We start from the raw sequence: 112,967 nt of genomic DNA, 5'->3' as shown, positions 1-112,967 counted from the left end.
CAGACGGACAACCATTCGTACTCACACCCATACCTAGGGGCAATTTAGAGTGCCCAAACAGCCTATCATGCATGTCTTTGGAATGTGGGAGTAAACCGGAGTACCTGGAGGAAACCCACGCAGGCCCAGGGAGAACATGCAAACTCCACCTGGTGGACCGACCTGGATTTGAACCCAGGATCCTAGAAATGTGAGGCCAACGCGCTAACCACTGATCAGCTGGGCCGCCCCACTATTCTCGTAGTGATACAAAATAAAATATACCATCACTAAATAAAACCAATCTTCGCCAAATAAGATGTTCCTTTTCTGTTACATGTAGGCCTAATCATGATAGGGTATATCATAGATAAAATGTATCATGAAGAACAACTTAACTTAAAATCACTGCATTATGATGTTACCATATACCAACGTGATTATTAGGCAACTAATTCAGGTTGTAGTCACATTTTTATATATATCTTTTGCCTAATTCATTAATTTATTTTCTGAACCACTTTATCCTCATTAGGGTCGCGGGAGGGTGCTGGAGCCTATCCCAGCCGATAGAGGCGGTGGACATCCTGAATCGGTTTCTTTGCCTAATATCATCTGAAAAAGGCAGCAACACCCTGAAAACCCTTGTGAGGATAAGTGCCACAGAAAATTAAAATGACCATGGAAGAGAAGTGTTTTGAGAAGTACGCTTGATTTGTTGTGATCTTTCTTTCCCTACTAAATTAAAGAAAGTGCCCTCTTTGTTGACATACAGTTATGGTCAAAAGTTTACATACACTTGTGAAGAACATAATGTCATGGCTCTCTTGAGTTTCCAGTTATTTCTACAACTCAGATTTTTCTCTGATAGAGTGATTGGAACATATACTTCTTTGTCACAAAAAACATGAAGTCTGGTTCTTTTATGACTTTATTATGGGTTAACAGAAAAAGTGATCAAATCTGCTGGGTCAAAAATATACATACAGCAACACGAATGAGCAATTTTGGTTACTTAAAAAGTTGTGTCAGTGAAATGAGCTTCATAGCATGGCCTCTTAACTTCTTGTGAGTGATTATGAGTGACTACAGCTGGTGACTTCTCTGGGGCCATTTAAATAGGGATTATTGGATGCAAACACCCACAAACGCTACAATGGGAAAGTCAAAGGAGCTCAGCATGGATCTGAAAAAGCGAATCCTTGACTTAAACAAGTCAGGAAAGTCACTTGGAGCCATTTCAAAGCAGCTGGAGGTCCCAAGGGCAACAGTGCAAACAATTGTTAGTAAGTACAGTGGTACCTCGTCACACGACCGCTCGTCATACAATATTCTCGTCATACAATATTCTCGTCATACAATATTCTCGTCATACAATATTCTCGTCATACAATATTCTCGTCATACAATATTCTCGTCATACAATATTCTCGTCATACAATATTCTCGTCATACAATATTCTCGTCATACAATATTCTCGTCATACAATATTCTCGTCATACAATATTCTCGTCATACAATATTCTCGTCATACAATATTCTCGTCATACAATATTCTCGTCATACAATATTCTCGTCATACAATATTCTCGTCATACAATATTCTCGTCATACAATATTCTCGTCATACAATATTCTCGTCATACAATATTCTCGTCATACAATATTCTCGTCATACAATATTCTCGTCATACAATATTCTCGTCATACAATATTCTCGTCATACAATATTCTCGTCATACAATATTCTCGTCTTACGACGGAAATTTCGATCGATAATTTGCCCGTCATGCGATCAAAATTTCGTGATGCGACCAAGCTTTTTTGCATATCTTTCGTGTATAACAATATCTACGAGCACTGAACGATTAATTCAGACGAGTTTCTCCTCCTACGCATCGACCAGGAAACGCACAACGCGCATGCGCGGGCAAAAAGAGGGCTTTCTGGGTAATGAAGTATACTCGTGCACACAACGCCGATAGGCAATGGCACTCTTTCTCAGAATGAAACTTCATTACCCACAATCAATACGTGGGTAAGCTGAGCTGTTGCATTTCCTGTTATTTTTATTATCTAATACGAGGAGTATTATATTACTTCTCGTTCGCTGCTCCTAAGAACATCAGCGGCACTGCCTCGCAATGCCCTCTTTGTAATATTTCTGGTCGCAACTCTCTCTCATAGGCGCCGTTCAAAGCGGTTGCAACCAGAGCCATTACGACGAGGGAGTTGCGAGCCGGTCTTTATGAGCAGCGGAGCGATCGCTAAAATGTACTACAAGACTATTTCTCGTTGGCAAGTGGTCGTGGGCTATCCTATTGTGAGGACATTTGTGTGAATCATTTTCGGAATATTTTGAAGGGAATACGTAGTACAACAGCAAACAGCCCATCGATAGCGAACGTGAGGGTGGAGGCGTGGCAAACCGCCAACCCAGAAAACGAAGGTAACAAAAGATTACAACAAAATTAGAATTCAGTTTTGTCTAAAGTTACATTAAACGTATGTTTGAGTGTCTGTATATATTAATCCAAGTTAATTTAAATTTGGTTGTTCCGCTTATACGAGTGCGTTGTCGTGGGGAAAAAAGAATTGGTCAGGAGGGTGAAGATTCAGCCGAGAATCACCAAAAAGCAGATCTGCCAATCATTAGAAGCTGCTGGAACACAGGTGTCAGTGTCCACACTCAAGCGTGTTTTGCCTCTCCATGGACTGAGAGTCTGCCGTGCAAGAAGGAAGCCCTTGCTCCAAAAGCGGCACCTCAATGCTCGACTGAAGTTTGCTGCTGATCACATGGACAAAGATAATAAAATAAATAAATAAATAAATAAAATCAGACTTAGGCTTGTCATCATCATTGACTAGACAAAAGCCTAATTGTCATCATACCCAGCTGTGTATGACGAAATTGAAAGTGCTTCTCCACAAAGTGCGCTTTTCCCAGGCAAGAGCCCAACCAAGTGATAGTTTCAGACTTGCTGGCACTCTGCCGTGATGGATACATCGCATCACCTCCCGAGCGCAACAAAATCCTGGCGACTGCGAAAAGGTTTGCCTCACCGATGCCAACAAAGAATAAAATGGATCACTTACCTCCCACTGTCTGCTTACTTACCTTCAGTCAGCCAGCAGGAGGCAGATCACCGCCCAACGTCCTTCATGTTTCCTCACCCCGAAGTTGTTACACAGAGGGGATTGTGTGTTGTGCTACTGCAATTCAGAGTCCTGATGGCTGTGGGAAAGAAGCTGTCCTTAAGCCTCTTTGTCCGTGCTTTGTGAGACCGGTAGCGCCTGCCAGAGGGAAGCAGCTGGAACAGTTTGTGACCAGGGTGGTCCGGGTCCCCAACAATGTTCCCGGCTCTGCTGAGGTAACGAGGGCTGGCAATATCTTCCAGTGAGGGCAGAGAGCAGCCGACGATCCTCTGGGCAGTGTTAATCACTCTCTGCATGGCCTTTTTGTCTGCTACCGTGCTTCCCAGCGTACCACACTGTGATGCCGTATGCCAGGATGCTCTCCACACTGGCTTTATAGAAAGTTACCAGAAGCTTAGTGTCCAAGTTGTTCCTCCTGAGTACCCTCAGGAAATGGAGTCGTTTCTGGGCCTTCTTCACTACTGCCGTGGTGTTTGTGGACCAGGAGAGCTTGTCCGTGACGTGGACCCCCAGGAATTTAAAGGACTGGACCCTGTCTACACGAACTCCATTTATGAGGAGTGGGGCCAGATCTGTGCTCTGTTTGCGGAAGTCCAGGATTATTTCTTTAGTTTTTGTGTTGTTCAGTGTGAGGTTGTTCACCGAGCACCACGAAGACAGTTTGTTGACCTCGTCTCTATAGGCCGCCTTATCCCTTTCTGAGATGAGTCCGACCACAGTGGTGTCATCAGCAAATTTGATGATGTAGTTAGACTGGTGGGTTGGTGTACAGTCATAAGTGTACAGGGAGTACAGAAGAGGACTCAGTACACAGCCTTGAGGGAGCCAGTGCTCATTGTAATGGAGGAAGAAAGGTGGGAACCAAGTCTAACAGTTTGTGGTCGGTTGGTTAGGAAGTTCTTTATCCAACAGCAGATGGAGGAGGATAGTCCAAGGTGGGAGAGTTTGTCAGTCAGAATGTCCGGTTTCATGGTGTTGAAGGCTGAGCTATAGTCAATGTTTTTCTGTTCACCCATAATAAAGTCATAAAAGAAACAAACTTCATGAATGTTTTTTGTGACAAAGAAGTATCTGTCCCAATCACTCTATCAGAGAAAAATCAGAGTTGTAGAAATAACTGGAAACTCAAGAGAGCCATGACATTATGTTCTTCACAAGTGTATGTAAACTTTTGACCACAACTGTATTTCTGGTGGGTACACAGTTGGATCGCAAGAACACAAAAATGATGGTGGGCAGTGTGTTATGATCAGTCTCGGCTGCGGAGTGGGAGCCAGGAGCAGGAAGCAGACAACGAGAGGGAAGTGCTGGTCCACAACTTAAGGTTTAGATTAAGAAAACTAATGATAAAATAACCTTACAAACAATAAACCTGGGAAAATTTAACAAAAATAACACAGGGTTTAAATATAAAGGGGCTTGATGACAATAATGAACAACTGGGTCACACAAGGGAAGGAGAGTCAGAAAGGACACTCATGAACAATCACGCGGACAGGACACACAGGCGGTCGTCCCGACCAGCTTGCGAAGAAGCGCCAGGTTTGCCCGTCCGGCAATCATTCGGGCAGTGTCACGAAGAATCGGCCAGGCCCTCGCCCTGAACAGTCTCTGGAGGGATGAAAGCGTTGTCGCAGATCGACTCACCCGGAACAGTCTCTGGAGGAGCCAGGGTGGTGTCGTTGACGCCCCCGGCATGAATGGTCTCCCGAACAGTCTCAGGATGGACGACGGCGATGTCGCAGGTCGCGCCTTCAGAGACGCCGCCGTCGGGGCCCCCGCATTCAGAGCTGCCACCATCAGGGCACCCACCTTCAGAGTCGCCGCTGACTAGCGACAGGTCGGGCGCAAAGGAGTGGACCGCAGAAGCAGAAGATGGTGCTAGAGAGCGACTAGCGGGAACAGGCACTTGATAGGGGCTGCTGGGATCCCACAGAGAACAGGTTTCCGGCTCGGGAGCTCGGCAGTCATTTTTCTCCCCGCTCGGCCATTCCCGCCGTCACGCACGCCACTGCCTCCGGGCGAACACCGTGGCCTAGCCAGCGGCCCAAATGCCGTCCTTGTCAGCGTCTCGGGGAGGAGCACGCCACCACGTTACCAACGAAAAAGGAAAAATAATTCTTCAGCCGTCAATGGGATCAACAGGGGAATGAAGGAATGATCGCTGACATTTAGGTCATCAGATCAAGCAATGCTGTCAGAGTGAGCTGTCACTTGAGCTCTTGTCGACATTTCATCAAAATCAGCCGGGAAAAGCTAGTGAGTTGGACTACTATTGCTGCCACGCCATCGCGAAGCTTTTTTTGATTACTGAGCTTTAGATCACAACTTCAACAATCAGCTTTAGAGTTGATTGTGCGTGCATGAGCTTGTTAGCATTAGCTTGTTAGCAAAAGTTTTCCGCTCCTACGTAACGGACCTTTCAACTTCCAAATGCCCGCGACTACAAGATCTAAAAATAACAGACCTCCAAGTTCATCTGCTGCACCTACCTGCTCATGTAAGTGCAGTCCCTGGGAGGATCGCTTTGTAGATCTCCAGAAAAAGTATGACCAGCTGCAGCAAGCTATCTCAGAGATACACATCAGGCTGGATGAGATATCAAAGGCGAGCTCTGTTTGTATAGCCACGCCGCAGAGTCTGCCTGTTGCCCCCTGCACGGGTGCGGAACAGACAGCAAATTGCCATAGTCCAATAAAGAAAAGGAAGGCAAAAAAGACCAAAAAGGCTCCGAAGCAATCTTCAGCCACGGAGTTTAGCGCTGGCGAGGTGCCAGATCATGACGATGACTACGTGTCAGCCTGCCTAGACACCGCAGGTGGCAGTGATGTCATCGGTAGGCAAAGCTGTGAGCCTGAAACTCAAGCCCCTGCAAATTCAACTGCTTTCGTGAGATCCAGTAAAGAGGCAGTGTCGGAACGCGAGAGGAGTGTGATAATCTATGGTGTTCCCGAGTCGCCCGGACTCCCAGCTGTGGGCAGCGCGATGAAAGATCGCGAGTTGGCCATATATTGTATCAAGTCGGTCCTGGAGACACTGGCACCCGGGGCATCTCTCTCACTCGGAAGATCGGTGAGGCTTGGACGCGAGCCACCATCCTCTGCTGACGCGCGCCCCCGTCCATTAAAGATGACTCTTGGCACTCCATCTGAAGTCGAGACCTTCTTAACAAGCGCCAAGAAAATCCAATGGCCTGATCTCGAACTGGATTTTCGGAAGGAGTACTCTTTGAGGGAGAGGATTCGTTGGCGCAACCTTGTAGCAGAGCTGGCAGCGAGGCGGCAGAAGGGCGAAAGAGGTCTGTGCATCCGCAACGGCCAACTAGCCCTGACAAGCTACATCCACCCGCCACTGAAGGTGACCACAGAGACTCAAAACAACTGGGTGACGGTGAGGGAACAAGGGATGGCGGTGGTCCACCCCTAGTCATCATCTACACCAACGCGTGCAGTTTGATCGCCAAGTTCAGTGACCTCTTCAGTATTGTATCAGGACTCAAGCCTGATATGATCGTCATTACTGAAACTTGGCTAAGCTCTGAAGTGCACGACGCTGAGATAAACCTGATGGGCTACATCCCCTTCCGGTGCGACAGGCGAGACAGACGTGGTGGTGGAGTTATCATCTATGCTAAGGGCGAGCTAAAGCCCTCCCTTTGTCCTCTCCCTCCCGCTGCTCAACAGACCGACTTCTTTGAGGTTGTGCGATGCAATATAACTGTGGGCGGAGTCTGTCTGCCTATCTTGGGAGTCTACCGATCTCCGCAAGCTACCGCCGAAGACGACAACCACGTAATCAGTGCAATTCGCTCGGTCTCATCACACCAGGACTGCCTTATTGTTGGCGACTTCAACGCACCATCAATAGACTGGAGCGATGTCGTCTGCTCATCAGCCGACCGGTTCGACCAGGCACTCCTCGACACAGTTGATAACTGCTTTTTAACACAGCATGTTGCAGCTCCGACACGCTTCCGCAGTAACCAACGCCCGTCTCTTCTGGACCTGGTACTCGCGTGCTACCCGTCGTCGGTATCGTCTCTCATCATCCTCCCGCCGCTCTCCATGTCTGACCATGCGGTGCTCAAGTTCAACTGGCACGCAACAATTCCGGCCTTACAGAGCGTGATGCTTCCGAAGAGAAGGTTTGCTACCCTGAATCATCACGCACTGGAGGAGGCTTCCGAGGCTGTTGACTGGGCTTCCTTCATGGAGATCACTTCAGTCGGCGAGCTGTGGGCATTGTTGAAACAATCCATACTCCGGGTGACTGAGCGCTCAGTACCATTGTCGATGCCACGGCACCAGAAGCACAAACCCTGGGCGACGCAAAAGGTGAAGCGGGAACGGACTCTCAGAGACGTTGCTTGGCGCGAATTCCAGGAACGAGGCACGGCAGCTGCATATGAGGTCTATAAGCAGCAACGAAATAGGGCAGTGTTCACTGAAAGGCAAGAGCGGAGCAAGTATGAGCTGAGGTTGGCGCAGTCATCTCGTGCAAACCCCAAGCGCTTCTTCGCCCATGTTCAAGCCAACAAACGTCTGCACAATCAAGTGGTTAAACTCACGGATGCTGATGGAGTCGGTGTCACGGATGCAGAGGGGCAAAGCTCTCTTTTTGCTAGGGTGTTCGCAGGCATTTACAAAGCCGATGATGGGCGACCAGCACCCCCATTTGCTCGGGATGTTCCCCCAATGCCTGCAGTTGCCATTACACCTCCTGTAGTCTACCGAGCCTTGATGTGTCTGGACGCCACTAAAAGCCATGGTCCGGATGGTATTCACCCGAGGGTCCTCCAGGCACTCGCTCCGACCATAGCACCTCCCCTCGCATATCTCTTCACACTGTCCTTGCAATCAGGTGAAGTCCCCGAAGACTGGAGACGGGCCGTCATCTGCCCTATCTACAAGAAAGGAGACCGAGAGGACCCGTTGAATTACCGACCGGTCTCCCTCACTTCAGTAATCTGCAAAATGTTAGAATCAATTATCAAAACGTCCATGATGGCCCATCTCCAGATCACAGCGGCGATCTCCGATAGTCAGCATGGATTCGTGTCCAACAGATCCTGCCTCACCAACTTGCTGATGATGGAGGAATGGGTCACTCAATTAATGGACGATCGACAAATTGCCGACCTGGTCTTCCTGGACTTCGCCAAGGCGTTTGACTCGGTCAACCATCGCTTGCTACTCCGCAAGTTGGAAGCGTATGCGATTCACCCAGCGGCCGTGAGGTGGATTGATGCGTTTTTGGCTGGCCGCACCTTTCAAGTACAAGTCAATGGCATACTTTCAGAGACTCACAACGCCCCCAGCGGTGTCCCCCAAGGCTCCGTTCTTGGACCACTGCTGTTCGTGGTGTTTGTAAACGACCTGCCAGAGCACATCTCCCAGCGGGTTCTCCTCTTCGCCGATGATGTGAAGCTCGTTGCTCCCCGGAGCGACTACGAGGACCTGCGTAGGTGCCTTCATCATGTGTGGAGTTGGTCGAACCTGTGGGACCTGCGGCTCAATATCACGAAATGCAGTCATCTGGCTATTGGGGCTCCTCCTGATTCACCTCTTGACTTTGAACCGGGACGCCTGGAACTGGAACGAACTCAACGGTGCAAAGATCTGGGCATCATTGTCGACGACACGTTCAAACCAACGGCCCAATGCATCCAAGCAGCCAACAAAGCTCGCGGAGTTCTGTTCCTAATGTTCCGGTCCTTTGCCGTCATCTCAGCAGACATCTTCCTTCCGTTGTATGTTTCCCTGGTGAGGCCCATTCTCGAGTATGGGATCCAAGCCGCATCACCGTACCTCGCCAAGGACATCCAGCATCTGGAGCGGGTCCAGAGGCTTGCAACGAGGATGGTCCGCGGCCTCAGGCTATTGTCCTACGAGGAAAGATGCCAGCAACTCAACCTGCCGACCCTTGAGGCTAGGCGTCTGCGAGGGGACCTAATACTGGCCTACAACATCCTCCACGGCATCTACAGCGTGCCCCGCGACCTCTTCTTCACGCCCGCACCTGATCGTGGTCTGAGGGGTCATCCGTGGAAGCTGTACCCTCGCGGGTTCCGGTTGAATCGGCGGAAGGCGGCTTTTTCAGTGCGCATCGCCGGTCCTTGGAACCGGCTTCCGCAGGGTGTGGTCGAGAAGCCGACGGTCGCCCAGTTCAAGCGGGCTCTGGATGACTTTTTGGCCGTGAACCAGTGACTACACCGCGTTTGTTGCACATTTCTTGTGTCTTGTTACATGGCCCTTAGCCTAGTGCTTGTTTCTTGCCAAATAAATTGAATTGAATTGAATTGAATTGAATTGAATTGAATTGAATTGAATTGAATTGAATTGAATGGCCAGATGTCTGAGCCGGGGAGGCGGCTGGTGGGAGTTCAGTCATTGACATTCTCCCTGCTCCTTCTGCCCTGAAGGAGAGCCAAAAAGACACAACAGTTGACACTCATGGACAGTCATGTGGACAGGAAACACCAACCAACCAAAACCCCAACAAAACATTAGACAGTGAAGGCTTGAGGAACAGTTTGCAGGTAAAATCTCCAATGAGTGGTTAGCTCGTCAGCCTCACAGTTCTGTGGTGGCAGGTTTAATCTCAGTTCGGTGTCCCTGTCGGGGCCCCCACCTTTAGAGTGCCCCCGTCAGGGCCCCCGCCTTCAGTCTCCGCCATTTCGATCGCCGACTAGCGACAGGATGCGCACAGAGGAGCAGTGAGGCAGCTGGCGGTATCTCGGCCGGCGACATTCTCCCTGCTTCTCCCTTGTGCGCCACCGCAGAATGAGAACCAGAGAGGACACAGCAGAATCACGTAGACAGGAAACACCCAACCAACCAAAACCTCAACTCACAATGAAATTTCCCGAATACGGGATGAAAAGTTATCCAATCCAAAACATGACTCAGTAAAGACTTGACGAACAGTTTGCAAGTAAAATCTATATATATGGGCTTTAATATTTTAAGAGGCGGCCGAGTGGTTAGTGCAGGATTGGGCGAACCGGTCTTCGAAGGCCGCTGTGGGTGCAGGTTTTTGTTCCAACCGATCCAGCACAAACACTTTGACAAATGAGATTTCTGCTGAAAACAAGAAGCACCTGACTGCAATCCACTGATTGCACTTGGACACCAGATTGGTGAAAAGGTGTCCTCTTTAAGGGTTGGAATGAAAACCCGCACCCACTACGGCCCTTTGTGGAATAGTTTGCCTACCCCTGGGTTAGCACGTCAACCTCACAGTTCTGGGTTTGCAGGTTTGACCTCAGTTCGTTGCTCCCTGTCTGGTGTTGGCATGTTCTCCCCCGGATGCCGTGGGTTTTCTCTGGGTGCTCCAGAATCCTCCCACTTTCAAAAAACATGCAGGGTAGGGTGAACGAACACTCAAAATTGCGCCAAAGTATACGTGTGAGCGTGAATGATTTTCCTTCTCCTTGTCTTGCGATTGACTGGCCACCGATTCAGGGTGTCCTCAGCCTGGTGTCTGTAGTAAGCTGGGAGTGGCTCCAGCACCCTTGTGAGGATAAGCAGTTCAGAAAATGAATGAATGAACATTTTAAGAACGGAGAAGGTTTCGAGAGAAGCTTTATATATATATATTGGCGATAATTCCATTTTGTCTGTCAGCTTCCTTTCATTGCTTTGCCCCTGGTTGTGCTGCTTCCAGGTGTGTGCTTTCGTATTTAAGCATTTAACCAATCACATTTCAGCCATTATTTGTTGCCAGGGTAAGGGCCCTGCAGCATAAAATAAGCGTCGATAAAACTGTTGCTTTAACCAATCAGGTTTCGAGTTGGCGGAACCAAGGCCAAGGCATTTTTAGTTCAAAAACGAGCACACGGCATTGTAGATACAAGGTCGAAAAGAACTAATGTCAATACACTGCAATGTTGATGCTCATTGTTGCCCCCTGTGCCATTGTAATTTACCATTATATATGCTTCCATTCAGATAGTAGAAGCTCTTGTGTTTACTTAAAATACACTTATAACTTTTTTGTATGTTTAATTTCATACTAACTCTAGTTCACAGTGAAAATTAAACATTTAAAGCCTCCTTCTACAGAAAGATTTCTATTGATGTTCGCGGTGTGCTTCCTTATGTGAAATAATCAATGACTTCTTTCTCAAATTTATGCTGACGCGTCTAAACAAAACAAATCTGTCAGCTGATAACATATGTCTCAAAACATGCAGTGTTTGTTACTGAAATCCCAAGACACCGATGTACATAACAAGGGTTTTGACTTTGTACATAGTAATGGAAAATGTTATATATTCAAATGAGACCTCACAGCATTGTCAGACTTCAAGCACAAAATAATTATTGAGAATTAATCTGTACAGTTGCAATGACGTTTGAAAAAATAAATTACAATATATAACTACATGTAGTACAAATACTGCATTGCTCCATAAAAGTGAACAAGGTATAAATACAAAACACTCCATTCTCAGAATTTGCAGATGACAGTGATCTCCTAAAAGTAAAATTATGCAATGTGTAACAAAATAAAAAGCATAAGCAATGACTCTAAAATGTATGCTTTTATTAGTAATCGAGAAACAACATACAGAAATTGTTATAACACTCATTCGGCAGTTACATTAGAGATGATGCGAAACAATTTGTCTGTTGGATGTTACAGAGGAATCCAGTTACTATTGCTTGTGATACAGTATCTCTGAGATGTGCATGGACAATTAACTGTGGCTCACATCATGTCCTTCGAGCAATAGTGAATAAGTGTCGTCTGTGAATGTGCGTGTGCTGAATACACGCACACAAAGATTCTTTCAGTGTTGCAAGGCAGGGAGGATGACTCCAGTGCAGGACCCAAAGCCCACTCTGTAGCCATTTCTTACACAATGACCTGCACATAACAACAAAAATATATGGGTTTCCTTCATCTGTTATTTTATACCGTATGCTAATCAGTATGGTGCAATTTTTATCATACATTTTCATGGCACTTGAGGCAAATAGAAAATCCATGACCTCTCATGTAATATAAGTACACGTGTTTATAGGCTTATATATTCTGGAACAGGCTAACCTAACAACAGCTAATACGTCAATTTTGTTGTTTCCCATTTATGATGAATGTTACACCTAACCTGTAATAGTGACTTCGTCTTCATCTTGGAGGAACGTTCTGGTTTCACCTCCACCAAGATCAATGTGCTTAGACCCCTTCCATGATAGTTCCAACATGGAGCCAAAGCTCTGTGGATCCTTTTGGGAAACAGATTATGCACTGTATATTAAAATGGGTAGATACCAAAAATAGTTGCAAAAGCAAAGCTAATTATATAATTTTTAGTTTTCTAATTATGCATTCATCTATATACACCAACTTTCAATTGGTTTCTTGGATTATATAATTATTAGTGAACTAAAAAGATTTAATCTAATAACATATAGATAAAGTCACCTGGTAGTGTAGAGGTTCACTTCTTTTTTGGTACAAATATGCTTTTGTCTAGGACATGAAACTGTCAAGAGAATTGCCATATTCCATGGCTATGACCGTGTTGTCATCAATCTCTGGGACACTGCTACAAGCTGTGAGCCATATTGAAAGTTTCTAGGCGATTTCTCAAAGTATTTAGACTACTTTCTTCATCGTTATTGCTTTCATTGTTTGGGAGAAATTAAACGTCCACTTCGCTCCTCTGCGCCGTCCAGCCGTCAATTACCCGTACAGGGAGCTCTATTTTCGGATAAGATCAACAAAGTCAGCCCGCTGCCCAAACTTTAATGAAATCTTAACTTCCACATTTCTTTGCCGCGGCGTCCAGCCATCTTCCCCGCCCAAAGTGCTCTATTTTCAGATAAGGTCAATGACTTCTGCCGTAATGTTGCTGGGAGCTTTGAAACAACATGTGGTGAAATATCCACATTTCTTAGCCTCGGCATCCAGCCATCCGCGCTGCCCAAAGTGCTCTATTTTCGGATAAAAATGATGGCCGCCACCCGCTGCCCACCATTTTTTTTTTGGTGCCGAATTGAGTGACAGTCCTCTGTCTTCCGCCATTTTCTAAGTGGCAACCAGAAGACAGGGAAGTGGCTTCCCTTGCGAGTTTGAATGTGGATTTTAACATTTTTATGAACTTTTTTTTTATACTTCAGAAATCTGCAACGTAGTGAAGCAGCGAAAGTGGAAGCTGCGGAGTGAAGAAGGAGCACCAGCTTCACAGTTTTGGGGCCGAGGGTTCGTCCTCACTGTGTGGATTTTGCATGTTCTCCCCGGGATTGTGTGCGTTTTCTCGGCTGTTCTTTGGTTTCCTCCCACATCCCAAAAACATATTGGGTAGGCTGAATGGCTGAATTTACATTCTAAATTCCAAATTGACCCATAAGTATGAGTGTGCATGAATAGCACTTTCTGATACTCACAGATCCACTAATGGTACCAGAAGCCAGCAGGTCTCCAGGTCGGGTGTTGCAGCCATTGATTGTGTGATGGGCAAGCTGCTGTTTCATTGTCCAGTACATGTACTAAAGACATGAAATAGATTATGGAACAGCTGTAGTTTTAAAAGAACTGAATTTTAAAATGAGCATTCAACGATTTTGTGGATGTAATCTATGCTTTCACTAAGCTCTTGACAGGAATTAGTAAGAGACTGACTACTTGACAAATAATCACTATCATGATAGAACTTGTGTATTAGTAGTTATTAGTTGTTTCTTACTTGCCTTTAGTGGATATGAAAAATTAATCATCAGCCACTTTGCTTGTTTAGCAGACAATCTGATTATTTATTTTCACATTTTTATGAACTTTGAAAAGATAATAATTAATAACAGAAAAAAATTGCGAAGAAGTGAATTTGCGATAAGTGAAGTCGAATATTCTTACTTTGAAATTTGATTTACAGATGGTTGTTGATTCCTTCATAAGCCGCCCTTCAAAATAAGAAAAATCATTATTAAAAAACTTTTATAACATAAGAATTCATTAAATACACCAGCTTGTCATGACATGGACAATCAAATGAATGAAATACAATGTCTACGTTATTTGCTGAATTAAATTTGTCACAGATGATCAACAAATTTGACCTACATTTTATTTGTTGCTACCTTAAAATTGCTCAAGCCTCATGGGACGTGACCTACAAAAATTCAAACAAATTTAATGGGAACTTTCATTCTTCTATACCTTTCAATGATACAAATAGATTAATGTTGAAAGTGTATGGATCCTCATGGCGGAGGTAGGGGAGTGGCTGTGGATCCTGCAAAAAGTGGGTGAAGGCAGATGGGAACAAATAAACAAAATGATGAGCCATAAAACACCTCAGTTGTTGAAAGAATGATTTTAACAATTCATCCAAACCTGCTCCGAAATATTGCGATATTTATATTATATTATCATGATTTTTGCTGGGGCTAGAACCACGGGTATAGCTCCAGCAAAAATCAAGTCATAGAATTTGTTACAAATTACCCTGTCAACTGCTGAAATTATATTAAGTATAAAGAAAATTCCCACAGTCAATCGTCTACAGGTATAAATAGATACATAGAATAAACTGAAAACTCAAATGGAGAAATAAGATTCATTCATTCAAGTTGAATTCACAATGCAAGTTAGTTCCTCTTTATTGTTTATAAAAGGTGTGAAGGGTAACTATATATAATGTTTTATTTTCTATTGTCATTTATGTACAGAATCTTGTTTTTTCAAAGTGCTTTAAAAATAAATTTTGTTTAGTTAATATTTTAAATACAAAGTATATTAACCAATTTTAACCCACTGTCCTCATTTGAGGACAGCCTGAATTTCTTTTCTTACTTGATGTAAAGGAGTTTGCTCCAATTTGAGCAAATGTTCTGGTTTAAGAAGACTCAATACAATGTGTGTATGACAACAAATATTTGAGTATTGTGTGTTTAGTATTCTTGGTTGTGACCTGAATGGGATTGGGCTCTGCAAAGGGTAACAAGGCCTCCATGGGCACCACCCAAGGTGAGATGGTTGTTCCAAAGTTCTTGCCAAGGAATGGACCCAAAGGAACATACTCCCAAGATTGAATGTCCCGAGCTAAAACAAATAATTCGTTGTTATGAGTTTTGATGAAACAAAAGTAGGAAAATGTCCTTCTGGAAGAGCTTAAATAATAATAATAATATATGAACAGAATTTAGCACAGTCTATAATGCAGCATTACATCAAAGTAATATAATAACTAGGGTCCTTGAAGTTAATAAACAAGGAAAAGAAGCGTGTGACGCCAGAACGAACCGGGGTCTAGACCTGAACGGTTCGATTTCTCCTCGCAAGAATAATCCAGAATACGTATTGACTTTTCTCTTTATTTGTGCGTGCTTTCAAATTCAGTGCGACTGTAAATTAATGTTGTCAATTTCATATATTCTTCCCATAAGTAACACTCTACAATGATGCCTGTTAGAGCTCCATCCAGACATCCATCCATACTGCTTATTCTGACAGGCAGGTACGTACATAGGTGCTGTCATGTTAAGCAATACCAACATAAAAGTTAACGGGACGACCTGACAGCCAAGTGGTTAGCGCGTCAGCCTCACAGTTATGGGGTTGAGGGTTTGATCCTTACTGTGTGGATTTGGCATGTTCTCCCCGGGGTTGTGTGGGTTTTCCTGAGCTACCCTGGTTTCCTCCCACATCCCAAAAACATGCAGTGTAGGCTGAATGAACACGCAAAATTGCCCCAACGTATGAGTATGCCGACTCCTTGTGCCCTGTGATTGGCTGGCCACCGATTCAGTGTGTCCCCCCACCTGGTGCCCATAGTTAGCTGGGGTATGCTCCAGCACTCCCGCGACCGAGCCTTGTGAGGATAAGCGGTTCAGAAAATGAATGAATAAATTAAAATTTACTGGTACACACAAACTTATGTGATGGCATCAAAATCAAGAATGTAATTTATTGTCTTTTACAAGAACATTTGTTGGGTAGGTAAATGTTGTGCAGAGGTATTTACCGCTCCAGTCGTTCATGAGTACCATTCCAAAGATGTGTTCATGGGTTTTCGTAATAGATATTGGCTCTCCAAGCAGATTTCTCCCTCCAACAAAGAATGCCTACACAAAGAATTTATGGAATAAAAAAAAAAAAAAAAGATTAGGTTAACATGAGAAGCTTAACATCATAAACAACATTGTATACGTCTTTGGTAGTGTATGAGCTAAAAGGTCTCATATATTGGGTGGGTAGATGTTTTTTATGATACATTTGTAAACACAAATACAGTGGTACCTCGACATACGAGTGCCCCGACATACGAGCAATTTGAGATATGAGTAAAATTTGGAGCAAATATTTATCTTGAGATACGAGACAAATTTTGATATGAGCAGACAGCGGACGCGAGAGGCTGCTCATAAGAACATCATGGGCACTGTCTCTCTCCCCGCAACTCCCTCGTGTAATGTCTCTCTGGTCACAACTCCCTCGTGTAATGTCTCTACGAGCACTGGGTGGAGCGTTGCATTTTTTCAGTGTTTTTCGCAAATACGAGAGTTATATATACGACTTCTCGTTGGCAAGTGGTCGTGCGTTATCCTATTGTGAGGACATTTGTGTGCATTATTTTCGGAATATTTTGAAGGGAATACAAAAGCAAACAACCCTCGATAGGTTCCTTTTCGCTGTATCTGAAAGTCAGGGTGGAGGCGGGGCAAATAGAGCCAGGTGAGAAGAAAGGTATAAAAATTTAAAACAAAATTAGAATTAAGTTTAGTGGAAGGTTAGATTAAACTTATTTCTGAGTGTGTTTGCATCGTAATCCAAGTTCATTTAAATTTGTTTATGTTATGTTCTGAGCGCATTGCCGTGCAAAAAGGCCCACCCTCTCTCTCTCTGTCCATCTCTCCCCCTCCACGAAATCTGTTTAATTTTAATAATATTAAACACATTTTAGTTCTATTAAACCACTAGTTATTTGTTACTTTTTTTAATAGATGGCGAATTAAAATAAATAAAAATGTTTTTCCAATCCAATATCCTGTTTTTAGTGTTTTTTCAGAGGGTTGGAACAAATTAATTAGTTTTTAGTTCATTTCTATGAGAAACGTTCATTTAAGTTACGAGAAAATCGACGTATGAGCTCAGTCCCGGAACGCATTAAGCTCGTATCTCGAGGTACCACTATAGTGTATGTTAGAGTGAAAGTGGAATTGTAATCACCATCTCCAGCTCAATGTCCAACTGCTGTGATGGACCAAACATGGGAGGTTTTGCTGTGAAAAAGGCAAGTAACATTGTTATAGGTTCATTACATTACTGTAATATTTGCATACTACTGTGTTGTAAAACGGTCATATAAAACATAATCAGTCTATTAAGCATCATCATCTTCCGCTTATCTAAGGTTGGGTCGCAGGGGCAGCAGCTTCAGCAGGGAAGCCCAGACTTCTCTCTCCCTAGCCACTTCATCCAGGTATTCCGGGAGGATCCCATGGCGTTCCCGGGCCAGCTTGGAGACATAGTTTCCCCAGTGAGTCCTGGGTCAGCTCCGTGGCCTCCTCCCGGTGGGATGTGCCCGGAACACCTCACCAGGGAGGCGTCCTGATCAGAAGCCTGAGTCAACTCATCTGGCTCCTCTCGATGTGGAGGAGCCTCTCCCTAGCTCTAAGGGAGAGTCTGGACATCTTGCGAAGGAAACTCATTTGAGGCGCTTGTATCCCAGATCTTGTTCTTTAGGTAGCCACCCACAGGTGGTGACCAGAGATAAGGGTAGAAACGTGGATGTATCAGTAAATAGAGGGCTTCGCTTTTCTGCTCAGCTCCTTCTTCACCACACTGGACTGATGTAGAGTCTACCTCACTGAAGACGCCTGTCGATCTTATCTCTTAGGACCTTATCTTGGACTAAATTTCCCCTCTAAAATGCGGAACTAAACAGTTGCACACTGGTCACACACTCTCAGAGCACAAGAAAACCAATCCAGCGCAGTGAATACACTGCAAATGAATTAGATACTGTCAAAACGTTCATAAAAGTGTCAAAATTCATGGTGAAACTCTCAAGTGGATAAAAGCAGATGAAACATGGCAGAAGTCAGGGTACTGCCACCCAATTCAAAGAAGAAGCTAAATTTCACTGTAAAAGTAAGGTCTTGCCTTTTCCTGTTTTGTTCTGATTTCATTTTGGAACCCCACCAATTGAGGAGGACCTCATCGAATTGATGCAAATTGATTAAGAAATCTGCAGATCTTCAACATGGCACGCAGTTGACGACAACATGGTCAGAGCCATCAAATTTGGCAATCATTTTGACAGTGTCATGTCCTTGTAAAACAGCATATTTGTACTAGAAAAGAAACGGCGGCCACCATGTTCCTTGTGCGCTGAAAACCTCTTGCAGAAAGAAGCTCCTCCTGCTGCCCCTATGGCTCTCGAATCTAACGAAGAGACTTGGACCAAAGCCCATAATAAACAGTTTTTTTAATTATTATTATTTAAATCAAGTGGAGAGGAACTATTTTCACTGTGAATTTGTTAATGAGTTATATTTAAATATTATTACATTACAGTCTTTTCATATGCCTATATCTGTAATATTTAATAAATGCACTTATTGATAATTGTACTTGTGTACTTGTATTTTTTTATAGGCGTGAAAATGTAGTATGCTACGTCGTAATAAAAGGGTGATCCTACTTTGCAGTTTTTCGATTATAGCGGCCATGTCTGGTCTTCATTATCCACGATAATCGAGGGATTACTGTATTCACACTTATATTTTACTTTCTGCGGCCTGTGGCGCGAGTGGTTAGTGCATCGGCCTCACAGGTCTAGGGTCCTGGGTTCAAATCCAGGTCTCGTCCACCTGTGTGGAGTTTGCATGTTCGCCTGCGTGGGTTTCCTCCGGGTACTCCGGTTTCTTCCCACATTCCAAAAACATGCATGGTAGGCTGATTGGACACTCTAAATTTCCCCTAGGTATAGGTGTCAGTGTGAGTGTGCATGGTAGTCCGTCTCCTGGTGCCCTGCGATCGGCTGGCCACCGATTCAGGGTGTCCCCCGCCTCTGGCCCGGAGTCAGCTGGGATAAGCTCCAGCACTCCTTGTGTCCCTAACGAGGATAAAGCGGTTCAGAAAATGAGATGAGATTTTACTTTCTATACTTAATCCTTGTGTCTAGGGCTTGAGATAAGGAGGCATGGGATATTCCATCTCTACCATGAGAAGGATCAAACCATTATTCTCAAGCACCTGAGTGATAAGACAGTTGTCAAGAGTTGCCAAGACTATCTACCCATAGAAAACAACTCCATATTTGGAAGTTTCTTCTAAACTGAAACATGCCCACTAATATTCAAATTAATGCCTACTTTTGCCTAGGGGAAAGATATATATATTGAAGTTAGACGTCGAATTGTGTGTGCTTCTGCCTCTGCTGATGTATTTGAACGCAGAGTGATGGGGATTTGTTGCGTTTTTCCCCCTGTGTGACCTGTCCCTGTGATTGCCCATTGAGTTGACCTGTCATTTCCCTGGTGTATTTCCTGCATGCTGCTTCCTGTGTAAGCAGAGCTGCCAACCTCCGCCGACCCCATTTCAGGAGTACCCTTGTCCCATTTCCGGAGTATTTCTGGAGTGAATGCGATTCAGACAAAATCGATATAAAATGTAAAAAAAACAAGCACAGGACAATTTAAATCCAACTGTTATTATTTATCATGTTTTTACATTAGTTGAAATATTGTTTTTTTTGCATACTATAAACTAAAGTACAGCATAATGAAAATAAGTCTGTCTTTGTGTTTGGGTCCTTCTACCTGCGTTTTACAGTCAGTATTTCCAACATGTGTCACACTGAAGTCGCACTTGCATGTTGTACAATGTGCAAATTTCGGTCCTTTTGGAGACGGCTTGGGATATTTCGTCGAATACGAACCAATAAACTTCTGTGAGTGTCTGGGTTTCTTATTTGAAATTTCATCCAAATTGCCATACATTTTGCACTTGCAGGCATATTGATAAGACTTACCAGTGCTGTGTACTCCTACTTCCTTTAGAACAAACCCACAAATTATAGGATTGGTTTCAAAACAAAAGACTGGTGGTTTAGTCAGTCTTAATAATACTTACTTCCCTTATGAAAAAATGAAAATGATAGAGGCTACCTAAGCAATTGATTTTGAATCAATTGTCACACTGAATTCGCACAAGATGAATCATTCGTCAGAACTTGTAACTCGGATGATTCACAATGCACTCGTGTTACCGAATTCTTCCGGTTTGAATCAAGATGGCGGAAGCCGTAGCGATGGTGTAAATTTTGAGGCATTTAAATTTGAAATTTGGCACTTTTTCAAAATGATTGATTAAAAAAAAAAAGTGACATTTTTTGGGGATTTCCGGAGTTTAGGGAGGTTGTCCGGAGTTGGCGTTGCATTTCCGGGGAAAATCCTGAAATTCCAGAGTAGTTGGCAGTCATGTCTGTCTATTTTAACCCTGTGTGTTTGTCAGTCCTTGTCAGATTGCCTCATCGTGATATTCGTGTTTCCCCTAATAAGTTTAGTTTTGCTTGTAGTTACTCTGTTACTTTTTCCTGAGTTTTGTATCCTGGTTATTTTAGTAAAGTTTTTGTTAATTAAAGAAAACCAAGGCTGTCTTTGCTTGCTTCCATGCAATTGGGTCCTTCAATGCCCAACCCCCTAACTTAACACAGAGACTCAGTTTCTTTGTTGTATCTGTTTATATTTAAATGCTCTAGAACAGAAAATGAACAAATGGCCTTGTATATACAAGGTCAAGACACAACGCTAACAGAAGTTAAAAACAACTGCAGTTCTTTTAAGTTGGCTGTTGGAGTAAATGAAAATAGAAGAACAAGCTGTGAAATTGGGTGAGATCTTTTTTTTAGCAACCACTTCTGATGTTGCTCACAGTAGTCCTCAATGTTCTCATATGCCCATAAATATAAAAAACTTGAGTGAACATTGTCCCTGATCCGACCATTTCACACATTATTGCGAATTGTTCCAGTGAGAGTTGGAGATCACAGCGTGATGAAGCCAACAGAACCAAGTAATCTGCAAAAAGCAGGGATGCAATACTGAGGCCACCAAATCAGACCCCATCAGCGGCACGGCTGCATTTAGATATCCTGTCCAAAAAGTTATGAAAATAATCGGTGACATAGGGCAGCCCTGGCAGAGTCAAAGCGCCACCGTAAATGGATCCGACTTACTGCCGACTACTCTGACTCCAGTTGCTAGAAAATGCGGTAGGTATCCCATAACTTGGAAAACTCAACTAAAGAAAATAGTAATAAAAAGGCCACAGAAAAAAATTACAAATTTTTGATACAGGACAGGAGGTGCCAGTTGTTGCATGTTCATCAATCCGGTTAGGAAATTTAGGGTTGTGCCTCTGCCTCTGCAAACTTACTTTGATCAGGTCTCATCTGTCCTAAGGGCCGACGAATAGGGGTACCCGAAACAACCACTGATGAAGCTCGGCCATGATATCCAACGGGAAGCCTCAACCTGTCACAAAATAATGCACAATTTAGGAAGTAATGACAAATGAACAATGAACAGGTTGTTTCAATTCTTTGTTGGGATAACATAACGATGCAAGGTGCAGTGTTTCTGAAAAACAAACCTAAAAACAGTAACCCCTCGAATATCGCGGTAAATATAGACCAGACATGGCCGCGATAAGCGGAAAATCGTGAAGTAGGATCACCCGCTTTATTACTACCTCAATACATGTTTTCGGGCCTATACAGAAAATACAAGTACACACAAGTACAATGATAAAAAAGTGTATATTTATTAAATATTTCAGCTATAAGTGTTGGGGTTATTCTGGGATACTATTATTTATGTGTGCATTTTAATTATTTTTGTATAAGTTTCTTTAAATTGTGACTGGGGCAAGCTCGAGGTCACTCTCCAGGACAGTTGGCTCCAGCTAGAGACTTAACATTTCACCGAGTCCTCGCTCCGAGGACTGATTACTGGAAGATACGCCTCGACCCTTTCCCCAGATACAAGTTCGCAATGAAGATCTGTGAAGGACGCTTAAATTGTTGTTGATTCAGCGGATGGCTATCAATCAACCTCCGGGATTACTCGCATATGTTTTTCAAATTATGATGCTCGTTTCGCTTGATATGGCGATTATTGTTGCAGTTGTTTTTTTGCTTACGCAATTGATCGATAACCTTGTAATTGTTTTGATTTGAGGCCTTAAATGGGCAGGAGAAATGCCGCTCGGGAGAATATCCCGGTGGCGAGGATGCCAGGGGATTGATTCTCCTTGAAAGTTTGTAGCTAGAGTATGTCAATGATGTCTCACTGTTTTGATTAAAGTATACCTAATAATAAACTTATCAATAAGCATATCAAAAAACTGTAAGGTACAGTCATACATCTAATTACGAATGCCTCTAAGTGTGAAATTTCCAGGTTACGAAAGCTTTTTATATGCAAATGAGTGCCTTGAAATAAGAAAAATTTCCAAGTTACAAACCCCCCCAAAAAGTACATGCATTCCTTATCCGTAATTTTATTTTGAAAATATTGTCGCGGTTGCATTGATTCTTGCTTTAAAAGATCACTCCACCATATACTGGGCTATCATTGGCTGTCTCACAACAACCGTCCATTTTCTTTAACCCATTGTCTGCTTAAACTTATGTATGCTTGGGGAAGCTGTAGCCCAGGGGTCGGGAACCTTTTTGATGGAGAGAGCCATAAAAAAATTCATATTTTTTAAATGTTAATGCTTGAGAGCCATGCTCTGAATTTAAAAGTCAACATACATGAAAATGCCTTTTTAGTCACTTCCCCATTTGTAAAGTACAAAAAGTATCTGAATTATTTTGACAACATTGTTACGTTGTTGCTAATCAATGAGTATCAATGAGAATATCTATGCAGAAGAGTGTAATGAAATTAGGATTAGAAGGCGCTGGAGGTTGTGTCAATGCCATAATACCAACGTAACGCTCCTATTCCTGCACTTTCTCACCAGCTGTTTCTAAAGTTCACCTCACAGGTTAGCGGAGAGCCATATTAACCCATCAAAAGAGCCATATGTGGCTCCCGAGCCATAGGTTCCCTACCTCTGCTGTAGCCGACTGCCTTGACCTGAACGGCAGCCTTCGGTGGGTTAAATTTGCTGCGGGGGCAGGCGATGGGCCGTGTTGTCAGTAATATGGAGGTTGACGAGTTAGTTGGTCGATGTGCACCAAAACGGACGCATGACTAAATGCAACGCTCGGCAATACACGAGGAATTCAACTGGGAGGCAGAGCCAAGATTGCAACTGCACAAATCAGAAAAAAAACGGGGGAGAAACAAACTTTCCCGAGTCGTGCCCACTTTGACGACGTTTGTCTTGTGCATTTTAGAAACATTATTAAAAGTCCTCAAAACTTTGTAGGTTTTTTTCCAAAATGTTCGTCATCCAGCACTGCAGAAGCAGGTAAGAACCAGTAGTGACTTATAAAATGGGTATAAAATTACATTTCAAAGAAATCCCAAAACATTAATGGTTGTTGTTGAATAATGTGTTTGTTTGAATTCTTAATGCTGTGTTCATTAAATGAGTTCATTTTTGTGTGCTATCTCTATGTTGCATCCCAGTAGCTTCGTCTTGTTCCCATGCGTTTTAACATGGGTTTGTATATATATCTTGTTTTTCATTTTGTGACAATACATTTATGATCATTTTCTCTCATTTTTGTGTTTCTCACATCTTTCTTACAAAATTAGGACATGTTGACCAATTTTAAAGGGTTTAGTTGGTAGATGTGTGAGGACCGTGGAACGAATTAGATAATTTACATATATAGAAGACCTGTACTTACGAATTTTTCAAGTTACGAAAAAAGTTCTGGAACCAATCAATTTCGTAAGTAGAGGTATGACTGTATTAATATTTAAATAGAATGTATATATCTAAAAATGTAAATACTTTAAATAGTGTACACAGTGGAAATAGTTCCTCTCCGGTTGATATAAATCCCCCAAAAATGTTTAATGGGAGTTTTAGTCCAAATCATTTGTTTTCTTGTGGCCATTGTGTCAGGCCCAAGGCCAGACTGGTGGGTGGTTGCGCGTGCCATCCAATCACAGGTCCAGCGCCTGATGGCTGAAGCAGTGCCAGGTGTTGCTCATCAGTCATCAAGGAGTATTTAAACCGACCAGAGCATGACCACGTTGCAGGATTGTCTTTATCAGTTCACTGTTAAGTACTTTCTTGCGCTTCCTCCTTGTTTACGTCACCTGATCCCCGACCTCTTGTTTTTTTTCAAAGGACCTTGACCACGCTCACGACCACGGACCATGGTCCACAATCACGATCTCGAGCACACATTTGCTTTAGACCTCTCTAAGGACCTCTCGGCTACCAACCTCCATGCCATGTTCACCGACCTGCCTATGATGCTCCCCTTGTACCTTCAGCTTGCCCTGGTACATTCTGAATAAACTGAGAGCACCACAAACTGAGTTTTCCCTGTGCCTGCTTTGGGGCCCTCTGCCCACGAACATAACAGCACGATCCAGCCAAGATATGGACCCCACAGGCGCAGACCGAACCCCCGCAAGTCAACCAGCGCCACACATGGATCAACACAGTCAGGTGATCCAATTTCTTCTAACCGAGATATCTCAGATCTCGTGTACATGGTGTTTGAGCAGCAGAGCCACACATGCAGAACGGACCGAGCCATGATCGCCTACCTCATCAGCTGTCTTCGCGGTGAAGCTCTGTTGTGGGCTAGCGCCGAGCGGGAGAGAGGTTCGAATATTTGCTCTACGTATGCTAACTTCACAGCAGAGAAGCAGAAAGTGTTCGATCACCCAGTGCGTGGCAGGGAGGCAGCAAGACGCTTGATGTCTCTCCGCCAGGGCGTCCAAAGCGTGGCGGAATATTCAGCCAAGTTCCGTACCCTCGCCGCTGAGAGCAAGTGCAACGACGTTGCCCTCCAGGAAGTATTTCTTGGGGGCCTAAGCGAGTCCCTGAAGGACGAGTTGGCTTGCTGAGATGAGCCCAGCTCCCTTGATGCCCCTGTGAGTTTGGCCATAAAAATTGACGGTCGGCTCCGAAAACGGCTAAGACTGCGGCGTGAAAGCTCGCACGTACATAGATCCCACATGTGAGCTGCAGCGGCCATTGCCGACGTCTCCTCCAGCTGCGGATGGTCAAGCTCCCCTTGATGACGTCCGAGCCCATGCACCTGGGTCACAGCAGGCTTTTCTCCTGGGACGGCCAGACACACGAGACCACTGCACTGGTCGACTGTAGGGCAGATGAGAGCTTCATCGACCGCTCCATGGTTTCCCTAGTGGGCATCAGGACTTTCCCAGTGTGTGTACCGTTGAGGACCGCTGCCCTAAACAGGCAGCCGTTGGGCAGAGTAGAGCTCCAGACTGTACACCTCCGTTTATCCGGGAACCACCAGGAAGTCTTATGTTTTTGACTGCCCGGCAATGTTCCCTCTAAGCTGCGCGCGTGAGCAATTGCGCACTACTCTCGTCTTCTCCGCGCACAGAAATCATATGGCGCGCACAAAATAAAATCCCAATTTTTTTCCCCATGATGGCGCCGTTCACGCAGCAGCAAGTGGCAGTAGCTCTGTCCACTCTTATGTTTTTTTGTGTTTTACAGCCCTTCTAGCTTTTTTTAATTTCATTTTAATATTTCTTAATACATTCCTTTTTACTTTACTGTGCAAATAGAAGAACAAGTGGTGAAATCGGGTGAGAACTGTCTAAATCTGCTGTGTGTGGTTGTGTGCGTGCGTGCGTGTGTCTAGTATGTGTGATCGTTTGTCTTCAACCTACACAATGGACTATAAATGGAAATTGGCCCTCGGCTACAATCTTACATATATATGTTCATTAACATGAATATAAATGTTCATTCATACGTGCTATCCCTTATTAAATAAATCAAAGCAAAATCATGGAAAAATATTGCATATAAATGGAAACTTGACTATCTCAAGTTCAGCAGAAAAGTCATCTGAACGAGACTGAGAAGTGAGAAGGACAGATGTGTAAAATAAGGTAAAATTTAAGTCGGATTTGTGCATCTTCTAATGGCATTTATGAAGATGTTTTATTCATAGATATTTTTTCATTCATTTTCTGAACCACTTTATCCACTTTATCACTCGCGGGGGGTGCTGGAGCCTATCCCTGCTGTCTTTGGGCCAGGGGCGGGGGACACCCTGTATCGGTGGCCAGCCGATCGCAGGGCACAAGGAGACGGACAGCCATACACACTCAGACCCATACCTATGGGCAATTTTAGAGTGTCCAATCAGCCTACAATGCATCTTTTGGGATGTGGGAGGAAAAGGGAGTACTCAGAGAAAACCCACGCAGGCCCAGGGAGAATATGCAAATTCAACACAGGTGGACCGACCTGGATTTGAACCCAGGACCCCAGAGCTGTGAGGCTGACGCGCGAACCACTCATCCGCCGGGCCGCCCATTCATAGATATCAATCATTACATTTTATTATTACTACCGTAATTACTCGAATATAACGCGCACTCGAAAATAACACGCAGGTAATTTTGGGCCAAAAAAATCTGGAAAAACGCAGTAATCGAATATAGTGCGCACCTAAAATTTCCCGCTGACGAAAATCAGAAATCTTACCTTTTTTTCTTCGTTTCACGATTGTTTTGTTCAAACAAATTTATTCATTAGAATCCTTCAAATGAAGAGTTCCTCTCTCTCTTTGTCTGTCCTCTCATCCGTCTCCTCATACATCTTTCTTCGTTGAGAATCCTATCAACGTCCACGCTTCCTTCATCCACTTCCTCTTCCTCCCACAACACATCATCCGATTGGCTTTACGAGATGACGTAAAATCTGTGCGTCAAAGTGAGTTTGACAATGCTTTTTTTCGATCGAAAATTTGTAATTTATTTTAGTTATTGATTATAACACTGAACTGAGAGAGGGTGAACTGAGACGAGTACAAGGCTAGAGGGGGGCAGTAGTGGTCTCGGCTTTACGAGATGACGTAAAATCCGTGCGTCGGCTTTACGAGATGACGTAAAATCCGTGCGTCGGCTTTACGAGATGACGTAAAATCCGTGCGTCGGCTTTACGAGATGACGTAAAATCCGTGCGTCGGCTTTACGAGATGACGTAAAATCCGTGCGTCGGCTTTACGAGATGACGTAAAATCTGTGCGTCAAAGTGAGTTTGACAATGCTTTTTTCGATCGAAAATTTGTAATTTATTTTAGTTATTGATTATAACACTGAACTGAGAGAGGGTGAACTGAGACGAGTACGAGGCTAGAGGGGGGCAGTGGTGGTCTCGGCTTTACGAGATGACGTGAAATCCGTGCGTCGGCTTTACGAGATGACGTAAAATCCGTGCGTCAAAGTGAGTTTGACAATGCTTTTTTCGATCGAAAATTTGTAATTTATTTTAGTTATTGATTATAACACGCACCCCCAACTATTGGAATTAATTATATGGCAAAAATCTGCGTGTTATATTCGAGTAATTACGGTAAATCATTTATGTGTAGTAGACATGCACCTGCATATGGGAGGTGTGATACTGGTGTGTGCCCATAGCGAGCAATGATGATGTTGCTCACACTGGTACTTAGTGTGCTCAGGGAGGTTGTCTTTCTGCCCAGACAAACAAAAAATTAGAGAAAACATTGCTGCCCGGAGAATTCCGTAGTGCTGGGCCTCCTTTTGCTCAGGGAACCCAATCCAATCATCGACTGGTCAAGCCCCAAGGCTGGAGTCCGGCCTGCCACACCAGGTGTCTCCAGTCGGCCCGTGTACCCACAAGGCCCCATCAAAGGCCAACCCTGCTGGTCTAGCCACAGTGCCGGACTGTTATCATCAAGTTTTTAGCAAGGACCATGCAAAGACACTTCCTCCTCATCACCCCTATGATTGTGCCATTGATCTATTGCCTGGTGCCACTTTTCCTTGGGGCCGTCTCTACAACATCTCCAAGCCTGAGCGGGAGACACAGGGGATTATATCTCTGACGCACTAGCAGCAGGTCTCATCCGGTCATCCTCCTCCCCAGTTGGGGCAGGATTCTTCTTTGTGGGAAAGGAGGGCTCGCTGCACCCCTGCGTCGACTACTGAGGCCTATACAACATCACCATCAAGAACAGGTACCCTTTGCTCTCATTAAATCAGCTTATTCTCTGCTTCACAGGGCCTGCATTTTTACCAAATTGGATCTCTGTAACGCCTACCATCTGATTCGCATTCGGGAGGGGGATGAGGGGAGGTACATTGCCCTGGTACATTCTGAATAAACTGAAAGCACCACAACTTTGGTTTTCCTTGTGCCTGCTTTGGGGCCCTCTGCCCGCAAACATAACACATGGCTCCATTGTCCATGATATTCGAGGGATTACTAGACTTGCCTGACTACGCATTGGATGGAAACATGTCAGGTAACAAAACAACCTAAAAACACCATTGTCTGTTCTAAACGAATCAGTCAAAACATAGGCTTTGTTCTTGTTTTTTAAAGCATGAGGATGGTCAAACTTGTTGATTAAAGCTAGCTTCAACATGAAGCCAGGCAGCATTTCCACACATGATGTTGATGATCCGCACATTCAGTTACTAATCTTTGAATAAAAATTTTCGGGAAGGCATCCGCTTCCAAAAAAACTTGTTGCTGCCTGTTCTGGCCAGGGCCGAGTTGCGGGGCAGACCTCGCTCACCGCCAGCATGCTCCGCCGGATCGCCAGTGTTACACCCTGCATTCGATCTTGACACACAGGGGGAAATAATCAGAACAGCGACATGTTGTTGTTAGTTCAATCCAAACTTTTACTGTAATGATTCAACACAAAAACCCATAACATACAATTACACCCATATATATACATTATCAACACGTTAGAACCCAAAACATAATGTACAATTACACCTATATATATAAATATATATATATTCAACACTTTAGAACCCAAAACACAATGCCCACACACACTCGTTCAACACACGGTCATAACTTGTTATATCTTTTCCTATTACAACTTCTAGTAATCCTACTATTATTCCACAGGGCAAACAATGCAATATCAACAATATAACATCCTTTCTATGACCGTTATAGACACTGTCAACGATAATGGTGGCCGAAGGTAGCGTGCTAAATGCTATTCCATGTGCGTGCCCCGAGACTCTCACATTCACGCCCGTAATTCAAAAGTAAATAAACATTAATAACCATTATCTCTTTTCTCACACGCTAAACAGTGTATATTACAAACCCCAAACTCAAACAGCCTTTACAACAAACAGCATACCTTGACACACAGGGGGAAATAATCAGAACAGCGACATGTTGTTGTTAGTTCAATCCAAACTTTTACTGTAATGATTCAACACACCTCCCGTGCTTCAAGCTATTTGCTAAGACATCAATAATCGAATACCGATCTACTTTAACATGCCCCACACTTGCCATGTGGATCCAAGGATCACCAATCGAACACCGATACACACATTCAATCCAACCTCGTCATAGCTTCTTTACATGCAATCGTTAATAAATCAAACACTCTAGTATGTCACACTAATAGATCAAACACTCTAGTATGTCACACTCTCCCCCACAAAAACAAATGTCGTCCCGACATCAGTATATTCCAAATATCTTCCCCTTGTTGGTTGTTATGCTGAACAGTCTAGCGAACTTGTCATTTCACATCCTCTTCTGTAAACTGATACTCATGAAAACTCCAGGCGGCAAGGGCCACAGTTCAAATATAATCCACAACTCGTACGGTCCACGTTCACTGGATGGAAACTGTAATCACAGTCGTAACAGTCCATGTTCGCATAATACATGCCACCCTTGTAGGCTCAAGCCTGTTGGAGTCCATACATAAAGGGTGGTTGAATGTAATATGGCTGCAGGTGTACTAACCAAGGAACCACTCCTGGTGCAGGGTAAGCAGGTACCAGCTGATGTGGTGACTGAGTACTATAACAGGAGGGGACACCAAGCTGATCATAGGTCGTTCGTCGTGGTGGATGTCTCTCCCTTATTGGCCGTTCATAAGTCAACGCCTCAGGTTCATTCACAGTGGTTGGCGGAGAGGTCTCTGATAAATGATCATCACGAGGATCTTCAACAGCCAGATTTGTTCCCTCACCAGGCAGGTCCTCCCGCTGATAGTCATCTTCTCGTTGTACTGGTCCGGAAGCAGGGCCCTTCACTCCGAGTCTCCGATTCGCTGACAGTGGCCTGTGCTCAGGCTCCATCCCTTGGGCATCTCTCTCATTTAGCACCTGGAGGGGCTGGTAGTGAAAGTCATATTCGTCACCACTGTCTTCGTCTGACTCTTGAAGATGAGATACGGGCTGCTGTTTCTTTCTCTGCATACTTTTGCCAATTTTTCCTTCTTCTAGTGTTGCCTCAACAGGTAAATGATCACAGGACATCAGTAGATTTCTGTGCAGAACTCTGGAACGCCCTTTACCTTTTTCTGGCCTGACTTCATAAATTGGTAGATCAGATCCCAGTCGCCTCACCACCGTATGAACTGTATCTTCCCAGAAGTCACGGAGTTTTCCAGGTCCGCCTCTTGGTGTCAGGTTTTTTATCAGGATGCGCTCTCCTGGTTGTAGCACAGAGCTCCTCTCACTGCCATCTGCCTGGTTTGTGGGGGGATTTAGCTGGCTCAGAATTCAGTGAGCAGGTCTTGGACACTGGACATCTGAACAGCAATCCCAGCGGTGCCTCCAAAATGTTACACCCTGCATTCGATCTTGACACACAGGGGGAAATAATCAGAACAGCGACATGTTGTTGTTAGTTCAATCCAAACTTTTACTGTAATGATTCAACACAAAAACCCATAACATACAATTACACCCATATATATACATTATCAACACGTTAGAACCCAAAACATAATGTACAATTACACCTATATATATAAATATATATATATTCAACACTTTAGAACCCAAAACACAATGCCCACACACACTCGTTCAACACACGGTCATAACTTGTTATATCTTTTCCTATTACAACTTCTAGTAATCCTACTATTATTCCACAGGGCAAACAATGCAATATCAACAATATAACATCCTTTCTATGACCGTTATAGACACTGTCAACGATAATGGTGGCCGAAGGTAGCGTGCTAAATGCTATTCCATGTGCGTGCCCCGAGACTCTCACATTCACGCCCGTAATTCAAAAGTAAATAAACATTAATAACCATTATCTCTTTTCTCACACGCTAAACAGTGTATATTACAAACCCCAAACTCAAACAGCCTTTACAACAAACAGCATACCTTGACACACAGGGGGAAATAATCAGAACAGCGACATGTTGTTGTTAGTTCAATCCAAACTTTTACTGTAATGATTCAACACACCTCCCGTGCTTCAAGCTATTTGCTAAGACATCAATAATCGAATACCGATCTACTTTAACATGCCCCACACTTGCCATGTGGATCCAAGGATCACCAATCGAACACCGATACACACATTCAATCCAACCTCGTCATAGCTTCTTTACATGCAATCGTTAATAAATCAAACACTCTAGTATGTCACACTAATAGATCAAACACTCTAGTATGTCACACCAGCATGCGACAACGGACAACCGGCCGAGAAATTACACTTCTACTTCGCTCCTCCGCACCGTCCAACCGTCAATTAGCCATCCAACGAGCTCTATTTTCGGATATGTGCAACAACGTCACCCCACTGCCCGGACTTGAATGGAATCTCAACTTTCATCGCGGCATCCCACCATCCTCGCCGGCTAACCAGCGGGGAAATAATCCACTTCGCTCAGTGCCGTCCAGGGAGCTCTATTTTTGGATAAGTGCAACGACGTCAGCCCACTGCCTGAAAGTAAATGGACTCTTTAGTTCCACGTTGCTTCGACTCAACGTAACGCCATCCTCACCAAAGTGCCCTGTTTTCGGGACAAGGTCGATTCCATCTGCCGTAACCCGTAATGTTGCCTGGGGATCGCATTTCTAAAAAAATCCTCCTTCGCTGGTTCTCTCTGCCGTCCAATTCGCTGAGCAAGTTTTATTTTCAAATGGGCTACACAGCGTAAGGCTCCAGGCCACCCAGAAAGTTCTATTTTCGGATAAAAATGATGGCCAGACTCCGCCATTTTTTTTCTTCAGTTGAGTGTTTTTGACCTTCTTCTGTCTTCCGCCATTTTCTAAGTGGCAAGCGGAAAACAGGGGAGTGGCTTCCGCTTGAGTTTCAGCGTGGATTTTCACATTTTTATGACCTTTTTTTCTGAAAAAAATCTGCAATGTATTGAAGCCACGAAAGTTGAAGCTGCGAAGTGAAGAAGGATCACAGAAATACATTCTATGTTGGAAACAGAATCGGAATTCATCAGTTTTAACCATCACATTGAACAACAACAACAAAAGAAAGAAAATGACACATACAAGGGAAGAAGTGTTTGGGTCATCAAGTGGTGCAACTATTGCTCAGATAGGAAAAGGGAATACAAAACAGTGGATAAGATGAAAGAAAAGTGTCCTAGTCTATGGTGTGTTTTTTTTAGATTACCAGTTTGGCATTAAAGCATTTTCCTTTCCACGAAACATGGTGCCGACATTAGTTGCATGATCCCTTGATGAGTAGAAGTCAGTGTAATCACCTGTTTTAAAAAAACAAAAAACAAACGATGACTCATAGTCAATCAAAACAAATTATCTGCAAAATGTCTATGGGTGTGGCGAAGCGTCTGAGTGATTAACGCGTTGGTTACAGTTCTGGGGTCGAGGGTTCGATCCCAGTTTGGTACTCACTGTTTGGAGTTTGCATGTCCTCCCCGTACTTGCGTGGGTTTTCTCCAGGTACTCCGGTTTCCTCCCACATTACAAACATAAGTAGGAAATGCTGGTTGAACACACTAAATTGGCCCTAGGTATGAGTGTGAGCTGACTGGTTGTCTGCCTCCTTGTGCCCTTTGATTGGCCTTGCCACTAATTCAGGGTGTCCCCTGCCTGGTGCCCATAGTTAGCCAGGATAGGCTCCAGGACCCTCAGCAACCCTTGGGACTATAAGCAGTACACAAAATGAATGAATGATTGAACGAATGTCGATGTGTAATATCTGCGCAAAGAAATATTTTTGCAGCTGCTCCTTTGTCTAAAGTGCACACGATGTTGCTGCGACTGCCTTAATCTCTCGCAACGGATCCCATTGTCCAACCCAATCCATAACTTATATGGTGTCAGCGTCCCTAATTATCCTGTCGAGTGTACTGATTTTAATGTTGTTAATATAGATATTTTTTACCATTCCTGACATATCCTCTTCCTTCTAAGGCAGGGGTCTCAAACTCAATTTACCTGGGGGCCGCTAGAGGCCGAGTCTGGGTGAGACTGGGCCGCATCAGGATTTCCACAAGAAAAGCGCTGATAAAACATTCCAACGTTATCAAATATCTTTATTTTTTAACAAAAAATAATGAATTAAATAAATTAACTTAAAGATGAATAAAAAATCAATCAATCAGTAATACAAAAATAAAATAATAATGAGCATACAGTAGATATACACTGGCTGGCTAAGTAGAGAAAATGAATTATTTTTATTCCGTTTCAAATGTCTGTATTAACAGCTCTTTAACCTTTAACTTTCTGAACTTGAATGGAACATTGAACATGAAATATACTGAACACGGCTTCTCTTGCCTACTCCTTGCTGCTAGAGACCTGGCAGCGCTTCTTCTCACATAGCTGAGTCACATTTGGCTTGAGGGAGGAAGCAGTGGAGACCCTCAGTAGAGCTTGAAGATGCCCATCAGTAAGTCTGTACCTGTACTTGGACTTTTTGAAGTTCAAGGTGGAGAAGAGCTTCTCACACAAGTATGTGCTCCCAAAAAGGCACATGGTCCGCTTGAACATTCGGGAAAGTTCAGGGAAGCTGGGGGTCAACTCTCTCAAAAATTGCCCAAGCTTGTCTGCTTCTCCACTCACCTCCCTGAACTTGGCTTTGAGTGCAGAGTTGCACTGCAGGTCAATGAGCTCCATTTGAAGCTCAGGAGGGGCATCTTGCACATCAAAGGAGAAGGGGTCCGCAAAAATTTGAAATGTGGCTTTGTGTGTCTCTAAGTCTGCAAATCTGTGATCAAATTCCTCCTGTAGCTTCGAAATGGCCTCAACATTCTCACCACTGAATGGTGTGCCTGCATCCACGAGAGCCTTGCATGCTGGGAAATGGCAAAGGTTTGTCTGAGAGAGCTGGGCTTTCCATAACACAAGTTTAGTGCAGAATGCTCTCACGTTGTCATAGGCAGCACTGACAAGTTGCCCCTGGCCTTGTAGCTTCTTGTTCAGTACATTAAGCTCATGTGTGATATCAACAAGAAAAGCCAAGTCCATGAGCCATTAGGGATCACTTAGCACAGGAACAGCAACCCCGTCTATCTCCATGAAGTCTTTTACTTCTGCTCTCAACTCAAAAAATCTCTTCAACATGTTTCCCCTGCTGAGCCAACGTACCTCAGTGAAGTAGAGCACATCCCGATATTCTGACTCCATTTCCTCTAAAAAAGCACGGAACCTTCCGTGCTTTAAGCCCCTGGATCTGATTTGGTTGATCCATTTCACAACGACAGACATCACATTGTCAAATTTCAGGCATCTGCTGCAAAGGGCCTGCTGATGGATAATGCAGTGCAGAGCTATGGCCTCCTCCACACCCTCCTCTTCCAGTTTTTTTTGAACAAGTGCTACCAGTCCATTCTTCCTCCCTGTCATTGATGGGGCTCCATCGGTTGTTATTCCAACAAAGCTCTTCCATGGCAAACCGGCATTCTTAATGGCATCACACAGCTGGTGAAATATTTCCTTAGCGGTGGTCTGGCCATGCATTGGAATTACTGTGAGCAACTCCTCCATTACCTGAAAATTTTCATCACCACCACGGACATATATTGCGAGCTGGGCAGTGTCTGTGATGTCTGTGGTCTCATCAAGAGCCACTGAATATACACTGAAACATTGTGCTTTCTCACACAGTTGATCATAAATGTCACTTGACAGGTGAGAAATGCGCTCTGCCACGGTGTTGGCAGAAAGGCTGATGTGGTTGAACAGACTTTTCTTTTCTGGACAGACAATATGTGCAGCCTGTAATATGCACTTTTTGATAAATTCACCTTCTGTGAATGGCTTTCCTGCTTTAGCAATCAACTCCCAAACGGTGTAGCTAGCTTCGACTGCTGCATTACTGTCTTTGGTAGCCTTCTTGAAGAAATCCTGTTGCCTCAGAAGACTCTCTCATTTCCCTGGTATTTTTCGTACTCCTCAGCATGTCTCGTAGTATAATGACATTTCAAATTGTATTCCTTGTGCACCGCAACTTTTTCAGTGCAAATGAGACACGTCGGGGTGCCCCTGTGTTCAACAAAGAAATATTGCACTCCCCACTTTTCTTGAAACTGTCTGTGCTCATCACCGACCTTTCTCTTTACATTAGGCTTTGAAAGAGACATCTCTGGGGCTCTGTAATATGTTTTTCCACTTGGAATGAGTCTCGGGTTGATCTTTCACACTTCAGTCGCGCGGGTTTGTGGCGCATGCGCACTTTCGCTCTCCGTTTCTCCGTTTCAATCGCGGAGATGGCTACAGACACTGACACAGGCTGGATCACAGATCATAGCGCCTCATTCATTTCTATGCTGAGAGCAGCAGAGGAGTGTGCGCGCTGAGCGGAGTGATCGGCTTCACGGCTTCTCCTCCGCCCAGCTGATTGGAGGAATGAATGAGTGAGTGAGCGAGGCACTGGACAACCCGGCCGATGTCCCGCCCTCCAGAGCCGTATACCTCACCGTGATTGGTTCATTCAGCTCCGAACACAACAAGTCTCATTCATATCAATCTTGCGGACTGCACGAACATTAATCTTTCATATTAAGACGGGGGCCACAAATTATCGTCCCGAGGGCCGCAGCTGGCCCACGGGCCGCGAGTTTGAGACCCCTGTTCTATGGGGAGTGAAATGCCACGTATATTTTCACCCTTCTCAACCCAATCTTTCCCTTTCACACTGATTTCGGAGCGTCGTTAATGGGCAATTGGCAGGCCTTACTGTATTGTAAATGTATGTATCGTATTTACTCACATGTAAGCCACCCCCGTGTTGAATTTTGCAATTTCTCACATATAAGTAATCATTCATCCAGAAATAGTAAATGTTACTTGACTGGTGAAAAAGAGTATAGCAAATTTTGTGTGCATATAAGCCTTGATTCAGTCATCATTTTTTTTGGTACAAATACGGATTATATGCGAGAAAATACGGTATATGTGTATGTCTGGCTTGGCTGTACCTGGAATGCATCTCGCTGTACAATCAGCCTATCATGCATGTTTTGCAATGTGGGAGGAAACCGGAGTACACAGGTGGACCCACCTGGATTTGAACCCAGTACCCCAGAGCTGTGAGACCGACGCGCTAACCGCTCAAGCCGCCGGGCCACCCCAAATCTTAACATTTCAAGGAAATAATTTCCCTCTCTCAAAATGGTATAGTACATTTTTAGGACGGTATTATTTTGTATAGACTTACCGATATCTGCAGGAAGATGCATTATGGCTACACTCTGAGGGACAAAAGCTCTTCATACATGAAAGATAGACAGTTCAGGTCAAAATGAAAATATGAAAGTGTAATGTGTTAAGCAACAATAAGGCAAATAATTCAAACACCAAAGAAACACAATAATAAAAACTACACAACAATGAACATTTCAAGTTGAAAGCTTTTTTAGTATTTGTATTACTCTTGAGCAGCAACAAGAGTGGTTAGGAAAACTGCTAACAAATTTGCCAGCCTAGCACTGAAAGAAAACAGACAATTTGAAACATTCGGACTCCCCAATACACTTCACTAACATTGCTTGCACACTCACTTTGTCCTATCACACTCCTATCTGACCTCTCTTGGTTCCTTGGTGTTTCCCTTCCCCACATTGTGTTCCCCCATAAAAATAATTACACATTAAACTAGAAAAGGCAATTTTTGGATTGTGTATAGATGCTTTGATTTATGGGTCACTTCCTATAGATTTTTGGTCAATTTTTTTTTTAGTCTGGGGGCATTTTTGGGTCACTTTATCATTAACTCATGTTTGTGTTCCCAAACATGAGAATTCACATCAAGTCCTTCCAATTCCAATGAATTGGACGTCTGTTGTTTTTCATAGCTGGCACAAAATTAATTTTGATAAAATGAAAGTGAATTTAGGGTGGCCGGGCGGCCAGGTGGTTAGCGTATTAGCCTCAGTTTTGGGGCCGTAAGTTCGATCACAGGTCAGTCCTCACTGTGTGGAGTTTGCATGTGCTCCTAGAGCTTGTGTAACTTTTCTCCGGGTACTGCAGTTTCCTCCCACATCCTGGGATGGTTGTAAATTCTAAATTGTCTCTAGGTAGGAGTGTGAACGTGAATGGTTGTCTGCCTCCTTGTGCCCTGCGATTGGCTAGCCACCAATTCAGGATGTCCCCTACCGGGTGCCTGTAGTTAGCTGGGATAGGCACCAGCACTTGTGACGATAAGTGTTTCGGAAAATGAATGAAGGTGATTTTTTGGAATGTTTCAAAGAATCGGTCAAAGTGCATGTGCCGTGTGGTTTGCTAAAAAGGTGGACAGCAGGACAAAAAAAGTTTTGGGGGCCTTTGCTTGGCAAAACATCCCCACAATCATGTTTGTATATATCACTATTCTCTGTTCCCTAAAACCCTTTCCTGTCCAACTGCTTTCTCATAAGAGAACAAGCCAACTTCCATGTGACACATAAAAATTGTTCTAGCTTTTAAAGACACTCATATTTACCAATCTATGTGTTTGGACAAATAAACAGGATATGTAAAAACAGAAAATAATGAAAGAGAAGGAACAGAAAGAAAATAATTGACAGTATAGACTCACCTACTACGGAGAGTGCAGTCATCTCTTAGAGTGCTTTCATTGGCCGAAAGCAAAATTTGCAAAGTATGCCTTGTCTCCTTCCATGCTTCATATCCAAGAGCCATGAAAGCATTTAATGTAGGCTAACATGTGGAACACAATACCATATACATGGGGAAAGAAAATATGTCTGCATCATATGGTTTTACAATTATATGACGAAAAATTGAATAATTACTAGCTGTATGATACAATGACAATTACCCTTTGACACAATTACATGTGTAAATGTTTGCCTTATGAAACACTGTTGTGATAAAGCTCAGGGAGTTATTTGAGATTGCTGCCAACTAAAACATTTCTTTGGTAATTCTTTTTAATGTTGAATGAAGATGGAAGAGCAGTGCAACGATGCTGTAACTTTTCAAAAGAATTACCTGTTGTAAAACATCTTGATTTTTAGACATCACAGGTCCATCAAATAGTGAGACTATAACACTCAGGTCCAGTATCTGTTCTCCAATGGCGACCCCAATGCGGCGTTTGGACTGAGGAAATAAAACTTCTGAAATTATCTACTGTTTTAGTGTTTTTTTGTGTATGTATAATTTGATCTATGTAACAAACAGTAATAATTTAAGCAAGAAAACATGTTTTGTCCTGTTCTTTTTAAGATAATTAAATAAATAAAAACAAAAGCTCTTACATTGTCCAAAGTGGAGAAGATGCCATATGGAAGGTTGTGGTAAGAAAAATCAGATGCTGCATCTACTTTTATAAAAGACATTTTATTCCTCAAGGTAGGGTTCCAAGTTCAAAGTAGTTGAGTTACTGAGTGAGAAGCATCTGTAAGGGTTTACAGATGTTGCAAGCATCGGACGTCCCGCTTCTGCCTAACACCCAATCGCTGGTGGCCTGTAGGATCCACCCTCACTGAGACCAGAGGTTGATTTAATACAGTTTGGGGAATGACTAAGCACATTCTTTTTCTTCACAATAAAGTAACTTTGCATTAATGTAAAGATAAACCCTAAATGTAAAGATCATAGATTGATGATTTTACATCCCAGGCACTGAGGCTAGTTATATGCACATCTAGGTCTTTATTGCATTAATAATTCATGTAGAACGAGATATACACTTTTTAAAATGTAGTTCTTTTTTTCCAAAAGAAGATATAACATTGTTGTTGTTTTTTTAAAGGTTTCGCGATAGAACAAGACAAAACGACTGCCCCGTTACATGTGGTGGAATGAAACTTATTCAATTGTTTAAAACTACTGTTAAGAACACTTACATAAAAATTCAGTCATAGCCATATATATATATATATATATATATATATATATATATATATATATATATATATATATATATATATATATATATATACATACATACATATATATATATATATATATATACATATATATATATATATATATATATATATATATATATATATATATATATATATATAAATATATATATATATATATATATAGTTATATAAATATATATATATATATATATATATATATAGTCTACAATTGGAAACAGGAAAACATAATCTACAATTATGTTATATTTATGGACTAGAAAAAATGCCTTCTAGAGACGACGTTCGCTTGCGTTGGCCCACAACGCGCTTTCGACATCTAGTCATCTATGAGATATCTACGGTCCACTTTCCAATTCCCCTTATCACTTGTTGACAGTTAATATTTAATGAGACAAAAACGCTTTCTGTTGCAGATAAGTTAGGCATATACAAAGAGCACCGTTTTTGTTTTTAAAACGAAATAATGGCCGCCCCGCGAGCAGCTAAACAAACGCTTAGAAAAGAAATAAAGCGCCGGCTCGCACTATTAAGTGAACAGGAGAAAAACCGACAGTCAGTAATTGTTTGCCAAAAGGTAAGTGAATGTCATCCTCCACTAATACTTTTCAAACTGGTTCTATAACAGGGGTAGGGAACCTATGGCTCGGGAGCCACATGTGGCTCTTTTGATGGGTGCATCTGGCTCTTCGCTAACCTGTGAGCTAAAATATGGAAATCGCTGGTGATAGAACTGAGATATTATATTTAGAACTGCTTTAATCTTCTTTTTTTTGCAGTAGACTTCTGGAATGCATCCTCTCATTGATTAGCAACAGCATAAGAAACTTTTAAAAAATATTCATTTTTTTCCACTTTAAAAGTGGTGAAATTACAAAAAAAAATTGAAAAGGCACTCGTTTACATGTATGTATTCTGACACTTAAATTCGTAGTATGGCTCACAAGGAATAACATTGGAAAATATTAATTGTTTGTGGCTCTCTTCGTCAAAAAGGTTCCCGACCCCTGTTCTATAAGGTAAGGCGAATACTAATGGGAAACAGTATACCTTTAAAATTGAGTAATTGTTCAAGATATCTCATTTTAAAATTCCCACATATATATGTGTGTGTGTGTGTGTGTGTGTGTGTGTGTGTGTGCGTGCGTGCGTGCGTGCGTGCGTGCGTGCGTGCGTGCGTGCGTGCGTGCGTGCGTGCGTGCGTGCGTGCGTGCGTGCGTGCGTGCGTGCGTGCGTGCGTGCGTGCGTGCGTGCGTGCGTGCGTGCGTGCGTGCGTGCGTGCGTGCGTGCGTGCGTGCGTGCGTGCGTGCGTGCGTGCGTGCGTGCGTGCGTGCGTGCGTGCGTGCGTGCGTGCGTGCGTGCGTGCGTGCGTGCGTGCGTGCGTGCGTGCGTGCGTGCGTGCGTGCGTGCGTGCGTGCGTGCGTGCGTGCGTGCGTGCGTGCGTGCGTGCGTGCGTGCGTGCGTGCGTGCGTGCGTGCGTGCGTGCGTGCGTGCGTGCGTGCGTGCGTGCGTGCGTGCGTGCGTGCGTGCGTGCGTGCGTGCGTGCGTGCGTGCGTGCGTGCGTGCGTGCGTGCGTGCGTGCGTGCGTGCGTGCGTGCGTGCGTGCGTGCGTGCGTGCGTGCGTGCGTGCGTGCGTGCGTGCGTGCGTGCGTGCGTGCGTGCGTGCGTGCGTGCGTGCGTGCGTGCGTGCGTGCGTGCGTGCGTGCGTGCGTGCGTGCGTGCGTGCGTGCGTGCGTGCGTGCGTGCGTGCGTGCGTGCGTGCGTGCGTGCGTGCGTGCGTGCGTGCGTGCGTGCGTGCGTGCGTGCGTGCGTGCGTGCGTGCGTGCGTGCGTGCGTGCGTGCGTGCGTGCGTGCGTGCGTGCGTGCGTGCGTGCGTGCGTGCGTGCGTGCGTGCGTGCGTGCGTGCGTGCGTGCGTGCGTGCGTGCGTGCGTGCGTGCGTGCGCGCGCGTGCGTATTTTTATTTTTAATTTTTTATTTTTTTTCCTAATTAGTTATTATACCGCATACAGGTGTCTCTGGTCGCACCGCTTGCCTTTAGTGGCTGATTATTTGCATTATTTTCACAATTCACAACCGAATGAACATCCACCGAGATCGGTGATTACATCATTTTTTTCCAGGATTCACTGCTACCCTTTCATTCTCTAATTGCCCTTCGTTGTCTCTTTCTTTCAGCTCATCAGACATCCGAAGTATGTGGCTGCTAAACGTATTGCTGTGTTCCTCAGCATGAATGATGAAGTTTGTACCGAGGAAATCATGAAAAATATATTTAAAGTAGGTAAAAGCTGCTTCGTCCCCAGATATGAGCAGAACAGCAACCACATGGACATGCTAAAACTCAATAGTATGGAGGACATGGCCACACTACCCAAAACATCTTGGAATATCCTACAGCCTGCTAAAGATGATAAGAGCAGAGAAGATGCGTTTTCTGCAGGTAGACTGTTGGCTAATCAGTGTGCTTTTTTCATTTTAAATTTTGGTTTTTAAGATAGCAAATGAAATTATAAATTTGTCAATGAAATTATACATTTGTCAATTAAATAATCAATGCTTCACAGTTTAGAGGTCGACCGATATGGGATTTTTAAAGACAGAGACTAATATCTAAAGCCGATATACTTAATTTATTCTTACAAAACAGACTTGGTGATCAAAGGAACTTTAAAAAAATAGCTTGATACCAATGGAATTGCTACTAATTGTAGTGGATGTGTTTACAAAATCTTGTGCAGCCAAAGTTATAAACAAAAAGCATGTTACTAAGTGATTATGACCTACTATTTAAAAAGCGCTCATTTGACAATTTCAAGTTTTTTAAATTCTACCCCCATATTAAACAAATCAAACAGCAACCTCTGAAAAATGATAACAGTGAAACATTTTATTTCAAACATCTAGACATCATGTATCATTGACGAACATATCACTGATCATAACAGAATCAAAGATACCACTACATGAAATTAAATACAGTATGGTACTTAATTTCCACTGCTGGCACTGAATTTAAGTTTATAGCTTTGGAAGAAACTGGGCTACATTGCAATAATTTTGTGTAGCGTTTAATTGCGACGATACCATTAGCTAATGCTACCATTGGAAAGTGCATACAACTGTTCACTATGCCGTGGTAATTAGGCAGTTATGTAAGAAATCTATGATGGCGTAACTTTAGCACATTAGAGCAGGTACAGTGTAGCTCTGGATTTTTTTGGGGTCCTAGTGTCTGGCGCACTAATGTAGAGCTTGTGTGAGCAGCAATCGCATGGCGGCTGTAGCACACACAGCCACAACTCCTCAAAATCCCCACTCGGCATCAAATAAGACGTGGAGCAGGGACGGCAGTGCTTGCTTTCGCTAAATGCTCACGTATGTCCACAGTGAGTCGCTACATTTTATACGCAAACAAGTTGCGATTCCCAATTCTTATGTTTTCCATAAAGTGACTTTATCAGGGTTACTTGACACTTGTTCCGGTCGCCCGAGAGCTGACCTTTAAAAAAAAGACTAAATTTTATTTCCACGTTTGCAAGCCAATTATAACTGATGGATCTGAAAAGACAACTTCAGGAACAGGTTAAGAAAAAGTGAGATCAATTTAATAAGAAATAGGTTTATTACCGGACTGCAGGATGGATGGAGAGAGCTCAAACAGCTGCGAACACGCTCACAGTCTGTTGTCCTTGCAACTCTCTCTCCGAATGAACAGTGGGTCAGTCTTTATATAGGAAAACAGGGTAATATTTCTAAGACAGCGATGTAGGACAAAGTTTATGTAAACAAACTTTTACGCTGATATGGTTAGACATTTGCAGGGCTAAGTTGTATGCAAACACAATATTTTTATAGCTCACACAAACTGCCGCAGCCTATCTTACATTGTGCGATCCGAACAAACAATTGCAAACCGAGTTTGCCACATCGCACAATACAAGCAAAGAATTGCAAACCGAGTTTGCCACATCGCACAATACAAGCAAACAAATGCAGGGCCAGCTAGTTAGCCTATCTTACATTCCACGATCTTACCAGACAATTGTAAAACCAGTTTGACCAGTCTATCTTACATTTTACGATCATAACAAACAATTATTAAGCCAGTTGGCCAGTCTATCCCACAATAACTTTGACCTAAGAATTTCCCAATTTGGATGTATGTTAAGCCTATTGTTTAGCAAATCAGCTGCTCGGCGCAACTTTTTGAAAGACTATACATTCACTGACTATTACTTACTCTCGTTGCCTCTGAGAGATAACTCAGCAAAGACCTTAAGAATCTAAATTTACATTGCATATTCTTTTTTGCTAAAATAATAAAAATCGTTGTGTTTCAAAAGAAGTGTCTCGTTGTAGGTTAGTGTTGCAGACTGCCTGATCATAATGACTTTTTTTGTTTGGATTTCAACTGATGTTGGATAAAGTCCATATATCGGTCAACCTTTAATCACAATGTTATTTAACATAGCCACAACCACTTTTAGTGCATGGTTTTGATTCAGTAATATATATTACATGTGTTATGCTGAAAACCAACAATCATATCTTTCTGGTAGGGAAAAATGCTGCCTCACGTCTTTAATTTTTAAACTACTTTGGGTTTTTTTCCCAGTGTAATAAACTTGAAATCTCATTTGGATTGAACCTTTTCCAGGGGGTCTGGATCTCATCTTGATGCCAGGTCTGGGCTTTGATCTATTGGGAAAGCGTCTGGGCAGAGGAAAGGGTTTCTACGACACGTATCTGGAGCGCTGCTTCCAGCACCCCAAAGGAAAGCCTCACACCATTGCGTTAGCCTACAAAGAGCAATTATGTCAGGACATCCCAGTTGAGGACAATGATGTACTCATTGATGAAGTCCTTTATGAAGATGAAAAGTAAGCTTTATTGATCATTTGCACTGCTCTGCACAGCAAAAGCATGTTTTAATTTTGTGTTAATGACCAAATCATTAGTATCCTTAAGTACCGTATTTTCACGACTATTTGGCGCATCGTATTTTACGCCGCAGTGTCAGTAACGAGTGCTATTTCTGTATTTTAGACGCACAAAACACGCACCATTTCATTAGACGCATATATATTATAAATGGATGAACATCGAAACGCAATAGCGCTGGCTACCGGAAGCAGCTTATTTCCGGGTTCCGGTGCGCAGTGACTGCTGGGAAATATAGTTCTTGCGCGCTACACCCACGCGCTAAAAACATGTTTTTAAAAAGGCAACAGAAGCAAAACTGAGTTCGGTTGTACTTTATTTAGACATTTTACAACTTACTCACGTCATCATCACCCACAAATCCATCAAAGTCCTCATTTTCTGTGTCCGAATTAAACAATTGCCCAAATGAGTCTTCCAAAACGCTGGGTCCCGCGGTTGTAGTTCACAGTCTAGCTTTGAATGCTCTGTTGATGCCAACATTTACCAGCAGGATTTCTTTTGTAAATACAGCCGAAATGACGGCCAGCACCAAATTAGTGTGGTCGCCATCATACTAACTGTATTGAAGAACTGGGTGTATTAAGAACTCTATATCCCAGCAGTTACTGCGCAGTACTTTATCTACGGGAAAATAGTAGTCGGGGGCTGGTTTCCGTAGTTGTCCTATCGACTGATTTATTTTATCGTGATAACAATTTTAGTATTGGTCCATATATAAAGCGCACTGGATTATACGGCGCCCATCTATTTTGGAGAATATTTTTGACTTTTATGCGCGCCTTATAGTCGTGAAAATACGGTAAATGTTTCCTATTGATTACATTTTCACATATTTAAGGTCGCCCATTAGTTCCACTCACGGCAAGGCAGAAATGTACAGATGTGGGAACTAAGAAAAAAAATGTTTAGAATTTTTCTTTTCTATATTATGTTTGACTTCAACGTTGCCTTTGCTGTTCTCATTCAGAAGTCTCAATTGTTTTATCCACTCCTCCCTTTAGAATTGGAACGTCCGTGTAATCAGGGCACCCCAATGTAATAAAAAAGGACAATAGAAAAGTAACGCCGTTTGGGAATTGTGACAGGCAGTTCTCAGCGACTGTTGTTCTTGTAAGTGAAAAGCAGCGTTTCTTCTCTCTATTTCTGCATGCTCTTATCGATGTCTCAATGGCAAACATTTACCGTATTTACTCGCATTTAAGCTGCCCCGCGTATAAGACGCACCCTTAAAATTGCCTTTAAATTGTTGAATTTTACCATTTCTCGCGTATAAGCTGCCCCGTGATTCACAATTTTCACCTCCATATTCATGGTTTTAATAGAGTACAAATGTGTTACTTTGAAGGGAAAATCTTAAGAAAAATCATCATACATGGTATTTCTGAGAAACTATGAATCAAAAGCACATTATTAGGGTAATAAGGAAGCTAGTATGCCGTCTTGGTAAATGCAAAATATAAAATTATTCAATTAGAAAAAAGAAACAAGTCTATCTCGATGAGAACCTGGTGCTTTTTCTTTTTCTTACCTGAAGTTTAAGATGTAGTGGTGGCCAAATTGCTTCTAAAGTCTTGATATCTTGATTTTTTTCGATGGTTCATATTACTGCAATAGTTGTCACTTTCGAACAAGAAATAAAAAGAAAAAAAATCAAAGTGGACTTTTGTTTTATTTCATAATCACAAATGTACAATTTCCTTTCAGAAAGGAAGTAACGTAAGCACAACCAGGAAGTGTGTCCGTACCGGTATAGTGTTCACCAAGTCTCTGGGTGCAATAATAGCATGAGATACACATTACGCAGGTATCAAGGCTGATATTTTAACGATCGACCGCAAGACCTTCGATCAGCCTTAAATACTACTGGGATTTGCTGACATGATAAACGCTACAAATCTATCAAGGCTATTCGCGTCTGTCCATTCAGAGCACGTTAATAACTGCTGTGGGCTGGTGACGCCATGAGCAAGCGGTGGCAAGCACAAGTAAGTTTTTTCACCTTATATGCAAGATACGTTTTATTTTTCTTGAATTTCATTCATAAACCTCAAAATAAATGTTGTTTGGCATTTTATCTGTTAATCTTTACTCTATTTTGAAATAAATCACCGTATCAGCCACATTGTCTTGCGTCATGGCTTTATGGTGTTTCGTCTTTGTCACCTTGCAGTTTCTTGCATATTGTCTTTGTATGCGGATATAAGCTGTACCCTCAATTCAGATACTATAATGTTTTTGCCTGACAAATGCGGCTTATATGCTAGTAAATAGGGTAGTACATCTATGATTTAGTGTTTGTCTTAGTTTGATTTTATTCTCGCAATAGTTCAATTTTTATTTCATAATATAGATATTTCTCTAGGAATATTACAATGTATGACTTTTTGTAATTTCTCGCTGCACTCCAGTGGGTGGGAAACACTGATTTAGTGTGTTCAACAAGCCTACCATACATGATTTTGGGATGTGGAAGTGGAAAATGAATTGTTCCATACATTTATGTTGGGAATGGTGTGAATTCAGAATCTTTGAGCCAATATTAGAAGTAGGGGTGTGACAGTATATCGAAACTTTGATGCTTTGGTTATCGATTTGCTCCTGCCAAGAATTCATACATCGTCTGATACAAGTGTCAAAGTTAAAAAAATAAATAAAAAAAATTTAAAAAAAGGAACCAACATGTGCTAGCAACTTTTTCAATGAAAATAGTGTCTAAGTTAACTCAGTGGCTGCCTCTGACGGCACTTGGTGTCCAATTCATTTTTAACGGAATAGGGTGATTGAACGTTCATTCGCTACCCCCTGTCAAAATAAATTTGACTTTTAGTGCTGTTAATGGTACTGAAACCAGAGCATTTGGATCACTTCCTGTTCAGTACCCCAACGTCCTTAAGATTTGACCTGTACATGCACCAAAAAAGCACCAAGTGACCTGGAAATTCCCCTAAATCAACAGGAAGTCACTAAACATTCATGACCGTAGATGTCTGATTCATTTAAGGTGGGAGGGATGGCAGTAAAACATGTTCTATGTTCATTTGCTGGCCCCCTACCACTTCAAATAGAATGGACATGTACTAGTGATAAACTTGTTTCAGTTCACAGAAGGTTGAAAAGAGAGATTAATATGATAATGCTCAATATTTTAAATGATAACCCTCAAAATGTGATCGTGTTTTGGCATGCACTAGCATTGTGTGCAAATGTGTTCAATCTTTTCCTGTCAAAAATATCAAACCAATACAAAAGAATGAATTTGACATGGTTTTTGGCATTAAATATTTAAAATTTTAATACATTTCATTCTGTTTTAGACAAAAAAAACATTTTTGAAAAAAGTAATTGTACTCTTTTCTAAGACAGTCTTTAATGTGCTCTAACATGAAAGATTTGAGCAACCAATTGTAGATAACAAAATGAAATATCTTTTTCTATTTTCTTTTAATAGTTGATCAAATGCCAAGTAAATGAATTAAAAAAACATTGGGCGATGTAAACAAACATGCAATTTATGAGAACACACTAAGTGTAACTTGGAAGACCATGATATCAAATGTATGTTCCAAACAAATTTCTTGTCAGATGATCAAATACTTTTTCAAAGAAATGTTCCTGGTCACTTCTATATACTAATGTGATATCACTGTTTTGGTGCTGCCTCATGTGGGCTTGTCTTAAGTCATTTGCAGATTCACGTACTCTGATTTTCTCATTTAGTGGTTTAGGTTTTTTAGACATTAGCAGGGAGCTGCATATCTTCATAGAGCAGCATCCCACTAAAGATGGTAAGTGGTTCCACAGAGTGGGCCAGTTTTCCCATTACCAAGTCAATGCAGACTGTGTCCCGAATCTGCAGGGGCAAGATGATATTGAAAACAGCTAGAGAGCCTGGAGAAGTTTTAACTTCCGCCACAGGATTGTTCTCCAGACCCTCAGGCTGATAGCCACCCGAATCAACGCGGGCCATGCCATAGTTGGATTTGGATAGGACTGCCTCTATTTTCACATTCTTGTGGCCTGTTAGGATGGCGCTGAAAAAGTAGTGTCCATCAACTGGGGCAGTGAAAATACCTAAGAGGAAGAGATTTACATTTGATTACTGCAAACAATTCAAAGTAAATAAGAGTGATATGTCTAGAGACAATAATCTCTTTCTGATGATTATGATTACCAGTTTTTGGGTCATAGAAGTCGCCTTCGTTAACAAAGATCTTGTCAAATACGATGGTTCCCACTTTGTCCATGGGGACAGTAAGTGCAGCAGAGAAGGACAATTTGGATAAATGAGCATCAGCACCTGGTAATCCTGAAAATACACAATGTGTAAAAATTAGAACTATATATTTGCAACTCACAGAAAAGACATTTTCAAAGTCTACTCACTGTTATTTTATATAACACATGGATGTCCGATGCCAAAGATTGTTATACAAAGACTGGCAGGCAGCAACGAGTTGAAAATAACTTGATGATATCTGGGCTAAAGTGCCGCCTAGCAGTGTAGTTCGAACTTTCACTAAAATCACTTCTATGGAACATTTTACAGTGAGAGGGAACCAAGTGTGTGGGATGGCGAACTCGCTCACTTGGCCAAACTCTTTATGTTGGATACAGAAGATGAGGACTTTGACAGATTTGTAGATGCTTGAATGCTTTGACTTAGAGTGCCGTGAAAAAGCATTTGGTTCCAGATCATCAAACCAATTTTAGTATGATACAGAGACAACCCAAGAAAATAGAAAATGCAGTTTCTAAATGGTGATTTTATTTACCAAGGCATTTTTTCCCTTGAGATACGAGACAAATTTTGAGATATGAAGTGGCTAGGCCGCAAGAGGCTGCTTATGATTTCAGCGCACTGTCTTTATTGCCGCATCTGCCCCGTGTATAGATGATCTCTACGAGGACTGGATGGGGCATTGCATTTTTTCCCATGAGTAGTGTACACGTGACGGAGCTGCATTTTTCCGTGTTTTTTTATTTTTGCATTATTTAGTGTAGAATTAAAGAAAACACAATGGGTCCAAAGCAAGGGTGCAATGAAGGGTAGTGCGAAGAAAAGGCGAATGATGACAATCGATATTAAGCACAAAATAATCGAAAAACACGAGTAGTGTACGTGTGACTGAGCTCGGCTTGCCAATACGTATGGAGAAGCAGGAAGTTTGCCTTGAAAGCCCCGGCGTAATATATTAACCTCTTTGCCTTGGTTATTGCACAAGAAGGTTTAAATTTAGTGTAACGTATGAAGTTAAATTGAAAGTTTATGTTGCGTTACGAGCGCATACGTCAAGTCTCGCTCTCTCGCTCTCTCTCGCTCTCCCTCTCTCCCATCCATGAACTCCCGGTTATATTGAAAAATGCCTCATTTTATGATTAAACATCATAACCACTAGTTATTTGTTACTCTGTTACTAGATGGTGAATTCCAACGAATATTTTTTTTTCATTCAGTGTTTCCCCCCGTTAGTCATTGCAGAATGGTGTACGTGTGGCGGAGCTTGCTCGCCAATACGAGAAGAGTATACTACTTCCCGTTAGCAAGTTGTCTTGCGTTATCCTATTGTGAGGACATTTGCGTGCATCATTTTCAGAATATTTTGAAGGGAAGACAAAAGCAAACAACCTTCGATAGGTTCCTTTTAAAGATGGCAGGTGAAAGTCAGGGTGAAGGCGGGGCAAATAGAGCCATCCCAGGAGAAGAAAGGTATAAAAATTTAAAACAATATTAGAATTAAGTTTAGAATAAGGTTAGATTAAATTTAACACTTGAGTGTGTCTGTATCATAATCCAAGTTCATTTAAATTTGTTTATGTTATGTTGCCGTGCAAAAGTCTCTCGCTCTCGCCCTTTCTCTCTCCCCTCCACGAAATCCGTCTAATTTTAGTACTATCAAACATCATAACCACTAGTTATTTATTACTCTGTTAATAAATGGCGAATTAGAACAAATAAAAATGTTTTTCCATTCCAATATTCTTTTATCCGTGTTTTTTTTCAGAGGTTGAGAACGAATTAATTTGTATTTACCGTATTTTCACGACTATAAGGCGCACATAAGTCTAAAATTTTCTCCAAAATAGACAGGGCGCCTTATATATGGAACAATACTAAAATTGTTATCACGATAAAATCAAATAAATCAGTCGATAGGACAACTACGGCAAGCAGCCCCCGACTCTACTATTTCCCGTAGATAAATTACTGCGCAGTGACTGCTGGGATATCGAGTTCTTAATACACCCAGTTCTTCAATACACCCAGTATGACGTCGCACGAGGACACTAATTTGGTGCTCGTCATCATTTCGGCTATATTTACAAAAGAAATCCTGCCGCTAGATGTTGGCATCAACGGAGCATTCAAAGGTAGACTGCGAACTATATGTATATTATAGTTATAAACTCTGAGCTTGCCGTCATTCCCGGAGGCTTGAGAACTACAATTGCTGGACCCGGAAGACTCATTTGGGCAATTGTTTAATTCGGACACAGAAAATGAGGACTTTGATGGATTTGTGGGTGATGATGACGTGAGTAAGTTGTAAAATGTCTAAATAAAGTACAACCGAACTCAGTTTTGCTTCTGTTGCCTTTTTAAAAACATGTTTTTAGCGCGTGGGTGTAGCGTGTAAGAACTATATTTCCCAGCAGTCACTGCGCACCGGAACCCGGAAATAGGCTGCTTCCGGTAGCCAGCGCTATTGCGTTTCGATGTTCATCCATATATAATATATATGCGTCTAAAAAAACGGTGCGTGCTTTGTGTGTTTAAAATACAGAAATATCACTCGTTACTGACACTGCGGCTAAAAATACGATGCGCCGAATAGTCGTGAAAATACAGTAGTTCATTCCTATGGGAAATGTTGATTTGAGATACGAGTGAATCGACATACGAGCTCCGTCCCGGAACGCATTAAGCCCGGATCGAAAGGTATGACTACTGTAGTCACCATGCTATTTATTGTTATATTGATGGATTCTGACAATATATGCCATCTGAAATGGTCAAGATGAAGCATTTTTATCACAACCAACCATAAGCTTACAAAAAAGGTGTTTTGTTGGTTAGAGCCCACACTGAAATCCAAATGAAAATGATTAGGCTGTAAACAAATGAAACAAAATACTTTGGGTGAATTTTGAAAAAAAAAAGTTTCAAGAAAAAGAGCTGGTCAATTCCTACATTGAAATACCGGCTGCTATAATACAACCAGACGATCTTAATACATTAAATTACGACCTCTATTTAAAGATGTAAATGTTATTTATACCTGGTAGCCCACGTCTTCCACTTTCTCCATGTTTCCCCGGAGGTCCTGGTGGTCCTTGGGGACCAGGCAACCCATTGAGTCCTCTCTCTCCTGGATGATCAGGACGGCCTGTAATATTACCATACTATATGTATTCATATGTATATGTATATATATATATATACCATACTATATGTTGTCTTCTTATGCAGAGTTAATGAAGGTCACAGTACGTTGATAAGTAATTTTAGGTTGATATGCTGTTTTCCCCTACTCGTGATTCCTCTTCTGTTATCAAGTGAAATATAAGGCATTTAAGATTTAAAACTCATTTGAATGCTAATTTCGGAAAATTAGCCAGTAGTGACTTCAGGTGCTTTGGTAAAATTAAAGATCCCCCCTAAATGGCCCCCGATTTGAATAGAGATAATAGGAATGGGTGGAAACCTTTTCTTTTACTTGGACATTCATTCATTTTCTTTGCCGTTTATCCTCACAAGGGTCGCAGGGAGTGCTGGAGCCTATCCCAGTTGACTTCGGGCACCTGGTGGGGGAAACCCTGAACTGATGGCCAGGCAATCGCAGGGCACAAGGAGACGGACAACAATTCATGCTCTTAGGAGCTATTTAGAGTGTTCAACCAGCCTACATGCATGTTTTTGGGATGTAGGATGAAATCGGAGTACCCGGAGAAAACCCACGCAAGCCCTGGAAGAACATGGAAACCCCACATAATGAGGACTGACCTGGGATGGAACCCTCAACCCCTAGAACGGTGAGGCCGATGCGCTAACGACTCGGCCGGGCCGCCCCTACTTGGGCATTTCCTAAAAAATATCAAAAAAAATCAATGGCTTTTCAAAACACATATTGGAAAATGTAGCACTTTTCAATAGCATGCATACTGTACACATGGACCAACATTGATATTTACACTTGCAAGCAAATGAGAGTTTTCAATGAACCCATTATAAATGTTAGCAGTGGAAGGGAGTTGGAGTATTTCCAAAAATTAATCAACATATCTGCCTGAGTTTTCCTTGAACTGAAGGATACTTTTTCTGCATCAACTTGCCTTTTCAAGTTTATTGTTTTGTAGGAACTCAATAAAAGCCTCAAGAACAATATTCCTTAAAAAATGTGATTTCAAGTGTTTTATTATATTTTGTCCATTAAAAATGGTATTGGGATAGAATAAAGTGAAACATTTATTTACGATTTAAGTATTATTGGCTAAATGGTTGAAAAGCACAACAGTAATACCTTGACATACGAGCAATTTGAGATACGTGTAAAATTCTGAGCAAATATTTACCTTGAGATACGAGACAAATTTTTATATACAACCATACAGCCCACTTGAGAGGCTGCTTATAAGAACATCATCTCGCCGCAACTCCCTCGTGTAAATGTCTCTACGAGCACTGGGCGGAGCGTTGCATTTTTTTCAGTGTTTCTTTTCCCTGTTAGTCAGTGTAGAATGGTATACGCATGGCGGAGCTTGCTTGACAATACGAGAGGCATGTACTACGTCCCGTTGGCAAGTGGTCGGGCGTTATCCTATAGTGAGGACATTTGTTTGCATCATTTTCAGAATATTTTGAAGGGAAGACAAAGGCAAACAGCCCTCGATAGGTTCCTTTTAAAAACTGCAGCGGGACTGGAGGCGGGGCAAATAAAGCCAACCCAGGAGAAGAAAGGTACAAAAATGTAAAACAAAGTTAGGATTAAGTTTAGTGTAAAATTAGATTAAATTTATTGTAGAGTGTGTCTGTATCGTAATCCAAGTTCATTTAAATTTGTTTATGTTACGAGCGCGTTGCCGTGCAAAAAGTCTCTCTCTCTGTCACCCTCTCCTCTCCTCCTCATAACCATTAGTTATTTGTTAATCTGTTAATAGATGGCGAATTAGAACAAATAAAAAATGTTTTTCCATTCCAATATCCTGTTTTTTTTGGGTGTTTTTTTCGCAGGGTTGGAACGAATTAATGTTTTTAGTTCATTTCAATGGGAAACGTTGATTTGAGACGAGTAAATCGACATTCGAGCTCAGTCCCGGTGGGACATTAAGCTCGTATCTCAAGGTACCACTATATATGGTGAAGCATAAGTGTACTAACTTGGGCAATAGAACTAAGGATACCATTAATTTCACTTAAGACATTGTACAATAAATTGACTTTGTCCCTGGTCAAAACTGTTGTCCGTTTGTCATACGTTTTATTTACTGCACTTAGAATGACTATTTGGGAAAACAGAATTCAATGTGGGGCGGCCCGTTTCCCGAGTGGTTAGTGAGTTGGCCCCACAGTTCTGAGATCGCGGCTTCAATCCCAGGTTCAGACCTCCCTGTGTGGAATTTACTCGTTTTCCCGTGGTACCCCGAATTCTCCCTACATACCAAAACATCAACAGGTGGCTTAGAAGGGCAGAGAGCATCATAAAAGACAATACACATCCCAGTTTCCACCACTTCAACCTGCAGCCCTCTGGAAGGTGCTACAGAGCCATAACAGCCAAGACAAAGAGACTCAAGGACTGTTTCTTCCCAAGAGCTGTCACCCAACTCAACTCGAGTTTTGCACCTCGGACCTGATCAAGACTTATTGGTAGCTACTTTAGTCACACTGTACCATTTACCCATGTTGACTACTACTTACCGTATTTACTCTCATATAAGCCGCTTTTGTCCGACAAATAAATGATGACTGTATCGAGGGTACGGCTTATATGCGCATAAAAACACGACATGCAAAAAAAAGTGCAAACGTATCTTGTAGAAAATGTGAAAAAACTCACGTTCCCGTCACTGCTCAATCGGGGCATGGCCATCTTACTGTAGTTGAACGTGCCCAGACTGGCCAGATGTGAGTACACTTACTAGTGTCTGCTATTGCTCGCTCAGGGTGCCGCCATGTTACCGTAGGTACGTGCTCTGACCATAGCGTTTACCATGTCACCATACCACAATAGTTAAGGCTGATCGAAGTTCTTGCGGTCGATCGTCAAAATATAAACCTTGATGCCAGCGTAATGTGTATGCTATTTTTGCACCCAGAGACTTGGTGAACACTACATATAGCGCTATGGGCAAATTACCTGGTTGTGCTTACGTTACTTCCTTTTTGAATTTGTCTACGTGCAAACAACACCCTCCCTTTCAGAACACAGAAAGGAAACAATTGTACTTGTGATTATGAAATAAAACAAAATTCTGCTTTGAATTTTTTTCTTTTTATTTCTTGTTCGAAAGTGACAACTATTGCAGTAATATGAACCATCGAAAAAAATTGAGATATTTCGACATTAGAAGCAATTTGTCTCGCACATCTTAAACTTTTGGTAAGAAAATTGTAATACAGTGGTACCTCTACATACGAGCACCTCTACATACGAGCAGCTTGAGATACGAGGAAAATTTCGAGCTAATAATTATCTCTACATACAAGAAAAATTTCGAGATGCGAGAAAGCCAGGTGGCCAAGACATGAGAGGCTGTTTTTCGTTGTAGCGCACTGTACTTTGCCGCATCTCTTTCGTGTATAACAGATCTCTACGAGCACTGGGTGGAGCTTGCATTTTCCCGTGTTTTTCCCCCCGTTTGTCAATGCATAATATAAAGTGAACAACAATGTATCCAAAGCAAACAGGTGGAATGAAGAGTTGTGCAAAGAAAAGGCGAACGTTGACAATCAACATTAAGCGCAAAATAATTGAAAAAACTATGAGTGGGGTACGTGTCACAAAGTTTGCTCGTTGTCATGGATGATATCGTGTCACTTGGAAATTCCTTGGGGCTGGAGGTTAACGATGCAGATGTGAATGATCTAATCACCGAGCACCACGAAGAACTAATGACAGGATTTAATTGAGCTCCAGGAGAGTGAACATTTGGAGGTGTTGCGTGAACTCAGTAGCGAGGAGTAGGTGGAAGAGGGTGGCCGCCTGGCTACAAAGGATATCAAAGACATACTAGCGAAGATGCAAGAGTTTTCTGATTTTGTAGAAAAGAGGCACCCTGACAAGCTGGCAAGTGGTCGCGCGTTATCGTATTGTGAGGACATTTGTGCACGTCATTTTCGAAATATTTTGAAGGGAAGACAAAAACAAACAACTCTTGATGCGTTCCTTTTAAAAACTCCCGCTGAACGTCCGGGTGGAGTCAACCAGGAGAACAAAGGTAAAAAAAAATTAAAACAGAATTAGAATTAAGTTTTGTGTAAAGTTACATTAAACGTATGTTTGAGTGTGTCTGTATATATTAATCCAAGTTAATTTAAATTTGTTTGTTCTGTTACGAGTGCGTTGCCGTGGAAAGTCCCGACGCCTCCCTCTATGTGCCTCTCTCTACCCTCCACGAAATCCGTCTAATTTTAGTTCTATTAAACACATTTTACTATTAAACCACTAGTTATGTGTTACTTGGTTAATAGATGGCGGATTAGAAGAAATAAAACATTTTTTCCAATCCAATATCCTGTTTTTGGTGTTTTTTCAGAGGGTTGGAACAAATTAATTTGTTTTCAATTCATTTCAATGGGAAACGTTCGCTCGAGTTACGAAAAGCTCGACATATGAGCTCAGTCCCGGAACGAATTAAGCTTGTATATAGAGCAGGGGTGTCAAACATACGGCCCGCGGGCCGGAACCGGCCCCCAAGGAGGTTCGATCAGGCCCGCAGGATAATTTGAAAGTGGAAAAAACTCATAAAAGACATGGAATTAATATTTTTAATTCGCTGCAATTCATGGATTATCCGCTAAGGGGCGCACTCTTTCCATCAGAGTAGAAGACAAGCCGCATCACTGAGACAGATACTTTCTTCATTACACATTTAAAATCACTCTCCTTAGTTTGTAAGGTGCACGCAGGGATTACATTTAGATTTTATATGCATATGTGTAAGTGGTTTAAAAATTCCTTTTAAAAGTCTCATTTAATCTTAAAGTGCATTACTATATTTTTCAGTACCAATTAAAGTTTTGTGCCTTTGTACAATCAGTGGGATCAGTTGCAATGCATATTTGTGAATGATAAAAGTAAATTGCACATTTGTCTAAGGAAATATGAGGTGTTTCATGAAATGTTTTGTAAAAGGATAGTTCATTAAATTTCAATATTTTTCTAATGTTCCTGTGCTTCTTTACACCAAAACAAAGGAAAGACCTGATATTTTGGTTATTTATAGCAGAGCATGGTATAATTTTAATGGTCCGGCCCACTTGACATCTCCCTAGGCCGTATGTGGCCCACGATGCGAAATGAGTTTGACACCCCTGATGTAGAGGTACCACTGTATATGTAACTTAAAAGCATCGGTGTAGCGTACCAGCCGAAAGATGGTCAACTCTTGATTGATGGTTTTCAGTTTGTTTAATTGTATTCCGTCCGTTTCCATAAATATCCAACCACCTTGAGCAATTGTGCCTCTTCGGCCGGTGCTAAGATGTATACTAAAAGACTAACAAACTCCTCCGCGGTTCACGTGTCAGCTGTTGCTTTAAAGTTTGTGCCCTTCGCAATAAAAGTCACTCACGCAACATGGATATATACATATATACTTTTACAGAAATCTTCTTAATGATGTCAAAACACTGTTTAAGAGTGTAAGAAAATACATTTGAATCAAATTAAAATTAAATCTTGAATTTGGTCCTTTACAATCGGGTTCTCATCAAGATAGACATTTCTTTTTTCAAATTGAATAATTTGATATTTCTTTTTTCAAATTGAATAATTTGATATTTTGCATTTACAAAGACAGGCATATTAACTTCCTTATGATATTGACCCTAATAATGTGCTTTTGATTCATACAGTATCTCAGAAATACCACTTGTGATTTTTCATAAGATTTTCCCTTCAAAGTAACACATTTGTACTCCTTATTAAAACCATGAATATGGAGGTGAAATTTGGTAATCAGTGGGGTGGCTTATATCCGAGAAATTGTAAAATTCAAAAATTTCAAGGCAACTTTCGGGGTGCGGCTTCTACGCACGGGCGGCTTATATGCGAGTAAATACGGTATTTATTATGTTGACTACTTATCTATTACTATTCATTAATTATTTATTTATCATTACCATATACCCCCTCTGTGCGTCTCTCTCTCCCGTCGGCGAAATCCGCCCAATTTTGGTTATATTAAAAACATTTTATTACTATTAATACCACCATCTCAGATTTTAATTTTACTATGGCGGATCCGGTTGTTTCCATCTCTGACGATTTTCTTACCGCCTCCATCGACCTGGTCATTGTTGTTGAGACACAAATGTAGAATTTGTAAAAAGGGTCTTCTCCACCTGCCCATGGACTTAGGAAAAACGTCAGACAAGGATTTTTTCCACAAGTTAATTTGTCAGTCTGAATACTGATTTGTATTCCCCCCATCGTCTGGGTTAATTTTATCATAGGCCTGATGGTTCTTGCGCACGCGTATGTCATCCAAGCTTGCCAATCTTTACCAGTTTCCGCAACAAGGCTTCCCCAATTTCTGTTTTGGACCGTTACGTACCACACATATCCTCTACCATAGGCTGATCCCTTGTATGGCAGCAGGGATGTTGCCGAGTCTAAAAATATTTTTTTCCAAGAAAGGAAAATTTCTGTAGTTGTATTGTATGGGAGACAAAACATTGTTTGTGTGCTTAATCGTTTGGGGGTGTCATCTCGAATGCATGTTCGGAAATTGACTGACAGTGGAGCCTAGCATGTTGAACACTGAACTCTTTATATCACCTATATACCTCAATAAAGCATTATCAAACTTAGTTTTACTCGTGCTGTCTTAAAAAAAAACACGCTAGCGGCTAGCATACCATATGCTAGCGGATAGCATAACATATGCTAGCGGCTAGCATAACATACGCTAGCGGCTAGCATAACATACGCTAGCGGCTAGCATAACATATGCTAGCCTAGTGTCATGCTAGCGCCCTTTCTGAGGGAAGCGCCCAATGTATTGACAAAAACAGAAAATATACCCAAAAATGAGACTGCACCCTATCAAACAGTGCGTTTTATAGGTGTGAAAATACGGTACTCAGTATTTTATAACGGAAGAGGAGAGAACAGAATCTTACCAGGTAAGGTATGATCGGAGAAACTCTGCTTATCGTTTAAAATATGGTTCAAGCTTGCATTTAGGTTTTTTAGCCAGCTCTGAATGTCATTTTGGTTGTCCTGTACAAAGTCCAGGGTGGCTCCATGATGGATGATTGTGTTGTTTAGACCTAAAAAACATGTCCATAATCTAGAGACATGTTGGTTCAGTCCTGAAAATGTGGTAAGGAAAGAGTCACAAAACATGATAGAGGACTCCAAAATTATGTTAAAGAGTGTCTACACAATGTAAAAGCTTCCATGAATTGGTGGTGCAACAACAATGGCAGAAGAATAAAAATAATGTATGAGCTATTACCTTCCTTTATTTTATGGATTGAGTCATAGACTCCATCCAACCTTCCACATACTCCATCAAGTTTTGATAGCCTTTTCTCCAGCCCATCACCCGATCTCTTGCAGTCTCCGATTTCTAGGAGCATCGTGCTCTCAAAGCGTCTAACATCTTGGTCCATCCCATCCAGCCGGTCCCGACTTTCTTCAATGTGTTCTGTCAGGTCCTGTTGTATTTTGTCCAATTCAGAGATAATCTTATCCTTTGTGTTTCCTGTCAATTATTTAGAGGTTTAGATCGTTACAGCATTTTTAGTGACAGTACGTGTTAGTTAGTTTGATTAAAAATTAGCTCACCCAGATCGGTGATAACGCTGCCATGTTTCTGTACAGTATGTTCAAGACCCTTCAGGGTGTCATTAATAGAGCTGAAGGTCAGTATGACCTCAGACAATTCACCCTGGAGTCTCTTCATCTGTCTGTTGTTAATAGAGCCTCCAATCACACTATGACCATCTAAAGGCCGCTCCGCATCCAGACGGGGTCCCTTTCCCCTGGTACCTCCGTTTTCACCTGTTGAACCGCTGCTATCAGAAACACCACCTAAACAGTGGAAAGGTTTAGTACGTTGGAAGTGAAATGTGTGTTGCAAACATTCCCTCAAGTAAAGTCTTATCGTAACTAGTAAAAGAATTACAAAGTAGCACTCGAAATGGCTGCACTAATGTGTCCTATTTAAGAGTTTGGAAATTGTTAAAAATTGTCCTGCGACAGGAGGAATCTAGGCTATTATTGGTAGCCACTACTATGATAATGAGTTAATGGTTTTGAAAAACCTTGTACTGGGGTTGAGTACAAATGAATCATGGCACTAGGAATGCTTAGGTGAAACTTTACAACGGAGAGGTTTCTTTGCTAGCTGCTGCAATGACAGCATACATCTATCAGCCATGAGTTTTACCCGTGGCCGGATGATTCGCCTAAAGACGCTTCGCCGACGGACGTTTGACAGATGGACAGGTCGCCGAATGGACGTTCCACCGAACGGTCATTCGGCCGAACAGAGGTTTCGCGGAAACGGGATTCGCGCGCTCGCCCCGCCCCCGGATCGTGTGTGTACAAGTTTTTCAACCTTGGCCCGTGGGCCATATACGGCCCGTTAGGATTTTTAATCCGGCCCGCCGCCGGCGTTGTCCAAATTATAGTAAAAATCAATGATTCATTTCCCTTTGTCGCTCATCACTCTCAATTTATTAGTCTACCGTCAATGGCAGCCCGGGAATAAGCACTCTTGGGCGGGCATGTCAGCCCGGGAATAAGCACTCTTGGGCGGGCAGATGTAGCAGAACCGAGCCGTGAAATGACAGCAATCAGGTTAAATCAGTGGCGGGCCGTCAGGGCCTTCTTATGGTCGCCCGGACCGCGACAACGGGCGACCAAAAGACCGACGACCAAAAGACCGGCAACAAAACAAGGTAAAACAACACGGTCTACGCATCAATAAAAGCCAACAATGGCCATGAGCAGTTTCACTGAGCCGTCGTGTGAGAGTTTGTATGTACCAGTGGCGGGCCGTCAGGGCCTTCAAGGCCTTCTCTGCTGGCCTAAGAAATATCTGAATCATGTTATATTTTGTCCATCAATACTTATTATTCCAAATGGTCTGTAAAGCTTCCTTTCATTGCTTTTCCCCCTGGCTGCACTGCTTCCAGATGTGTTTTCATATTGAAGCATTTAACCAATCACATTTCAGCCATTATTTGTTGCCAGATCAGATCTGCCTCAAAGCCTTCACACTCAGTTCTTGCGGGCTCTGCTGCATTAAACTAGACTGTTGCTTTTAACCAATCAGATTTCGAGTTGGCAACCCCACAATGATTATTCATAGGCGTTAGCATTTTGCTGGCTGGGACATGTCATTGCTTTCACAAACTATGATTGGCTAGTAGGCGGGCCAAAGCAGTACCGAGGCAGCCGAGATCGCAAACTCCACCCACTATGGCCGACAGAAGCAAAAACTAATGGATTCTGTTTGCTCACAAAGCTATTTTCAAGACGGACTTTTCCCAGAAAAAAATGGACATCATTAAGAAAGGGCGGTCAACTCCGAAGCTAGCAAGCCTGTTACAGCCGGGAAAATGGTGTGTGGGGCACTTTCAGCGCGCTAACTTAGCTCCAGAAGCAAATAGTATATTGTTGTGTTGATTTAATGTTATTTTCAAAACGGACTGTGCCGGAAATATGACAGGACAGGCTCGACTTTCATCATTAGCTTCGATGGCGATAGGAAAGAAGGAAGAAAGAAAGGAGGATGGCTATTGTGTAAAAAGGATTTTTGGTGAGTAAAATATATTCCTAAATAATATTTCAATTGTGGGCCAAGTTCTGATATCTGAAAAGCTCCAGTGTTTGTATTTAATCACAAAATGCTGCTAGGAAGTGGATTTTACCCCAGTTTAATTTTTGGCGTTTCACCATTGACGTCCATCGCTGTCTTTTCCCGGGAAAAATCACCCACCTGGCCTGGTTGTAATGTCTCAAAAGCTCCAGTATTTGTATTCAATCAATAAATGATGCTAGGAAGTGGATTTTACCTAATTTTAGTGCATTTGTTGTCATTTCACGTATGGACGTGTCGACGTTCATCGCTGTCTTTTTACCAGGGAAATGATACTCCGGGCCCGGTTCTGATGTCTAAAAAGCTCCAGTATTTGTATTTAATCAATAAATGCTGTTTTCGGCTGGATTTTACCCCATTTTCGGGCAATGTTTGCCCGTACGCCATTGACATTCATCGCTGTCTTTTCCCGGGAAAATCACCCCCTGGCCTGGTTTTAATGTCTGAAAAGCTCCAGTATTTGTATTTAATCATGAAATGCTGCTAGGAAGTGGATTTTACCCCATTTTTGTGCATTAATTTATTGATTATTTTTTATGTGTCGCAGCTGTAGCTTCAGTAGAGGTTTTATAGCCATAAAATAGTTTTTGAGGGTTGGATTGATACGTTGAAGGCGCTACCAGAAAATGCACCGCCCGCCACTGGGTTAAATACATCATAAAACAGCATTTAATGATCAAATACAAATACTGGAGCTCTTTGGATATTAGAACCGAGCTCAGGGAAGTGAATTCCTCGGTAAAATGTCGCGATGATGTCGCGATAAGGCAAAAAAACGTCTATATACAACCATTCGCCAAACGGCTAAAAATGCGTTTAATGATTAAATACAAATACTAGTATTGTATATACAAATACTAGTCTTTGTATTTAATCATTAAACGCTGTTTTCGGCTGGATTTGACCGAATTTGAGAGCATTTTGACCCGTTTGGCGAATGGTCGTATATAGACGTTTTTTTTGCCTTATCGCGACATTTTACCGAGGAATTCACTTCCCAGGGCTTGGTTCTAATGTCCAAAGAGATCCAGTATTTGTATTGATCATTAAATGCTGTTTTAGGATGTATTTAACCTGATTGCTGTCATTTCACGGCTCGGTTCTGCTACATCTGCCCGCCCAAGAGTGCTTATTCCCGGGCTGACATGCCCGCCCAAGAGTGCTTATTCCCGGGCTGCCATTGACAGTAGACTAATAAATTGAGAGTGATGAGCGGCAAATGGAAATGAATCATTGATTTTTACTATAATTTGGACGCCGGCGGCGGGCCGGATTAAAAATCCTAACGGGCCGAGGTTGAAAAACTTGTACACACACGATCCGGGGGCGGGGCGAGCGCGCGAATCCCGTTTCCGCAAAACCTCCGATCGGCCGAACGGAGGTTCGGCCGAACGGCCCTTCGGCCGAATGACCGTTCGGTGGAATGTCCATTCGGCGACCTGTCCATCTGTCAAACGTCCGTCGGCGAAACGTCTTTAGGTGAATCATCCGAGTACCAGTTTTACCATATGGACATCAGATGTCAGAAATCTAAGTCAGTCCACTTATATTGGTCAGTGGCTAGATGATGACTTTAACATGAAAAAAGATATCCAACATCCTTTTGTGTACTTGAAACTTTACAAAGAAAATAAATGCTTTAATGCAGGGGTCGGAACGCTATGGCTCGCGAGCCAAACATGTCTCTTTTACTCGGTGCATATGGCTCTACGCTGACCAGTAAGCTAAAATGTGGAACTCGCTGGTGAGAGAGCTGAGTCCCGAATGCACCAATAAGAGAATATTTTAGCATATTTAATCATCATAGTTATGATATATACCGTATAGAAAATATTATATTTGGACCGAGATGGCAGTTATGTATGTTCGGATTAAACAGAACCCAATTATCTTTCATTTTTAGCATTTAAGCTCATCAACAGAATCACATCATTCATACTTTTGAGTGTATTTCTATTTTGTTACATTATCATTGTTTTTGTTTTGTTTTTTTTCACTTCCATCACAAAATCATATTGCTAGGACTGTTTTTGTCAACACATTTAGATGGAACATTACATTTGTTTGTGCATCGTGTGACATCCTCTTGCAGAAGAAGGACTTCATCTTGCAGGTGAGAACACATCTGGTTGCAGGTACCACCATTTAGCGTAAGTCTGTTTATTTGGTTCTGCAAGCGGCCCAGTGCATCCTTAGATTGATTCCACAGTTTCGGCAACTCATTTTCCACTCTCCCACAGATTTCGCAATCCTTCCCAAGCAACTTCACCTCTGTCACAATGCGGTTAAAGTGTTCACCATGATCACCAGTGAACGCCATGATTTTGCGGATGTCATGGCTCAGGTCCACAACCTAAGTGATTAACATAAACATGGTGAAATCCATGCTGCCCATCATATTATCTATCATCTTTCCATTCTTTTGCAATACAAATTTATAAAATCTGAGAACGTTGTACTAGGTTCACCACTAATGCCTTGTTGTTGTTTTTTTACATAACTTTTATCAGAAGTGGGTGGAGTAGCCAAAAGTGTTACTTGGGTAAAAGTAGGGTCATTTCAAAAGTTGAAAGAAAAGACAAGTAATGAGTAAGTGCTTATAATGTCAGATTTTTTTTAACAAGGGTATATTTTTTAATCAGCACAAGATAATTTATTAAACTGTTTTAGGCTCCCCACAAAAATACACAAAAATCATACATTTCCAACTAGCAAATTCCAATAGTAATGATACTCACGTGTACAAAGGCTTTCTAGAGGAGAAAACATATTTCTTACATTTTTTTGTAATTAAAACGATCCTATCTCCAGTTGTTCCTGCTCTATCGATGGGGGAGAGGGATTAAAATCCATGCTATTGAATAAAATTGGCAACAGCGCTCTATGTTAAATACATTACTTTTTGCAGAGCATTAAACAAGCTATGTGATTGAACAGGTTGGCGTGATCATTGGACTTTAAAGCTTGTTGTGTGTGTATAGTTACGTCTGACTGGTATAATTGAGTCATGTTATTATTGTCAAGTTTCAATGGAGAAATTCGTAGAGCCACTGTGAGTAAAAGTAAAAAGTATGGCTTGTTATGACCATGTTGATGTTAGTTATTCTTTAATGTCAAATGTAAATGTTACATTATTATAGGAAAAAATAATACATTTACTTACCTTCTCATTAAGTGAGTCTCCATACACTGACATGTCTTTAAGTTTTGTATTGAAATGTCTAATTTGATTCTCATTGTCGATCACTCTCCATTCCAATGATTTCCTTGTTAAATTAAAGCTTTCTCCTATTTCTGGTAATCCTTCTCCACCCACAGTGCTCCTTACGCCTTCGTCTCCGCCAATGCCACCATTGCTACCACCTGTGCTACCTCTACTGCCACCAGTGCTACCTCTGGCCCCACCAGTATCACCGCCACCAACAGAAGTGTCACTGTGGCTTCCAGGATTGAAAGCATCAGCCCCTCCTCTTCCTGGTTCCCCTCTTCCTCCCATACATCTACAGCCACTCTCCTCCAACTTCCTGTTCAGGAGGGAGGTTCTGTTTTCTAGCTTTGATAGAGCCTTGTCGTGCTCGTTCACCCTTTGCTTCACAAGCCCCACATCCAGCTCCGCGTCTGCAATCCTGAAGGCCTGATCATCAAAGCGGTCTAGGAACACAGTCCTAAGGTCACTTAGTTCTTGATGAAAATAGTCCTTCAAATCATTTTCCAGATATGCACAGCTTTGTTCGGTTTGCTCCATAGTACCATTGACACGCCGCTCCAAATCCTTCAATCGATTAATTAGTTTATCTTCAGTCAGCACTACGTTACCGCTACTACCTCTTCCACCGCCTTCGGCACCAATCTCCCCTCTTCTGAATACTCCATCCTTAATACTGCCACCGCTTTCTCCCTTCAGCTTGTTGTTCACTTGGTTCTGCAGAACATCAAAGTTCTCTGCCGCTGAGCTGATCTTACGCTCAGCGTCTGTTACACGGTTTTGGAGGTCATTGATGGGGTCACAGCATGCCTTTGCACTAGTTATTTCCCTGCTCAATCCGTCAACTCTCTGGCGATAAAAAACATCCATTCCATGAATTTGTTTTTCGAGTGCCCGAATTCTTTCCCGATCTTCCCGCTGCTGTCCCTGTAGATCCTCCACACCAGCCTAAAAAGATACAACCATGAATGGATTTTGCTATGATAAAACTGTGTGATGATGAAATAACAGAACACTAATACCTGACATGATGAACATGATAGTGAAACCCTTTTCTCAAGCTCCCTAAGGATCTCCTCTTTCAGTGAGTTTAGAACTTTTCCCTCCAGATTTCCTCCAGGCAGAGCTCCATCGAGGCCATTTCCTTTTCCATTTACCAGATGATTGTTGATGCTTACAAGTGTTTTATCATGGGCCTATTACAAAAAGAGGCACAATGTTACAGTAAAATGTGTACATTGACACTCCTAACTTTAATATTTGAAAATACAAAAAGAGGTTAGAACCGATAGAGGTCAATTGATCTTTATGCACTTCTATTCTGCTGCAATATTAATGGATTTAAATGATTGAAAATTAATCTATTGGTGCTTTCGCATGCTCAAAATGTATATTTCCCCATTGTTTGGATCAAAAAAATAATAGAATGGTGGATTATTTTCTACTACGCTATGCAGGTTTAGGAAGCTCATTCAAAGCAACAGGTTTTGAGAACAGTTTAGGAAGATGTTAGAGGTTTTTGGAGAGTTTATTGTGATCTGAGAATTCATAGAATCATTGATCTCAGGAACAGCAAACATTATTTTTTTGCATATTAAAGTACATTTAACTCCAATTTTAGGGTGCTGTTGTGGCATCTGTATTGATGTGAGTGTTGCTGTAAATGAGGACAGCCAGCAGGCAATGTAGGAAAAAATATTAGGACATTTATTATTGATAACAAGATCAATTGTTACCAGAATTTGTGTGGACATCTCTACACATGGCGGCACAGTGAGTGAGTTGTTAAAATGTCCGTCTGTTAGTCGCCCTGCTTCCCATTCTCTGCTGGAACATGCTCCAGTACCCCCCACAACACTTGCGAGGATACGTGGATTAGAAAATGAATAAATAAATTAATCTACACATATGCACCTTAAACTCCAAAAATATGGGAACAATTATTATTTTAGATTTTCTGGACTTTAAGCACTTTCCTCTCCAATGGCAAAAGTTTCACCTGAGTGCGATTATCAAGTTGATCCAATTTAGTTTGAATGCTATGGATTGTCTCTTTCATTTCTGGCTGAGCTGCATCAGCAGGATTTCTTCCCCCGAAAGATGTCCCACTGTTGCCATTAAGACCGGGTTTGTTGGACCCTCCCTGAAAGTGCTCGGTCATGGAAGACATGCTAGATTGCAAGTCCTCAATAGTTTTAGTCAGGCTGTGAATCCTTTCCTCCAGCTCCCTCATCTTTTCCTTATCTGCCCTTCCTGGAAAAAAGAAGCAGCAAATTAAGTATTTGTAAGCATATGCCAAGACAGAATCCAAGGCACTAAAGACAACTAAATTACTTCAGTAAGTTTGAAGAATTGCTTCGACATAGATTTTACTTTTACATCATTTCCTTGATTTCATGTGTTCTATTATAATCTGGCTCATATCAAGCATTTGTCCTGTTGTGGTAATGAATAGACTTACCACTGTGTCCTCTATTCTCTCCCAAGCCAGTGTTGAAGCCTCCCTCTTCAGTACTCGTCCCACTGTGTCGAGGTCCTGACGGGGGCTGAGGCCTGTTGGTGATTTCTCTTCCACCAATTGGACCATTGCTACAGTTTTCACCACTATAACCCTGGCAACACTTCCACTCCATCTGTGTCACCATTTTATAGGCTACTTTGTACCTCGGTCTCATGTAGGTACGATAGCTGAAAAGGCATTAAAGAGGAAAAATGAAAAAGTGTTCCAAACAAAGTTAAATGGTGTACAACATGAGTAGGACTAATGTTAAATTCAACTACACAGCACTAGACTTTTGGCCTCTGTATGAGTTTAAATTTTGAAATGATCACTTTTACAAAAATTCCATACTAATGCTGAGGAGCTGTTGTATTTTTAGAAAAGGCCCAGAAGCCACCTATGTGGTCCTTAGGGGCTAGCTCGTATTGTAGTAATACATTTGTCTGACTTGTCTTTGTTGTCAATGTAAAGTTTTTATCTGATCCACCTCAGTCTAATCCACATTTCTATCAACTTATTATTATTAGAAAACACCACTGTTGGCTTTTTACAGCGATAACAAACATTTGCTGGGAATTCATTTATTCATTCATTTTCCGTACCGCTTATCCTCACAAGGGTTGTGGGGGGTGCTGGAGCCTATCCCAGCCAACTTTGGGCACCAGGCTGGGGACACCCTGACTGGTAGCCAGCCAATCAGAAGGCCTAAGCAGATGCACAACCAATCACGCTCACACTCTTACCTTGGGGCAATTTACAGTGCTCAATCAGCCTACAATTCATATTTGAGATGCAGGAGGAAACCGGAGCACCTGGAGAAAACCCACGCAAGCACATGGAGAACTCTACACAGTGTGGACCAACCTGGGATCGAACCCTTGACCCCAGAACTGTGAGGCTGATGCGCTAAACTGGAATACCAAGAGAAAACACATACAAAAGCATACAAACTCCACGAAGGAAGGTCGGAACTTGAGATTGAACCCTCGATTTCAGGACTGTGAGCCCATCGTGCTGCATTGTTGGCAATAATTGCATTAAAATGTATAATATGTTTGACTTTGGACGTACCATTGTTGATTAGTTTTTTTCCTTCTAGAATTTTGTCCTTCCTTCAGTGAAATACATGATTATAACCTTCATGTGGCGGTCTCTCTGGTTACTTATTTTTACTTAGTCTAAGAGTAGAGATACTGTAATCCACCATAACTAAGTTTGACAAAGCTCTCAGCCAATCAGGTCATTTCAATGTAGAGCCTGACCCTTGATTGCATCATTTTGTAAAGCTGCAGAGACAACGCACAAAAAAAGAGAATTGAAACGGAAAACAGGCATTCAAGAACAGATGTTTGAGCAATTGAGTGGTCTGTGTCTGATTTTCACCAAGCATATCTCGTCACAAACATAACGAAATGTTGAAGTGACACACTGTTGGATTTACACATGATTTTTAAACACCCAATCAAAGTTAAAAGGAGTGAACAAAAATGTTTATAAAAGGGGTGCATTAGTCTGCGTCTGGCTGATGAGTGTGTTTGTGTGTGTGAAGCACTCACATGACCACTCGGCTACACTGACCGCTGCCCCAGGCGCAAGGATGGTAATCTGGTTTCACATAGGTCTCCACTCCATCTTCGATCACACAACTGACTGTCTTTGTTACCACATATGCACACCAATTCCTGAGGACACACACATTTGAGCTCTCAATGAATTGCTCTATTCTCATTGTAATCTCATAGAAAACAGTGGTGGACACTCCAAGTAAGGGCACATGATGACAATTGCATTTGTCCCAAAATAAATATTTCAAGTAGATTATGCAACAAAAGGCTTTTTTGTAAATCAATCAAAATATAATTCAAATAAAATTCATTTTGAACTGCTCCTTCCATAAGGTTAAAATGGGAATATAACTTGGTTGAAGTGTTATCTTTGTAAATTCTTATTGTCACCAAAAGGCAAATCATGGAGTCTGTCTGACAGTGGTACGTACATGTACATGATTAAGACGTTGCAGTGGCCACTGCAATCTGTTTTCTCCTTCCCATTCATGCAATTTTGTTATTGACAAGTTGAGTCAAGATTATATAAGTGCGTTGACTAGCCACAGCTCTATCAAATCACTTTGCAAAACACATAACATGACATAAAACACTTATGGTCAATTCTTACATCCTCTTTAAAGTTTGATGCAGTTTCAATTAACTAAGGATATCCTTTGTGCAAGGAGGCAAGATTCCAGAGTTTTATGACCCCACTAATGCCTGCTAACAAGCTATGTTTAGAAGTCAGCAGAGAACATTGGCATCCTTCGGGTAATAAAGGCTACTGTCCCATACCTGTCAACTTATACGTTTTTGTCATATTTTATACGTTTTTGATTATTTCAAATTGTGTACGCTGTATAACAATTTAAAAAATATGAAACAGATAAGGGATCGGTGATACAAAAACATGATTGACTGACTATATTTGCAGGCGGCCTGGTGGAGCGAGTGGTTTGCGCGTCGGCCTCACAGCTCTGAGGTCCTGGGTTACTCCGGTTTCCTCCCACATGCATGGTAGGCTGATTGGACACTCTAAATTGCCCCTAGCTATGGGTGTGAGTGTGCATGGTTGTCCGTCTCCTTGTGTCGGCTGGCCACCAATTCAGGGTGTCCCCCGCCTCTGGCCCGGAGTCAGCTGGGATAGGCTCCAGCGCACCCCGTGACCCTTAAATGAGATGAGACTATATTTGCAACCTAACTATAATTAGCATTACATTAGATTAGATAACTTTATTCATCCTGTACTCTTGATTCACACGTAGCAATACTGAAGGCCCAGGTGTGAAATGCACGGCCCACCACTGATATATATATATATATATATATATATATATATATATATATATATATATGTATATATATGTGTATATATGTGTATATATGTGTATATATTTATGTATATATGTGTGTGTATGTATATATATATGTATATATATACTATTTTAATATATTATTTTTAATATAAATTCACATTACAATGTCATTAGAACTCAGTGGTGGGCCATGCATTTCACACCTAGGCCTTCAGTAGTGGTGTGTGAATCAATCCAACCCTTAATAAGTATTTTATGGCTATAAAACCTTTAATTCAGCTACAGCTGCGACAGATTTAAAAAAGAATCAATAATTACCTAAAAAATTGAAAAATTATTTCGGAAAATAGACATATTTTACTCACCAAAAATTATTTTAATTTATACACAAAATCCATCCTCCTTTCTTTCCTCAAGAAGATTTCAATTACTCTGTCGTACAGATTACACGTGCGTTTCAGGTCCATCAAGAAGTTCTTTTCTATCCCCATCAAAGCTAATGCTGACAGTCGAGTCTGTCCTGTTATGGCGTAAGTTTTGATTCTGTTTTGTGCTGAAAATGTCAGTTCAACAGAAGCACTGCACACGGGGATGGTCAGTGTCAAACCCACTAATGTGTACAGCCACCCCATGCTCTCACTCAGGTTTTCTGCTGAAGGAAGTCAAGGAGATCAGTGGGAGATTTTCCTGTAAAATCATCCGTGGCATACATTACAATCAGTTCTGTTCTTAGCCGAGGCAAATCGAAAAGTGTACCGTGCCTCTGCATTAAGATGGAGAAGGCTGCATGTGGGAAAGTTTTCTGGTATTCCCGAAACCTCTGCGGGTCGAGGAGCGACAGAAACATCAGTCTTTCGTGGTCTTGAAATCTGGTCCGCGTCTGGCAAATAATATTGTCCAGAATCCTGTCGTGGAGTTGGTGGTAGTGCGGGCTAGAATTTTGTGCTTGACCTCTTCGTGCGCTTGGAGCACCCGCACTGCGTTCAGTCGCCTCGTAGATTTTTTTCATATCGGCTCCTCTCACCCTCAACTGTGTCACAAAACTCCTTTAGTCTTGCAAGGCAAAACTGTACATCCAGTTTGTTGTTTTGTAGTATTGAAAAAAGCACGTCTGAATGCTCAAAAACGCTATTAAATGGGTGAAGCAAAAAAACAAAATTCAAAATAATCCAGATGTGCTTTAAATCCATCAGCACACCACACAGACTCATTCACCATTACAGAGACAAACAGTACTTTTATTTCCCTTCTGATCTCTTCCTCCATCACTTCAGCAATTGCAGTAATCAGGTATTTTTGTATTTTCCCCAACGTGCCACTAAATACTTTATTAGTGGACAGGTGGTAATGTAAATCCGTGTTTCTCTCAGTAATGCAAGAAAGAAGTTCCACATAATTTCCTTTGTTTGGGGATGCAGCGCTTTCATCGTGTCCACGAAATGAAAGTTTACAGTCTATCAAACTTTTTAAGATTTCCTTATTTTTCTTTACCTTTTCGTTGTGGCGCTCCGTTTCCCTGTGCACTTGCTCGCTAAACTGTAACTCGACTCGGGTTTCCCCAAAAGAGAGAGCACCGTTGCTTGTAAGTGTCCGGCAGTGCTTTGGTGTCTCATTGCTGCTTTAGTTAAACAAGTCAAATTTGCAATTCCAGTGTTGCTCCAAACACCATGTTGATCGGTGGCAAATAACAAGCACTCCCAGCAATACAATTTGCAGTGTTCCTCGGAGCCCGTGAGCCAGGGGTAGCGCTCGTAGTTAGCGAACTGAAAGTGGCGGACAAACCCTTTTTCCGGTTGTAACAGGCTTGCTAGCTTCGGAGTTGACCACCCTTTCTTAATGATGTCCATTTTTTCTGGAAAATTCCGTCTGGAAAATGGCTTTGTCAGCGAATCTGCAACCAAATCCATTAGTTTTCCTCCGTCGGCCATACGACTCGTACGGTGTTTGTAAGGTTTTTGGGGGGTTTGTAAGGGGAATCAATAATCATTTTTTAAGGGCAGTTATCGGCAGAGGTTGACAGGTATGTGATTGGTTAAATGCTTCAATATAAAAACACACATCTGGAAGCAGTGCAAACAGGGGGAAAGCAATGAAAGGAAGCTAACAGACAATTTGGAATTATTTAAGTATTCATGGACAAATTATAATTAACATCAGTCTCTGATTCAGATATTTCTTAGGCCAGCAGAGAAGGCCTTGAAGGCCCTGACGGCACCCCACTGTTAGAACTTCATTTATTTAGGCAACATCAGTTATGGTAAGATTCTCTCGCTACGTTTGTCCAAACCGTGCAGCGTGATTTTTCCATGTGTGGTGTGTGCGTGTGTGTGTGATTATGTTATGATTTTCTCGTTACGTTTGTCCAAACCGTGGATCATAGAGTTTAATTTTTTCCAGAAACGGCTGTCGGCTCCTAATAGACGAGTGACTGAATTTCTTCACCTTCTCTAAGTGTTTAAACTCAACTTTTATTTGTTAAAGCTGAAAGCAGAGTTGATGCATGAATCGTTATTTTTACATGATGTGCCCTAAACGCACCGCATGGCTGACTGGTCCGCCAGCGAGTTTCTAGGTGCTCCCCGGAACACTTTTTTTTTTCTGTTGTGACAGGAGTTATAAAACATCAACCCATCCATAAATCACGCTTTATCTATTGTCTAATCCTTATAAAGTGTGATGTACAGATGGATGTGTGTGCACCCGGAAACTCGCTGGCGGAAATTATTCCCAAAAAGATGTTTGTAAATGACGTGGAAAGGCGTCTTGGGTTAGCGCGTCCAGCACCATCGTGTCTCGCCGAGTCTTTCCGTCACGACAGGGAAAAAAAGTGTTTCGGGAGCAGGAATAGATGAAGCGTGATTTATGGATAGGTGGATGTTTTATGTTAACATTCTCACGTTACTTTTGTCCAAACCCTGCATCCTAGAGAGTTGACATTATGGTGGCCAGAAACGGCTGTCGGATCCAAACCATGCATTGTAGAGTTGACATCATGGTGGCCAGAAACAGCTAACGAATCCTAATAGACGAGTGATTGAATTTCTTTACCTTCTCTTAAGTGTGTAAACTCAAGCTTTGAGAATTTGCAAGTATTATCGTTGAGTATGCCTGAGCATAAATGTGTTAGCTTGCTCCTCTCTTGCTGTGGTTTTAAGCATTACACTGTGATGATTCCAAAATCCATATTTTCTTTAGTGCACACTGGAGTGTTCCCGCTTAGTCATTTCCTCTTGAAGTTAGTTGTATGAACTACGCAACAGCACCGCTATTGTGTGAGTATTTATTTCCGTCATATTTTCACTTTAGTTTACAATTTTTTTATCAAAAATATCACCCAAACATGCTTAAATAGGTAAAATTTGTCAGCCTTTCTTCTGAAATTGACCGTCACTTTTCTCTTACTTTTTCCCAAAAGGCATACTCCTGCTTCTGCATGTATTATACATTCCTTTTTTGCATACTTAACATACCTTTGCACCGTCATTTTCACCAATTATGCCAAAAAAGAGGAGTTCTCATTTCGTATCGAGTTGGGAAAGGTGTAAACAATTGAAGTGCACCAAGATGGCAGGACAATCTTCTGCATTTCAAAATGGTGGAGAGGGTTCCACCTCGGCGGGAGCTCATGATTCTGCATTTATATCATGGTTACATAGCCCCGACCATGCTCAGATGCCTATTACTGAGAGTGTGGACTTAGCAGGGGCAATATCAGCTGTGGGGCCCGCATGTGTGTAACTGCAATTTTCCTTTCTCATCTAACCCATTTTTCAAAAGTGATTTTTTAAATAGCGCAACAAATGTCTTTTGGTTCTAAACAAGCAGGTGGGACCAACAAAGCCAGGCCCCCTGCCTGTAAATGATAAGAGCTTGCATGTAAATCTGGCAAAAATTAAGAAAGGGGCGAAGCAAAAATAACTAAGTATTACAATATGAAATATAATGACTAACACAATATGATTTCTGACAGCTTCAGTTTTCACACAACAGTGTTATGACAGAATTCAATTGTGGGTTCATGACCAAAAAATGTTTGGCACATGGTTTTGCTACATAATCTAGAGTTGTGATTAGGGTTGAGTGATGTCACACATTGGTTCAAGAGCAGACAAAGTATGACGTTGTGGGCCGAATTTACTTTTGAAAATGTTATTTTGAATTGAAAGCTTTTATTGTCATTATACAAGTATAATGAGATTTAAAGCCTCACCACGAAAAGACAGACTAATAAATAATAACAATAACTAATAAATAGATTATCAATAAATACATAAAAAATAAGTAGTCAACATAACTAGTCAACAACATAAGTAGGGAAGTGCACAAATAACAACAACAAACAAACAAATGAACAGATAAATACTCAATAAATAATAATATTAACTAATAAATAAATATGTTGTAAATAAATAAGTAGTCAACATAATAAATAAGTTGTAGTTGATGATGTATACTCTTGTTTATCCACCTATTATTATGGTTTGGTCAAGTAGGTTGTTTATTAGACTTGAAAAATAACAGTACAGGAATACCTTGAGATACGAGTTTATTGCGTTCCGCTCGTTTGTCAATTTACTCATATCTCAAATCAATTTTTAATAAATAATAATAATAACTAATCAATAACTAAGTCGTAAATAGTCAACACAATAAATTAGTAGTTGATGACATACTGTTTATCCACCTATTATTAGGGTTTGTTCAAGTAGGTTGTTTATTTTGTGTTGTTTATAAAATGCAGCTTGGTAGTTTAAGGGAACCGACAGAAATAGTTCAACCAAAAAACATGACTGAACATACAAATATATGCTACCTATCTATCTATGCGGAGATACATGTAATCACTGATAGGACGGGATGTGAAAAGAGGATAGATTAGGACAGACCTGGGCAGAGTTGCATGTAATTACAAAAATCAAAAGCTACAGTAATTAACAAAAATTGGACGCAAGTGGTCACTGAATCCCATACTTTCAAGAAAATATGCCCAACTTAATATTTATTCACTGAAGACAAACGTTACCCGTGTGTTTATTTTGTGATGAGTGGGTTGCCGTGTTTAAGGTGAATAAATTGAGTCGGCATTACGAGATTACTAGACTCTTGACTGAGGCTGGAAGAGCACAGATATCTGCAGATTTTCTAGCATAGCTAGAAAAACAACAAGGCTGTTTTACAAAGCTTTGTGCAGTCCAGGAAGTAGCATCCATGACAAGTTTTGTGATATTTCACAAAATTGCAAAAAATTAGAATTTTTTTGGATTGGGGTTAGGGTCCGTAACCTCCTAACATGTTAGGTTTGGTTGGGTTTTGTTATTCCTTTTTCCCTGTGTGTGTGTGTGTGCGCGTGTTTGCTTTTCGCCTCGCCTGGATTCCCCTTTTTTCTCTCGTTGACCAGCTGCGTGTAATTGATAATCAGTTCCCCGTTCTGTCTCTTTAAACCTCACGTGGTGGTTTTGTCATTGTCGGATCGCCTGCTTTACTCATGCTTGCCATGCTCCATGTTTCCATGTTCCTCGCTTCCCTGTGTTTTCCACGTCAGTTTTGTTTAGAGCACTCCCTCCTCGTCCATTGCCCACTTCCCTGCCTTTGGGTCCACTCTACATTCCACGCTCGACATCGCCAAAGATGTAACATAACTGACACATGTCCGGACAAAAAAAAGCATTAGAGAAAGTCAGGCTGTCCAGTCGAACAGTTACAATGAGGAAATATGCTCAGAAGATGCTGGTTCTTTTGGATCTACCTGTACATGTGAACAAACATTCTCAGTAATGAAGTTTACCAAGTCCAGGTACAGATCCTCTCTTTCTGATTATCATGTCATGTGTGCTTCACATGTCCACCTCAAACCTTAAACCTGACTTTGATACAATTGAAGCTTGAGGCTAGATATTTCTTATTAAACAGGAAAATACCAAACAAAACACTGGTAGGCGGCTCGGCGGCTTGAGTGGTTAATATGTCGGCCCCACAGCTCTGGGCTCCTGGGTTCAAATCCAGGTCGGTCCACCTGTATGGAGTTTGCATGGGATTTCTCCGGGTACTCCAGTTTCCTCCCACATTCCAAAGACAAGCATGGTACGCTGATTGGACACTCGAAATTGCCCTTAGGTGCGGGTGTGAATGCGAACCGTTGCCCGTCTGCTTGTGCCCTGCAATCAGCTGGCCACTGATTCAGGGTGTCCCCCGCCTCTGGCCCGGAGTCAGCTGGGATAGGCTCCAGCACCCCCGCGACTCTAAAGAGGATAAAGCCATTCAGAGAAGAATGAATTAAATAAGATAGTAATGCATTATAGTCTTCCAATGCCTGTAATGGTGATATTTAATAAATAGCCTTAATGATATTTGTACTTGTTCACTGTATTTTTGTATAGGCGCGAAAACATAGCATATATATATATAGTATGTACTAGTAATAGTAGGGGTGATCCTACTTCGCGGTTTTTCGATTATCGCGGCCATCTCTGGTCTACATTATCCGCAAAGTCGGCTGGAATAGACTCCAGCACCCCCTGCGACTCTAGTGACGATCAAGCGGTTCAGAAAAAAAAACACTGCATTGTTTGGCAGTTGGAACAAAAAATGCTGTTAGATTATTGCTGGCATACAAAGACATTGTGATATCAAAAGAAAGTTAAAACAAAAAGCATTGTAGTGTTAATGTTAGTGAAAAATAAATGTCACTGAATAGTTTTTTTATTTTAAACAACCGCACACTCTCGTGATCTAACAATGGCACATATGCTTACCAGCTTCTTTAAACAATGCAATTTACTTATTTCAACGTAGAAATAAGATCATTAAACAAACGATTCCAAACTTACATATATATATATTCAGCCTCTGATTTGGTTGTCAGAAAAAATAATATCCCACCTCTGGATTAGGGTTTTATGAGGGTAGGTGAGTGCGCAAACAGTGCACTCAGTAAGCATTTGTGATGTCGCGAAATGATCTTAGCATCTGCATTGGCGTCGAATACAGTAATAGCTCCACATGCAAGTGTCCCAACATACTTTGATTTGCTTTGTAATTTGTGCTTTTGCTTTTGCTTTGTTGTTCTGCGGCCTTTGCGACTGTACTGTCTAACTTATAACTATGCCTTTTCTTGCTACTGTCACAATGAAATTTCCCGAATACAGGATGAATAAAGTCATCCAATCCAATCCAAAACAACATTGTCTGTCTCATCTCATCTCATTTTCTGAACCACTTTATCATCATTAGGGTCGCGGGTGGTGCTGGAGCCAATCCCAGCTGTCTCCGGGCCAGAGGCAGGGGACACCGTGAATACCGATTCTGTGGCCAGTCGATCGCAGGGCACAATGAGACGGACAACGATGCACACTCACACCCATACCTAGGGGAAATTTGGAGTGTCCAATCAGCCTACCATGCATGTTTTTTGGAATGTGGGAGGAATCCGGAGTACCCGGAGGTAACCCACACAGGTCCGGGGAAAACATGCAAACTCCACACAGTTGGACGTGACCTGGATTTGAACCCAGTATCCCAGAACTGTGAGGCCGACGCGCTAACCACTCGTTCCACGGGCCGCCCACCATTGTCTGTTATAAACTTCCCCCTTAAAACATAGGCTTTGTTCTTGTTTTTTAAAGATCCAAGATGGCGGTGCGTACGGGTGCAGCGGCTCTTAGCGCTCCAGTTTGGTGTTCACCAATTTTGTTATACGCAGATGTGTACGATGACAATAAAGGCTTTTGACGTTTTGACTTGAAACCATGAGGGTGGGCGAACTTGTTGATTAAAGTTGGCTTTACTATGAATCAGACAGCAGCAGCAGGGAGACAACAGTTGGAACCTTCACGAGGTGTCTCCCGAGAGGCCGCTCGTCGCAGCCTGCGAATCCAACAAACCACCCAGAGCTGCCACCCAGGAACGTGGCGCCCTACGTTGTTCATCCAGTCGGAGATATTCGCACTGCCCCACACCTCCGGCTACCCCCTGGATGAACTAATCCGCGTTCCAGTGACAGCTCTAGCGCTGCTGAGGGTAATCCTCAGGCGCCTGGGCCTAACAACAACAACAACAACAACAGCAGCAGCATTACCACACTTGAGAAAAATCCACGCTTCACTGGTGCTCTCTGCCATCCAATTCGCCGAGCAAGACATCCTGCCATACTCGCCGGCATAAGTGCTCTGTTGTCGGACGAGATCGATTCCATTTGCCGCGCCCAGGGCTCTCATTTCTCAAAAAGAAATAAAAAATCCCCCTCCACTGGTGCTCTCTGCCGTCAAATTCGCCAAGTAAATTTATTTTCAAATAAGTGCCAACGACATCAGCCCACTGCCCGTATCATGTTGCTCCGCCTTCCGCGTCCCACCCCATTTCAGCGCAGAAGTAGAGGCGGTGCCCTGACATCCTCCACTTTACATCGGCATTTTCCCGCCATTTTCATCTGTCTTCCGGTTTCTACCTCTTTTTTTTAATAGCAGAAAAAAATCGCAAAGCAGTAAATTTGCGATATCTGAGGTTGCGATATTCGAGGGAACACTCTCCTGTTGTTTTTAGAGTATCTGAAAGTATAACATTTGGTCACAAGACCAGATACAGTAGTTGTGTGTGGTTTCAGTACCAACAGCATTCTTAGTGGGTTGTATTAAATTGAATTAAATGCTTTTATTGTCATAATTAGTTTTAAAGCCTAACCACGAAAGTACACAACAACAACAACAAATAAACAGACAAATATACAGTAATACCTTGACATACAAGTGCCCCGAGATACGAGGAATTTGAGATACGAGTAAAATTCCGAGCAAATATTTAGCTTGAGACAAATCTTGAGATACAAGCATACGAGACCTGAGAGGCTGCTTATGATTTCAGCGCTCTGTCTTTCTCGCCGGATCTGCCTCGTGTATAGATCTCTACGAGGACTGGGCGGAGCATTGCATCTTTTTCCATGAGTGGTGTACACGTGACGGAGCTGGCTCACCAATTCAACGAGAGAAATTTTTCAACAATATGCACCATCCTGAGTCAGAGGGACGCTATTAAGGATATCAAGCCTTCCAAAGACTAACCATGATTCCCAAGTTGCGCAGTGACATTCATAACGAGATGGAGTGCCTTCTCTTTATATGGATAAAAGATAAACAGTTAGCGGAAGATAGCGTGACAGAGTCGATGATATGCGAAAAAGCCAGCGGAATTTGCATGAATTTAAAAGCAAAGCAAGCATCTGAAAAGGGGAGCCTTCAAAACCACCAGAACCCTTCATTTAAGAAAAAAATTATGTTTACGTATGATATGTGATGAGCACGTTGCTGTCCAACAAGTGTCTCTTTCTTTCTTTCTCTTTCTCTCTCCTGCACGCACCCCACGTTGAACTGACGTTTTATTATTAAACATCATAACCACTAGTTATTTTTTACTCTGTTAGTACATGGTGAATTAGAACCAATAAAAATGTTTTTCCATTGTAATATCCTGTTTTTTGGTTTGTTTTTTCAGAGGGTGGGAGCGAATTAATTTGTGTATAGTTCATTTCTATGGGAAACGTTGATTTGAGATATGAGTAAATCGACATACGAGCTCGGTCCCGGTCTCAAGGTGTTACTGTATAATCAATAAATAATAATAACTAGTACAACTTACTTAAATACAAAAAAAATATCAATTGTCATTTACTAGTTAGATTATTTTGTGCATTATTTTACTATCTTAAAATATGATCAGGAAAACCTATCTTGAAAAAAAATTGGTTTAGAAGTCAAAAAACAGCTTTGGGACATCCCTAGTAAGTATTATGACAAATTACCTGTGAACATTTGTGAATTGACATTTTCATAATGACTGCTTAAAAAGAAAAAGAGACTGGTCAGAGGCTGCAACATGTTTGTTCTTAGATGTGTTTATCTCTCATAAAGTAAAAAGCTGTTTGAATGGATGTTGCTTTTTTTAAATAGAGAAGCTTCTGTCGGTTTGAAGGCTATGCAGCTATTGGGACAGCAGCGTACTTTTTTTTAAACTAATTGTATAACCAATCACTAATGGCCATGTTTTTCCTATGATGTTATGAGGGTTGGGTCGGGTGGTCCAAAAACCTCAATCCATTACTCATACTGCATTTGAATTACTGATGCAGTCGTCACTTTTTGGCACTTCTCTTTTTGGCACAGGGGGTATTAGGATGTTATTACAAGCACACTATGTAAAAGCCTAATGATTTTTTTTCCTGCTCAGAATCTGACATCATCATGGTATGTTTGTATGTGTATGTTGAGTGCAAAACATTGTGTGAAGCTAGCAACCATACCCAGATATTGTAGTACATCTAACTACAATATCTCTTTAGAAATCTAAAGGACATTCTTAACATGAAGATAATCAACATTTTTAATCTTTTTTTTTTACAAAAATGTATTCTTTTCAAGGTCATAGGTGAGGACTTGTTGTTAATCACAGTACATAAAAAAATTAACCTCTATAGGCACAAACAATTTAAAAAAAAATCCTCAGCGGCCAGTCTTACACTTCTTTCTAATACAACAGCAGGTTGACCATTTTTATTTTCATTTAAGTTAAATTTACTTTAGAATAATCCAGATACCATAAAAGACCATTTATTTCTAAACAAAATAAATTTCATTGCCAAGTCTTTATATAGCAGTATGTAATATTACAAAAACTTTTTATCATCAAAAGTGTTACGACGAGCTCAGTTGTGGAACGTAGTTAATTAAATATTTGTATTTAATCATTAAACGCTGTTTTCGGCTGGATTTGACCGAATTTGAGAGCATTTTGAGCCGTTTGGCGAATGGACGTATATAGACGTTTTTTTGCCCCCATCGCGACATCATCCCGACAGTTTACCGAGGAATTCACTTCCCTGGGCTCTGTTCTAATACTAGTATTTGTATTTAATCATTAAACGCTGTTTTCGGCTGGATTTGACCGAATTTGACAGCATTTTGAGCCGTTTGGCGAATGGACGTATATAGACGTTTTTTTGCCCCCATCGCGACTTGGGCTGCCATGCCCGCCCAAGAGTGCTTATTCCCGGCCTGCCATTGACGGTAGACTAATATATTGAGAGTGATTAGCGGCAAAGGGAAATTAATCATTGAATTTTACTATAATTTGGACAACGCCGGCGGCAGGCCGGATCAAAAATCCTAACGGGCCGTATATGGCCCGTGGGCCGAGGTTGAAAAACTTGTACACACACGATCCGGGGGCGGGGCGAGCGCGCGATTCCCGTTTCGGCGAAACCTCCGTTCGGCCGAATGATCGTTCGGCGGAACGTCCATTCGGCGACCTGTCCGTCTGTCAAACGTCCGTCGGCGAAATGTCTTTAGGCGAATCATCCGAGTACCCACACCTGATCATATGAGGGAAGGGAAACCATGAGGGAGACAATAGGCAAAAAGCATACAAACCAACCAAAACCCCAACTAATCCTAACAAAAAGTCATCAAAGGTGCTGTAAAGTTAATTTGGTGATTTTCTTTTAAATACAGTGGTACCTCTACCTACAAAATTAATTGGTTCTAGAACTAGTTTCTTAATGTGGATTTTTCGTAAATTGAGATGTATTTTATATGTAAATTCTCTAATTCGTTCCATGGTCCCCAAAAACACTACCAACGAAACTAAATGATCAAAGTGTCCCAATGTTATATGAAAGAAACACAAACATGTTTTCTATGCATACGTGTAAAAAAGAAGCTATGCTTTTTAAAAAAAATCTTCTGTTTGTCATCAATTGATAACAGAGGTCGCTTATTCATTTCATCCCCAACAGTAATTAAAAAAAACATTTGCGTTAACCACACTCAAAACCAAAAAAAAGAACTCAGTGACGACGAAAAGTGATCGATAGTTGTTGTTGTGAGACAACCAATGGAAGGCCAGCTGACGGTAGGGATATTGTCAAGCAGAATCTGTGGTACTGTGACAATTTCAAAATAAAATACCAGCTAGAGGTTGTCATTACGTTTTGGGGGATTTCATAAAATTAATCTTGTTTTCGTATATTCTAACACCAATCTGCATACCAAAGGTTTTCGTAACCTGAAAATTTTGTAACTAGAAACATTCGGGATGAAAACATGGGCACAAGGTGAGAACGAATGCTGAATATTTAGGATATAGGCAGAAAAAGAGAGTCTGATTTGTGCCAATTTTTTGTTTAGGGCATGTTTAAAATGTGCATTCCTTTCATCACGAGCCCAATACTCAATTAGTCAAACGATTAATTTTTTGACTAATCAAGCGATTATTTTTTTGGGTTGATGATTATTAATTCAAAAAAGTATTTATTAACACTTATTTAAATATTTTTATTAAAGTAAAAAAAATGAATGAACAGTCACAACTCACTGATTTTCTAAGCAACATTGCCTGTTCTTTTTTCCAAAATAACAAACAAGAAACCTTACCATTATTAGTAAACAAGAAGCTTGAAGGTCCTCCTGTTGGCTCCTTGGTTGGAGGCGGTTTTGACCTTCTGCTCGTCCTCTTTGTCAGTCAGTGGACGGCTGCCATAGCCCACACGGGTGCTGGTTCAATACTTAGGAAAACTGCCAGCGAATTATCCTAATAGGGGCAATTTGGTGATGAAGAATGCCTTTCCCAGCATGATAGAGCACCTTGCCATAAAGCAAAGGTCATAACAAAATGACTTGGGGTTCAAAACATTAATATTCTGGGCCCTTGGCCGGGAAACTCTACAGATCTTAATCCCACTGGGAACTTGTGGTCAATCCTCAAGAGGCGGGCAGACAATCAGAAACCCACAAATTCTGACAAACTCTAATTATCGATTATGCAAGAATGGATGGCAATCAGTCAGAATTTGGTTCAGAAGTTAATTGCTGAGCATTGCCATTTTAGCTTTGCAAATGCATTTTTAACCTACTTCATGGCAAAATGTATTCACATCATCAATCGTCCACAGTATGTCTTGCTCAACAACCTCGACAACGTCGACTAGTCGGGACAGCTCTAGTAGATCCCACCATGCACAAAACAACATTGTGACGTAATTTAAACTACCAGAAAAAAAAATTCATTGAGAGCCACGAAAATGGAACAGTCTTTACTATGCCCTGTTTGTGAATGTGATGCACTGCAGTACCTGTTCATGAGCCCCTAAAAAAGCAACAACAACATGGTATCAGGAGTGGGGTTAATGACAAGACGTAACTGCAAAAAGGTTTTTATTTCTTCCATTTTCAAGCTTTAGCAACGCTGCCATCAACTATCGGGGTATACCATCTGCTCCGATAACAAAGGGTATGTACAATTGTGTTGACAGTGGAAACAAGCTAACCACAATAGGATCAAGCTTAGCAAGTGCAGGTATCATGATTGGCAGTGGGCATGGACACGCCAACACAATCCAATCACTGACAGGGCAAGACGTTTTTCTTCTTTTTTTAAAATCCTTATTTCATGTTCTTAATATTTTTTTCATTAAAATATGTCAAGGTCGTTAACAACAGTTTTTATTTTTGCCTAAACAAACAATTTATTCATTTTCACTTTGAGTTTACAGCAACTTTAAAATTGAGAAGATGGTATTTGAAACTGTTTGGCTAAAGAGCCAATTCACAATTCAGAATTTTCTCTTCAACATTTTCTTGAGCCATGTATTTATACACTAAATGCAAACCAATCTACTCCTATTGTGATTAAATTTACAATCTGAGAATCATTTTTAGAGAAAATACCTAAAATTGTCCTGCAGTCATACCATTTTCCTACCAAATACATCTACATAAGGCAGTGCTTAACTCTTTCAGGTCTACTGGGTACACGGTCGATTGGTCGCCGGTCTTTTGGTCGCCCGGAAGGATATTGATAATTACCATTTAAATCGTTGCTCAAATTCCCTAAATACAAACGGCGAATTACTATTTAGTCATACTTAATGCCCTAGTAATTATTAGGCTAAATAAAAGCTCCAAATTTCCCGGACTTTTATTGTTTTTTGTTGGAGAACTTGTTAAGACTCTGACTGATGTAGCTTCTTAAAGGGACAACGCATGTACATACCAGTGGCGGTCGGTGCATTTTCTGGTAGCGCCTTCAACGTATCAATCCAACCCTCAAAAACTATTTTATGGCTATAAAACCTCTACTGCAGCTACAGCTGCGACACATAAAAAATAATCAATAAATTAATGCACAAAAATGGGGTAAAATCCACTTCCTAGCAGCATTTCATTATTAAATACAAATACTGGAGCTTTTCAGACATTAAAACCCGGCCAGGGGGTGATTTTTCCCGGGAAAAGACAGCGATGGACGTCAATGGCGAAACGCCAAAAATTAAACTGGGGTAAAATCCACTTCCTAGCAGCAATTTGTGATTAAATACAAACACTGGAGCTTAAATACAAACACTGGAGCTTTTCAGATATCAGAACTTGGCCCACAATTGAAATATTATTTAGGAGTATAGCCATATTTTACTCACCAAAAATCATTTTTACACAATATCCATCCTCCTTTCTTTCTTCCTTCTTTCCTATCGCCATCGAAGCTAATGATGAAAGTCGAGCCTGTCCTGTCATATTTCCGGCATAGTCCGTTTTGAAAATGGCTTTAAATCAACACAACAATATACTATTTGCTTGTGCAGCTAAGTTAGCGCACTGAAAGTGCCGCACACACAATTTTCCCGGCTGTAACAGGCTTGCTAGCTTCGGAGTTGACCGCCCTTTCTTAATGATGTCCATTTTTTTCTGGAAAAGTCCGTCTGGAAAATAGCTTTGTGAGCAAACAGAATCAATTTGTTTTTGCTTCTGTCGGCCATTGTGGGTGGAGTTTGCGATCTCGGCTGCCTCGGGTACTGCTTTGGCCCGCCTACTAGCCAATCATAGTTGGTTAAAGCAATGACATATCCCAGCCAGCAAAATGCTAACGCCTATGAAAAATCATTGTGGGGATGCCAACTTGAAATCTGATTGGTTAAAAGCAACAGTCTAGTTTAATGCAGCAGACCCCGCAGAACTGATTGTGAAGGCTTTGAGGCAGATCTGATCTGGCAACAAATAATGGCTGAAATGTGATTGGTTAAATGCTTCAATATGAAAACACACATCTGGAAGCAGTGCAACCAGGGGGAAAAGCAATGAAAGGAAGCTAACAGACCATGTGGAATAATAAGTATTGATGGACAAAATATAATATGATTCAGATATTTCTTAGGCCAGCAGAGTAGGCCTTGAAGGCCCTGACGGCCCGCCACTGGTACATACAAACTCTCACACGTCGGCTCAGTGAAACTGCTCATGGCCATTGTTGGCTTTTATTGATGCGTAGACCGTGTTGTTTTACCTTGTTTTGTCGCCGGTCTTTTGGTCGTCGGTCTTTTGGTCGCCCGTTGTCGCGGTCCGGGCGACCAAAAGACGGCGACCAAAAGACGGCGACCAAAAGACCGGCGACCAAAAGACGGCGACCAAAAGACGGCGACCAAAAGACCAGCGACCAATCGGGTCTACTGACTATGACCAATGTCTAATTTAGACTTCAATCTTTTCATTCAGGGTGGCCCGGTGACTGAGTGGTTAGCGCATCGGCCTCACAGTGGGAGACCTGGGTTCAAATCCAGGTCGGTCCACCTGTGTGGAGTTTGCATGTTTTTCCTGGGCCTGCGTGGGTTTTATCTGGGTACTCCGGTTTCCTCCCACATTCCAAAGACATGCATGGTAGGTTGATTGGACACTACTAAATCTCCCCTAGGTGTGAGTGTGAATGGTTGTTTGTTTCCTTGTTCCCTGCGATTGGCTGGTCACAAATTCAGGGTGTCCCCCACCTTCCACCAAAGTCAGCTGGGATGGGCTCCAGCACCCCCGGCGACCCTAGTGAGGATAAAGCAGTTCAGAAAATGAGATGAGATGTTTTCATGCATTGCCTAACTGGCCATAGCAATGGGGACATCACAAACATTTGGTTGACTGCTCCCCTTTGGGCCACCTGATGTTGCAGTGGTTTTTCCACCTGATTTTGGTGCGGGCAGTCTGGGTTGGATTCCAACTTGGTGGCGGTTTGAATGTGTTTCATTCATTCATTTTACGTAAACAACCAAGCAAAAAAACAACTTTTCACACTCACAATTAAACCTACGGAGAATTTCGAGTGTCCAATCAGCTTACCATGTTTTTTAGGATGTGGGAGAAGACCAGAGTACCAGGAGGAAACCCAAGCAGGCTTGGGGAGAATCCGAAACTTTATGTAAATTATAACTGTTTTTGCAAGATGTGACTTGTGACAAAAAGACATTTGTGAGAGGGGAATTGGATGGAATGTAGTGTATGCGCCCCTGAATCCGTTTGTCAACACTAATATCCTGAGGGTGTTTATACCACATCTGTTACAACTGCCCCGAGATGCTAACTCACATCCTACTGCCAGTTCGGAAAAAAATTACAAATTCTCATCTGTGAGGTGAAGCAATGTACGCAAGGTGACAAAATTCCTTAAATCTTCTCTTTTGTTATTCCAGGTGTTTTCTGGTAAATTCCCAAGCATGTGTGGACGTAGAGCGGAAAATAGGAGCTGAGGATTTCTATATTTTCATCAGCCAAGGTTTGATCACAAACACTGTTTGTGCTTAGATTTTTTGTGGGAAAAAATAATCAAGTTAATGATTGAGTCTAATAGTTTTACACTTAAAAGTTGTTGGTAAATATTTGAAAAGAAATTGTTCAAAAACTTTCAATGGGTGTTTTTGTAAATTAGATTGAATACAACTGAATTGTACTACTGTCATCCTTCACCACTTTGTGGCTTTAACATACGGCTTCAGTACATCACGTTTTTTTTTATTATTATTAAGTATCCACATCAAAAACGTTAGTAAAAATGTCAAAATTCACTCTGAAAATCGCAAGCAAAAGACACTTCCCTGTCTTCCACTTGCCACTCAGAAAAATGACGGAAGACAAAGGACTATCACTCAAAAATGACGGGCAGTGGGCAGTGGTTGCTTTTATCCGGAAATAGAGCTCACTGAGTGGACTGGATAGCAGGTAGCCTCGGTGAGAGTGGATTTTTGTTGGAATTATTTTATATAAGTTATCCTGATTCTGGTATGACTGTCGAAATGTTAGTTAATAGAATGAGAGTGTCTTGGGCCCTGGAAAGTTTCACCTTATTCAACAAAGAGGAACTACCCAGGGGGGCCGACGCCTGTTTGAACTATTGTGTGAGGGTTGCAGGATATCAGGAAGGTGACTGTAAAGATGTTATCTTGAGGGGGCATATGGTCATGATCAAAGAACCTTTTGTAACTGGGAGAGAACTATCTCTCCTGTGATCAGCTTGAAACTCCCTGTAACTTGGACACTCCCAAAACACAATAAGAGACTTGGCGAGGGGAGATTTTCTTCGGAGTGTGTCGACGGGCTGAGACGCGACCGGTCCGAGACCCTCTCATTTTTTAAATAAAATAACCTCAATTCTTTGTGTTCCTACTTTTTTCAGATTGGTGATACAAATGTCTGGTGTTTAAACCCAACAATTTTTTTCAGACCTTACAGCGGACGCCGTCGCCCTTTAGCGAAAACAGAGCTTGCTCAAAGACTGGACAACAGGGGGCCTCGGTGAGGGTGGACAACATGGTCATAGGCATCGAATATGGTAATCACTTTGACAGTGCCATGTCCTTGTACCAAAACATATTTGTACCAAAAAAGAAACAGCGGCCACAACTCCCCATCAACATCTTCCTTGTGCGCCAAAAACCTCTCACAAAAGCTCCTCCTGAAAAGCTCCCCTACGGCACCTTCTGAAGATTCCATCGATGATCCAATGCCCTTTGATGAAAAAGACTAAGGTTTCCAAAAACCTTTTTTTGTTTTAATTTAGTGTTTCCATTTTTTAAATATATTGACTACTATATTTAGATATGCATTAGTATTTTCATACGTCTATAACTGTGATATTTAATATATACACTTCTTGATAATTGTACTTGTTTACTTATATTTTTGTATATGCACGAAAACATATACTGTGGTAGTATTGATAGGGATGATTCCACTTTACAGTTTTTCGATTATTGCGGCCATGTCCGGTCTACAATATCAGCGAAATTGGAGTGGAATACAAAAAATATTGTTTGAACATTTAATTCAGTCAATTATTTGCATACTAGTAGAAGCTCATGTACCACACTTTGACGACCACTAGTTTAGTATAGCTATGGACCTATGGATCTAATTGAAACCAAAAACTACATATGTATATTAGCAAAATAACCTATAAATCCAGTATATAAGATATAGCAGCAGTTGGTAATCAAAACAACAACAGTATGTAACTATTTAAAAGATCTTAGATATCCAGTTTAGTCAATCAACAGAAATACCTCAATGATGTTATGAACGCCTCGGCTGTAGAGCGGGACCCAAAAGAATGAAGCAGGCAACAAAAAAGGAGTGCAGGTGAAAAACATAAGGTTTTAATCTGAACTCAAAACTACAAAACAAAACCGTGCAAACCTAGCACTGGAAAAAATGAACAAGGAACCAAACTGGACGGAAGGAAGAGACAGAGAGACGCACATCGACGAAAGGCGACATAACCGCAGACGGACAATACTCACACACTGACGGACAAAAACGCAGTTTAAATACACAGATAGGCTTTAATGACAATCACAAACCCCTGGGTCACCCAAGGGAAGGAGACAGAAAAGATACAGCAGGTGATTGGTATTGAAACACATCAAAGCCTGTCTTCCCCTCATCCACGACCCATATCAGTTTGCATATCGGCCGACCAGATTCACCGAAGATGCAATAACCACCACCCTCCACGCTGCACTGTGCCACCTTGAGCAAAGAGGGAGCCATGTCAGAATGGTTTTCATCGACTACAGCTCAGCCTTTAACACCATAAGACCGGACATTCTTATCCCCAAGTTGGCCAACCTGGGGGTCCCACCTATCACATGCTCCTGGATTGAGAACTTTCTGATCAATCGACCCTAGCACGAGAAGCTGGGTCGCCACCTGTCACCTGCCCGAACGCTCGGCACCGGCTCACCCCGAGGCTGTGTACTTAGTCCACTACTCTACTCGCTCTACACACACGACTGCAGACCCACACACCCTGAGAACATCATTGTGAAATCTGCGGACGATACAACAGTGGTGGGGATGATCACAGGGGAGAATGAGACGGCCTACAGAGATGAGGTCCTTAGACTCAGCAAGTGGTGCGCTCTCAACAACTTGGTGCTGAACATCTCCAAAACCAGAGAACTCATCCTGGACTTCCGACGGAACAAGGCTGCTTCGTCGCCCCTGTATATTAATGGCAAATATGTGGAGCAAGTAGAGACTTTCAAATTGCTAGGAGTCCACATCTCTGCTGATCTCACTTGGGCAGCAAACACCACAGCACTTGTCAAGAAGGCGTAGCAGAGGCTACATTTCCTGAGAATGCTTAGGAATGAGCAACTGAACACCAACTTGCTGGTGACCTTCTACTGGTCTGCCATTGAGAGCATGCTGACCTGCACTGTATCAGTGTGGCACTCAAGCTGCACAGAAGCCGACCGGAAGACTGCAGGGAGTGATTAGCCCAAAAGATAATCAACTGCCCCCTACCCACCCTATCCAGCATCTATGAATCACGGTGCCTTAGAAGGGCAGAGAGCATGATAGAAGACAATACGCATCCCGGCTTCCACCACTTCAATCTGCTGCCCTCTGGAAGGCGCTACAGAGCTATAACTGTCAAGACAAACAGACTCAAGGACAGTTTCTTCCCAAGAGCTGTCACCATAGCCAACTCGAGTTCTGCACCTAGACCTAATCAAGACTTATGACTACTACTCGTGGCCGGATGATTAGCCTAAAGACGTTTCGCCGACGGACGTTTGACAGACGGACAGGTCGCCGAATGGACGTTCCACCGAACGGTCATTCGGCCGAACGGAGGGTCGGCCGAACGGAGGTTTCACCGGAACGGGATTCGCGCGCTCGCCCCGGATCGTGTGTGTACAAGTTTTTCAACCTCGGCCCGCGTGCCATATACGGCCCCCGCCACCGGCGTTGTCCAAATTATAGTAAAAATCAATGATTCATTTCCCTTTGCCGCTCATCACTCTCAATTTATTAGTCTACCGTCAATGGCAGCCCGGGAATAAGCACTCTTGGGCGGGCACGTCAGCCCAGGAATAAGCACTCTTGGGCGGGCAGATGTAGCAGAACCGAGCCGTGAAATGACAGCAATCGGTTCAAATCCATCCTAAAACAGCATTTAATGATTAAATACAAATACTGGAGCTCTTTGGACATTAGAACCGAGCCCAGGGAAGTGAATTCCTCGGTAAAATGTCGTGATGAGGTCTCGATAAGGCAAAAAAAAACGTCTATATACGTCCATTCGCCAATGATTAAATACAAATACTAGTATTGTATATACAAATACTAGTATTTGTATTTAATCATTAAACGCTGTTTTCGGCTGGATTTGACCGAATTTGAGAGCATTTTGAGCCGTTTGGCGAATGGACGTATATAGACGTTTTTTTGCCTTATCATCGCGACATTTTACCGAGGAATTCACTTCCCTGGGCTCGGTTCTAATGTCCAAAGAGCTCCAGTATTTGTATTTGATCATTAAATGCTGTTTAAGAATGGATTTGACCTGATTGCTGTCATTTCACGGCTCGGTTCTGCTACATCTGCCCGCCCAAGAGTGCTTATTCTCGGGCTGACATGCCCGCCCAAGAGTGCTTATTTCCGGGCTGCCATTGACGGTAGACTAATAAATTGAGAGTGATGAGCGGCAAAGGGAAATGAATCATTGATTTTTACTATAATTTGGACAACGCCGGCGGCGGGCCGGATTAAAAATCCTAACGGGCCGTATATGGCCTGCGGGCCGAGGTTGAAAAACTTGTACACACACGATCCGGGGGCGGGGCGAGCGCGCAAATCCCGTTTCGGCAAAACCTCCGTTCGGCCGAACGGCCGTTCGGCGGAACGTCCATTCGGCGACCTGTCTGTCTGTCAAACGTCCGTCGGCGAAACGTCTTTAGGCGAATTATCTGAGTACCCTACTACTTATTTATTATGTTGACAACTTATTTATCTATTACTATTTCATGATTATTATTTATCATTACTATTTAGTGATTATTTATTTATCATTACTATATATTGATTTTCAATGTGTTTGCTTGTTTGTTGTTACATCCATAAACTCCGCGAGTGGTGTAACTAGGCGCTGAACGTCTCCAGAACTGTGGAACTCATCCTGGACTTCATACAGAACGAGCCCGCTCCGCTCTGCTGACCTAACTTGGACTAGTTATTTAATTCGTATTTATTGATTATTTAGTGATTATTTATCTCTACTATATATTGATTTTCTATGTGTCTGCTTGTTTGTGGTTGTGTCCATAGACTCAGCAAGTGGTGCGACTTGGTCCTGAACGTCTACAAAAACCATAGAACTCATCCTGGACTTCAGGCGGAACAAGCCCACTTCACTCTGCTGACATCACTTGGACTACTTATATATTCATTTCTTATGTATTGATTATTTATTTGTCTGTCTGTTGTTATTTGTGCACTATGTGGTGAAAGCTTTAAATCTCATTATACTTGTATAATGACAATAAAAAGCGTTCAATTCAATTCACTCATATACCGTATTTTCACGACTATAAGGCGCACATAAAAGTCTAAATTTTTCTCCAAAATAGACAGGGCGCCTTGTAATGCAGAGCGCCCTGTGTGAGCTCCGAGCTCCGAGCGCCGAGCTTCGGAGCCTGACTGAGCACTACCTGCCGAGACGCTTCTTATATAGAGAGAAGGCAGACGTTGGTGGGGAAAGGCGGAGGGGGTGTCTGGGAGAAGACGCTAAAGCCACGCCCCTACAAGTTACCTATACAGTGGTCATACGACCGCTCGTCATACAATATTCTCGTCTTACGACGGAAATTTCGATCGAATTAATTCGCCCGTCATGCGATCAAAATTTTGTGATGCGACCAAGCCAGGTGGCCATGGCACTGTCTTTTTTGCATATCTTTCGTGTATCTTTTTCAGACCAGGAAACGCACAACGCGCATGCGCGGGAAAAAGAGGGCTTTCTGGGTAATGAAGTATACTCGTGCACACAACGCCGACAGGCAATGGCACTCTTTCTCAGAATAAAACTTTACCCACAATCAATACATGGGTAAGCTCAGCTGTTGCATTTCCTGTTATTATTATCTAATAAGAGGAGTATTATATTACTTCTCGTTCGCTGCTCCTAAGAACATCAGCGGCACTGGCTCGCAATTCCCTCTTTGTAATATTTCTGGTCGCAACTCTCTCTCATGGGCGCCGTTCAAAGCGGTTGCAACCAGAGCCATTTCAACGAGGGAGTTGCGAGCCGGTCTTTATGAGCAGTGGAGCGATCGCTAAAATGTACTACAAGACTATTTCTCGTTGGCAAGTGGTCATGGGTTATCCTAAACGTATGTTTGAGTGTGTCTGTATATATTAATCCAAGTTAATTTAAATTTGTTTGTTCGTTTACGAGTGCTGTGGATAAAGTCCCCCGAACACCCCCGCCCCCCGCCTCCATTTATGCCGCTGTCTCTCCCCTCCGCGAAATGCGTCTAATTTTACTTCTATTAAACACATTTTATTACTATTAAACCACTCGTTATTTATTACTTAGTCAATATATGGTGAATTATAAGAAATAAAACAAAATTCCAATCCAATATCCTGTTTTTGGTCGGTAGCGAACGTGAGGGTGGAGGCGTGGCAAACCACCAACCCGGAAAACGAAGGTAACAAAAGATTACAACAAAATTAGAATTCAGTTTTGTGTAAAGTTACATTAAACGTATGTTTGAGTGTCTGTATATATTAATCCAAGTTAATTCAAATTTGTTTGTTCCGTTTACGAGTGTGTTGTCGTGGAAAAAAAACGAACCCCACACCCCCCACGCGTCTCTGTCTCCTGTCGGCGAAATCTGCCCAATTTTACTTTGATTAAACACTTTTTATTACTATTAAACCACTAGTTATGTGTTACTTTGTTAATAGATGGCGAATTAGAAGAAATAAAAAAAAATTTCCAATCCAATATCCTGTTATTGGTGTTTTTTCAGTGGGTTGGAACGAATTATTATTTTTTCCATTCATTTCAATGGGAAACGTCCGCTCGAGTTACGAGAATCTCGTCATACGATCTCAGTCTCGGAACGGATTACGATCGTATGTCGAGGTACCACTGTATATACTAGTGTGGGCATGTGCACTAAAGCACAGTTCAAGCTTCAAACCATCGATCATGCAGTGGAGCATGGGAACAGAGCAGCGGCGAGGGAATTGAACATCAACGAATCTATGGTTCGCAAATGGAGAAAGCAGGAGAAGGAGCTTCGCCAAGTCAATAAGAGGAAGCTGAGTTTCCGTGGGAACAAGACAAGGTGGCCCGGCTTGGAAGATCAACAGGAGCGGTGGATTCTTGGTCTAAGCAGCCGGGAGAAACGTCTCCACAGTCACCATTCGACTGAGGGCAAAAGCGCTCGCGGAAGAACCGTGGCGCAGCAACTTCCGGCGGACTACATTGACAAGCTAGCCGTTTTCCGCACCTACTGCACCAAGATGGTTGCCGACAAACTTATACAGCCAAACCACATAACGAACATGGACGAGGTACCGCTGACTTTCGACATCCCGATGAACCACACTGTCGAGAAGAAGGGGACCAGCACGGTGGCGATACGAACAACGGGGCACGAGAAGTCGGCTTTTACTGTCGTTCTCGCTTGCCATGCTAATGGGCAGAAGCTACCACCAATGGTGATCTTTAAGCGAAAGACGCTGCCTAAAGAAAAGTTTCCAGCCGGCGTCATCGTGAAGGCGAATCCAAAGGGCTCGATGGACGAGGAGAAAATGAGAGAATGGCTACGTGAGGTGTATGTCAAGCGACCGGATGGATTTTTTCACGGCTCGCCGTCATTTTTGATTTCCGACTCCATGCGTGCTCATCTCACATCAACGGTGAAAAACCAAGTCATGAAAATGAACTCGGTGCTTGCCGTTATTCCCGGAGGCTTGACCAAAGAATTACAACCGCTGGACATCGGCATCAACCAGGCTTTCAAATCAAAGTTACAAGCGGCGTGGGAGCAGTGGATGATCGCTGGCAAACACAGCTTCACGAAAAGTGGCAGGCAGCGCCGGGCTTCTTACGCTACGATTTGCGAATGGATTGTGGCCGCCTGGGCGAACGTGTCTGCTTGCACGGTTGTTCGAGCTTTTGCCAAAGCCGGCATCATTTCTAAGGAGCCACATGGAAATGACGGTGACTCAGAACGAAGAGAGGGGACCCGGCGTTTTGGAAGACTCGTTTGGGCAATTGTTTAATTCGGACACAGAAAATGAGGACTTTGATGGATTTGTGGGTGATGATGACGTGAGTGAGTTGTAAAATGTCTAAATAAAGTACAACCGAACTCAGTTTTGCTTCCGTTGCCTTTTTAAAAACGTGTTTTTTAAAGTTATCGAACCAGCCATGATTCGTGTTGAAGGTTTCAGCTGGGGTCTAAGTATTCCCTTTATCAGCTCCTTGCTATACTTTCAAGTCCTTGCGGATTCCGCTAACTGTTTCTCCTTTATCCATATTAAAAGAACCCCCTCCCTTGTTATAAATGTCACTGCAGAGCTTGAAAAGGATTACAGTCTTCCCTCGATTGTTGCGATCTCCTTCATCTTCATCGTGATTTTTTGTCAGGCCCGGAGCCAGACTGGTGGCGGGGTGTGCCTGCCATCCAATCACAGGCCCAGCCCCTGATAACTCAAACGCTTCCAGGTTCCAAGAACATGACCACGCCGCCGGATCGTCTTATCAGTTCTACTGTTAGGTACCCTCTCGTATTTCCTCATTGCCTGCCTTGTTTGATCTACGACCTCTTGTTTGCACCCAGGATTACGACCACGCTCAGCCTCACGACCACGGACCACGGACAACGACTTTGCCCTTTGTACACCTCACTCTGGACTTCCCGACGGACTTCACGGCGACCGACCATCCTTCTACGACCAACGACTCGTCTACGCTATCCCCTCCTGGCTTGCCCTTCGCGTGTACGATTCTAATAAAGGATTCGAAAACCAGACTCGCAGCCCTTGCCTGCTTTGGGATCCTCCATCCCCAATCATAACATTTTTTCAGCTATTACCATATTAACTCACATATAAGACGCCCCTGCGTATAAGCCGCACCCTTAAAATTGCTTTAAAATCTAGGAATTTTAAAATTTCTCGCGTATAAGCTGCTCTCTGATCCCCAATTTTCAACTTCATATTCATGGTTTTAATAGGGAGTACAAATGTGTTACTTTGATGGGAAAATCTTGAGGAAAAACCTTCACAAGTGATATTTCTGAGATGCTGTATGAATTAAAAGCATATTATTAGGGTAAATATCATAAGTTAATATGTCTGTCTTTGTAAATGCAAAATATCAGATTATTCAATTTGAAAAAAGAAATATCTATCTTGATGAGAACCTGATGCTTTGTAATTACATAAATTCCAATTTTCTTACCAGAAGTTTATGATGTTATAGCAGCCATATTGCTTCTAATGTCAAAATCAAAGTGGAATTTTGTTTCATTTCAAAATCAAGCCTACTTGCGTCTGGCCAGTCAGAGCAAAACCTTGCTCTGAATTTTCCTCGTATCTCAAATTTCTCATATGTTGTGTCACTTGTATGTCAAGGTATTACTGTAATTGGAAAAAGGATTCACTGCTGCCTTATAGCTATGACATGTACCATAAAATATAAAATGTCTAGGACTGTGAAAACATCAGGCTTTTCTGAATTACAAACGATCACATCTTTATTATTATTAATTTCATGTGATACAATAGTTGCAGTGCAAAACCTTAGAGGAGATAAGACACCTTTCACAGGAAAGTTCTGTATGGTGGGCGAAAGGAATGACCACATATAGTACGCTGAATGTTTGCTTGTCCCGTCATAAAGAGCAATATTGTGAGCATTCAAGCATGAGGCACAGCAGCATGACATCAAATTTTATTTATATCTTTCGACACTCAATGGCAAGAAGAAGGACTTAATGTGATTGGTATGTTGTGGTCTTGAGACATTCAAAAAGTGGTCACAAGATTGGAGACAGCTTCCACTAATTATCAAAGTTCTCAAGCCTCCCTTATGACACAACAACAAACTGTATTTTCCCTAACACAAAGTAGTGCGTAAGAATGTTGAAGCATAACTTTAATTAATGTTGTCCTTTAATATGAAAGAAATTCCAAATTACGAACCTCGAAATCTAAAAAAATGTTTTAAACAATCCATTTTGAGCATCCTGTGTTTTATTTTGAAACTGTTGTGATAGAGTTTCACTCCCATTGGCTATAAACGGAGTATGAGCCTGACCATCCGACTTTTTTCATTGGACGGTAGGAATACACTTACTAAATGATATGACAGGGAGAAGGAGAACAGGAAAGGTTAAAGTATTACATAGCAGGGTTGATTATCCAGGCAATGCTACTGATGTGCGGTAAAGACCCTATAATGTAATCAAACTAGCACCTGTGTAAAATTAGTGAGTTGATGTCCAAGCCAAAATTATTTTCATTCTTGCCATAAACAGTTACAATACATATGCCACTGTGTCTATTTATATATATATACTCAGTCTTACATGATAGTCATGTGGTGTATAGAAATGCTGCACATGATTATTAGAAAATACAGAATAATACGTGGCCGGATGATTCACTGAAAGACGTTTCGCCGACGGACGTTTGACAGAGGGACAGGTCGCTGAATGGACGTTCCACCGAACGGTCAATCGGCCGAACGGCCGAACGGCCGAACGGAGCTTCCGCCGAGCGGAGGTTTCGCCGGCGCGCTCACCCCGCCCCCGGATCGTGTGTGTACAAGTTTTGGAACCTCGGCCCGCGGGCCATATAAGGCCCGTTAGGATTTTTAATCCGGCCCGCCGAGTATGTAAATCATATCCCAACGGTCAACGGAGGGGTTTCTCCCCGGGAACAGTGCTTCGTGGGCGGATTTTAATGACACATGCTGAGTTTCATTATCGAGCTCCATATATTTCCCGAGTTTGAGCACTTTAAAAATCGGCGGGGGTTCTCCCGAGCCTATCCGAGAATAGTGCACCCTGAGCGGACTGGGTTGGACGACGCCCCGCTGAATTTCTGGAGCTCCAGAAATTTTTCACATTTGAGCCCCACACACATTGGAGGGGGGTTTTCACCGAGCACAGTGCTCTGTCGGCGGACAGGGGTGACACATGCCCCGCTGGAATCCTGAGCACCATATTTTTTTCTAAGTGTGAGCACCACATACATCGGCGGGGTTTTTTCCCCGAGCGTATCCGAAAAAACGTCTATATATGACCATTCGCCAAACGGCTCAAAATGCGTTTAATGATTAAATACTAGTATTTGTATTTCATCATTAAACGCTGTTTTCGGCTGGATTTTGACCGAATTTGAGAGCATTTTGAGCCGTTTGGCGAATGGCTCTGTTCTTAAAATGGCCGACAAGCGACGACGTCGAGCTTCGTTGTCTCACAACGCGCCTCGGACATCTAGTCTGTATACACGAAGAATATGTGAATTTCCTTTGTCTTCTTTTAAATAAAATACTAGTATAAAATACAATACTAGTATTGTATATACAAATACTAGTATTTGTATTTAATCATTAAACGCATTTTGAGCCGTTTGGCGAATGGTCGTATATATATATTTATATATAGACGTTTTTTTGCCTTATCGCGACATTTTACCGAGGAATTCACTACCCTGGGCTCGGTTCTAATGTCCAAAGAGCTCCAGTATTTGTATTTGATCATTAAATGCTGTTTTAGGATGAAATTAACATGAGTGCTGTCATTATATGCCATGTACTTGTATTTAGAAATATGCCCAGCGGGGGGCAGTACATGCGCTTATTATTGCGGGGGGCAGGCAGTACATGCCCTTGTTATTCCTAAATGAATGTTATCTGTGACGGCCGTAAATGGCCCGCGGGTCGAGGTTGAAAAACTTGTACACACACGATCCGGGGGCGGGGCGAGCGCGCCGCCGAAACTTCCGCTCGGCGGAAGCTCCGTTCGGCCGTTTGACCGTTCAGTGGAACGTCCATTCGGCAAACTGTCCCTCTGTCAAACGTCCGTCGGCGAAACGTCTTTCAGCGAATCATCCGAGCACCGAATAATAGACAAACAAACAAAAGGCTTTTAGAGTTATACTAAAGAGAAATGACTAATTTCATTTTGATTGTGTTCTTCAGAGCACTGTCCAGGTTTCCTTGAGAAAGGCACCAAACGTTATAACTTCATGCCAATAATCGGACTGTACCATCATACTGGCATTTCTCCCTTTTTCGCCAAGTGTATGATTTGAATCTTTGTGTTATACAATTCAGCTCTATTTTAACTATATGGAATATAAAATGTCAAATCTCCAAAAGACCAACAGCTACCAATTGTATGCATTGTTATAGCAATGTAAATAGATTTGCTTTGTTTTCTCTCACAGTAAGAGACACAAATGCTGCAGATTTTTTAATGGAACAGCCTTGTTATTCGGCACCAAACCTATCCAATCAAACTTCTATTTGATTTTAGGTGAGCTGAAGAAGAAAAAAGTTCCAAAAACAAGGAAAAAACTCTGATCCTTTCATTTGTTTGTTAAAATGATGGTCTTCATAAGCATATTTAGCACAAAAGTTTCGCATACCATTAACAATAAGTTTATAATAAATAATTTAATTAATAGAAAATAAACTGAGAGATACCGTATTTACTCGCATATAAGCCACTTTTGTCGGACAAAAAATGATGACTGAATCGAGGGTACGGCATATATGCGCATAAAATCACAACTTGCAAAAAAAAAGCAATTTGATGGCGCCGTGACACGATGATGTCACGACAAAAATGGCGGCCATGCATGCGCCGTGACATCACGACGCAAGCGAATGCCGATAGTCATTTATTTCAAAATACAGAAAAGATAAACAAATAAAACGCCAAAGAAAATGTATTTGGACGTCTATGAATGAAATTCATGAAAAAAACGTATCTTGCATAAAACGCAAAACGTTCCCGTCACTGCTTGCTCGGGGCACAGCCATCTTACTATAGTTAAACGAAACCCATTCGAAACACAGAAAGGAAACGATTGTGATTATGAAATAAAACAATTTTTTTTCTTTGATTTTTTGAATTTTTATTTCTAGTTCGAAAGTGACAACTATTGCAGTAACATGAACCATCGAAAAAAAATCGAGGTATTTCGACAATAGAAGCAATTTGGCCACTACATTTAAGACTTCTGGTAAGAAATTTGTAATTTATGTCATTTAAAAAGCATCGGGTTCTCATCAAGATAGACTTATTTCTTTTTTCAAATTGAATAATTTGATATTTTGCATTTACAAAGACAGGCATATTAACTTATGGTATTGACCCTAATAATATGTTTTTGATTCATACAGTATCTCAGAAATATCACGTGTGATAATTTTTCTTAAGATTTTCCCTTCAAAGTAACATATTTGTACTCCCTATTAAAAGTATAAATATGGAGGTGAAAATTGAGAATCAGGGGGCGGTTATACGCGAGAAATTATAAAATTCAACAATTTTAAGGCGATTTTAGGGGTGCGCCTTATACACGCATGTGGCTTATATGCGAGTAAATACGGTATTTCAATTCCTGCACACAGTCACTGTAGCTCATTTTAATACATCAAGGTTGTTGTTTTTTTAAATTGTATATAATTATTTATAAGGTTCCTATCTGTTATATCCAATTCCAGTATTGAAAACTTCATGTTTCTCCTTTTTAGTACATCAGTGCTATGAGCCCTAATCAAACGTAGTATTCATAAATGAATTTCCAACTGAGACCAAACATTGAGAATTTCCAAATTTGTATACAGTAATCCCTCGAATATCGCAGTTAATGTAGACCAGACATTGCCGCGACAAACGAAAAACCGCTAAGCAGGATCACCCCATTATAACTACCACAATACATGTTTTTGCGCCTATACAGAAATACAAGTGCACAAGTACAATTATCAAAAAGTCTATATTTATTAAATATTACAGCTATAAGCATGTCAAAACACTAATGTATAAATATCTAAATATAATGTATATATTTAAAAATGTAACTACTTTAAATAGGCCGGCCTGGTGACTGAGTGGTTAACGCGTCGGCCTCACAGTGGGAGACCTGGGTTCAAATCCAGGTCGGTCCACCTGTGTAGAGTTTGCATGTTCTTCCCTGTGGGTTTTCTCTGGGTAATCCGGCTTCTTCCAACATTCCAAAGACATGCATGGTAGGCTAATTGAACACTCTAAATTGCCCCTAGGTTTGAGTGTGAGCATCAATGTTTTTTTGTCTCCTTGTGCCCTGTGATTGGCTGGCCACCAATTCAGGGTGTCCCCCGCCTATCGCCCAAAGTCAGCTGGGATAGGCTCCAGCACCCCCCCCCCCCAAGACCCTAGTGAGGATAAAGCAGTTCAGAAAATGAGATGAGACTACTTGAAATGCTGTACTCACAGTCAAGGTAGTTCCTCTCCACTTGATTTAAATTTAAAAAAACAGGTAAATGGGAGTTTTCGTCCAAGTCCTTTGTCTTCTTGTGGACATGGGTCCATTGTCTGCGATATTTACGGGATTACTGTACTCACCTGACTAAACATGTAAGGTAACAAAACGACTTAACAAACACCAGTCTGTTATAAACGAATCTGTCAAAACATAAGCTTTTTTCTTGTTTTTTAAACCATGAGGACGCTCGAACTTGTTGGTTAAAGCTGGCTTTACCATGAAGCCAGGCCTGCAGCATTCCCACACATGATGATGATCCGCACGTTCAATTCATCTTTGAATAAAAATGTCTGGAAAAGCATCCGCTTCCCCCAAAAAAACTTGTTGCTGCCTGTTTTGGCTGGGGCCGGGTTGCAGGGCAGCCCTTGCTCGCCACCGGCATGGACTGCCGGATCGCCGGCCAAGAAATAAAAACTTCCACTTCGGTCCTCCGCGCCGTCCAACCGTCAATTAGCCGTCCAATAAGCTGTTTTTGGAGTGCAACGACGTCAGCCCACTGTCCGGACTTAAATCTCAACTTCCACATTGCTCCGCGTCGACTTCCCGCCATGCTCGCCGGCCAAAGTGCTCTGTTTTCGGACAAGGCCGATTCCATTCGCCGTAATCTCGCCTGGGGCTCTCATTTCTAAAAAAAAAAAAATCCCCCTTTGCTGATGCTCTCTGCCATCCAATTTGCCAAGCAAGTTTTATTTTCAAATCAGCACCACGGCCTAAGGTCGCAGGGGCTCGCATTTCTGATAAAAATCCACCCTCACACGGGTTCCCAGCCGCTCAGAAAGCTCTATTTTTGGATAAAAATGATGGCCACCGCCCACTGCCTGCCATTTTATTCGTCAGTTGAGTGACTTTGACCTTCTTCTTCTGTCTTCCGCCATTTTCCTAGTGGCAAGACAGGGGAGTGGCTTCCGCTTGGGAGTTTCAGCGTGGATTTTCATATTTGTATGAACTTTTTTTTCCAGAAAAAAATCCGCAAAGTAGTGAATCCACGAAGGTTGAAGCTGCAATATATGAGGGTCTACTGTACAAGCATCTTTAAGAATTCAGCATATAACTTCCCAAACATTCCATTAAAAAAAACACACCACTCTGTCTGTTAACTCACAGTGTGTGTCAGTCCTTTTTAAAGTTTGAATATGATTCTGGTCTGTACTTTGTTAACCAATTGAGTCTGTTTGACGATCAAGCTATAAGAATAAAATTGGAAAACCAATTTTTGAGCCACCCTAAGCCTCAAATCTAAAGACTCGTCCTTTTCGCCTGTCTTACTTCAAGAGTTTGAGAAAACACCTTTTTTTTATGGGTCATACTGCTCCACTTAGGTGAATTTCCACCAAGTGGCACATTTGCAATGAATTCACCATGGATGACGGAAATTGTAATCCCTGACATGTCTTGTGTTGACATTGTAGGGTTTGTAGACAGACTGTCATGCTGTGACATCATAGTGCAATGTTTTGAACGTTTGCGTGCATTCATGTTAGTGCATTTGCGGATTGAGACCATTCAACAAACAGCAGTGAGCAACGCGGCAGTGACAAACTGGTAAAAAGCGCCGGTCACATGTCAGAGCCTAGGTGAAACCGGTGGTCTCATACCGGCCGTGTGTTTCTTTTGTGGATTCATTTCGAACGCTTTACAATATTTGGGGAATCCTCTAAAAAGAGAAACAGCTGCAATGAAGACAAAGGAGAGCGACAGGGGTTTCCAACCTAAAGGGCGTGCGTATGTGTCTTACCTGTGTGTGCTGGCGACTCGAGGACCTTGCCGGAGCGCATTCCTGCCGGCGTAGAGGTTATAGGAGGTTCTAACCGGGAACGCGCCTTTGGCGTCCACGCAGGTCATGAGAACCAGCAGAAGTAAAAGTGCCATTCCGTTGATCGATTCGCGACCAATACAGGTTTTCAAGACAAATCAGACCGCGATTGCTCCCTCAACGGGCGATGAACAGCCGAGCTCCGCTGAGTGACAAAAAACGGATGGTCATTGTTATTATAAGGACAAAAAGTCTGTTCTATCGATCCTGATCCATAATCCAGATCCAAAATGAACACTTGATGCACAGTTTCAATTCATGTGATCTGCTCCAAGTCACGCCTTTCGTCCACGTTTACTCCGACGCAAACCGACGGATTTTCTCCATCAGAACTTCTCTTACCTCATACGAAACAAAGAAAAGAAGAAAAAGTTGCGACACAGTTGCTGCAGACTAAAGCAAGTCCAGCTGCTCCTCCTCTACATCACCGCCCTGCAAAACTTCCCCCGCCCCTCCCGGAGGAGAAACCAGACACATCCATGGAGCAGCACTATATGTATACACTACAACTTGTCACATTCACACGAACGTGTTCGAAAACTCATTTTATTCCTTCATAGATGTTTATACCCGCCAGAATTTGGTCGATGTTGTGAAGATACTGTACTTTTTTCAACAACTATCTTTGTATGTTTTCATTTTTGTAAATATAAATTACATTAGTGGGCGGCCCTGTGGGGCGAGTGGTTAGCGCGTCGGCCTCACAGCTCTGGGTTCCCCCGGTTCAAATCCAAGTCACGTCCACCTGTGTGGAGTTGGCATGTTCTCCCCGGGCCTGTGTGGGTTTCCTCCGTGTTCTACGATTTCCTCCCACATTCCAAAAACATGCATGCATGGTAGGCTGATTGGACAGTCTAAATTTCCCCTAGGTATGGGTGTGAGTGTGCTTGGTTGTCCGTCTCCTTGTGCCCTACGATCGGCTGGCCACCGATTACCGGGTGTCCCCTGTCTCTGGCCCGGAGTCAGCTGGGATACGCTCCAAACCCCCGACCCTAATGAGGATAAAGCGGTTCAGAAAATGAGATGAGACAGACAATGTGGTTTTGTAAGTAGTTTTGATAAATTACAACCATTCACACTCACACCCATACCTAGGGGCAGTTTAGAGTGTCCAATCAGCCTACCATGCATATCTTTGGAATTTGGGAGGAAACCGGAGTACCCAGAGAAAACCCACGCCCGGTGAGAACATGCAAATTCCAAACAGGTGGACCGACCTGGATTTGAACCCAGGAGTCCAGAGCTGTGAGGCCGACATGCTAACCACTCAAGCTGCCGGGCCACCAGTAAAGGAACTCTGTGTTTTAATTCCCCGATTGACTCTGCAATCCTTAAAGTTCCATGCATGTTTGCTTTCAAAAAAGACTCCAATAACCATGCTTTCAAATCTAAACAATTTATTATCCAAGACAGTGGAGTAAAATACAGCGCGCTGGAACAATCTATTCGCTCCTAGCCTCAGCAGAGATGTAATAGAATGCTCAAGTCTCTCGCTCCTCCTAGCACCATTATACAAGTTGAGGAAAGGAAAACCCATCCTCCTCCGTCTTGTCAGCCGTCCATCATCTCGTGTCCGTCGTCCATGGGCTGTGGGGGACCTGGTTTCCCAGATGTGAATTCTTCTGAGACAATAGGAGAGCTGCCAACCTCCGTCGACCCCATTTCAGGCCTCAGTTCAGTGCCCTTTTCCCATTTTCGAAGTATTTCCGGAGTGAATGCGGTTCACGCAAAATTGATATAAAATGTAAAAACAATTAAGCGTAGGACAATTTAACTGTTATTATCATGTTTTTACATTAAGTGAAATATTGTGTTTTTTGAAAACTATTGAAAAAGTACAGCATAATGAAAATAAGTTTATCTTTGTGTTTGGGTCCTTCTACGTGCGTGTATTTTGTCAAATAAGAAGCAATAAAGTTCTCCGAGTGTCTGGAATTCTTAGAAGTTTCATCCAGATTGGGATCCATTTTGCACTTATTCTGAGGAGGCATATTGACAAGACTTACCAGTCAGTGCTCTGTAGGACTACTTTAGAACAACCCCGGAAATTATAGGATTTGTTTTAAAACAAATGGTGGTTTAGTCAGCCTTAATAATACTTACTTCCATTATTAAAAAAATGAAAACGAAAATGTTAAAGCGATAGATGCTACCTATGCAATCGATTCGGAATTGATTGCCACGCTGAAGTAGCGCAAGACGAATAAATTTTCAAAACTTGTTACTCGGATGAGTCACAATCGTGTGCGGTCGATTGGTCGCCGGTCTTTTGGTCGCCGTCTTTTGGTCGCCGGTCTTTTGGTCGCCGGTCTTTTGGTCGCCCGGACCGCGACAACGGGCGACCAAAAGACTGGCGACCAAAAGACTGACGACCAAAAGACCGGCGACAAAACAAGGTAAAACAACACGGTCTACGCATCAATAAAAGCCAACAATGGCCATGAGCTGTTTCACTGAGCTGACGTGTGAGTGTATAAGAGTTTGTATGTACATGCGTTGTCCCTTTAAGAAGGTACGTCAGTCAGGGTCTTAACAAGTTCTCCAACAAAAAACAAAAGTCCGGGAAATTTGGAGCTTTTCTTTAGCCTAATAATTAATAGGGCATTAAGTATGACTAAATAGTAATTCGCAGTTTGTATTTAGGGAATTTGAGCAACGATTTAAATGGTAATTATCAATAACCTTCCGGGCGACCAAAAGACCGGCGACCAATCAACAGTTTACCGTCACAATGCACTCGTGTAACCGAATTATTCTGGTTTACAGTGCAGTTGAACCAACATGGCGGAAGCCGTAGCGATGGTGTGAATTTCGAGGCATTTAAATTGGAAATTTGGTACTTTTCCGAAATGGTTGCTCCCAAAAAAAACTTTGGTGATTTTTTTTGGGGACTTCCTGAGTTTAGGGAGGTTGTCCGGAGTCCCGGAGTTTGCGTCGCTTCCCCGGAGAAACTCCTGAAATTCCGGAGTGGTTGGCAACCCTGCAATGGGGCATTGTCTTGCTTCCTCCTTTTGGTTAGTCGTGACCAGGCCTTCCTGTGTTCCGGTCTTCCTCATCTTGCTCCTTTTTAGCTTCTCGTACAGGCATCAGTGATTTGCCCCCCAAGGAGTTTCCCTGCTTAACAAAATAAACTCAGCACTTTTAGTAGTAAATAACTTTCATGGTTTTTTTTTACCATTAGTCCTACCTAGGGCGGCCTGGTAGCGCGAGTGATTAGCGTGCCAGCCTCACAGCTCTGGGGTCCTGGGTTCAAATCCAGGTCATGTCCACCTGTGTGGAGTTTGCATGTTCTCCCCAGGCCTGCGTGGGTTTCCTCTGGGTACTCTGGTTTCCTCCCACCAGTGGTGGCCCGTCAGGGCCTTCAAGGACTTCTCTGCTGGCCTAAGAAATATCTGAATCATATATTATATTTTGTCCATCAACACTTATTATTCCAAAGGGTCTGTTAGCTTCCTTTCATTGCTTTTCCCCCTGGTTGCACTGCTTCCAGATGTGTGTTTTCATATTGAAGCATTTAACCAATCACATTTCAGCCATTATTTGTTGCCAGGATCAGAAATCTCCCTCAAGGCCTTCACAATCAGTTCTGCGGGCTCTGCTGCATTAAACAAGACTGTTGCTTTTAACCAATCAGATTTTGAGTTGGCAACACCACAACGCTTTTTCGCAGGCATTGCCATCTCGCTGGCGTAGGGATACGTCATTGCTTTCACCAACTATGATTGGCTAGCTATAGAGTAGGCCAAAGCCAGAGTGAGGCAGCCTGAGCTAGCAAACTCCACCCACAATGGCCGACGCAGGAAAACAAATGTATTTGGTTGCAGATTTGCTGGCAAAGCCATTTTCCAGACGGACTTTTCCAGAAAAAATGGACATCATTAAGAAAGGGCGGTCAACTCCAAAGCTAGCAAGCCTGTTACAGCCAGGAAAAAGGGTATGTCCGCCACTTTCGGTTCGCTAACTACGAGCCCTATCCCTGGCTCATGGGCTCCAAGGAACACTGCAAATTGTATTGCTGGGAGTGCTTGTTATTTGCCACCGATCGACATGGTGTTTGGAGCAACACTGGATTTGCAAATTTGACTTGTTTAACCAAAGCAGCAACAAGACACCAAAGCCCTGCCAGACACTTACAAGCAACGGTGCGCTCTAAAACATTTGGAGATACTCGAGTGGAGTTCCAATTCAACGAGCAAGTGCGCAGGGAAACGGAGCGCCACAACGAAAAGGTAAAGAAAAAAAGGGAAATCTTAAAAAGTTTGATAGACTGCGTCATTTTTTTGGGCAAGCAGGAACTTTCATTTCGGGGACACGATGAAAGCGCTGCCTCCCCAAACAAAGGAAATTATGTGGAACTTCTTTCTCTCATTGCTGAGAAAAACATGGATTTACATTACCACCTGTCCACTAATGAAGTGTTTAGTGGCACATCGGGCAAAATACAAAACGACCTGATCACTGCTATTGCTGAAGTGATGGAGGAAGAGATCAGAAGCGAAATAAAAAAAAGTACAGTTTGTCTCTGTAATGGTGGACAAGACGACAGACGCGAGTAATGCAGCACAGCTCGAACTGGTTCTGCGTTACGTCACGGGCAAAGGTGTCAAGGAGCGATTCGTCAGATTTGAAAATGTTACCAGTGGGAAGCGAGCCGATGACATTGCAGGTCTCATCATTCAATTTTTGGTGGAAAATGAAAGTCCGGGTGAAGTTGTGGCACAATGTTATGACGGTGCAGCTTTATTCATACACTGCTATGCCCATTGGCTCAATTATGTACTGACTCATGGGGCCTCAAAGCTTCAAGAATGCAAGATATTTTTTGCTCACCTGAATGGCTTTGCTGCATTAATTTCGAGATCTCCTCGACGCACACAGCTGCTGGGCGAAATCTGCCAGCGGCGTCTGCCCCGTGTGGCACCAACACGGTGGCAGTACGCATCCAGAGTGGTCAATATGGTATTTGAGAAGAGAGCTGCTCTAAAGGAACTGTTTCATCACATCCTGGAGCATCATGACGAGTACGACGAGGAGTTTGCATCCCCAAACAAAGGAAATTATGTGGAACTTCTTTCTTGCATTACTGAGAGAAACACGGCTGTACATTACCACCTGTCCACTAATAAAGTATTTAGTGGCACGTTGGGCAAAATACAAAAATACCTGATCACTGCAATTGCTGAAGTGATGGAGGAAGAGATCAGAAGGGAAATAAAAGTACTGTTTGTCTCTGTAATGGTGAATGAGTCTGTGCGGTGTGCTGATGGATTTAAAGCACGTCTGGATGATTTTGCTTCACACATTTAATGGCATTTTTGAGCATTCAGACGTGCTTTTTTCAATACTACAGAACAACAAACTGGATATACAGTTTTGTCTTGCAAGAGTAAAGGAGTTTTGTGACACAGTTAAACGCGAGAGGAGCCGATATGAGGAAATCTACGAGGCCACCGAACGCAGTGCGGGTGCTCCAAGCACACGAAGAGGTCAAGCGCAAGATTCTCGCGTGCACTACCAACAACTTCACGACAGGATTCTGGACAATATTATTTGTCAGACACGGACCAGATTTCAACATCACGAAAGACTGATGTTTCTCTCCCTCCTCGACTCGCAGATGTTTCGGGAATACCAGGAAACTTTCCCACATGGATGGATTTTGTGTATAAATAAAAAGAATTTTGGTTGAGTAAAATGTGTCTATTTTCCGAAATAATATTTAAAATTTTGAGGTTATTATTGATTCTTTTTATATGTGTCACAGCTGTAGCTGCATTAAAGGTTTTATAGACATAAAATACTTATTGAGGGCTGGATTGATTCACACGTAGCACTACTGAAGGCCCAGGTATGAAATGCACGGCCCACCACTGCCTCCCACATTCCAAAAACATGCATGGTAGGCTGATTGGACACATTAAATTTCCCCTAGGTATCGGTGTGAGTGTGCTTGGTTGTCCGTCTTCTTGTGCCCTGCGATCGGCTGGCCACCGATCTAGGTGTCTCCTGCCTCTGGCCTGGAATCAGACCAAAGAGCTGTCGAAGGACACCAGGGACAAAATTGTAGACCTGCACCAGGTTGGGGAGACTGAATCTGCAATAGGTAAAACGCTTGGTGTAAAGAAATCAACTGTGGGAGCAATTATTGGAAAATGGAAGACATACAAGACCACTGATTATTTCCCTTGATCTGGGGCTCCATGCAAGATCTTACCCCGTGGCGTCAAAATGATAACAAGAACGGTGAGCAAAAATCCCAGAACCACACGGGGGGACCTAGTGAATGACCTACAGAGAGCTGGGACCACAGTAACAAAGGCTACTATCAGTAACACAATGACCCACCAGGGAATCAAATATAGAATACTGAATTGCATCCGAAGAACACCCTACCCACTGTGAAGCATGGGGGTGGAAACATCATACTTTGGGGCTGTTTTTCTGCAAAGGGACCAGGACATCTGATCTGTATAAAGGAAAGAATGAATGGAGCCATGTATTGAGAGATTTTGCGTGAAAATCTCCTTCCATCAGCAAGGACATTGAAGATGAGACGTGGCTGGGTCTTTCAGCATGACAATGATCCCAAACACACAGCCAAAGCAACAAAGGAGCGGCTTCGTAAGAACAATTTCAAGGTCCTGGAGTGGCCTAGCCAGTCTCCAGATCTCAACCCCATAGAAAATCTGTGGAGGGAGTTGAAAGTCCGCGTTGCCCAAGGACAGCCCCAAAACATCACTGCTCTAGAGGAGATCTACATGGAGGAATGGGCTAATTGGGTTATTGCCAACACATACATAACAAGGTATTGAGATGAACTTTTGGTATTGAACAAATACTATATACCGTAATTACTCGAATATAACACGCAGGTTTTTGCAAAATAATTAATTCCAATAGTTGGGGGTGCGTGTTATAATCAAAAACTTTTTTTTTTTTTTTTTTTTTTTTTTTTTTTTTGTGTCTTGTTACATGGCCCTTAGCCTGGTGCTTTTTCTTGCCAAATAAATTGAATTGAAATTGAATTGAATAAAATAAATTACAAATTTTCGATCGAAAAAAGCATTGTCAAACTCACTTTGACGCACGGATTTTACGTCATCTCGTAGAGCCGACGCACGGATTTTACGTCATCTCGTGAAGCCGAGACCACCACTGCCCCCCTCTAGCCTCGTACCCGTCTCAGTTCACCCTCTCTCAGTTCAGTGTTATAATCAATAACTAAAATAAATTACAAATTTTCGATCGAAAAAAGCATTGTCAAACTCACTTTGACGCACGGATTTTACGTCATCTCGTAAAGCCAATCGGATGATGTGTTGTGGGAGGAAGAGGAAGTGGATGAAGGAAGCGTGGACGTTGATAGGATTCTCAACGAAGAGATGTATGAGAGGACAGACAAAGAGAGAGAGGAAAATTTTGAGGTTATTATTGATTCTTTTTATATGTGTCACAGCTGTAGCTGCATTAAAGGTTTTATAGACATAAAATACTTATTGAGGGCTGGATTGATTCACACGTAGCACTACTGAAGGCCCAGGTATGAAATGCACGGCCCACCACTGCCTCCCACATTCCAAAAACATGCATGGTAGGCTGATTGGACACATTAAATTTCCCCTAGGTATCGGTGTGAGTGTGCTTGGTTGTCCGTCTTCTTGTGCCCTGCGATCGGCTGGCCACCGATCTAGGTGTCTCCTGCCTCTGGCCTGGAATCAGACCAAAGAGCTGTCGAAGGACACCAGGGACAAAATTGTAGACCTGCACCAGGTTGGGGAGACTGAATCTGCAATAGGTAAAACGCTTGGTGTAAAGAAATCAACTGTGGGAGCAATTATTGGAAAATGGAAGACATACAAGACCACTGATTATTTCCCTTGATCTGGGGCTCCATGCAAGATCTTACCCCGTGGCGTCAAAATGATAACAAGAACGGTGAGCAAAAATCCCAGAACCACACGGGGGGACCTAGTGAATGACCTACAGAGAGCTGGGACCACAGTAACAAAGGCTACTATCAGTAACACAATGACCCACCAGGGAATCAAATATAGAATACTGAATTGCATCCGAAGAACACCCTACCCACTGTGAAGCATGGGGGTGGAAACATCATACTTTGGGGCTGTTTTTCTGCAAAGGGACCAGGACATCTGATCTGTATAAAGGAAAGAATGAATGGAGCCATGTATTGAGAGATTTTGCGTGAAAATCTCCTTCCATCAGCAAGGACATTGAAGATGAGACGTGGCTGGGTCTTTCAGCATGACAATGATCCCAAACACACAGCCAAAGCAACAAAGGAGCGGCTTCGTAAGAACAATTTCAAGGTCCTGGAGTGGCCTAGCCAGTCTCCAGATCTCAACCCCATAGAAAATCTGTGGAGGGAGTTGAAAGTCCGCGTTGCCCAAGGACAGCCCCAAAACATCACTGCTCTAGAGGAGATCTACATGGAGGAATGGGCTAATTGGGTTATTGCCAACACATACATAACAAGGTATTGAGATGAACTTTTGGTATTGAACAAATACTATATACCGTAATTACTCGAATATAACACGCAGGTTTTTGCAAAATAATTAATTCCAATAGTTGGGGGTGCGTGTTATAATCAAAAACTTTTTTTTTTTTTTTTTTTTTTTTTTTTTTTTTTGTGTCTTGTTACATGGCCCTTAGCCTGGTGCTTTTTCTTGCCAAATAAATTGAATTGAAATTGAATTGAATAAAATAAATTACAAATTTTCGATCGAAAAAAGCATTGTCAAACTCACTTTGACGCACGGATTTTACGTCATCTCGTAGAGCCGACGCACGGATTTTACGTCATCTCGTGAAGCCGAGACCACCACTGCCCCCCTCTAGCCTCGTACCCGTCTCAGTTCACCCTCTCTCAGTTCAGTGTTATAATCAATAACTAAAATAAATTACAAATTTTCGATCGAAAAAAGCATTGTCAAACTCACTTTGACGCACGGATTTTACGTCATCTCGTAAAGCCAATCGGATGATGTGTTGTGGGAGGAAGAGGAAGTGGATGAAGGAAGCGTGGACGTTGATAGGATTCTCAACGAAGAGATGTATGAGAGGACAGACAAAGAGAGAGAGGAACTTTTCATTTGAAGGATTCTAATGAATAAATTTGTTTGAACAAAACAATCGTGAAACGAAGAAAAAAAGGTAAGATTTCTGATTTTCATCAGCGGGAAATTTTAGGTGCGCACTATATTCGAGTACTGCGTTTTTCCAGATTTTTTTGGCCCAAAGTTATACCTGCGTGTTATTTTCGAGTGCGCGTTATATTCGAGTAATTACGGTAATAATATTCACCTTGATTTGCAAATAACTTCTCTAAAAATCAAACAATGTGATGTTCTGTTTTTTTTCTCCACAATTTATCTCTCATGGTTGAGGTTTACCCATGTTGACAATTACAGGCCTCTCTAATCTTTTTAAGTAGGATAACTTGCACAATTGGTGGTTGACTAAATACTTATTTGGCCCACTGTAGCTACCAATGCAGTCACCTTAGATAATCTCCTCAGAGCACTGTATGTATCATATTTTAACGGATATTGACCATTTCCGTGTTTAAGCCGTACACTTAAAATTACCTTAAAATCGTTGAATTTTATGATTTCTCTCATATAAGAGACCCCGTGAATCACAATTTTATCCTCCATATTCATGGTTTAAATAGGGAGTAGAAATGTGTTACTTTGAAGGGAAAATCTTTTTAAAAATCATCGCACGTGGTATATCTGAGATACTGTATGAATCGAAAGGATCGTCTGCTGGATTGCACATTACGAAAGGGTGTTGCCTATACATGGATAAATTCAAAAAGGAAGTCACGTGAGCAGTACAACCAGTAAGTGTGTCCGAGTCTCTGGCTGGAATAGTAGCATGAGATACACATTTTGCAGGTATCAAGGCTTATATTTTAATGGTCGACCGCAAGACCTTTGAACAGCCTTAACAACTATTGGGATGTGCTGACATGGTAAACACTACGAACACATGTACAAAGGTTAGTCGGGTCTGGCCAATCAGTGCACGTTTAACTACCGGTAAAAGGTAAGATGGCGGCGCCCTGAGCAAGCAATGGCAGGCACAAGTAAGTGTACAAGTATTTTTTTCACGTTTTATGCAAGATACGTTTTTTTTCTTGAATTTCATTCATACGGGATGAATAAAGTTTAATCTAACCTAATATCTCATAGACGTCAAAATAAATTTTGTTTAGCGTTTAATCTGTTTATCTTTTCTCTGTTGTGAAATAAATGACCGTACCGGCCGCATTATCTTGCCTTATGGCGTTTTGTCTTTGTCACCTTGCAGTTTCGTGTATTTCAAGTCTAATTTTGCCCATATAAGCTGTAACCTTGATTCAGTCGTCATTTATTTTTTGAGTTTCAAATATGGCTTAAAGCGAGAAAATACAGTGATTTTAAATCATAAACCTATAGTCATATAAGCAAAGGAAAATTTCAGGCCATAAATCATAGCATGGAGTCAACGTATAGTTCCATGTTCTTTCACTCAGCCCTCACTTTGTT

The 112,967-nt window shown here is 42.1% G+C and overlaps 3 protein-coding genes across 8 annotated transcripts; 1 reads left to right on the top strand and 2 right to left on the bottom strand.

Annotated features, from left to right (window-relative positions):
* Nucleotides 1–11,662: 11,662 nt before the first annotated feature.
* On the bottom strand, nucleotides 11,663–38,925 carry fah (fumarylacetoacetate hydrolase (fumarylacetoacetase)). Its single transcript, XM_077591949.1, has 14 exons — nucleotides 38,751–38,925; nucleotides 38,482–38,592; nucleotides 38,066–38,187; nucleotides 36,707–36,756; nucleotides 32,693–32,783; nucleotides 21,530–21,627; nucleotides 17,315–17,367; nucleotides 16,110–16,209; nucleotides 15,057–15,187; nucleotides 14,303–14,378; nucleotides 14,000–14,046; nucleotides 13,534–13,635; nucleotides 12,252–12,369; nucleotides 11,663–12,007 (listed from the first exon to the last, which is right to left on the bottom strand). Exons 1-14 carry the CDS (start codon nucleotides 38,829–38,831, stop codon nucleotides 11,931–11,933), a joined length of 1,257 nt encoding a protein of 418 aa, XP_077448075.1. The 5' UTR covers nucleotides 38,832–38,925; the 3' UTR covers nucleotides 11,663–11,930.
* A 797-nt stretch (nucleotides 38,926–39,722) lies between these two features.
* Nucleotides 39,723–91,402, top strand: mthfs (5,10-methenyltetrahydrofolate synthetase (5-formyltetrahydrofolate cyclo-ligase)). 2 transcript variants are annotated; one of them, XM_077591959.1, is made up of 5 exons: nucleotides 39,723–39,960; nucleotides 41,560–41,824; nucleotides 44,042–44,264; nucleotides 86,441–86,523; nucleotides 91,359–91,402. In XM_077591959.1, exons 1-5 carry the CDS (start codon nucleotides 39,850–39,852, stop codon nucleotides 91,385–91,387), a joined length of 711 nt encoding a protein of 236 aa, XP_077448085.1. In that variant the 5' UTR covers nucleotides 39,723–39,849; the 3' UTR covers nucleotides 91,388–91,402. The 2 variants fall into 2 exon arrangements, with proteins under 2 accessions (XP_077448085.1, XP_077448096.1); XM_077591970.1 differs by lacking the exons at nucleotides 86,441–86,523; nucleotides 91,359–91,402 and adding an exon at nucleotides 52,085–54,728.
* LOC144067845 (EMILIN-1-A-like) lies at nucleotides 46,029–102,862 on the bottom strand. 5 transcript variants are annotated; one of them, XM_077591863.1, is made up of 14 exons: nucleotides 102,754–102,862; nucleotides 102,334–102,556; nucleotides 68,645–68,770; nucleotides 67,050–67,276; nucleotides 66,588–66,841; nucleotides 65,611–65,784; nucleotides 64,547–65,536; nucleotides 63,442–63,736; nucleotides 59,343–59,588; nucleotides 59,011–59,259; nucleotides 58,673–58,864; nucleotides 51,606–51,713; nucleotides 48,500–48,634; nucleotides 46,029–48,399 (listed from the first exon to the last, which is right to left on the bottom strand). In XM_077591863.1, exons 2-14 carry the CDS (start codon nucleotides 102,465–102,467, stop codon nucleotides 48,059–48,061), a joined length of 3,471 nt encoding a protein of 1,156 aa, XP_077447989.1. In that variant the 5' UTR covers nucleotides 102,468–102,556; nucleotides 102,754–102,862; the 3' UTR covers nucleotides 46,029–48,058. The 5 variants fall into 5 exon arrangements, with proteins under 5 accessions (XP_077447989.1, XP_077447979.1, XP_077447999.1 ...); XM_077591853.1 differs by having other exon boundaries at nucleotides 102,334–102,828; XM_077591873.1 differs by lacking the exons at nucleotides 102,334–102,556; nucleotides 102,754–102,862 and adding an exon at nucleotides 82,368–82,491.
* Between the last annotated feature and the right edge of the window lie 10,105 nt (nucleotides 102,863–112,967).

Source organism: Stigmatopora argus, chromosome 2, assembly GCF_051989625.1.
Source record: "Stigmatopora argus isolate UIUO_Sarg chromosome 2, RoL_Sarg_1.0, whole genome shotgun sequence".
NCBI lineage: Eukaryota > Metazoa > Chordata > Actinopteri > Syngnathiformes > Syngnathidae > Stigmatopora > Stigmatopora argus.
Note: the sequence above shows the minus strand (reverse complement) of the source record. Positions and strands in the feature narration are given on the sequence as shown.

Coding starts and splice junctions, on each gene's coding strand:
- fah (XM_077591949.1), bottom strand. CDS start 38,831: ATGTCTTTTATAAAAGTAGATGCAGCATCTGATTTTTCTTACCACAAC. Junction 38,188..38,481: donor ATCAAGATGTTTTACAACAG/GTAATTCTTTTG, acceptor TCCACATGTTAG/CCTACATTAAATGCTTTCAT. Junction 17,368..21,529: donor ACAGATGAGACCTGATCAAA/GTAAGTTTGCAG, acceptor CCTTTTTCACAG/CAAAACCTCCCATGTTTGGT.
- mthfs (XM_077591959.1), top strand. CDS start 39,850: ATGGCCGCCCCGCGAGCAGCTAAACAAACGCTTAGAAAAGAAATAAAG. Junction 41,825..44,041: donor AGAAGATGCGTTTTCTGCAG/GTAGACTGTTGG, acceptor AACCTTTTCCAG/GGGGTCTGGATCTCATCTTG. Junction 86,524..91,358: donor CTATATTTTCATCAGCCAAG/GTTTGATCACAA, acceptor TTGTGTCCATAG/ACTCAGCAAGTGGTGCGACT.
- LOC144067845 (XM_077591863.1), bottom strand. CDS start 102,467: ATGGCACTTTTACTTCTGCTGGTTCTCATGACCTGCGTGGACGCCAAA. Junction 65,785..66,587: donor AACTTGATAATCGCACTCAG/GTGAAACTTTTG, acceptor TTTTTGTAATAG/GCCCATGATAAAACACTTGT. Junction 63,737..64,546: donor GAGACTCACTTAATGAGAAG/GTAAGTAAATGT, acceptor TTAATCACTTAG/GTTGTGGACCTGAGCCATGA.